This window comes from Miniopterus schreibersii, assembly GCF_964146895.1.
Source record: "Miniopterus schreibersii genome assembly, chromosome: 17".
Lineage (NCBI taxonomy): Eukaryota > Metazoa > Chordata > Mammalia > Chiroptera > Miniopteridae > Miniopterus > Miniopterus schreibersii.
Genome location: NC_138117.1, coordinates 29,318,091 through 29,462,269, shown reverse-complemented (window position 1 = coordinate 29,462,269; position 144,179 = coordinate 29,318,091). Strand labels below are relative to the sequence as shown.

At 38.6% G+C, this 144,179-nt stretch overlaps 1 protein-coding gene across 4 annotated transcripts; it reads right to left on the bottom strand.

Annotated features, from left to right (window-relative positions):
* Positions 1 to 47,178: 47,178 nt before the first annotated feature.
* HNF4G (hepatocyte nuclear factor 4 gamma) lies at positions 47,179 to 139,121 on the bottom strand. 4 transcript variants are annotated; one of them, XM_081116260.1, is made up of 12 exons: positions 138,871 to 138,890; positions 86,414 to 86,461; positions 70,860 to 71,044; positions 67,551 to 67,722; positions 64,093 to 64,187; positions 61,380 to 61,486; positions 59,654 to 59,809; positions 56,614 to 56,701; positions 54,756 to 54,908; positions 54,397 to 54,633; positions 53,335 to 53,457; positions 47,179 to 49,722 (listed from the first exon to the last, which is right to left on the bottom strand). In XM_081116260.1, exons 3-12 carry the CDS (start codon positions 70,993 to 70,995, stop codon positions 49,601 to 49,603), a joined length of 1,389 nt encoding a protein of 462 aa, XP_080972386.1. In that variant the 5' UTR covers positions 70,996 to 71,044; positions 86,414 to 86,461; positions 138,871 to 138,890; the 3' UTR covers positions 47,179 to 49,600. The 4 variants fall into 4 exon arrangements, with proteins under 4 accessions (XP_080972386.1, XP_080972388.1, XP_080972387.1 ...); XM_081116262.1 differs by lacking the exon at positions 70,860 to 71,044 and having other exon boundaries at positions 138,871 to 139,121; XM_081116261.1 differs by lacking the exons at positions 70,860 to 71,044; positions 86,414 to 86,461 and having other exon boundaries at positions 138,871 to 138,936.
* Between the last annotated feature and the right edge of the window lie 5,058 nt (positions 139,122 to 144,179).

Here is a 144,179-nt window from a genome sequence, read left to right as displayed (position 1 = left end):
CAGGTGCAAAGGATGTCTCAATAAATAATGATGTTCAGCTCTTGAAAAACCACTGATGAATTCCAGAATGCCAGCAAAAGGCCTTCTCTGTAGTACCATAACCACCATACCCAGACAATGTAGAGGAAGAGGTTACTATGCCTGCCTCACATTCTTAATTAGCAATCTCATAAAAGATCTTAAGAAGGAAATGTTTGGGGAGGAGAAAAAGTCCTCACTCCATCAGTTTTGGTAATTCCCTGTGTATAACTATTAAATCTCCCATAATGAGTGAAAGTAGACCAACAGAATGGGCATGGATTGGTTGCACTGTCATGAGCTATCTTAGGGCCACAGAGTATGTGTTGCTTACACTGGATTGCTGTGTAATATATAGTTGCTATGGTAAATTTGAGAAGGCATAAACTCAAAGAGAGAAAGAAGAAAATGAAAGACTATAAAGGGAGAAATGAATCTCCACCTTACATGAAGCCTTGGTTCCAGGGGTCCAGCACCCTCGGGTCCATTAACACAGGATTTTTCTACACACTGTCCCTTCTCCAAAGCTTCTCCCATCCCAACACATGCCCAGTTTACTTAATTATTAACTTTCAGGACATCTACCATGTTCCTTTTTCTTTTTCAGTTACATATCTATCCCCTGACAGTCTTCATTCCCCTCTGTTTTTCTGGCACGAATTAAACTGGTTAAGAATTGGGTGATTTCGAGTACATCAAAGCGTATGTTTGTTACCAGTGGAAATTTTGCCAAGCCAAGATCATACCTGGGTTTAGCCTGAGGAATATAGGTATATCCAGTCATCTTATCCTGCATTTAGATTTAGATTTTTGTTTACCTTTGCCTGAACTTTCATATATCAAGCACTTTCAGATAGTCATCCAGTTAATTTAATCATTTATTAAACATTTATTGAGCATTTATTCTATACCAGGGGTCCCCTTACGATATACTAGATATAAAGCAGTAGCAAGACAGACATGTTCTATGCCCTCAGACAACATGTGGTCTCTCATGAAAGCAGACATTACATTAAAAAATTACAATGAAATTTGATGATGGTTATGTACAGAATGATTCTGGAGCTCATTATAACTATCATCAGGAGTACCAAACAAATCATGTCCTGTTTTAATCTGTGGGAGACCTGTGAGAGAACTCTTCCCAGACCCTCTCCTGAATTCTGATTCACACTGGGCTATTTCCTGACTTTCAGACAAATTCGTATGATCAATCTTTGTCTTCAAGGCAATCCACTGAGGCATATTTTCCTGGCACACCTAACATGTTCATTCTTTGTTCCCTCTCCATGTAAATACTGAATACATAGCCTCAGACATGGTAGAAATATCACAAATGAGAATTGTCCACTTAATCAGAGACAGAAAAGTAGTTTCAACTTGAATGCTAATTTGCACTTCGTTGAGAAAGATTTTGGTCACATTTGAGATCAGCAAGAAGAAGGGCTGATGAAAATACTTGTGACATGAACATAAGGAGGAGGAATGACTCCCACCTACTTGCCATCCCTGTGCTAGGCTGAGCTCACCGTCTTTGACTAGATGGAGACAAGAGCTCCTTTCTAAGACTGAATTCCCCAAGGGCTAGACAGTGTCCTATTCATTCTGCACGTATTTAGGGCCTTAATCATTATAAATGAGAGAGCAATTTTATATAGCCTCCCTCCACTGAAAAAATTCTTTGTAATTTAAATCTAGCCTACATTATTGAGACAAATGGAAGAGAATTGGTTGGGAATTTTCTTGGAAAATAACCTATTACTTCACCCTTCATTACTACATGATCAAACTTTGCCTTACTAATAATTCATATGATGTTTTTCACATTCCTACGTTGATGCTATTATTTTCTAAATTCATGCCCCACCCAGAAAGTGCAGCTGCCAGATACAAGAGATTTAAATTATATCAAATTGGCAAAGTATGACACACATGCAATAAAAGGAGCATATTTCTTCCACTATTATCACTATATTTTTCAAAAATCGAAGTACATACAGGATAAAAATTCATGGAGTAGAGAGAAGAGAAAATATACACATTTTTACTCTAATAGACCATGTGTAACTCCTTATAACACCCCCCAAATCTGATAGTTTTCTCTTCAGTAAGAAATATTTTATTGGTATGAATGTATAATAATTGAATTTTTCATCTGAACAAAATGGCAAATTGTTGAGATGTTTGTTCCCATAAGATTTTTCTTTGTTTCTTAAAGGAAAGGTGTTTTTACAATTTTCTTTTTACCAGCACATTTCCTGGGTCTTTCTCCCCCAGCGCACTGTTTTGAGCAACTTGTCATTTCACATGCTTATTTGGCACTTCCCTAAGTGCTTATAAAAAGCCTTTCAAATAATCATTCAACCAGATTAAAATTTTAGAAGAGAATGCTATTGGTACTTTTGTCAGGCAATAGGGTGGGCAACATTCAAAGAAAATTGTTGATGTTGTCTATGCCACTTACATTGATTCATGGTGAAAATGTTTCTCCGTTTATTGCCACCATCTGAACAGCAAATCTATGTAGCAAATCTGATCAAAGCGCACTCTTTAATAATGCAGCATGCCTCCCTATTGACATTCTTAAGTTGTGTTGACTTTTACAACACTGGTGATGGTAGGAGAAGCCTAACATTAATAAGTCAACTGATATTTTAAAAATATATGCTCCATCTGAGTATTTGGAAAGTCACTGGAATGCTCTCTGAGGTCAAGTATACTGTAGAAAAAAAAAAAACCTCTCCCAACAGCTGATGGAATAAATACAGATAAAGGTAGACCAGTAGTAGCAACTCACTGCCAAGTATCAGGGCTGCACTTGAGCGATTGTGTACCCAGCGGATTGGTCATGAAGTGGCTGATTTGTGAGTGGCGAGTTTCCTGATTTCAACACCAGCAAAGGTGTTCCAAGAGTGTTGTCTCCTCTGTCGGTATTCTAATGGCCTTTCAGCACTGAATTGAGATAAAGCAATGGCCGTTGCTAATGGGATTTGCTGCAGGGAGGCCCCGTGGTGGATTGCTGACTTCACCATGAACACTGGTGTTTAGAACATGGAAATAACGTCATGGTGAAGGGAAGAAAAGAGAAGAGCACAAAAGAGGAGATACATTTTTAAAAAAATGAATCTGAACATTTAGAGACTGTATAAAACGTGATTTAACACGCAACAATTTTATTTGTTAAATCTGAACCCAGGCTGGTGTCTTCTGGGGTTGGATGAGCAGCACAGCGACGTGCATGTTCTTGGGCTGCTTTGCCATCCTGAGGATGGAATTATACATTATAATAAACAAAATGCAGGATGTCACAGTTGGCTAAATTCCTATCAATTATGAACTTAATTTTTACACACATTTAATACTTACCTCATTTCAGACTTTGCTATCCTGAGAAATTTTCTTTTAAAGAAAAATGGTTTGTACAGTTCACTTCCTGCTATAATCAAGGTCTTTCTAACCTGATATCTGAAGGTTATGCTTCAGTGAATAATTCAGTAGGTTAGTGAAACTCCGGCAGCAAAGAAAGTGCTAATCTTAGATAGAAGCTGTGAGGGATATTAAGAAACAATTGCAAAAAGTGACATATTTAATAGAGAAAGATTACGCTGTGCTACATCTATTTAATTTGAATTGAATAAATTTTGCCAGCATTTTATGAGATGCAGACTGGAAATTATGTGAAACTTCACAGTGTCACTTCAGTCTAGGGAAGAGAATAAAGTCCTTAAAAATACTTTACTGTGATTTTTGAAGATTTCTCTGTCACTGAATTTTGAAAAAACTTAAAAAGATTCACCACAGGGTTTTATTCATTTGAATTTAAAAAAATAATAAAGGAGAGCAGAAGGCAATTTATCAAAAGATAAATAAAGTGTGGAATTAAAAAGAAATTGTGTCATGTGAGTCCTTGAGATGGGGGAATTCCCTCTGGACTATGACTGACCGAGACTGTTCCTCCTCATTTTTCATGAGAAAGTTCATTGGTTTGGCTAAGGGAAGTCTGAGATGATGCGTAATTGACAGTGTGAAAGCAGTGGGGCCGTCGGTGGCCTTGATCACTGAATAGACCCTCCCACAAACCCACCTTTGACATAATAATCTTCTGCAATGTGCTCACCTGACATAAATTCTAAAAAGAAAACATAAATGCTTCTAATGATTAACCCAGCACTACTTAATGTAGGTACTCTAAAGTGGCAAATTTGTCAACAAATTAACTTGAGGGAGATTATCCAGCATGAAATAGCTCAGAATCCAGTCTTTCTCCTCAGAGTGTGTCCATCAGAAGGAAGAGTCCATATCAACTAATTCTGGGCAAAATAGATACTTGACCTTCTTGGCTATTCACAATATAGTTTAGCATATTTTAAAAATCTAAAATGTCCTGCAGAAAAACAAATTTAAAAATTTTAAATATGTATTAAACAAAATCACACTGCTTAACCTCACATTTGCCTAATTTATTTGACTTCCATTGTCTATCTTCTTCCATATGATACCTACGAACATTCTGCAAAATCTGTTTTGGGAAATTGTTCCTTCTAGTGCTGTGATGGACTGAAAGTGCGTGTCCTTCCACAATTTGTATGTCGAAGCCCTAACCCCCAAAGTTATAATATTTGGAAGTGACACCTTCGGGCGGTAATTAGATTTAAATGAAATCCAAAGAGTGGAGCCCCCATGATGTGATTGGTGACTTCGTAAGGAAAGAAAGAGATACTAGGGCTCCCTCTTGACAAGCAAATGCTCCCGGAAAAGGCCAGGCAAGGCCACCGTGAGAGAGTGGACATCCCAAAACCAAGAAGAATGACCTCACCAGAAACCAAACATGTTGGCCCCTTGATCTTGAACTTTCAGCCTCCAGACTGTGAGAAAATACATGTATCTTGTTTAAGCAACACAACCTATGTTCTATTATTATAGCAGTCCAAAACAGACTAAGACAATTGCTTTATCATTTCTCATTTTACATCCTATTTTATCCATATTGTATCCTTGGATTACCAAAGGTTTTTCTGTCCTTAACATGCATAGGGGCATACATCTCAATCTTTTAAAAGGTAATGAGTGGCCTTTGAAAAGTAAAAAAAAACAAAACCAATGGTCTCATCATCTGTCTTCACACCTAGATTTTGCTGCAATGCATCCTGGAGTAATTTCCCCCCTGAGCATTTTTCTTCACCTAACACTTTGAGTATAGTAATGGGACATTACTAAAGCGGTGTAAAGATTAAATTAGTCACCTTACGTAAAAATGTAGACCAGCTCCTGTACTTGGTAGACATTAGTGTATGCCAGGACATCATTGTGATCATTATGAAAGAAAGTCCAAAACCCAAACCAACTAACTAGGCTGGTACTAACTTGCACATATGTGCATGCTAATTATTACAATATAGTAACACAGTTTCCCAGCACTGTTAGAGTAGGGGCCTTAGGAAAAACGTCTGCTGATTTTCTTTCCCTTTTGTTCAAAGTGCTGTGGCAGAATGAGAGAGGAAGCCTTGCCTGTTCAGCTACTAGGACAGAAGCTGTAGGTTCATTTGCTCACATCCTGGGGAACTTGTTCATTCAGTGTACTTGCTGCCAACTTCCAGGTGCCAGCCTGCTGCCTGGGGGCTGAGTGTGTGCAAGAGAGCTCTTCATCTGGCCTCTGGCCACTTGGCCCACATGGCGCAGGCTGGATGTACTGGGGAAATAGATATCAAACCCCTACACCCTTTAAGAAATGACTCCTGAGAGTTAGGTATAAACTCAAACTCATTGAGTGGGATATTCTGAGAAGAGTGCATTTCTCAAAGTTTCCTTGAAGGATTAAACTCACTTCCTTACTTTCTTTTGGTGTTTCCTACACATTCCAAATAAATGATTTGCACATGAAGCTTTGTCTCAAAACCTGCTGTTAAGAGAACCCAACCAAAGATCGCTGTGACTCCCCTGTGACTCTTGGAGCAGGAGGGAGGAAGTGTGTGGAGGGTGGGATGAACCCATGCAGTTTCTTCGGGGAGCCAAGTTTTGATCAACCTACTCTGAGGCTAGGCTTCTGCCTGCAATTGTTATGACTCCCAGTTGACTCCACTGTTTTTTCCTAAAGATCTTAAAGACTAATTTTCTGGAAACAGTATAAAAACCAGCAACAAAACTGAACTTACTGAGAACCGAATCCACACTTTTGTACTGGAAGCACTATCTGTAATAAGATCGACCCTTGAGTCTGAAATGCTCCCATATCCTTCAATTCTGCACTGAGTCCAAAGTCCCTCTCAAATGTCCTGAAATTCCTGGGGGCGAATGTGAATGCTCACTATCACCTTGGCCTCTGGGACCATGCTCCTAGGCCAGCCTCTGAGAACACAAAATTCCACTCATACCAATGAGCAGCAACTGTGGCAACTTTACTGGAAACTAGAGTGAGTGCGAGGTGAGAATTAGTTTGTAATGATGAGGACAGCCCCTGTTATTTCAGAAAACATTCGGCAACCCATCGCCAAAATATTACCTGGCTACAATCTTCTCTGCACTGTTAAAATATTTTCTTTCCTATAACAGATTCCACCCTGGCAGGGACTGAAGCCTTCCCCCAAAGCACACTGTCTGTCAGTCATGCCTCAAGCCACCTCAAAGAACCAAATTACTTGTTGCCTAGACCCTCCCCAAAGTCACTGCAGGCATTTTCTTCTCTAAGAATAATTTTAGTGCTACTTCATTACACATATACTGTTTAATTTACATATATAATGTTTACTGTTTATCTAAATAGATTAGTCACAGCCAAAGTAATGGGTTTTTTTAATTGTCCCTTCTCACTATGCCAGAGTTAATAAATGTGGTCAAATTATAGTGTTTGATACAATTTTCGGAGCAAAACAGGTGAACACTGTTTACTAGTTATAAGTTTATTTTGTCTGTATTAGAAGCAATATAACTATAATATCAAACTCAACGTTTCACAGAAATAGTTGCGTAGGAAGAGACTACTTTCAAAAATTCTAATTCAAATTAAAGTTGATATAAACAAAAATATTATAAAGCAGTCAGTAATACTTCTGACATGGCCAACCAATATGACAAGAATTGTGAAGGTGGTGTTTGACTGACTGCATAAAATTTCTGAAATATTTCCCTAGGGTAATGGTGAAGTATTTAATAAAAAATGGCTGGAAGAAGGCTTGTCACGATTCAGGTCCTGTTTTATTTATCTCAATTTTTATTTATTTCCTGAAAAGATATCCTACTCCCAACTGGACTGTAAAATTTCTTTTGTCAGAGCTGAGATACTAATTTCAATTAGTAGTGACTCTCCACTTCATCAATTGTTCAAGGTTTAATACTAGCCCTGTTAAGGAAAGTTATATTGCTCTAGTTGTCTTTCTTATTTACTAACTCATACACATATGCACCTGCATGCATAGATAGACAGACAGACAGACAGATGGATGGATAAATAGATGAGATAGAGGTTGAGACAGTGATATCTTCACCTGTGGTTCGCTTTTTTTTTTCCTTCAATATTCTCACTTTTAAAATCTCGTCTTCTATGCTCTTTAATCCAAGATTCCTATCCCCTACCCCTTAAATTTCAAAAACCATGACTAAAAGTGCCCTTCATGCCACTGTACTGGGATTTCATTATTTTAACAGCTTTTGTATTCCTTTCAGTTACATTTAGGTCAGTCCCTAAAATCTGAAACAAGACAGGGTGAAGGTCACAGCAACCCTCCGGAATGCGTCTGATCATCAGCGTCCATTCATTCACCAAATATGTATCAAATATTATGCTAAAATTAACATAAATTTAAACAGAACAAATGCCGATGTACCACAAAGTTAAATTTTATATTTTACTTGCCCCTCGTCAGAGTAAATGCAGTGGGGTGTCCACATCTACCCTAAATGTTAAACTCTTACACGGACTGAATAAACCTCAGCCTAATTCCAAATGTTGCCATCAGTGCAACTGACTCCAAAGAAAAGACTGAAATATTAACCAAAACATGCCTCATCTGTATTTCTTTTTTACGTTTTCTTTGAATAATATTTTACACCTTTTTTCCAAGATGTCGTCTATATACTACCTGATTTATCCTCACGACAAACAAATCAGCTGGTAGGTTATGTCACTGCACCAATTCATTAGTGAGGTAAGAGATGAGAAAGGCGCGAGGCCTTAAGAATGGCAGACACGCTTGTTTCTAAGTCTCCACGCCACGGCCTCCCACTTTGATTGTATCCCCCTGCTTGGCCATGGACAGGGTTCTATTAAAAAGTAGTATCTACAACCAGCCACCCATTCCTTAAGGCAGCTATGCCTTCCCCTCTGTGTCTGGCGAAGCACCCGCCCACACGTCTTCCCAGTCCCCGCTACTGGTACAAAAACAAACAAAAGAATCACCCCTCAGCTTTCGTCCGAACTTGTGATTCAGTGGTCTGTTTAGACACCTCGTAGAAAGGACATTTGTCTTCTCCGCTACGAGCTTTCTGCTTTTGCCCTAAATCCTATAATTTTCACTTACCTTCTATTTCATTTCCTCTCCATCCATCCATCTCCTCACTTCTGCCTTTGAGCACACCCGGGACACTTACTATTAAAAGGAAAAAAAAAAAAAAAATTCAACACTGTAGCTTCCAACTAGCTTGGATTTTATTTTTTCCTGCCGCTGTATTTTCAAAAACTCAACTTTCCACAGTTTGTGTCTAGATAAACTTTCAGCAATATATATTATAACTTCTGGAGTATCTATAACCATTGAAAGGTACTCGGTGAAAACTGCCCCTTCCTCCCAGCTGGCAGCGTGGCCCAGCTGCCCTTCCCGGGGCACCTCTCGCCTCGCTGGGTGTTCTCCCGGGGGCAGCGGTCACATCTTCAACCAGACATGTTGATATCCTGCTTGGTGTTTTTCACAGCTGGTTGATAGGATGCACGTGGCTCCACGTGCTGGCGTTTTTCACCTGATGGCAACGCAGCCTGGGGGCATCAGGGCACAGGCCGAGGCCCAGGCTCCCTTCTGCTGGCCCGTCTGTTCTAACCGCTGCCCACAGCCACCGCCCGGGGGACAGAATGGGCCACCTGCCCGTGAGCACTCAGGTGTCTCCCACGTTTGCTGCTTTAATAATCCCACACGGATGTGCTCACACACGTCACGGTCCAGGGCAAGTGTATCCACCTAAGGTAGATTTCTACACAGAACTGGCTCCTTTAAAAACAGAATCAAACAAAATAGAAACAGACTCAGAGGTACATCTGTCAGAGAGGAGGGGGCTGGGGGAGCAGTTAAGCAAACGAACAAACAAACAAACAAACAAAAACTCATGGGCACAGACCGCAGCAAGGAGACCCGGGGGCAGGGGTGGGGCAGGTGGAAGACGGTCAGCAGGGGTCAGCGGGGTCAGGGGGGGTCAGGGGGGTCAGCAGGGGTCAGCGGGGGTCAGGGGGGACAGCGGGGGCCAGGGGGGTCAGCGGGGGTAAGGGGGGACAGCGGGGGTCAGCGGGGTCAGCGGGGATCAGGGGGGTCAGCAGGGGTCAGCGGGGTCAGCAGGGGTCAGCGGGGGTAAGGGGGGACAGCGGGGGTCAGCGGGGTCAGCGGGGATCAGGGGGGTCAGCGGGGGTCAGTGGGGACAGCGGGGGTCAGGGGGGTCAGCGGGGGTCAGGGGGGACAGCGGGGGTCAGGGGGGTCAAGGGGGTCAGCGGGGGTCAGGGGGGTCAAGGGGGTCAGGGGGGACAGCAGGGGTCAGGGGGGTCAAGGGGGTCAGGGGGGTCAGCGGGGGTCAGGGGGGTCAGCGGGGGTCGGGGGGGTCAAGGGGGTCAAGGGGGTCAGGGGGGACAGCGGGGGTCAGGGGGTTCAGCGGGGGTCGGGGGTTCAGCGGGGGTCAGGGGGGTCAAGGGGGTCAAGGGGGTCAGGGGGGACAGCGGGGGTCAGGGGGGTCAGTGGGGGTCAGGGGGGTCAGCGGGGGTCGGGGGTTCAGCGGGGGTCGGGGGGTCAGCGGGGGTCAGCAGGGGTCAGCGGGGACGCAGGAGACTTGCCTGCGTGGGGAACGCAGAACAGTATAAATGACGCACTGTAGAACGGGACACCCGTGCCACCTCAATAAAGTCCATCAGAAACTTTTCATCGGCATGTTTGAAGCGGTAGGGCCCTGCCCCCCCCGCGCCCCCCGCGCCCCCCGCGCCCCCCGGCGGCACCCGCCCCCTTGGCAGCGGCAGCGCCCACGCGCCCCGCGCCCCCCGCGCCCCCCGCGCCCCCGGCGCGCTCGCAGCCCCGCGGCACCGGCCCCCTGGGCAGCGGCAGCGCCCACGCGCCCCCGGCCTCCGCGCGGGGCAGCCCCGTCCCGCGCCACAGCCGACGCCACCCTCCGCGGCGGGAGTCGGGCCTGTCGCCGTGGCAGGTTCCCGGCGCCTCCAACACGCCGCGGGGACCCGCGGTGGGAGGGACCCGTGGGTCCCAGGCGCGCAGTAGGGAAGTTTCGGGGAGTCGCCGCGTCCGGGGGTGTCAGCCGTGGGGGTCCGCGCCCGCCCCGCCGTGGCTCCCGGCTCGGACGCGTGTCTGCTCCGCCCTGAGTGGAGTACTTGCGTTCTCGCGTCGTTTCTCGGAGGGAAGCGGCGCCCTCCTGGCCACCTCGGGGCACAGACCCGGTCGCCGGCTCGGTGGGTGCCTGCCGCGTGGGCACCTTGTCAAACGAGCGGGCGAGCGAGGGAGTCCCGAGGGGAGTCTGACCCGCGGGGAATCGCGCCCCCTCGGCCCCGAGGGCCACGCGCGTCCCTCTGGGCCTCGCTCGTGTCTACTGGGTCGCTTTCACCTCCAAGGCCTTGTTGCATGAGTCAGGTCTCAGGGGCTTCAGTGTCCGACAGACAGAAGCTGCGGCCCCTGCAAGCGCAGCGTCCTCCGCGTCCACCTGGCCTTCGGAGGGTGTTGGAAAGGTCATGGTGGGACGCGAAGCCCTGTGGAGAGCAGCGCCGGGAGATGCGCGGGGGAGGGTCCCTGCTTGAGCGACTTTGGCTCCTTTGCGTCTCCTCCATAGTTTTCTTTTAGATTCTCTGGGGTTTGGAGAAAACCTGGCTTCATGTAAAGCAAGCTAGAGTTTCGTGGGAGACACAATTGAGAGAGCTGCTGCCATAAGGCGCTGCTAATCACCACCGCCGCTCACTAACTGCACAGAGAACATTTAGGATCCTAGGTAATGACGCTCTGACCTTATGAGGGCGAAACGTGGAAACCTTTGGCTTGTCTCTGAATTAGAGAATTGGGTCAATTGTGTAATTTATCAGAAGTATTGAAAGGTGGTTGTTATTTTAATTTTAGATATTCTCAAATTTGGTAGTTAAAAAAAACACACACAAAAAAATGCTGTTTATAAGATATCGTGGTATAGAAAGAAAAAAAAAAAGACCAATAAATCAAAAGTTACCATGAAGGGATCTCGTCCCAGCTCTCCCTCTCTGTCACATGGCCCAGGTCCTTTTTCTGTCTGTCCTCCATCTTCTCATTGAATAAATAATGATTTAGACTAGAAAAGTTGAAGGTCCATTTAAGTCCTAATGATCTATTTAGGAGTGGGAGCTCTGGAGATAGAAAACCTGCCTCCCAGATACAGTTCCACGATTTCGTGCTAAGTGAGTCTCGGCAAGTTATTTAAGTCTCTGAACCTGCAATGTCTTATTTTTTTTTTATTTGGAACTAATGACGCCTACTTTACATGGTTATTGTGGGGGTCCAATAAAACAAAGTAAGGAGAGATCATTTTCAGTTCAATGTCACTCCATACAAATAATCGTCACAAGAGTATTCTTATTTCTTTCTTGATTATGGACAGAAACAATCTCCCTTCTTCTTGCGGTGGCAAATAAGCATGGTGTGGCACACACTGGCCTCCATCACCTAACCTCTATTTTTGGTATAAGGTTCAAAACGTTGGGAAGCTCACATTGAAAGCCGTAAGCTTTCAATACCCCTAAGAAACCAAAAAATAAAATCTTTAGTTTTTAGAGGAAGGAAATGCCACTATTAAAAAAAGAGTGCCAAATACCACACAGGGCTATTAGGAAAGAAGCCAATACCAAAAAATGTTTAAACGTATCTAGACTCAAGATATTCATCATCATCATCTAGGTAACATTTTACATTTGAGTCCCAGACACTTTTCTAAGGACTTTGCCTACAGGAACTCAATATTAAAATCAGGTACATATCATTTTAATTTTACAGGTAAGATTAATTGAGAAATAGTTTAAATAATTTGACCATAGTCAGATTACTAAGTAATGAAGTCATTACTTCAGATCACACAGTCCCGTTCATAATCAGAGATTATGAATGTAAACCACCTGCTCATAAAAGGTGTCTAATAACAGAAAATGTAATTTAATAGCAAGAATTACTCCTGGCTCAGGTATCCTAAAGAGTCACAGAAATAAAACTTAGTATTGAAATGTTTTCATTACTCCTGTGTTTTTAAGTATAATATGAAAAGAATGGAGAGAGAAAGAGCCTGTGTGAGATGGTTGGTCAGCATGTAGCAGAAGGAAGAATTGGGGGGAAACTACTTGAAATTCATGTGATGTTTTATAAGTGGGGAGCCAGAATCATTAACAGTAGTGGTAGCATCTGGGTCAAAGCAGTAGTTAGCATTAATACATTAAAAGTGTCCCTGAATATCAAAAGTATAAACAAAAATGTACTATCCAGTTAGTTTCTTTGTCTTTTTTTTCTTTGATTACTTGCATGTCTTAAAAATGCTGCCCCCCAAATAGAGGGGGGGAATGGTAAAGAAATGCTTATTATTAAGCCCATGTGCCTGCCCTTTAAAACAGGAAAAAATATGTTGTTACTGTTTTTTGCTAGTTTTTTTATATATAAGTGTGAAGATTGACTCTCTTTGTCTTTTTGATGATTTATGTTGCTTGGTTATAGAATGCAACATTTTCATAATCAGTAACATTTGTCTCTATTCCAATTAGGGACTAAATGAAAAGTCTAAACCCATCAAACATTATCATTGCAATAATGCTACCAACTGGAAGCAATTGGAGATTTTGAGAAACAAACTTGACTTAAATGCTTCAGGCTTAAAAAGCTTTTAGAATCTAAGGGCAATTATATCACTGATTTTAACATCGTGGATTGGTCAAAGACTCAAATTGGAAAAGGTTGCATTTCACTGAGTGTGATTTATTTACTTTCCATATACAAAATGTTATTTTATTTTTTAAATAACAGGCTTCTTAAAAAATGGCTGGCTTAAATTACTGTGAGCATGGCAATACAGAATCAAAGAGCTGTAGGCACTGAGGACCACAGGCATGAGAGGACACTAATGTTTCTTCAAACCTTAAAGACATCGGTGAATTTACTTATGATCAAATGTAGTTAAAGAGCTTAAACAATTTACCAAAGCAGAGCAATCCAGAGCTTGCTTTACTCGTGTGTGGGTGTGTGTGTGTGTTTAAACACATCTTTGGCTTAGGAGCTCCCACTTACAAACGCAGCTCTGCATGGTTATGTCAATAAGTGGGACGTGGCCTACTCAGAAAGATCCTTGACTATTAGGATTGTATTTCCTGGGAAAAGAGCAAGATGCGCTGTCCTCCAAGCTTTAGTCAGTGTGCTTGGTAACTCAGGACGTCACCTTACACTAGCCCTTGGAATTTTGTCACGCCTAGATTTAAGCCGGTCATACAACCCTAGATTTAAGCCGGTCATACAGGTCCTTTGTTTTAAATCTAGTGTGTTCTTAGGTAGGGAAGAGCAACCCGCTGCCTGGAGGGTTTAAAGTCCCTGATTTCCAGGAAGGCACGGGAACAAGGAAACATTTTGACTTCTTGCAAAGAAAAAAAGAGAAGGAAATATAAGGCTTAAATTTCTGATAATATGTAATTAACAAGTAGTCTTCCTTAAAATGAGCACCCCCGTGAAAGACAAACACAAAAGGGGTCCTCTTAGAAGTGGGTGATGCTTCTTTTATTTGTTGCTTTTTAAAATAAAGTCCTTAACTGTGTATGTTATAGGATATGTATAGGCAATACAAACTGCATTATATAAAAATATATCTATTTGTCTAGATAAAGGAAGAGAGCAAGAGATAAAAGGGAAAGAGAGAGGAAGAGAGGAGGCACAAGGAGAGAGAAGAGAGATTTTTACAGAGAGAGGATCTGGAGGGTCTGGGAAACACTTCATTTGCTTTGATACCCGCGGTTTCCTGGCAGCAGAGAGCTGAGTGGAGCCTCCTTACCTGGCTCAGAGAGAAGGGAAAATCTCTTTACCTCTTCTTCCCTAACCCCTTCAATTATATCCCTGCCCACAGCCCAGACTTAGTCTCAGAGCATCTCTACATAATGCTGGGGATTACATTTAACTGTAATGGAACGGATTCAATCAATAGTTTATATTTTAGAATCTAAAACACTGAAGAAAAAAAGAAATGTACACTGATAAAAAAAGAATATTCAGCAAAGTAGAGATTGAAATCAGAGTATTTCTAAAACACCAATTAAAAGGAGCGTGTTCAGATTGTGAAGATGAATATTCCTTTCATAGAGCGTCACCTTGAGAAAAATATAATTATATCTCCACCTAGTGGGCACTCATGGCAAAGCAGGTGTGAGAGGTGAAATCTCAGAAATTCCCGCCGTCTAGTAAAAAGCAGCAAAGCAGGCTTGCCATAAAAAACTTGGAAGTGAACCCCAAATTGGTTAATGACACCTTGAGGGAGTCTAAGTAATTCTAGGGTACTCTTGTTTTCTTTTCTTTTTAATCTCGGACCAGATTATTCTCATTCTAGGTGTTAGAAAATGGTCCCTGCTCCTTGGTGGGCAGGGTGCCTTCCCTGAGCAATATCAAGACGACTTTATATTTATACACTGACTGCATTACTGAGGGTCTTAGATAGAAACACATGAATTTCAAATGGAATTGGGGGTTGATTTATTTGACTTGATGGATTATTTGGGTGCATATTTACTCGTAAATTTTTGTTTAAAGAAAATAGCAAGCTTGATGATTATCATAGAAGGCCAAAGAGAATTCCAGATAAAACAAAAATAAAAGATATAAAGAGATCCTTGGGTTGTATTAAGTACCTGCCTATTAGCAATTATTTTGATGCTAATAAAGAAAAGCTGGACACTCTGGTAATTTAATTTATTAAAGAGAGCTGTAGTACTTTTTTAATCAGCACAAGCCTTTTTACTCCAAGAGCAAATGAAAAATTTTATTTTGGCTTTCTCCCTTAAGTGTTCAAGGGAATGTTATAAATATTTAAAAGCTGTGATTTACGGCTATAAGACCTAGAAGCAGTGGACTGAGGTAATTGGCACCATGTAATATATTTAGCACAATAATGTTCATCTCAAAGACAGAGATCTGGGGAGTGGGGTATGGGGGGAAATGCATTTTCTGAAAGCCAAAGAATATATGGCATTAAAATACCATGATTTCTCAACAAAAATTACATTAAAATAAGTCCTTTGATAGAAATCCAAAATCACTGATAGTTTTTAAATTGTTAGACCCAAACTAAGGGTGACTAAAAATTTTTAATTTTTTTTTTTAAAAAGAATGTAGAAAAAAGAAATTGTTAAAATTAAACAATAAGAAGAAATAGAACCTATAGCATCTCTATGGTAGACAGGGATGAAAACTTTTAATTTATGGACTAAACATCGACATATCTAGAAAGGTATATTAATACTAGCAAAAACACACTTGATAATAAGAAAATTATACCACTAATAATTCTGTTTGCAAGTAAAAAGTAAAACAAAAGAACAACAGAAATATAAAATAAAATTCTAAAAGAGTCCATCAATTTTGCTGAGATTTATTTTGCTTGTGCTTTTATTGTGTTGTTGTTTTTTATATTTCTCTTTTGTTTATATTTTTAACTCCTCAGACTTCTGAAATAAAACATTATTCCAATCTTTCCATTCATAAATTTTGTAATATATTAGCTGTTGTTTTACAGATCAGGTTTTTCAAACTACAATTTAAACTGATAGTTTCAAATACAATTTAAATAAAATTTCCTATCCAATTTTGTTTTCTCTTAGAAGATTAAAAGTCAGTTTATAGCTCTACTATTCACACCCTGTTTATTTTTTATTATTTCTCACAATCTTTTACTGGCCTTATATTTGGAAAAGGTTTTGAATGACATTTTCATAATGTTAGCACATTTAATTTCCTGCTACCTAATTCTACCATTTTCAAAATTGGCATTAAAAGCAATTTATGATTTAGTAACAATCTTTTAAAAATAACAAAAACTTGTAAAAATATTCATAAAGATTCCTCTTCTAAAACATTGTGCTTGGCAAATTATCCAAAAGTCAGACAATTGAATTAGGCATATTATTAGTATAATATTTAGTATAATTTTTCAGGCCTGTGTCACCATAACTGAGAAAGTGAATTTAGTCATATATATATATACATTTGTGTCCAATATTTAATAACAGTAATAAAACTATTTTCTATATATCTTTAGAAATGTTTTTAAAGTTTTTTTCCTAGGTCCTCTCATTTATGAAACTAAACATAGATACTGTGCCTGCTGTTGTCCTCCTGCTAAAGATTTAAATTTGAGAAATAATAGCTGCCTGTCTAGACAACCCTAAAATTGTTTTAGTTACTGATGTATGGATGACTGATAAATGTCATCTCTTCTGCCTGCAGTGCATTTGAATCTAGTCGACTGACATTTCTCTATAGCTGGCCTATGTCTGCATTTGAGATTTACATGAAACATTTAAGTTTTACAACTAGAAACCTTTCGATTTCATTGTTCTTACTCTATATCCAATACAATAAAACAATTAGATCCTCTCCCGTGTTCCTTCCTCCTCACATAGATGTTTTTAATTAAACCAGCAGGGAAGATTGTAATCAAACGAAAGGCAATGGAATTTACTTCATCCCTCACCTAGTGAAACAATTATTAAATTCCCTAGCTTCATATTTCTCATACCGATAAAATTAAATCTGCAGCTCGGCTAGGAAGGGTGGAAAAAAGCAGTCCCAAGGAATCAAAACCTATAGGTCTTCAGAACAAGAATGCAAAATATATAACTCTGTTGTCCGGGAAATTGTGAGCTTCTCCCATAGATATCATATCAGTGTTCCCCACTTTCATTTTACAGGGCAGTGTTCCTATACTTTACACATAATAACAGAACAGTAGCCCTTAGAAATGTGGTTGCTTATAAGACTTAATTAGGTTATTTCTGAACTATGTTTTTATAGAATCCTGGCTTACCTTGAGTTGACCCACGATTCTACTGAAAGACTTTTCTTTGCTTATGTTACGTTATAAACATGAAATTCTCAAGCACGGGAATACGAAGAAGTGTTTTTCAGACTGTGTGTCTGTGGGTCTTTGTTAGACATCTCATTACCCTGATACGCTGTGACATGTGACATTTCCACTTTCCACCTTTTACACCCGTTACAATGCTTGGACAAGTTTAAAAATTTATATAAAAAACAATCACCCTCCATTTTAAACATATGTGGAAAACAATTTACATAATTCCCAGCCAGTAAAGAAACAAAGAATTCGAGCAGCTAAAGCAGCAGTAACTTGAGTAAAATGAACGATGATCCCTGACAGCCCCCCATCTGATTTAGGTTTGCGCTCGACGTTGAACAGGCAATGCCCAGGGAAGATGTCCTTCCTGTGCACACACTTCGTCTGCAGCACTTACATCAAATACATCAGCGTTTGTCACCATCACTTGACTGTGAGATTAAGAGCGGAAAACATAGCATTTGTCACTATCAACTCCTTGACTCATTAGGCGCTCAATGAATGTGTAATGAATTAATTAATATTATAAGTATGAATAAATATGGTCCTGGTTAAAAGGTTCATATCTGGTTACCGACTCCAGTCTCCACCCTCTTTAACATCGAAATATCAAAAACACTTGTGAACCTTCTGCGGGACCCTATAAAGAAACCCGAAAGTCATGAGTGAAGTTGAGTCGCAGGTAAAAGCACAAAGGCTGAAAAAAAATAGGAGAAAAGTCTCAGCAAATAGTATGTTTGGATGAACTGGCAGGAAGGAAAAAAAGCAAAGCCACTGAGATCTACATAATTTTACAATATTTCAGTGATGAATTAGAAGCTTTAAACTACATTAATTGAAGGAACTTTGTGGGAATTAGGCTGCAATCCTAACTTCAGGACTCTCCATGATTTATTTTGTCTGGATTCAAAAATAAATCCATGTTCTGTGAGGAATGCAGACTCTAATTTCTGAAGTGATTTATACTGGCAGATGTAGACGACTTTGCTGAAACTGGTGTTTGGTCAGGGATCCAGGAAATGGAGAGATATCCATGGTAAATGTGACCGTAGTCAATGCAAATTCTGCAGACAATATAATTAGTAAATGATAATGATTTTTGAAAGCAATTTACAAAGATAAATTATGCTATCGTGCGCTGTTTTGGACATGGATATGGATATAGGAAATTAAGAATAGAGTACAGGAAAAGTAAAAGGAAATTCTCTCAGAAGAAAAATAAAGATTATTCCCCAAAGGGGATGTAATGAAATAAAACAAAATGTAGGTGAATCTAGTATTACTCTCCTTAAAAGGATTATTACCTTCATTAATGTCCTTAGTTATTGTTTTTCATCCATTTCTTACTTATTCTTAACTAGTTAACATAAATGGAAAGTAAAAAAAAAGAATTCTTTAACTTACAACCAGAATAGACAATTTGTAAATTAGAAGACAGATTTAATAAATGTACCCAGAATGCACTAAAGGGAGATAAAACCAAGAAGTATGAACAAGACTTTGAGGTCAAGGTTATGATGCAAAGATACTAGGTATATCTTAAAAATGTTATAAATTTTACTTTTGATATGGTGGACTTTTGATTCAGTGGACTCACCATCCCACAGATATTTATTGTTATAAACTCTGGGCAAAATACCATGGGCTTGAAGGGTGAACAAAAGTAGCCTATTTGGATGAGACCAGAAGATGGTGAAATATAAACTCTCAGAGGGTGGTTGCTGTGTCTTTGTGGCTTTGGCCCAAAGGCAGTCTGAGTGTGCAGCCTGGCACACATTTACTCAAGGTCCTATAGAGAACCTATTATCTGTCTGGCCTAAGAAAATGGAAGCCAGGACAACCAGAGAAGCCAGAAACTGAGGGAAAATTTTGTACAAAAGAGATGCAGAAAAGGAGAGGCCAGGTCTATATATAACATCTGTCTACATCCTAGACACCAAGCAGTCTGTGAACAGCCCAGATAATAAAACCCTCCAACTGATCTGCCCACAGCAGGTGGAACAGAGTTTGGTTTGGGTCTAACCACATTAATTCTGTATTTGATCAAAAGCATCACATTGTTTGGAGGAAGCTAACTGAATCCAGAGACTCCATAACCTCAATATTCAAAGTGCAAAGAATACAATCCAAAATTACTCAGTAGACAAAGAACTCAGAAACTGTGATTCATTCCCAAAGGGAAAAGATACAGACGTTGGCATGAGACAAGGATTTATAAGCAGCTATTATAACCATGCTTAATGGAGTAAAGAAAAATACTTATGTAATCAAAGAAAAGATAGTAAACTTTCAGCTCAAAATAGGAAATATAAAAAAGTTTGGCCCAACTGGTGTGGCTCAGTGGTTGAGTTTCGACCCATGAACCAAGAGATCACGAGATCGATTCCTGGTCAGGGCACATGCCCGGGCTTCGGGCTCGATCTCCAGCAGGGGGCCTGCAGGAGGCAGCCAATTGATGTTGCCCTCTCATTGATGTTTCTATCTCTGTACCCTTCTTTAAAAATCAATATAGAGAGAAACAAGCTGGTGGAGTAGGTAACAGCTGCCCCCGCCGCCTCCCGCAACCATGTCAAAATTACAACTAAAATCCAGAACCACCAGCACTCAGAGCCTCCTGAGATCCAGCTGAACAGAAGCCCCACAACCAGGGACCTGGAGAAGCACCAAGAAGGGTAGGAGGGGCAGGCGAATCAGGGCTGAATCGCAGAGACAGGCCGCGGGCCCACAGCCGGTGCCACGAGGTAAACCCGGCAGGGAATCTCGGCGGTGGGGGTTTCCCGGAGGAGGGAGGGGTCCCAGCCCCACAGCAGCCCCCAGCCCAGGGCTCCAGGGCCAGGAAGAGACGTCCCCACACCTTCGGGCTGTGAAACCAGCGGGGACTGTCCCTGAGGGTGGCGGAGGCCGCGGGAGCCCCAGCAGCTCCTCTAAAGGGCCCGGCACGGACTCACTCGGACGCTCCCTCTGAGCCCAGCGCCGGGCAGCAGCCGGAAAGGACCCGGGACACTCGGGGGGGAACTAACCTGCCTGAGATCCGGGCGAGAGCTGGAGGGCGGCTTCCTCCTGGGCAGAGGGGCTGGCGGAGGCCATGGCTCCTGTGGCGAGTCCTCTGTGCACACAGCCGGCAGGCAGGCGCCATATTTGAGTCGCCAGCACCTGACTGACGCCTTTGGCCCCGCCCCGTGATTCCCGGAGGCCCCGCCTCTCCCCGCCTGCAGCTCATCCAGGCCATTTCCAGGGGCTTTTCTGTGCAAGTGGCCTCTCGAGCCTCAGGCTTAGGACTTTCCTAAAATCTCTCAAACAAGCAGCAGCGGGCCCCATACCGCTTGATAAGCGGCCCCAGGCCTGGCACCAGCGGCAGCTGCGTTGGCTCATAGCTTGGCCTCCCCTGGGCACCTCCAAGCCCAGCACAAGTAGCAGCCAACTACGGTTTGCTGTGTAGCTCACGTTGGGTGGCCCTGGGCAAGGCACTGGCACAGGCTGACTTTGCACCTCCCGGGAGGCCCCAGAGACAGTGCACCTGGTGGTCAGACTCGACCACGCTGGGTTACAACCCTACCACAGCCACGAGTGACACTCAAGGGGTGCACTTGGTGAACACCAAAGCCCCACTGAAGTAAATCCTGCTCCATAGGGGTGTCTCCAGCACAGCAGCTCTCTGGCTGTAGTTGCAGCTGGTCCTCACAGCTGATTGGCCTAGGGGTCAATTCCTCCCAGTGACACCAACAGCAACCAAGGCTCAGCTACAACAGGACAGTGCACAGAGCCCACACAGGGGAGCACCTAGAAGGCCCAGCTCAGGTGACTGGGGAGGCTGAGCCACTGGGCCCTACGGGACACCTACTACACAAAGCCACTCTACAAATTCCAGGAGACATAGCAGCTCTACCTACTACATAGAAACAAACACCTGGAAGCAGCCAAAATGTGGAGGCAAAGAAACATGTCACAAAGGAAAGAAGAAATCTCTAGAAGAGGAACTAAATGAAATAGATCCAAGCAAGCTAACAGATACAGAGTTCAGAATTTTGTTTATAAGGATGTTTCAGCAGACTATTAGGGAAATAACTGAGAAAATAGATAACATAATAAAGGACCAATTTGAAATGAAGGCTACAGGAACTGAAATGAAGAATAATTTACATGGAATCAACAGTAGTGTAGAGGACGCAGAGAATCAAATCAGCAATTTGGAACATGAGGAAACAAAAAACACCCAGAAGAGCAAAAAGAAAAAAGAATCCAGAAATATGAAGATAGTATAAGGAGCCTCTGGGACAACTTCAAGAGGCCCAACATTTGTATTATTGGGGTGCCAGAGGAGAAGAAAGAGATCAAGAAATTGAAAACCTGTTTGAAAAAATAGTGACAGAAAACTTCCCCTACCTGGGGAAAGAAACAGACTTACAAGCCCAGGAAGCACAGAGGGTCCCAAACAAGAGGAACCCAAAGAGGCCCGCAGCAAGACATCATAATTAAAATGCCAAAGGTTAAAGACAAAGAGAGAATCTTAAAAGCAGCAAGAGAAAAGCAATTAGTTACCTACAAGGGAGCACCCATATGACTGTCAGCTGATTTCTCAACAGAAACCTTGCAGGCCAGAAGGGAGTGGCAAAAAATACTCAAAGTGATGAAAAACATGGAACTACAACCAAGATTGCTCTACCCAGCAAAGCTATCATTTAGAATTGAAGGTCAAATAAAGAGCTTCATAAATAAAAAGCTAAAGGAGTTCATCACCACCAGACCAGCACTACAGGAAATGTTGAAGAGTCTTCTTTAAGGAGAAGCTAATGAACAAAAGAATCTGACGAACTAAATAGATCCAGAGACATTGATGCATGCACCAGACGATCATATTTCAGAGGGAAGAGGGAAGGGGGGTGGAGGGTGGGAAGAAATTAACCAAAGAAGTTATATGCATATATGCGTAACCCATGGACACAGTTAATAACAGGGTGAAGGCCTGGGGAGGGGGTGGAGCGAAGTGGAGGGGGTCAATTGAGGGGGAAAAATGGGACACCTGTAATACTCTCAACAATAAAGATATATTTTTAAAAAATCAATAGAAACATATTTTTTTTAAAGTTTGAATTGTGTCCCCACAAAAATATATTGAAGTCCTAACCTCCAGTACTTGTGAACATGATCTCATTTGGAAATAGGACTTTCACAGATGTAATTAGTCAAGATGAGGCCATACTGGATTAGGGTGGGCACTGATCCAGTAATTAGTGTCTTTATCAGAAAAAAAAGACTCAGACATAAAAGAGACAGAGGGAAGAACTCCATGGAGGCAGAGTAAAGGAATGCTCAGGATTGCCAGCAGTCCTAGGAGGGGTAAGGAAGGAGTCTTCCCTAGAGCCTTCGAAAGGAGCATGGCCCTGCTGACACCTTGATTTCAGAGTTCTAGTCTCTAGAACTGGGAGAGAATGTGTTTCTGTTAAGTCATCCAGTTTGCGGTACTTAGTTACAGCAGCCCCAGGAAACTACTACAACAATCAAATGGAAATTTCAAAACAGCAAAATGCAACGTAGAAAGTTCAAAATTCACTGTATGAGTCTGATAGAAGAACACAGATGACAGAGCAAAAAGTCATTAAATTCAATTTTAAGAAGTTTTTATTTTCAGCAATCAACCAATTTATCATCTAGTCATTTAGAGTCAGTGCTTTTTATTTGTGGCAGTACCCCTTGAATCAACATAACACCGCCTTGTTTTTTATAAACACGGTATCTCTCTTAAATAAATTATCATCTCAGTCTTTGGCAGGTGCAAATTCCCATGCCCTTGAGAAGTGAAAGCGGGAAGCGGTAGGTAAAGAAAGATTAAAAGAATTTTATACTTTAGTGATCACAGTCAGCATCAAACTTTTGTAACAATAAATAAAAAATACATTATACTTAACTACAGCGAAACTGGTTGTTCTTGTTGTTGCAGTTTTTAAATCACGGACTAAGTACACCCAAAACGAAATAGATCTCATTTTGTCACCATTTCGCAAATGGTGCTGGCCACCTGGCTTCCCACCCATCCCTGGGCTGGGGACAGTTGATCAAACCCCTCACTCTTAATAACACAGTATCTAAGCTGGTTCCTCAAGGAAATGGAATCTTTAAAAAAGTTTCCAATAGTGCATATTCATCTAAAACCTGAAAATATGACGAAAGAAATGCAGTCATGACATCGTTCCAAAATGAGCAGCGCTCCATGCCGTCTCATGCTGTAGACAGTTTCCCCCTTACCATGCATATTAATTGCAACTCAATTCTTTTTCTCTTAATATTATATTGAAAAGCAATTTCTATGTTTCCAAAATTATTGAAGAGAAGTGCTTTAAATACTGGAATTCTTTGTAATGGCTTTTGTTTTTAATTCAGGTCCTTAATGAAAGAGTTATTGCAACACGCACCGTTCTCAACATATGTCGACTTGAACATAAGTAGAGAAAACAGTTGGTATGCACACAACACATACAGGCGCGTGTGAGCCGGGGGATGGACCTGGGGCTCTGTGTTAACGGCTCAAGCTTTCTGGTGAAATTGAGGAAAACTGTCAGCTGGCCGTGGCTCTGGAGAATGTCTCTGTCCTGATTCAGGCCCAGGTCCTCAAAAGCTGTCATAGTGGCTTCATGTCACCTGCTAAGTGGTCCTGTCCTTCTCACCTGTAACAATGACAGTAAATTATATTTTCAGAGGATTATTTTCTAAGTTTACAAATGTTTAAGGGTGATTTCTTTAAAGAAAAACATTTATTATAAGCAAATAATATTCAAAGCTTTAGCTATTTCTGCTTCCACTCCTTTCTGCACACCTCTGAGAGGGGCGACGTTCCGGTGTGACCAGTGCAGGTGACTGGGACTCTGGGGAAAGCCCTCCAGTAGGTGCTGCTCCTGTGACAGGTTTCACTGTCCTCATGCCACGTGGCAAGTTGTAAACAACTTCTACTACTGGTGTCAGGTGGAAAAACCTGTTTTCAGATCTTGGAAACTTCATAGTTACAGTCTGTGTTGCATCAGCTACATTCCTCCCAGTGGCTGTAATGACTCTTAAAAATAAACCAAAGATTTAGAGGGGGGGTTCTATTGAACATTATGAATATATAAATTAAACTAATGTTCGTGAGGGTGTATAGCGCAAATGTAAGTATAATTTCCCCCAGAACACACAAGTATCCCCCACCATTATACAGAAAGAATTAGAAGTAGTCACGTATGAACTGAACAGCACTCTTTCAGACTAGAATTTCCTGAGAAAAGAGCTTAGCATGGCCACTGGGATTGGGGAGCCAAGGCTCCATCTTCCATTATTTACAGAACTTTCCATGAGGGAGTTCCAGGAACTACAGAGTTCTTCACCCCCTTGTGTTTCTGTCTAGGTGGTATTTGTCTACGGAACATTGAGAAATTTCCATACTGGTCTACCCCTTAAACCAGTTCTGATAGTTTCAGCATTAATGCTAGTTATCTGAAGTCTGAGACAATTATTACTTCTGTATCTTACAATCATTATAGATATGACACCTTTTCTTTACTCAATATACAAGTGGGCATTAAAAGTGCTAGAGGCTGAGGAGAGTTACAAGTGGTGCCAATCCTTAAAAAAAGAAAGTTAGTTAAGCTTATTATACAGGGTGGGGCAAAAGTAGGTTTACACTTGTGAGTATGAGAAACACAGAATTAACTCTTGTATTATTTATTAATTATTGTATTATTTTCCATATGAATAACTGCAAACCTACTTTTGCCCCACCTTGTATTCATTAGATTATCAGAGGTCCCTCTCCCTCTCTCTCTCTCATTTCTCTTTCAGCAATTCTCCTCTCTTTTTCTTACATAAAGTCCCATACCAGAACTTTCTTTCCTAGTCTGAGATCTACGTGTTAATGCGTTCAGCTAAGATTTCTTACAGCCTTACCCACCCCCTGGAAAGTTACTTTTTGGTACCATGTGCCTTCAGAGTAATAACCATGGATCTGATAAATAGTGACACAGTGGAATTCAGGTATGTTCCTTGGTAATTTGTGTATATTATTAAATTAATTGAAAGAAATTTTAGATGATGCCAGCAGTGAGTTTTCTAATGGATAGGCCATTTTAAATGCCTCAAGTAACATCAGGGAGGGAACTTAAAAATTATTTAGGTAATGAAATTAAGTGTGTTGGCTTACCTGCCAACACGCCTCTATGTAAATCCAGGTAGGCCAGGATTCCAAATCACCTCGATCTCCACACTAGAAAATGGAGATACTAACAGTTCCAAATTCCAACAAGGGTTTGAGAGTCCGATGAAAAAAAAATGCACATAAAGTACTTTGTACAGTATGCAGGAAGCAGAAGGCATGTAATAAATATTAACTGCTATTTGTTGGTGTTATTTATCCCAAGCGATCATTAAAACAATTCATATCCTGTTGGCTTGATGGCCTAATTTAACATATTCCATATTCAAGTATTAGGGAATGCAAAAATAACAGAATTTAAAAAGACACAATCTTTAAAGTATCTTCCAGCTTTGGAGTGTAATGGCTCTGTGATTTATACAACTATGAATTATACTTTTGAATGTATCCAGTCAAATACAATCCTAAATACAGTTTTCTTATTGTATTGTATCCATGTTTTATTTTTCTTTGTAGATCTTTAATAGCAAACTGGTGGGCCTCAAAAGCAGTGAGAGTTCAGTGTCAATTTCCTTATTTTGACTTGATTATCCAACAGAGTAAACGTGGGGGTGACTATTTCCTTGGTGCTAAGAAAGGGAAAGTAAAATCACCCTTGAAACAAGTGGAGGTTGATGATTTCTCCCTCCCTGCAGGTGTAATTGTTAAAGATCATTTCTTTCTTTGCTGTCGTCCTGTTGACATCAGTGAAGACGCCTTCATTATCGGGTGGCCTTGACTGCATGCCGCCGCTACACAACAACAATTGGATGATTTTAATGTTTTTGCTCTATCAAAACTCAGATTTTTTTTTCCTAAATGGCCAAAGGCAGTAATACCAGACAGGCTGTCTGATTATTTGGTTTAAAAATCAAACTAAACTCCTAAGTCCTGTTATCATCTTTCTGACAGATTTTGAAACAGACCACCAGAGCTATACTACAAACTGTCAAAGAAAAAAGTTGTGTTTCAATTCCATAGCTTCCCCAAGGCCTGGTTACCACTTGGTGTTCTTAACTTACTTATTGAATTTTCACTCAAGAAGTCTGCTTTCTGAGATTGTCAAGCTCTCCTGTTAGAAGGAAAAGCTCGTTTACAGAATAGCAGTGCAAACCTGGCTCAGCCGGAATTATGTCAATTCACTAATTTCTGCCCCTCATATGAACAGATGTCACATATGAACGTGACTGTCCCTCGACTCAGAGTGATGAGTTTCTGGAGGGTTCTTGGTGCAATGAGAGCAGATTAAAGAGGGCTGGGGTTGAATTTTATGTCAAATTGAAATAGTTTGTTTCAAATCAACATGTATATTGCAAAATGTTTTTACAGATTATATTAATAAGATGTAGTAATTTTCTAAACAGAGGAACTTTTTGGAATACTTTTTTTTTTCTTTAAAAAAATGAATGACAGTAGTAATTTTGTTTTACACATTCTTGACATATTTCATTTTTAGGGCATTATTTGTAGTTTCTTATATTCCTTTCAAAATGAAAACTTTGTGGGACTACCAATTATTAATGGCCCTAGAAATCTGAGAAATCTATATAGTAAAAATAATCTAGATATATATAAATGAAAGAAAGCAAGACAAGCTTCCATGTATGTGGCTAAAAGTTTGCTTAAATATGAGTAACGTTTAAAAAAAACAAACCTGCAAATCAAATAGATTTTTAGAAGGGCATTTTAGAGAATATATAGAATAATCTACCCATTTTATAGATATGACTGCACCAAAGAAGGTAATTCACTCTCTCACAGTCATATCTCTAGCATCAAAGCCATAAAAAGTGAAGAGATTAAGAAGTACAGATTGGTAGTTACAGAATAGTCACAGAGATGTAGTTCAGAGCATAGGAAATATAGCATTAATATCATGGTAACTATGTATGGGGCCAGTTGGGTACTTGAAAGCAGCGGGAGGGGGGGCACTCTGTCAAGTACATGATTTTCTAACCACTGTGCCATACATCTGAAACTAATACAGGGTAACACTGAATGTAAACTGTAATTAAAAAAAAAAAAAAAAAAAAAGCCATGGCTATATTGATCCCCAGTTCTGTATGGTTTGCCATGAGCTCATGCTTCCAGCTTTAATGCCAATTCACCATTTGTTAATTCCAACTTTGTTCACCCACCCTGATGTCTGTAACAATTAGGACGCTACTCACCAATCACAACTTTTCCAAGACTCTCACTATATTTTGAAATTTCTTGCAAAAAATAGAAAGGCAATGGGAAAGAGACCTGTAATCTGAAACCTTGCCTTCTCTGAGATGGAAAGATTACTGTAGAAACAAATTAATGTTCAAGTATGTTTTTCTTTTGTTAATATTTTGTACTTTCAGAATGGGAAGTTGGATTTTGGCAGGCATAACTTTCTCTTCACCTTTATCTCAAATGCACGTCGAGCTGGCAGCAGCTTCATAACAATTTTAATATATTTGCATATGTGGATGTCCACATAGAGGCACACCTACAAATACATGCAAAAAAGAGAGAGGAGAAAAAATACTGATCATAGGGAGTTTCATCTTTGTTCTGTATGTAATTCATTTCCTGGCAGCCTTTCTTTACTAATTCCTGACTCCAAAGTTGTTTTTTAAAGATCATGAGCTCGATATCTTTATTGCTCTCCCCCCTTCCTTGAGTATTTAGCCATGGCCCCTGGCAATAAATGCAGTAATAGAAAAAACAAATTATCTGGGTGCTGTGTGGTTACCATGTTAATATTCCTTGTCATTTTTATTCAAGTGCATGGATGATGTACTGTGTAGAGTGTTTGATATTCAATGATAATCTGACTAGTTTAATTAAAATGAATTAGTCCAAATAAACATTATGGACTACAGAGTAATTTTAAATGCAAATTGAATAAGAAGATTGCTTTTTATTCCATTTGCTAAAGTGTATATTATTATTTTGATTTTTTAAAAAGCTTTTGCTATGTTGTGATGGTTTGTCATGAATTAGTTACAGTCATAGCCCTTTTATGAAATTCTCTAGAACCTCTTTGCCTTGTTTTGACCATTCTGTCAGGAAATAAACAGAAAAGACAGAGCAGAAGAAGACTATTTTCTTGATATTTTATTCCATGCCCCATAGGCTAATTGGAAATTTTCAAAGTCTATAGCCCAGGATTTACTGTCTGCCACGTGCTCATAGAAATATGGCATATAATGCATATATCCTAATTCCAGAAATTTGGGAGTAAAATTAATTTTCTCTAATTGGTCTTTCATAAAGACAGCAATAAAACACAGCAATACCATAATGTCATGCATTTTTTTTTAAACTTATACCAAAATTCAGTTTTTATCAGCATCCCCTCATTTGTCATGACCTTACCAGTCAGGTTATTGAAGGATGTCATGACACTATTAAGTCATGTCATTGTGTTTGCCACATAAAGCAAATACCCAGAATACCCAGCGACTCGAGCTCAGATGATGTCGTGGGTTTCAATGAGCTTTACTATGTGAAATGGGCTTTCTCTTCTATAGCTGCTCTCAGCCTGGTTTTCTCTCACTTCCTCTCTCTTTAGATCAGCAACAGGGGTGCTGTTTGAAGAAGTGATCTATTTTTCATCACAGCTTGGCAGTGTCCATAACTCCTGATTATTTAAACCCCTAACCTTCTGAGGCAAACTTCACTTTTGCTAATGACCACGTGGAAGGAGAGATAATTCCTCCCACTCTCCTTTCATTATTGATTCCAACAGGGCAGCAGAGCACGTGCACGGGAAGCTCTGCTCCCTGAACAGGCCACGGCAGAGACTGAACGCAGCTCGGTCGCGTGAGTTCCCTGCAGCAGTTCTCATTTATTTCACTTGAAAAGGCAAAACGCATTCTTGGAGCTGTGCAAAATATTCAGCCAAAAACAAGCAGAGGCTGACCTGGGTTGAAAAATGCAAAGCAAATGCAAAAATGTGGAAATTCTCGGCAGAGGCACGTGCTGGTGTGTGTAGCTCCCGGTCCGGGAGAGGAATGACTACGTGGTGCAGGGCAGCTTTCTGTCTTCCAGAGGAGAAGAGCTGGGATGAGGCTGGGCTGTTTGGCACGGAGGGTGCGCTGTGTTTGGGCAGCAGCCAGGGTGGCAAGACAGTAAACAGCGAACTCCTACCACGTGGGAACTGTGCTTGAGGGGATGACTGACAGCCAAGGCGGGCACATGGCACCAGAGGGAGCAACAGGATGGCTACCAGGCAGCCTTTTTGAATATGTGCAGCAAAAAGCTGTAAGGCCCAATGAAAGAACTTGTACGAATCTGTATTTGTCAAGAGTTTGTGAAATTATTAGCAGAGTTTCTTCTGCACAGATTGGATAAGGGTAGCTGGGGGTGTAACAGCTGGCTGAGATGGTGGGTCATATATGCAGTGGGAACAAAAACTTTTCACTTGTTAGATACCAAAATAACTGTCTTGGTTCCTTACAGAGCCTCTATTTCACTCACAGGAGGCTGCAAAGATAATGGTTGACTGACTCCTTCCACCTCCACACTGAGCTCTTTTGTCCTTGCCAGGCTCTGTCCAGAAACATGAATTGCATTTATTTCACTTCACTCTTAATTTCTTTCATTAGCTGGTGAGCTTGAGATGATGGTCCAGTTCTTCCAGGGTTAACTTTTTCTAGATTAGCCAAAAGGTTTATATATAGCCACCTATAACTTTAGGACCAATAAAACATTTGCAATAGAAAATGGAACAGGAATTCTCTACCATTTTCCCCACACCCCTGCAAAAAAACCAAAAACATCAATTTTTACAATTACCCATGGACGAGAGTGCCTTTGTGGAGGTCCAGGAGTCAAGTGGAGAAGCTCCAAGAGAACCACTGGAGCAAAAAAATCTGAGATTGGACTAATTGACAAGATTAAAATGAACAGTTTCATTTCACTTTACCTATGCCACTCCTCCCCTAAGGCAGCAGAGCCTAGTACCGAGAGAGATCTCCCAACGAAGAAAAGCCCAGGATCTGATTGTTCTGCTGGTGAATTCTGCCAAACATTTAAAGAAGAATTGATGCCAATCATTCCAAAAGACTTCTAAAAAGTTGAATAGGTGGGAACAATAGTAAACTCATTGTATTCTTTATATCAAAGCCAGACAAAGATACTACAAGAAAAGAAAATTACAAGCCAATACTCATGATGAACATAAATGCAAAAATCCTCAACAAAATACTAGCAAAGAGAATTCAACAGCACATTAAAATGATCATATGCAATGATAAAGTGGGATTTATCAAATAGGGTTTATCCTTGGGATGCAAGGACTGTTCAACATACACAAATTAACAAATGTGAGACAAAGTATTAATAAGATGAAGGATAAATCATATGGTTATCTCAATAGGTGCAGAAAATGCATTTGACAAAATTCAACATCCTTTCATATTAAAAAAAAATTCTCAACAAATTAGATATAGGAGGAATATATTCTCAATATTATAAAGACCATATTTAACAAGCCCATAGCTAATGTCATACTAAGATCAGAAAAAAGACAAGGATGACTACTCTTGCCACTGCTATTCAACATTGTACTAGAAGTCCTAGTCCAACCAATTAGGCAAGAAAAAGAAATAAAAGGTATCCAAATTGTAAAGAAAGAAGTAAAGTTGTGTCTGTTTGCATATGACATGAATTTCTACATTGAAAACCCAAAAGATTCCACCAGAAAAACTGTTGGAACTAATAAATAAATTCAGGAAAGTTGCAGGATACAAACTATATTACCGAGCTCTAGTAATCAAAACAGTGTGGTCCTAGCATAACAACAAACACACAGACTAACAGAACAGAGTCCAGATATAAAACCATCCGTATACAGTCAGCTAAGTTTTGACAAGGGCACTAAGAACACAAAAGGAAAGGACAGTCTCTTCAATAAATCGTGTTGGAAAAACAGGATAGCCACATGCAAAAGAATAAGACCAGACCCTTATCTGATTTACTCACAAAAATTAACTTGAAATGGATTAAAATTTGAATGTAAGACCTGAACCATAAAAGTCCTAGAAGAAAACAGGGAGGAAGCTCCTCAACATTGGTCTTGGTAATGGATTTTTGGACATGACACCGAAAGCCAGGCAACAAAATAAAAAATGAACAAGTGGACCTGCATCAAACCAAAAATCTTCTGCACAGCGAAGGAAATAATCAACGAAATGAAAAGGCAGTCTATGGAACAGAAGAAAAATATTTGCAAATCACACATCTGATAAGGGGTTAGTATTCAAAATATATTAGGAACTTAAACAATTCAACAGCAAAACAAAACAAAACAGCAAAACACAAATTCTATTTAAAAATGGCCAAAGAACCTGAATAGACATTTTTTTGATAAAAGTTATACAAACGATCAGCAGGTACATAAAAACATTCTCAACATCACTAATTATCAAGGAAATTCAAAATAAAACTACAATGAGATCTCACTCCACGGCAAATAACAAGTGCTGGCAAGAATACAGAGAAAAGGGAACCTTTGTGTACTCTTGGTGGAACTGTAGACTTATGCAGCCACTACAGAAAACAGTATGGAGCTTTCTCAAAAATTTAAAATTCAACTACCATATGATCAGCAATCTCAAAATTGGTACACTGAAGAGATATCTGCACCCCACGTTCAGTGTAGCATTATCACAATCACCAAGATATGGAAACAACCTATGTTCCCATTAAAATATAAGTGGAGAAAGAAGGAAATCCTGCCATTTGCAACAACATGGATGAATCTAGAGGATATCGTGCTACATGAAATTAGCCAGACAGAGAAAGACAAAAACTGTATGATCTCACTTACATGTGGAACCTAAAAAAATAAAAGTAGAACTCATAGAAATAGAGAGTACAGTGGTGGATACCAGGAGCTGGGGGTTGGGTGGGGAGGTGTGGGAGGTGGCAGATGCTGGCCAAAGGGCTCAGGCCTTCAGTTATGAAATGAATAACTCTCAGGATAGAGGTCCAGCACAGTGACTATAGTTAATAATAGTGTGTTGTACATATGCTTGAAATTTGCTGAGAGCAGGCTGTAAGCCACACACACAAAAAAGGTAAGTATGTGAAGTGATGGATGTGCTAATTAACCTGATTGTGGTAATCATTTCACAAAGTATATATTTGTCAAATCATCACATTATGTACTTTAAATATATACAATTCTGTCCATTATAACTCAATAAAGTTTAAAAATATGAAAACTATAACATTCCCTCCTAAAGCAATGGGGGAACACAGACTAGCAATTACTGGGGACAGTGCTTCAGAGTCAAGGAAAAATGATCTTTATAGATAATTTTCAAAAGCAAAGACTGGGACAAGTTTAGTCACAAATAAAAGCCTTTTAGCTAGTTGATATCTTGTGACTATCTTATATAACAGGCAGAGACAATTAAAAATACTATGTACTGGGATATCCCCTAGTTAGCCAACCACACGCTGAATGAAAATTTTTTCATCATATATACCCTGCCAACAGAAGAACACAAAAAGTTGTTCTAACATCCACATTAGCTTCTCATTTCTTCTTATAGATTTTGTTTCCATCCACAAGTTTTAGTTAGGCTCTGAGTACATTTGCTCCTCTATAGAAATGCAGCTGCTAAAAGGAAACTTTTTGTTGGCTTTGATTTTGTTTTTGTTTTTAGTTTGTTTTCAGCGAAGTTTGGGAACATCTGTGAATTATATTTAGGGGGGCGGGCACCTCTTTTGCAAGCTAATATGAAAAACAACTTTCACATCTTCAAGGATCCATGAAGAGCATACTAACTGAAATACATGGTAAGTTAGAGCATAAGAGCTTAAATGACTAATTTAAAATGCCCTTTATTTGCTTCTCAAAGAGTATTCTAACAATAAAGTTCTAAATATGTATTACATTTCTTTGGTTAGTGCTTAGCATCATGTTCTTCAGGGGATGCTTAATGAGATCTAATGTTTGTGGATGGACACAAATCCTTACAACGGAAAATTAGAATCAGACACAGTGACGCTCCCCCATTAAGATTTGAGAATGAGTTAACACCCGAGATGCTCTTTCTCTCCTATGTCTCTTGTTTGAATTGTCTCCATACTTAATTGTTTTCATCGATGTGCTCATTAATTTACCTAAGAGCTTCTGAAGACACAGTACACTGCGAGGAAGTCATTGGCACCAGCACAGAGACCATTCTAAAGAGTTGATACATATCTCAAGTCCCCAAATAAATATTTTATGAGCAGGACTGTACATAATTTTCTAATTTGTAATTTTCCGTTGCCTGTCTTTTCTTATTAGGCATTTTAATTTTAGTATTACTCATTTTCTTTCCGTCTCTTTGCTAAAGTCTATTCCCTCTCCCTCCTCCGGCCTCCCTCATGAATAATCACAATTACCATTTATAAACTGACAAAACTGAATTCATTTCCCAAGATCGACCTGTTATTATATCCTGTTCCTTTGTGTCCTTTTTCTGTGCCAGATCAACTGGCATACTTAAGGTATTTTCTTTTTGTATTTCAATGGAAATAAAATTTTAACTCTAACTTTCATCCTATTGTTTCATCCTATCATTCCCTCTAGTTACTTAATTACTACTCTATAGTTTAAATTAAAGGCTTTAAATTTATTTTCAAAAATGTTATCCCCTAAATTATGTACAAAATTGGGGTGTATGTTCATATAGACATTATTATGAGTCCATCGATTTCATGGGGGTTTCAGAGCTTTTAGTTGGTTGGTCTTTTATGAATATCTTGAATAACAGGCCAGGATGACAAACAAAATTATGAACTGAAATGTCCCTTTACTAGCCTTCTGATCACATACTGAATCTAACAATTTTATCGTATACCCTTTCCCCTGCAAATGATTATCCTAACATGCAAATTAGCTTCATGATTCTTCTTATTGATACTTTTTGTTTTAAAAAGTTGAAAACCACAGGTTAATACTCAGTGCAACAAACATTACTAAGAATGATATTGAGCACATAAGAAGTAATCGAGAATATGAATAATGAAGAGGGCAATAAACCAAAGGAAACAGAAATACTTCTCTACTTGATTTTACTGAAAACTTTTTAATGATTTATAAACCACCATATAAGCTTTTTTTGGTCCACATGTGAACTATTAATGGTCGCCACATTTTTAAAAAATACGACAATCTCATGGAGAATGTTATTTTTTCCATTAGAACTCAGGCCATTAAATCCATTATCCGTTTTTGTTTCCTTGTCAACGCAATCTGTCTCTTTGCTTTGCCCCTATTAACGCCATATTGAAAAATTGAATCTATTCTTTAAGTTAGTCTCTAATCTCTTTTATTATTTGAAAGAGAGTTCAGTGCTTGGCAACTTGCTCAGGAAAATAGAAATCCCTTCCTAAAATTTTCTTCAGCACAAGCATCAGTATTGCAAGGGGGTTCACCAGTGAGCCCCTGGCGTGCTTTTGAAGAATTGCTGAACAGAATGACTGAGGTCAGTACAAGGCCTCTTGGGGCTCAGCTAATTCATGTGTCACAGGTGATGCTGGCGCCCTGGTCCGAAAGAAAAAGGCGCTGCTCTCTAAGGCCACACGTGTAGGGGTGCGGGAGCTGGGGAGGTCGTTTGGCTGCTCTATCCGCTTTCTGGACCTAAAGAGAAAAACCTTAATAAACTCTATGCCATTTTCGGATACCTCAGAACACATTTCTTTTTTAGTCCAAGGTACATTCTGTGTTCCCATATTGAATTATTTTATTGATTGCTTGACAAAATTACTGATCATTGTTATATGTAATTTTTTATATACTGGATAAACTAGAATAATTTGAGTACTGAATATTGAAAGTGTGTTGTGGATGAGATAAGCTAAGTAACAAATCAAATTTTCCCCCCGGCTGTATGGAAGGGCTGATTAGCAAGCTTCAACCACCTTGGCCGCCCTGAATTCTGTTCTGTCTCCCGAATACCTCAGCTCGGTGAGAGCTCTTGTGTCTGCTTTGAAGTCCTGACCTGCAAAGTTAGGCTGTTCTCCAAGCAAGGGGCCCAGGAGGTTATAGGACTCACACCATTTTCCCCGCTAAGGAATCACAATCCTGCACTTTCTGCTCTAAAACCAGCAGCTTCATTCATTTTATCCAGTGTCCTTTTTCACGGGGGGAGAGTAAGTCCATTCTCACGGACTCCCTCAAGACAAGACAGCCACCCCTTCATTCACTCAAGAATTACAGCAGGTCCTCGAATAATGTTGTTTCATTTAAATGTTGATGAGTTGCCTAGGGACTTAAATCTTATTTATATCAATTAGCCTGTTGGTGAAATTGGTTTTATTGTATACCATTTTGCTTAAATTTGCATAATCTATCACCAACTTTAAGTGAGAACTTTCTGTACAAACTTTTTAATTACGTATAGCCCACGTACAGAGAGGTGCACAAATCATAAACACGAAGACTAATTTTCATGAAAGAAATATCATATATAGCATCCAGATAGAAGGCAACATTAGCCCAAAGCCCCTGCCTGCACCTGTCCAACAACCAGAACCACTATTTGTCTTTGAACACCACCGATGGCCTTTGCTTGTTTTTAAACTTATGTGCAGTACATGCTGCTTTATGCCTGAGTTCTTTCGCTCAGCATTATCTTTTTGTGGTTAATTGTGGTGCTGCCTGTGGCTCCTTCACCCTATTGTTGTAGAATATTCTAGTCTGTTCTATTGTGTGCATACATCACATTTGGGCAGTCTCTGCTTTGGAGCTATGATAATGGTCCCGATGCTGCTATCACCAGTCCTCGAGAGCTAGTTTCAACAAGACATGTTCATATTCTGTTAGGTATCGACCTAGAAATTAAATTGTTGGGTCATAAGGTACATGTGTATTTAACACAACTATATACTGAGAAATAACTTCACAAAGTAAATTGTTTACAAGTTCATTAACAGTGTATACTATTTCCTCAAAAACATCCTCAAAATTTGATCCACAGCCTTAAACACACCAGGCATTTTCAGTCTATTTTTTTTAGCTACTTGGGTCAACACGCACTGGTGTTATACGGTGGTTTTAAATTCCGTTTTCCTGACTGTTCAAGTTGAGCACCTTTTCCCATGTTTCCTGGCCATGTGGATATCCCCTTCTGTGAGTACTTGCATAAGTCTTCTGCACGTTTCATACTGGCTTGCTTTCTGTATTTAAAAACGGTTTGTTGGAATTCTGTATATATTCTGCTTTGAATCATTTGTCAGGTATATGAATGGCAGATATTCTATTCTATAGCTCATTTTTTTCACTATTTTAATGTTCTTTCGATGAAAATAATTTTTTTATTTTAATTCAGCGTACGTTACTATTTTTTCCCTACTGGTTGGATTTTGTATATATTTTTTAAAGCTTTGCTTAAATCAAGTCATTATTGGCACTCTTTTTTTTTTCCTCTAAAAAAGTTTTGTTGCTTTACCTAGAACATTCTGAGTTTGATTTTTCCTGTGGGTGAAGCACGGCCCTTGACTAATTTTGTTTACTTGATTATCCAATCACACAACACAATTTATCGAAGACATCATCTTTTCCCCACCATCCTGAAGTGTTACCTTGTGATAATATATATGTATTAGTCTATTTCTGGACTCCATTCTGTTCCATTGTTTTATTTTCTACATTGTTGGCCATTTCTGCATTCTTAATTTTTTGACCTTTAAAATCTTGATGGTAAAATCCTCAAAGTTAGAAGCGTAGCTTACCAAATTCAAACAAATTAGACTTCAGGGCAACCAGCGCTGATCAAGGTGAATGAGATCTCTTCTAAAGACGAAGGTTAGCAGCAGAGACAGGCATTCAGCAGAGAAAGTTCTCTCGTCTTGTACTTTGTTTGTCTGGCGTGTTCTTGATTGCTTGCATTTTTGTATAAATTTTAGATTCATCTTATTCAGTGCCACAAAAACATTGTGCAGGGATTTTGATTAGAACTAAACTGGGTCTAAAAAATATTTGACTGATTTCAATTATTTATAATGTGGAATCTTCTGGTCAGTGAACTCAGCATATATTAGGTCTTTCATTTCTATCAACGTTTTATAGTTTTCTACATGTGAGTACAAATTAATCCCAGCGTGGGAGAGCACTTTGAAATCTTGAGTAATACTATAACATGAGTGATATTATTTTTACAATCACTTACTTCAGCAAATAAATTGATAACGCGAAATAGATTGCATATGGTAACTTTCACCTTCCATGAACTTTGAGACAGTTTTAAGTTTTTAAAATGATATTACAATATGAAACTCCACTTACTCATTTGTGTGGTTTCAATCTGACAGGCTTAACTTCTCTCAACCCTTCCTTGAAGGATGGATGTAAAATTATAAGCTTGTTGAAGTCATTGTTTGGAGGCCAAAAATACGGCCAGTGGCTGACCACAGGAATGAGGAATCTCACAGAGTTGTAACAGTGGATTTTGATGTGTAGAATTAAAAAAGGTTTTGTCGCACAGTGATGTGAAAAGTGTGATGAATACCTGGCTGTTTTTGCACGATCTGTTCTGTCACCTTCCCCACACATGACTCACGGGAACAGACTTAGCCGAGCACTGGTACAAAGCTTAACGATTAACTACCCAGCAGGACTGCTTCAGGGGATCTAAATGGCCAGCAGGGGTCACGGAAGACAACGTCCAGAAAGTTGAATGTGATCGATCCAGGTCTCTTTGGAGATCATTTCCATTCCTTAAACTCTATCCAGGACCTGGCTTCAGTTCTCTCTTCACTTTGCCTCATAACACCAACTATGCAGTTATTAGGTAATATGATAATATGTGGTTATATAGTTATATTTATAAAATTATATAAATAAAATAATATAAATATATAGCTATGTATGTAATCATCTATGACTTAAAGATAGCTCGGATATTCTGTGTCATAAATAAAACCTTAATTGAACACTATGACCCACAGGTTTCTGATTGCACGTTCCCAAGCCCAAAGTCCAATCCACCAAGCGAGTTACGACTGACTACCAAGAAAGAGTGTTGGAAGTTTCTACATAAACCAATTAGTGCTCCTATTTTTATTCTAAAATAGCCCATGCACCCTAAAGATGATTATGTTTATACGTTAAATAAACTAAGGAAAATATCTGATAGATAAAGGAAAAATGCTTTTCATTTATTTGTGTAGATATTTTCAATAAACTCAATTACACGGTTGAGTTGCCATGGTGATTATCTAGGCTTTCTAATTGGCTTGGGTAATTAGACATTCAGTTCCTACTCTGGGCTCCTCTCATCCATCTCAGACCATTTCCCTTCCTGTTCTTGGTTCTTACTATACTTCCATTTTCGGCCTCCTGCCCCCCCATCCTCCCTCCCCCCTCCCCCTCCCCCTCTCCCTCCCCTCCCTCTTCCTTCTTCTGTGTTATCAGTACTGCATTAAATCTATACAGCAGTACAGGGAGAATTAAAATTCTAACACTATTGGGCCTTCCCGTTTTCCACTCTACTTTTTCTCAGAAAACAGTTTGCAGCACTCATTATAGAGGTCTTGCATGACTTTTTTTTTAAATATATTTTTATTGATTTCAGAGAGAGGGAGAGGGAGAGAGAGAGAAACATCAATGATGAGTCATTGATCGGCTGCCTCCTGCCAGCCCCCAACTGGGGATCGAGCCCGAAACCTGGGCACGTGCCCTGACCGGGAATCAAACCGCAATCTCCTGGATCCTAGGTCGATGCTCATGCCCAGCTGGGCTTGCATGACTTTTGTTTAATTTATGCTTAATTAAGTATTGATGCTGTTGTAAATCATATTTTTATTTCATTTTCCAACTGTTACTTGATATACTATAGAAGTAATTTTTGTTTATATTTATTGTTTACTGGTATTTTGTTAAATTCACTTAATTCTAGTAGTTTTAGTGTTTCCTATATATATAATCTAGACACCCATAAATAATGACAGTTTTCTTTCTTTACAATCTTTATGTCGTTTATTTCTTTATCTTACTTTAATGGATTTAACTTCCAATGCAAATCTGAATGGAAGTGGTGAGTGCGTATTTTGGACTAGCCCCTTATTCTAAGAAGACAATGGCTGATATTTCATTACACTTTTTCAGATTGAACTAGTTCCACTCTAGTTTTCATTTTCTGAGAGTTTTAATAATAAATTGTATTAGTTTTTCTCTGCATTGCTGAGATTATCAGGGAAATTTCTCCTTTATTCAGTTAATGTGCTTAATTACATTTAATGAATGTTGAAACAACCTTACATTCCTGGGATAAATTGCTCTTCATCATATTATCTCATATATATATATATATTGGATTTTATTTGACAATTTTTTTTTAAGGATTTTTGTGTCTGTGTTCAGAAACACTATGCACCTGTTACCTTTTTTATTTTAATTGTCTTTGCAAGATTGGGTCTCAGGGTTATTCTGGCCTCATAAGGAAGCTCAGAAGTATTTCCTTCTTAGCTAGTTTTTAAGGCTTTGTATATAAAATCAGGCATATTTCTACTATAAATGTTTAATTGATTTGCCACTAAAGCATTTTAGCTGGGAGAAAGATTTATATTAAAAATTCAGCTGATATGATAAATATATAAATACTTAAATTTTATAGTTCTTATGGCAATTACAGAAATTTATTTTTTATCCATTTCATGTATTTAGTCCCTTATATAGTCCCTTAAAATTGTTAAAAATTTTTTGTTATATTTTGGTGTATAAAGAGTCAACATAGAGGTCTCCCCTTTCTTCCTTTACATTGGTAATTTGGGTTTCTTTTCTTTTTCTCTTGATAGGTTTTTGAGGGTGATCAATTTTATAAAATTTTCTAAGACCAGTTTTTATATATGTTCATTTTCTTTGCTTGTCCCATCTTATTTTATTGATTTTTCTCTTTCAGTGTGTATATATATATATATATATATATATATATATATATATATATATATGTATATATATATATATATATATTAATTTTGGTTTCAATTTATCTTATTATTCTAGCTTCTTAAGGAACAAGTGTACATCCTTGATTTCTCCAACATTTGTTTAATAAAACAAATATTTAAAGCTATATGTTTTCCTCTAAGCTTTGCTTTAGCTGAATTCTGCAAGATTTACATTGTTATGCTTTCATTAAATTTCAGTTCAAATGTTTTCTAATTTTCCTCATGACTTCTTCCTTAACCCAAGTGTTATTGAATGTGCTGCTTACCTTCAAACGTTTGCAATTTCTTAGACATATTAATTGTATTGATTTCTAATTTAATTCTGTTGTATTCAGAAATCATATCCTATGTGAGTTCATAAATTTGAAAATTACCAAGACATGTTTATGGTGCCACACATGGCTTAACTTTGTGACTGGTCCACCTGCTTTTGAAAAGAGTGCCTATTCCACAGTTATCAGGTAGAATATGTCTTAATTAGATAAAATTAGATGATGATTTTGTTTAAATCTTCTATATGCCTATTGATTTTTGCTGAAATCTTAATAGATTTTTTATTTCCACCAACTACTAGGAGATGAGTGTAAAACTGCTCTAGCTCTAAATGTGAATTTTCTATTTTCCCCTTTAGTTATTAATTTTTTCATATACCTTTTTAGCTCTGATGATAACACACACACTTATTATCATTGTGTGTTCTTGATTGTCTCTAATTATGGAATGTCTCATATTAATATAGTCACTGATGTTTTGTTATCAGATGTCTTCTACTCTTTATTTTTAGTATATTTGTGGTTTTATATTTAGAATATAAACAATATACAGTTGGATCTTTCTATCCAGTCTGAGTATCTCTAACTTTAAATGTTTAATTTATATCAATACTATTAGCAATAGCCTTGTGTTTAGATTTACTGTCTTGCACTTGTTTTGTATTTATCCCATGTGTTCTTCCTTCCTGTTTTCCTCATTTCTGCTTTCTCATCGGTTAGGACAGTATTTGTAAGTATTGCTTTTATCCTTATTATCATTGTGTCTATAGATCTTTGCGATGATTTTTTTTGTAATTGCTGAGTGATAAGCAAGGACTGGCTTTGTATGATACCCCTGCTGAATGTCTGCCTGTTCATTAGTTAATTCAACAAATATGTGTTTATGTAAGCTGCCTTCTATGTAACTGTGCTAGGAATACGAAAATGAACAAATTGGACATGATTCCTTGCCCCGATAGCTTAAATTCTAAACAGAGGGGATCAGGGGGAAAGAGAGAAGGGAGGCAAATGAATAAATAAAATAATAAAACAATTGTTAGTTGAGATACATTTTTGAAGAAGCTTATTATAGTGATGAGAGAAAAGATAGCTCAAGGAAATTCTTTCTGAAAAGGTGGCATAGAGCTGAGTGTAAACTGTTAAAATGTTAACATGAGACAAGTATTCTGAATAGAGAAAACGGCATGGTCCAAAGGCCTAATCCCACTAACCAAAGCAAAGAGGAGATGATGATGATGATGGTGATGACAGTGATGTTGATGACAATGATGGTGCCACTCCAGCATAGTGGGTCAAAGGAGTCTAACGGTAAGTGATTAGGTTGGGAAGACAGAATGTATATATTATATAGAGACTTGGGCATGGCATGAAACTCAAATTTTACTCAAAGAGTAATGGGAAGCCATTAAAGAGCTTTAAAAGGGGGTGGAGCATGATGATTTTTGTTTAATTATGACACTCAAATCCAAATTTCTTTTCTCATCAACCTTAACATCTTGGTCCAGTGTTACAGTTTACCAAGGCATCTTTCTGAGCCAAATAATTTTAAAAATGACTACCTCTTTCAAAAGATATTTTAAACAAACTAAAATATTTTCACTTGCATGAATTGCAATTTCATTTATTAAAATGTAAACTTAAATAAATATCTTCCTTTTTATACTTACTGCTAGTAAAACAGTAAAATTTCATGTTTTTTTAGCTAATGCAGAAGTTGATGAATCGTTTTGCAGTTTTTCCAGTGGTTTCCTGGGAAAGGCTGTGCTGTGGGTCTGATTTTATCTGAATCCTCCTGGAGTCAGGAGACAGTCATGGCCCCAGAGTGAATTGCTGCAAATACTTGGCCAGGTCTCAAAAGCCATGGTGACTAGCACTTTGAGCTTGCTGTAATTACAGTAAATTCTCCACCTTTAGGAATGAACTTGGAGTGATTCTCATTTATAGCACCCTTGCCATTCCACCTGTGTAATTATTTACAGGACTTAGAGCAGCAAGAGCACAGACTGTCACTCAGACTGTCTGGATCTTAAGTATTGCCACAAAAACCTGAACCCCTGAGCTCTGTCCTCAGGGTCATTCCAACTACTTGTTTCAGGTGCATCATCAATTCTGGGATGAGAGTTAACCATTTCTTTGCATATCTACCATTCCCTTTTTAACCAGGTATTTCTCAAATAGTAATAAAAATGTGGATTAAGGTATGTATTACATATCTCTTTAAAACTATTATTTATAAGTTCAAAAAGCTTTTTGGTATATAATATACAGATACCTATTTGTCATTTTAGAGTTCAATGATTATAATGTTTCTGGTCATATTTATAATATGTTGGTCAGTAGGTCCTTGGGTACTATATGTAGCTCTCTAATTGCAATGTTTCACCAGAATATAAAATTGGTATTGTTATTTTAGAGTACCATATAAAGAAGTAATAAGCAGTATGTTTTAAAAATTCCTGTATATATTCAAGATACGGTCAATACCAGATTATGTGGATTACTTTTTAAAGGAGGAATATAATCTGATCATTTATTTAACTGGTTGAAAATATAGATTTATTCATCTAAGCTCTTAAAATTCACCTGACAGCATTAAGACGATTGATTATAAATAGCTTGAAAAAGAATCTCATTATTTTTCGCAATGATATTTTAAAGAGAAATTTCTCCAAATTATGTTCTAAGAAATGAAGGAAAGGGATACATTTGTTAAAATATAGGGTGTCCCAAAAAATGTATACACACTTTGAATGCTTATCAAGTCAATATTTATTAACATAGAGTTCATTTTCAAAATTTAAAAGAATCTACAGAAATGACTAATTTTTTTTGTCAACACCTGTTTTCAAACTGATGACCACTCAGGACCAGACACTGCTGATAATGAGAAGCAATGGAATCGCAAACACCAAGAATCATTTCATTCGGTACCTGTGTGCCCTCAATTCGTCAACTGTCGCCGGTTTTGTACCATAAACTTTATATTTTATGTATCCCCATCAAAAAGTCTAATGGATAAATTTTCTTTGTGCAAAGCTTAGTCTGGCTTCACCAATTATTTCAAACCAGTTAAACCTGAAAAGGAGTAAAAATTAAGTGAGTTATCTGCTATTAAAATGTGTATACGATTTGGGGGTGACACAGGGTATACACACTCTGAATAATTATAAAGCAGTGTTTGTACTTCAACTGTGTTTTCAAACTTCCAGTAGAATTTTAGGATGAATTCCTTTGTTCAAAACTTTGTCTGAAAAGAAAGAAACATCACTTGAAATATCAGCTGATAAAGTGTGTATACATGGTTTTGGTACAGCCTGTATACTTAAGACAACTACCTAATATCTGCGTTAGATCATGACTTTGAATTAAACATCACAATAATCATGATCAGAAATCACTGATTTTTTTAAGTTTATTGATTAGAGTGAGAAGAAGAGAGCGAGAAGCATGGGTTTGTTGATCCACTCACTTCTGCATTCATGGTTGACTCCTGCTTGTGCCCTGACCAGAGATCAAACCCACAACCATGGCGTATCGGGCTGATGCTCTAACCAGCTGAGCTACCAGCCAGGGCAGAAATCATTGAGTTTTAAATCTGCGCTCTCAGTCCTCACGGTCTGTACCTTCAATAATAGTTGCTCAATTTTATAGTGTTTACTAATCCCCAGATTCCATTATAAGCACGTTTTATAAACCTTCTCAATTCACTCTTATAGTAGCCTCCTGATTTTTAGCACTATAATTATTCTTTTGTTTGCTTGTTTTGTTTGTTTGTTTAAAGAGAGAGAAATCGATACTCAGGAAGAACCTGCAAATAATTGTACAGCTATTATAAATATGCTAGTATTGAAATTTCCCTTAATTTTTATTCTGGAATTACCAAGATGTTTTTATTGTAAAAATATTTTCTGTATGTTTGTAAAAAGATGAGGCGGTTCTATAGCGTAATAGTTTAATTATGCTGCTAGCATCCTGTCCACTTACGTGTCTTGTGATGCCGTTAGATTTCAGCTTTTTCTTTGGATAGACCTGTCCAACTCCAGGCTGAGATCACTGTAGTTCTAAACACCATTACAGGTTTTAATCTGTGTTTCTGATCTTATTTATCTACCAGATAACTGCACATTAGATCTTTGCAATTATCTTCAAATGGAATTGTTATACAGTGCAAAGGCACCAATGACATGAATAATCAATAATATAACAATTTTATTTTCTGTCTTTGACTGTCATTATCTTAACGTGAATGGGCTTTACTATTCTTTCTAAGTTATCAGTGTATTAAATCCATGCTATTCCATAGCATAAAAAAATAATAAGCAGGTAATATTGTAATTGTATCTACTAACCTGATTCTGACCCTGATGTCAAATATGAGAATGACTTGCGAGAATCACATTCGGATTAAACAAACACAAAGGCCTAACATGAGAAAAATCCCTTTAAGTTTTGATGCTGCTTTTTGCCATAAAAATATAAAACATTTTGTGCTGCAAAAGATCTTTTTAACAAAGTTTATACTTTAAACTATGAAAAAGAAGTTGATAAAATCTGTCTTAAAAACATCTATGAGAAAAAAGTTAATAATACAGATAGGGATTAATAATAATGTTTTCCTTACTAAAAACTGTCTCTAACTATTTTCATTTTTAAAAATATGATAAACTGATTGTCTTGATAAAATAGTTACCATAATCTAAAAACAATCAATTGAATAAGTAAATATATTATTTTAATCTTTTTCCTTCCTGAGCTTTACTAACAAAAAAGCAATTCATGGTAGTGATTAATCTGTCTAATTGAGAAATCGCTATTGATCACCTATTAATTGTTAGAAATTCTGTTGAATCTTGGGAATTCAAAAATGTACCCAACGTGGTACCTGCTCTCCTGGGGTTCACTCTAATTGGCACTAAGTGATAATGAAAATATAGAAATAAATTCTGTAAATAGAAGTGCATATAACCAACAGGGGGACACATGAGGAAGTCCTTAATTTTACCTGAGAAGGTTGTAAAAGTGTCCACAGAAGGGTGAAGGTGATATGGTAACTCAAGAAGGGGGACACTAGGAGATGGAAGAAAAGGCCCACCAGAAGAAATAGCCTGTGGAAAAGGGGAAGCTCGAAATTTGTCAGCTGGTCTCTTACATCACAAAATCCTTTACTACAATGACACTTTCTAACTGCAAATCCTATCTGGCCAGCTTTTTTATTTATGTCTGAAAGGGGGATGGCCCTTCAGAGCAGCCCTGAGTTGGGGGGAGGTGGCCAAGGCCAAGCCTCTGTGTTCCCGCACGGCCCAGTCCTGGGATGCAGGCGACATCCAGAAAGGGGCGCGGGGACGGGCGGGTGGCTTTCAAGGGAAGGCAGCTCCCCGAGGTGCCCGCCCGCCGAGGGTTCAGTAGATCCGGGGGTGCAGCAGATCCTTCCATCCAGGGCGCTGCCTGCGACAGGGGCCTGCGCCTCGCACTCGGAGGCGTGTCATCCCAGTGACCTGGGCGGCAGCTCCCCCGTGACTCCCGCGAGCTGCTTCTCTGGGAGACAATGAGGAGGGTGAGTGGCACAGACTGGACGGCCCAACAGTGAAGCTGGACTCGAGGCCGTAAGCAGTGATTCCCTCATTCTTCTAGAATCTAACCTAGAGTCTCCTCGCCTTCGGCCGAACCTCTGCCCTCTCAGAGGCTTGCCTGATGGAATGACCTAGACCTTCCTTCCTGGGCTCTGAGCCTCCCATCACCAAGCCCTTGGCAGTTATTTAAACAGCAACTACTAAGTAAGTAAAGGTATTGATGTATTAAGAAATTGGGAGATTGTGGTGGAGGTTGAGTGTCTGTATACAGATAAGGTCTAAAACTAAAAAAAAAAAAAATTTTAATGTGATATAAACATATACTTTCAAACTATGGACAGAAACACCATGTAAAGCGGATGCAATATTTGAGTGTTGTTACTGAAGGGCAGGATGTGCGAGGAAGGGAATGGTTGAGGTGAAGAACTGAAACTTTGCCCTTTAGACTTTAAGCATAATTATGTTTTTAAACGATGTACATACATTACCCTCATAAAAGTAGAAATAAAATAAAAATTAGAATTTTATAAAAAATGACTGGTCCTCAAATTTTAAGAAGTTTTACAAAGAACCTTTAAATATGAACAGAAAATAACAGAAGGGAAACACTGAGATTACAAATGTCTGTGCCAAGAATACCTATACAATGCTGAAGCCAGCTGGGGCCACATGTTTTCATTACTGTGACAAAACTATAAAGCAAGCAAAAGTATGTAATTAACACACAAATGTGAGGATTGTCCCTTCAATCAGTATCTAATTCTATGACTATTTGGAAATGCGCTACTTAATTTTGCTCTGGCCTCTAAACACCAGTATTATTGAACTCTGTGTAAATTTAACTGAATGACCATACAAAAGATAATTAGCATTATCTCTACAATTATAAAATCATTTTTGAACAATAATGAAGCACTCCCATTTCAGTTTTTTTCTCAATTTTTATTTAGAAAGTTCAGTGAAACATCATGGTATCACAGTTTAGAAATATTTTAATCTCACTATAATTTAACATTTTTAAAAATCTAGTAATTTTTGATTTCAACAATAAAATTTATAAAAATAATTTTATACTTATAAAATGAATCATTATTTCACAATAAATTATTCCATTTTATTACATGAAAAAGTTTTGTGCCATATAAAAGCAATAGCTTTATCAATATTTTGAAAACATCAGTTCCTCTCATCCAGCATTGTTGGCAGTTAGGTATACAAAAATATATTACAAATTCCCTGACTACGGTTACTAAAACAAAATTGTTGGTAATAATTTGTAAGACATAACTGCTTAGTAAATATATGCAGATAAGTTAAAGGGTTTCCTAATATGAATTTGTTTTATGTTTTAAAGTTTTTTAATACCTTCTAAGAGAACAACACAAAAAGTAAGCAGAAATCTACCAACAATATTTGTATTTATAAAAATCGAAAACATTCTTACTCATGACATAGAGACACCAAAGTAAATTTTCAAAAAATGTAAGTTAAAAACTTTCCTCTTTTCTTACTCTCTCTCCCAAAGATTTCACAGTTACACAAAGATACCAGCTTTTGAAAGAACTGATTGATTCTATTTAATCAATGATGGCTTCTAAGTAATCATTTTCTGCTTTAAGAGGTCAATTTCACTTTAAGAGCCAATAAGTTAGTTAACGTTTACTGAACCTTTTTATTTGTAGGGTAAGTGGGGGTTCTAAGATCATAATCTTAGAAATTTTGAAAGGTCCTGAAAATATCGTGTAAATCAGTCTCTTACAGCTTGGAATACTTCTTTATATCATTGGTAATTATTCAAATAGTTGTTATCAGCATGAAAGGGGGGGGACAGATAGAGGGAGAGAGGAAGGGATGGAGAGAGAGAGAGAGGTCACTGTTTCACAAGACAACCCTTCATTAATTGTTTTTAAATAAGCTCTTGGTTTAGATATCAAATAGTTTAGGGCTCCAATGAACTGTACTCAGTCCAGAATTAGGCATTCAGTGTATCCCAGGGTTGCTGGATTTTTGAAAACCTGATAAATTAGGGAATTTTTGTTTTCATGCTAACCCATCTGGTGTATCTTTTATTTTCTTTGTTTAAAAGATTATTTTAGGGGTAAGACTTTAATTCTAAGTACAATAGTGGTTTCTTATGATGCTGCAACAATTTGAGACTCACTACCTACATGTAAATATGTGTAATAGGTAACATGACCGAGAGTATTCCATCAACAATCAACTGCATATATTTTAAAACCACAGCAAAAAGCTCACATCTTTCAACCCACACCAAAGATATATTTATTCTCATGAAAGTCAACCAGACCTGGGCTTAAATGTGGCTCTCCTACAACTCTTTGGGTTTGTGAACTCTGGTTACATTACTTATACCCCCTAAGCTAAAGGTTTCTTTAGTTATAACAGAAAAATAATAGCACCTCTCTTACAGGGTGTTGTCAGGACTGCATGAGGCAGCAGGGTGTGATGGATGGGTGGCTAATTTGTCTCCCAGTGTTCGTCTCCCAGAGCTGTAGCTTTGGTTGGCACATGGCTTCCTCCCTGCTCCCCCGGCATCCCTGGGCATTAGAGGTGGGCATGCGCCAAGTCCTGGTCAACTGATGATGATTTCCAGGTTTTTTCAGGATAGAGAAATAAACATCTCTCTTGGTTGAGCCACTGTCAGGGATTTCTTTTTTACACTTTTGCCTGTAACCTATCTGCTAAAACTAAAACCTTTTATCTTACCATACCTCTTCACATACAGTCAGATTTGAAAAGATATGCAGTTATCCTTGGAATGGCTGTTTGTATTTTTCTAAACTTAAAATAGGCACTTTTAAATGTGGGTCAAAAAGACGCTTCTTAGCCACAGGGTATCCATAAGGGATTGTTGTTCAAAGATCTATGCCTTATTCTACAGCAACTGCTTTATTTTTTCTAATTTGCAAGTTTAAAATTTATTACAGACGTGGTTCATTGTATATTAATCTGGGATTTCTGATCTAATATTCTCAGTCAAAAGACAACACTGAGTTCTGCATAACATCACCCTGAAGCAATTATTTACAGATTTAAATTAATATTAAGGCAACAAATGGAAGTATACATAAGATTCAACTGCTTAAGGCGCGGCGCTAAGGAAGCTGGAAAAATCATATGGTATAAACGTATCAAAACGCAGATATACAGTGGTTGTGGCTGAAGGTTTCAGACAATAGCAACAACAAACAAAAAGAGCATAAAAACAAGAAAACAGGTCACCATCTTACAACAGCACCATGAAGGGGCCTTGGCTAAGAGTTTGCCAAAAGCACTATCCTGAGATATTTCAAGACCAGTAATTTTTCACATTGTGCAGTGCTGCTCAGAAGTAAACGTCCTCACAACTGCTTTTGTTTGGAGAGAGGCTGGTGTGAAATGACGGAAGCTTGGTTTGCAGCTATTTTGTATTGTTCTTGTCCAGAGCCTTGTGGTGGGGAAGGGAGCGGGGTTTCAGGCGTTGCTAGAAAAGAATCAGAGAATTGTACGTGATGGCGACAGTCACCCTGACCCATCATCCCATTAAGTCCTGCACGACACCAATACGCAGTATTTTACTTTGGGTGTGTTTTTAAAGATCATATATAAAGTAATGGTTTATATAAGACATTGTCATCTCACTGATGTACCACCGGAGATGCACCCTTACCCTACCTCGCCAAATAGATTTATATTGGACCAGATCATTCTTGAAAACCTTAAGAGTCCTTTTAAGGTGTTGTCTGCCTTTCTTCACAGCATTTGTGAGCATTTGAGTCTCTCACTCACCCAGCAGAAAAAAAAAATCAATGAAAAGAATGAACAGAATGCTAGCGTTTTTTTCAAATCTTAGATCAAAAGTGTTACAAATTTTGTAATAAAAAATGCACATAAAATAAAATATATTTGGCTTGGCTTCCACTAACTCAAACATATTAGATGACATTTAAAATAATGAAGGTAGGATACTTTTCAAGTGTTTTGAAATCTATGTTGTACTTAAAGGCATCTGAAAAATACTGACTTTGTCATGTCAAAATTATTTTGTTATGAATGAGCTTGTCTGTTACTTCCCCGTCAATGCAAAGAGCAAATCTATTAATTGGAAAAAAGTTAGTTTGAATATTTCACTATCTAGAATAGTGTTTCCTCCCATTACAAACTTTGTATCATATTACAAAATAATCTAGGAACTATTCTATAATTTTTAAAAACTTAAAGTACTTTAGTACTCACATTTATTATTATTCCATGTATTTAACAGAGTAGAAAACATTTGATGATGAGACTAAAGCTTTGCAAACTTTATACATTTTTTTTCTCCAAAACATTTTAAAATTCTAAAAAAAAAAAAGTCTGTAGAAAAATGAGAATAGTCCCTTTTTGCTTGGTTTTTCCCTCTATAATAACTTTGGCGTTGTTAAGTATGGATTAGCAATTACTTAGGAACAAGAGCTTGAGATCATTTAATTGACAAAGGAATGAACAAATTGCTTTAAAAATTATTTTGGGATATTTAGGATGGATCTGAAACTGGAGAGGCTTGCTCTAAAAGACCAAGAAAATATGCACAAAAAAGTTTTTGTTTGTATGTGTTTGTTTTGTTTTGGATAAAAAATAAACTATTCTAAATGAGAACAAACAAAGCAGAGTTTTCTTTTACAAATGATTGTTATAAATACTGTGTTGAAAGAGGGGAAAAAATGAGAAAGTGTGATGATGAGATTCTAAAAAGATCAGGGTCAACAAGCATGCTTTTAAAGTACTAGAAACTGGCATTTAAAAAGTAAAGGATTCAACCGCCAGCAGAATTGTTCAACCTTCTTGCCAGCTGATGCCTATAATGCTTAATGTGTTGTTAATGTGTTTTATTTTCTGGGTTTATGAATAACTGAGCTTTAAGAGACACAGCTCCACGGCATTTTGGTGTGATACTAGGATTGCCTCTCTCTGCTCTGGACAACCTATTACATGAAAATAGTAACATCTGCTTTGCAAGGATGGTCCCAAAAGAATGTTTTTCCAGTACACCGGGACCCACAGGTTAAATGTGCCACAGTATCTCCAAAATATGCAATTTTTTCTAACAATTAAATTTCCACCTCTGTCATATACTCAAATAAGTTTGTGTTTCAGACACAACTGACACATAGGTCTACCGACACTTGTACTGCTTGTACTAATGGGGAGACCTGAGAGCACGCATTTTTATGGCCTCTACTTTCCCGGCCACTAGGTAGCAGTCAGGTGGTACTCACTAAGTTGTTACAGTACATTGGTCGTTTAGGTAAAACACTGTAATTAGCTATTAATGGCTATTGTCAATTCAGCAGGTGATACAGGTATGCATGATAATTACATCCCAGTAACTCCAGTGAAGGAGCTGGCTTAGTGCTCAGAGGCGACAGATCAAAGGTAAACCTGGGATTAATTTGTATCAATTCAGAGGCAATTAATTCTTCATATTTGGTCAAATAGAGATTATCTCCAGGATAGCTTATAGAAATAGAATTTGTGTTAAATCTACAATCATATCAGATTAACTTAGCCACCCACAACCCCTCGTATTTATATAACCATTTTAGTTTCAAAGGCTTTTCCCCAGCTGCCCTCACTGTGCACAGTTCTAATGTGCACGAATCTGAATCTCAGTCATCACAGTTAATGGCACCAGTCCTGCAAAAGCATGGTGAAGTTTCGGTTAGCATGGTAACTCGCAGTCAACTGTGAGTACCTCGTAACATGAACTTCACTGCTAGCGCTTCAGTCTCCGACAAGTACCGAAGTAACAGATGTCCCACTGCATCACATCTTTCATTCTGCCCATATTTTATTGACATTGGAACATATTTTGTTCAATTCACACACTGACAACAAAGTGTGTACTTGAGTTGCCTCTTGTCTCCCAGTGATAAATCCACGTGACATTTTACAAAATTAGATAATTGAAAGAGAATTGGCTAAAAGCGATTAAAGTGCAGCAAAGAAACAAAAAGTGATAATCCTGGGATCAAAATTCAAATCGCACATAAATGGAGTTACAGAAGATAGCTGATCATGGGAATGTGGACATGACTGCTGTTTGAGCCCCTAAATATGCAGCCAGGAACTGAGTGAAGGACACTGTCAGCGTTCAGCGTAAGTGAGGTGTCTGGCTGTGTTGTGAAGGACAATGATGCCCCAGAAGAAGACATGGGCAAAAATTTCACATTAAATGGATTCAGAGATGCTTCAGCACACTGAAAATGCAAAGGATACAGGATGGGAGATATGGTCAATAATACTGTGATAACTATGGATGGTGCTGGGCGAGTACTGGAAATATCAGGGGAAGCACTTTGTAAAGTATATGATTGTCTAACCACTATGTTGTACACATGAAACTAAGACAAGAGTGACATTCATCAAGGCACAGAAGAGATCCTCCTTCCTTTCAACAGTTACAGGGGAGGAAGCGAAAACCCTGTTCTAAGTGTGCTTCTTAAATACTTTTACAAAGAAATAAAACACTTTACTTCTCACTGTTTCTGATGTTTTAAATGATGGTGCACAAAATAAATATTAGAATTACTATACTTTTCAACTTCCCTATATATTTTTAATTTATTTTATTTTTCAAACTTCCCTATATTTCTATAATGTATAGTTAAGAGGGTTCTTAATGTTTTGACAAGTATTTTTGTTTGATTTTACTGGGGTATAATTGCCATATAACACGATAGGACAAAAATTTTTACAGGTCACAAGAAACCATAATTTTCCATTGATTACCCGGGTTTCTTTGCTTGGCTCCAGTCTGAATAGTCATTTCTGTGACTAGCAAGGTGAGGGCGGCCTGAACATACTTTTCTGCTCCCCACCCTAGGAAGTAGGAAGATTGAGGTTCTCTTATCTCCATTTCAGGGAGCAAGCTCCTGCCTACGGAGAGTAAGTGACCGTTGAATGTCACAGTCTCCCACAGCCGAGCCCTGGGGAGAACAATGCACCCAAATCTTGCAGTTTCCAGGTACGAATAGATGCTTTCCCCAAATTCTCTTTTTCCTTAGGTAATTAAGTTTAAGACATATCAGGCTTGAAAAGTAGCCGAGATACTTACAGATCTGGTCCGTGTGAACCAGTGTTGACATGGGGCCTAAAAGTACGGTTTGTCCAGTTAATGGGTCCTGAGACAAATGTGGATGCATCGGGTGATGGAGATGGCTGACATCATTGGAAGCACCTACAGAAGATAAAAAAACGGCTGCATCAGTGATATTTAATCAGAAATGGCGAGTTTACCTGGGAACAAATGTTTTGACTGACAGCTTGAATATTGCTATTTTTGCAAAGTGCCTTTGGGGAGTTCAAAAATAAATTAATAGAACCACTGCCATATTAAGGACAATGTCAGCTTTCGCTGTACACTCCTAGATGAATGTTGTATCATATTATGCTGTATATTAATAATGGACCTTGTGTGCTGTTTCCTGGAATCATTAGGGTGGCTGCCTGTTGTTAAGGCAATTCCAAGAATCACTTACCTCAAGTTTATAGTATTCGGGGTCACGCTAATAGCATAAACAACTTTTATTTCAGGAAGATATCATTAGGAACACATTAAGTACCAGAAAACTAAAAATAAAATAAAGTGATTTTATCAGGAAATTTAATCTAGATCAGAACACAGAATAAATGCTTTCCCAACTTATTCCTGACATTTACTGCAGTAATGACATCTCATTTTTCCTTCTCATTGTGTTGTGTCAATTAATTATTTCAGGAGCAAAGTGTCCATTTTCATGATATTTACTACACACACACACACACACATATATATATTTAGATTAGTGTGCAATTCCGATATCCTTGAGCCTTACAAGGAGTAAAGGCATAGAAAAATATAATTATACTTCAAGGAGTATTAAAAATAGGAAATATATTTCTAGCTGCCACATTTGAAGGACCTGAAAATTAAGGTTAGAGGGACCATGTGGAGTTAGATGGTGGAGACTGGTAAGAATGGGATTTGAATACGTTCAAGGATTTTGTGCCCATCCAACGGGTCCTGAGAATTTTCCAGTGTAAGAAAATTGAGTTCATTGTGTCACGGACAGAAAACAGAAGGGTCACGCTTGCGCTGAAGCGCACAGAGGGGCGCCCACCGGCGCGGCAGACTCACCACCCAGCAGCATCTCCTGCAGCAGGTTGTCGATTTTGACCACCCCGAAGAGCTTGACGAACTGGATCTGCTCGATCATCTGCCAGGTGATGCTCTGCAGCGTGGGCAGCAGCAGCAGCAGCTCGCCGAAGCGGCCGCGCGAGTCGTACTGCCGGTCGTTGATGTAGTCCTCCAGGCTCAGCTGCACCTGGAACCGCATGTTCTTGATCTTCATGGGGTCGCTCAGCCCTTTCGCATCTGCCGGGGGAACAGGGGCAGCCCACAGGGGCGGTCTGAACAGCGTGTGACGGCAATTTTTCCAATATTAAACAGTAGCTTTATTTTCACTGTGACTTTGTCACGGGTCTTTGGGAACAAACCTGGATCAAAAAATACAATGGCCTTCAAACAAGCGTATTCGTTGTCGTCAATCTGAATTTCCTGAAACGGCCGGACCAGCTCGTCCAGAACCCGGTTGGCCACGCGGCTGATCTCCACCTCACAGCTGTTGCGCTGGATAATGTAGTTGTTTCCTAGGGGGGAAAATAATAAACAGTCATCCTCTCCCCCGAGTGTATCAGATACTGCTTAAATTTTTCCAAACCAATGTTTAATTGGCCTTCCCTTGCAGAAATGGTAATAGTACTTCTGCTCTCGGTAGTGTCAGGTTAGAAAAACTTGAGAACACTTAAAGGATCAATAACATTGATAATGTGATCACATGCATTTTAACAGCCTCGGTCACTGGTGATAACACTAAAGTACAGGCTAATAAACAAGCTAATAATTGACAAGGGAGAAGCAAAGTATAATGATTAGCTTTCTGCTGTCAGTTTTCTACTAGTGTCTTACTCATTAATGAGCTTAATTCAAAACCTAAAGAATCTTTGTGGCTTACAGTGGATTAAAAACACCATTCTTGAGCGGTGTGGGTATATGTGGGTGTAACTACAATGGAGACATCTTTCAACAAGCCTAATGAGAATGGTACTGTAGCGTCCTCTAAATGCAACAGTGTTTAATAGAATTTGAGAGCATCGTCCCTGCAGTCACATTATGTGGTTTAGAATCCTGGCTCTGCCCCTTGCTAATCTTGTGACCTCTGCTAAACTTTCTCAGCCTCCATTTCTCAACCTGAAAAATGGGCTGAAAATAACAGCACCTATCCCTTAGGGTTATCGCGAGGATTAAATGAGATAGTGTTGATATACATATAAAAAAGTACTGCCCGGCCGGGCGTGGTGGCTCAGCGGTTGAGCATCGACCTAGGATCCAGGAGATCACGGTTCAATACCGGGTCAGGGCACATGTCCAGGTAGCGGGCTCGATTCCCCAGTCAGAGACATGCAGGAGGCAGCCGATCAATGACTCTCTCTTCCTTGACGCTTCAACTCTCTCTCTCCCTCTCCCTTCCTCTCTCTGAAATCAATATATATATATATTTTTAAAAAGGTACTTAGAACAATGCATGTTACATAGTAAGCGCTGATAAATATTAGATATTATTATATTATGTTTAGTCATGTTTTTTAGATAAAATATCACATAAGTAGAATAAATAATTTAGTTATTTCATACATGCCAGGGAGAGGTAGAGCTAATAAGTATTAGAGGGATCTTAACTGTTTCAATAGGAAACCTAATTTTATAAGTTAAATTGAGTGGGGGGATTGCAGACTTAATGAGAACAAAAGTTTTTCTTTGTGTCTTCTCTTCCCCACCCACCTTTCCTTCTACCCGCCACTTCTTCTGCCTCTTTTGGCACTGTTACTGAGTTATCAGAATTTTTCAGACACTGTCACCAAATTTCTTTTAACTTGGGATTTTGTAGCATATCATGGGCAATGACATCACAGGAGATACACGGGCTCATTAAAAATGTATCCAATAGCATATATTACAATTATTAAGTAGACACAGAGGAGTGCAAGACAACACTGAGATTCCATAAGATGGTCACACAAATCACTAGTTCTTTGTCCTGACAGTTTAAATAGACCTCGAGATTCTGTTCACTGAGCAACATTTCCTTTTCCTTTTAAATCTCAATGCACTCTGAACTTCCTGCAATCAAAGCAAGGAAAAACAGGACCTGAGTGAGGATATGATCAATTAAATCCAATCTGTGAAGTGAGAGCACCATTTTTCAGTGTCTAGGAATGCTTGGTACATACAGAATAGACCCTGTATAAGAACAAAGCATGCATAATTTCTTAATTTAAAAAAAAAAAAACTCACCCAAAAGCAAAATATCTTTATACACCATGGATCTCTTTGTAGCTCCAAGCAGTAAATGTTCCCCTGCATGAGCTCTCAGCAGAGCCACCTTAATGAAAAATTCCAAGTTGAACAATTAATTATAAAATATGATGATTAAATGGTGATATTATATAAGTCTGACTAACTTCGTGTTCTTTAAGCCTGGGACATGTTTTTTTTGTTTTAAGAAATTATAATATTCATAGACAGTTGCCATCATCAAGCCTTCTATTTTTCTATTTTAAAATGTCATAGAGTTTTACTTTTCAAAATTTCTAAAACTAATGAGTCAATACACTGTCAGCAAATACACAACAAACAAAAAGACCAACAGAACAATTAAATGTTCTGGGATGAAATGAAACCAAACAAAGCAGGGTTCAAATTCTGGCGCGGCCTCTTACTACCTATTTCACCTTGGGCACACCAACCAATTGTGTCTGGGCCTCATTCGTTTTCATCTACCAAGTGGAGACCATGATTAAAATTTCAAACTGTCAATGTGAGGACTACATGAGAAAATATGTGTAAAACACTATCTCTTTACATTATAAACTGAATAAAGGAGAGCAAAGGGAGGACCTGTGACATGGTGGAGTGAGAATGGGGAATCTGGGCTCTAACTCACTCAAGGCTGAACCCGTAACTCCTTGCACTAAGCTCTCGACTGAGCTTCATGCACATGCTCCATTGCTTGCTGAGAATCACTGGAGATAACAGGAAGCATTTCAAAATGCAACACTTCTCCAACATCTTCATCATCATCCAACATGCTTGTTCACAACAAAAACAGGATTCCACGATGATTCTCCTCTAAAGACCCAGCAAATCCTGCAGCACCCCGGCCCAAGCCTTTGCCTTTCTCTGCTGGTCTCCACAATATACTGCAAGGACCTAACAGGTATTCCTGCTTCCCTCCTGGTTCCCCCATGCTAAGTGCTTCTTGACAGAGCTTCCAAGATGATATTTGTAAAACAGTAATCACTTCATATCACTCCTCTGCTGAAAACTCTTCACTGGTTTCTTATTGTCCCTAGAATAACATCCAAGCTGCTTCACCAAGGCCTCACAGGTCATAGCTCAATGCTTCGTCCCCCACGCACGTGTCTGGTTCCACCTTGCAACACGCCTGGCTGACCTTTCTCCAGGCCCATTCTCCCTGCGGCCTCCAGGTCTTTGAACGTGCAGTTCCTGGACCCAGAATGCTTTCTTCCTCCTCAACCTTGGTGTGATTAGCCTCTTGTCATTCAGGTCTCGAAGAAACCTTCTCTGATCCCCAATTTAAAGCATCTGTTACCACTTCACCCCTAGTCATTGTCCAACAATGCATCCCATTTCATTTTACAGAACTACCCCCACCTAGAATCAACTTATCCTGTGTATCTTTTATTGTCTGTCTCTCCCAAATAGTAGGTAAACTTTATGAGAAAAGTGACTCCATCTGAACTTTTACTGCCCAATGCTCACAGTTCCTAAAACCGAACAGTAGTCCTAATAAATATTTTCGGGTGAATTTACTGAGTGAATTTGACTGATTTAGAGTTCAGTTTTAAAAACTGTTAAGCGGGGATTATAAAACTTATGACCCAAAGCTCCTGAGAGCATTAAGTAAAATAACCTAATGTATAATGCAACTGAAAGGTAGCTCCCCAGTGCCTTACCCATAACAGACATTCAGTAAGCCATGGCTATTAATGTGATATTGTTAATATTAAAGTCAGAACTAGTAAATAAAAATGTTTTTGACAGGTTATGGGAATTCAATTTCCCAATTTTTAAATCACTATCTTCATATTTAAGTCAGCAACTTTTAAAGAGGAGCGATAGTAAAAATATAAAACTGATAAATAACATAACCCTACTTATATGGCTTGGGGTGAGACAAGTAGTTTTAGCAATTTAGCATTTTTCACTCTGAAATAACCTTCTGAGCCAAGCTATCTTTATGACATGTCAATAACCGTGACTCATAACAGGAAGGCAGTTACAGAACATTTTGAGAATGATTTCAGATTTCACAAGATTTTCTTTGTCACCCAGTGAATTGCTCTCCTAGAAATGTAGCTAAACTTCCTACAATCACTTTTTTTTCCTGAGTGTACAAATATTTTGTTTTTCTTTGAATTTTAAATAGTTGAACCTATCCCTTTTATTGTTTCTTTGTCCTCGTGTGTCCATGATAAAGAACACTGGTCCGAGAATGTAAGACACATACTGGGTATGATACATGTCATGTGCAGGAATTGGAAATTTTCAAATTATTTACATCTACAAGATATTATACACCACTTGGAAGAGTTAAAAACAAATCTGAAACTAATAATCTAATCTTCATAGACCAGTTAAGAAGTTAAAGTTCTTAAATATTAATTAAAATGTCTTCATGTATGTATGACAAAGTCTGACAATATATGTATTAGGACAAGATCATTTTACTGAATTTTCTCGATTTCTCTGAAGTTTTCAGTGCACGATTCTACAGACTTTTTATTGCCAGACATATAATTAGTATACAGTAATGCTAGACTAAAATTGTCAACATGCAAGGCAAAATTTTATGCTAATTGCACAAATTGCCCACAAATACACATGGTTTTCTCTAGGAGTGGTCTGGCATTTTTGAGAAATTTCACAGGCACCTTCAGTAAACACCCAGACACAATGGTGCACCATTTGCCTCCCAGACGTTTGCTCTGCCAGGCCTTTGTCTCACAATGGCAGTTACTGGCTATCTGTCTTTCTCCATCACTTAAGCTTTTTACACTCCAAGAAGGAAGAACAGTTTTTGCTCAACTTCATCCAATCAATAAATACGCAATACTTAGAGAAGTTAAACAGCTGTGCCTCTGGATAGAACAAGGAGGTGAATGGACAAGAAAACCAATCTTTTTCTCATGAGATCATTTCACCTTTGTCAAATATGGTAAACCTATTATAAATATAATTAAAAGAACACAAAAACTGGGCAAAGTTCAAAAAACATTTTTTTTAAAGCATTCAGAATTTTTTTAACTTGTACCTGATCATCCAGGGGCAACTCGCAGAACGCAGGAATATATTTCGCCCATTCCACCAAGACCAAGAGCTGCTGTTTCATGGATTCACAGACATCACCAATGTTGGCAATTTTCTTAACATTTATGTCCGTGCTTGCACCAGGGCTTGAAGCTGAAATCTAGCATGAATGTGAACATTATATTAATCTCTCATTTAAAATAATACATAACCAAATCTCCTCTTTTCTTGATGAATGCAACAATAAACACCACTGAAGCAGCAGTATCATTGTCACAGTATCTTGAAATATACCAAATATTTTTAAATTGAGATATGAAATACCTGTCAGTACAAGTTCAACTGAAACCATTCCCTGCATAGCACTTGCTGTGGGAGCACTATCTTGTTTTACTGGCCACATCTGTAGAGTAAGTTACCCAACTTTAGGGGAGTTTCATAATCCAAAATGACTTTATAAAGGAATAACAGAGTATCTAATGAAATATGCTCTGTGATTTTCTTTTCCATTAAAAAAGCGATATTTTTATTAAGAAAGCCCATCCTTAATTTGTTGAAAGTGTTTTCAGTGGATAAAGTTTACCAAACTGGGGAGAGAAAAGATTTAGATGAGAAGCCGAAAGGATTTATGTTCTGTGGTGAATGGAAACCCATTGAAATAAAATCAAGAAGCCAACCTTTGGCTCAGCAACATTGCAAAGCTTAACCTATAATAATTTTTGAAACTATATATAACTTTGAACTGTATACAAATACAAGTGGTGTTAAAATGCCCTTCTGCTGAAGAAATCACTTTCTGAAAGTTCTTACAAACTTTCTTGAAATTTTTGAACATGTGTGTGTACGTGTCTTTCTGTAGTGCATGTGTCCTTCCTCACATCTCCCCTTGAAACCATTCTCTAAACACTTTATAGGACCATCAAGTAATCTGCAAGTAATGCTGATGATAACGGTGAGGTTAACCTCACCATATTACCCTGTGTTATCAAAAACGAAAGTAGTTGTCCTGACTCATTATGGCACTGGATTAATAGTTAGCTATTTCATAATTTGCGTGATAATAGAAAAATATTACTAACATTTCTAATAGGAGCAATGCTACAATAAACTTTCTTCACAGGGTCTCTTTGATTCTTCAGTGATTTCTATTTACGTAGGTAACTAATGACCTACATTTTTAAATTTTAGAACTGATATTCTCACTCTAGAAACTTAAACTTTCCCCTGTTTTTTTTTTCTTCTGGCTCTTCCCTTAAATACCTGTTTCCAAAGCAGGTGCAGAGGGGACTTCTTGAGTGCAGAAGTCATTTGGGAGGAAGAAAGAGCTCTGGCGATGGGTCTCAACCCACCTCCCCCAAAGCTGTGATAACTGACTTTACACATTCAACCAATAAGAGCTGCTGCCCCCAGAGCACTGTGCTAAGTACGCATTCAGTGTTTCGAATGAACCCTGTAAACAAATTAAACACATGTGGTCTTTGTCGTTGTTGTTTGTTACACTCTCCCACTGAAACACATTTCATCGACCCATTTCAGAAACAGGAACTTGTCCAGGAAAAGTCAAAGCGAAGTCAACAGGCCGACTACTATTTTCAAAGTAAAGCTCTCGCATGTGCAAAAGTGAGGCTTCTTTCGGTAATGAGCTTGTCTGAGAGAGCTAGATTATTTTAGCGTGAGGCCCAGGCAGCCACTGGACCCTCCTGCGCAGGCCGGGTGCCCGGGCAGAGTACCTGGCGAGACCGGAGCTCTGCCTGCGCCAGCGTGTTGATGGAGGGGATGTTGCTGCCGTCGAAAGTGCTCCTTCTAGTGCTGATCCGGTCGCGTTCGTTTTGCACAGCTGGGTGAGAAAAACCACAGGTTTACTGGCCGGTTCCCTTCACCACGTGTCACAAGATAAAGTACGGAAAGTGAGAAGGGGTATTTCTAAAAGGGCTGGGGAGGGACAGAAGTGTGACCAAGATACTTTTCATTGTGTGTCACTTTTAAAAGGTCAAAGGGCCAGGCTTGTCACTCATGCTCAAAAAATACTGCCTTTTGGGACTTGGCGATGGCACGCACGTTAGAAAGTGTTGCGTCAGCCAGTTCAGCCACGCTGTGTGTCAACGCGATGGTTTTCCAGTCTCTCGAAGTTAATAAAACCGTGAGGTAACTGGAGGAAGAGCCTCGCCTGTGCGCTTGGCCAGGTCAAAGATAAGAGCGTATTCACTGCCAGAGATAGGAGGCCCAGTTCCCAACTTCCATTTTCTGATTCTCCTAAACCACGAGCAAAAATGGAAAGTCAACTTCTTTCAGGTATGCTGATTTTAAGATCGCAACCTCATGATCTCTTAGGAAACAACTTTCTTGGGAAAGTTTACAGACGTTAAGGCAAAGGTGCGGCAGGTAGGAGTCTCTCCTGAGAGGACTGAGGTTGGAAACTCAGCCTTTGGGAAAGGTGAAGAAATCCCCCCTATTATAGAAAAGGCCTCTGAGAGAGAGCTAGCTTGACTTTCTTCAGAAAGGGCAGAAAGCATAATGTGTTGCCCCGAATCCCTTATTGAAAACCAGGTTTTAAATATAAGGAAGAGTAAGAGGGGGGTTAAATTGTGTCTTTGGCACATAAAGAATAACATAGGTCAGATGTCAAAGCTGGATTTCAAAGCTTAGGAGGTAAAAGGATCTCTGTTCACCAACAAGAATGGAAACAAGTCCTGTAGCCCCTAACTTATTTAAGTTAATGCTCCACCCTGTTCTGCTAGAAAGATAAAACATTGAACTATCAGAATTTTTAATGCAGTTATGCTTTTATTTAAAAAATTCACTCATTTCTATTCCCAAATCTATTATCTACCCAAAACATACTATTAACTATCAACTCATTAATTTGAAAGAGAACATACTGAACTTTTTGAGTTTAAGGGTAAGTAGATTTTAAGTTAAAATAAATAATTTTTTTATTTTAAAATCATATTTACTGGTAGCTTACTTTACCCCTCCCTTTTTAAAATTTATTTTTTTTACAGAAACTGTCACTGACTTTCAGCCTAAACTAATGAAGTACATTTACAGAGATTAAAATTAAAATGTGAGCTATGCTTTTATGAATTGAACTTACATGATCAATCTTTAGGAAAATGCTAAAATATATTGTGAACATTTGTTACCTTCCTACTGCTATCGTTTTCAACATAAAACCATGTTTATATATGTTTCCACCATAAATTATCCTTGATATGATGATATTACTGTAAATAAGGGCAATACAACCACTCTAAAACCCAAAGTTACTTCCTAATCTATTTTGAAAAAACTGACGTATTATTCTATGAAGACTAGATGATATAACTTTATTATTTTTGAAAATAATTCATATATAACAAAGGATAAAATTCTTAAAGGAAATAGAGGGTGGTGATTTGTAAACAGAAATGGATGAAAATGATTGGCAAAGTATGTAATTAATCCCATACACTACCAAATATGCCATGAGACATAAGTCAATTTTAAATAGGAAAGTGCGCCTCCCATTTAATTTTGTGAACTTTCATTTATTTGACTTCTTTTTGAGACTGGCAACCTGAATGAAATTTATGGAACCTTTGTCTCTTTAAAATATTCACTGGCAAGGAAAAAAAATAGCTATGTTCAAGATGGGTTTAATACACCTTCCATCTCTAAAGAATAGTGATTTGATTCAATTAATTTCTTTATAGTTTGTGAAATAGTTCTGAAAAATATCTCTGCGTATATATGACAGGCACAAGAATGTGGAAAGAGTGATAAGCATAAAATCTTAGAGTGACTATTCCCTGCGAAACATTTAAATGTGTCCACCTGTCTAAATGAACCATATTTAGTGTGTAGGATAATATAACCAGATTATTTAATATGCTCAAAATGAAAATGTTCACATTAAAATAGAGTATCTAGTCTATGTCTCTGCCCCTCAATAGAATATAAGCTCCCAGAGGCGGAGGGATATTCTATTATGTTAACTACTAAAACCTCAGCACCCAGAACTGTGTTTGGAAAGTAGCAGTGCTCAATAAATATTTGTTAAATAAATAAATAAATGCATGCAAAGTCAATGTTCAGTTAATGTTTAAAAATTAAATAAAGGTATTCAATCTTATTGACAGTAAAATATGTTTAAAAATACATTTATAATTTCAACCTATTAATAGATTTTACCATCTATTTTTGAACAGAATATTGGACTGTTATTTAGACAACGATTTTGCTGCCAAATACAACACAGTCATAAAGAGAATAGCGTCTGGAATCGGGCAGCCATCCGATGAAGACTGGGTGTCAGTTTCCTTGGTCAAATTCTCAAGGAACCACAAACTCTTCACTGAGAAAAATCAGAACTCACGTGAAAGGTTGTTATGATTAAATGAGAACGCGTGTGTAACACTTTTTATCAAAAACGGTAAATATCATTAGTGCGTTACATATTATTACCTTCTTTTTTCATTCCTGCTCTAAAACACTTTCTTAATCGACAATATCTACATTGGTTCCTTTTGTCCTTGTCAACAACACACTGCCGACTGAACCTATAATATGAAAAGAAAAAAAGATGTATTAGTTTTACAGAAAAACCACGTAAGGAAAAAGCAAAAAAACAGACAAAAAGACTTTAAATAAATACAGCCAAATTTGGCCCAACAGGAAGCATGTATAAGAACAATTAACTGACTTTTACAGATATTATGAACATTTGTAACCTTTCTGGTGCTATCATTTTTGACATAAAACCACGATCAGCACATACAAGCCTCACCTCTCATGCCATCTTTATAACAAAATAAAACTGAAGGACATCTCACTTAAGGCCAGTGTGCATGGTCATTTCTATCATGAGTCATGCAAGCAAAACCTAGTTTAACAATCTTTGGCATATAAATTTCAGTTGCTTGTTGCTAAAGGATTTCTGTGCCATGGAGAGTATATCAGAACTTCATTCCTCTGCACTCGCATGCTTTTCTCATCATAAATATTCTTCGATTAATTTTAAATGTGCCTCGCATCCAATTAAAGTTCACTCTAAACAGATGCCAAATTACATGTCAAGAATAGCATTAAGTAGTCTCTGCACAATTAGGTATCATTTCACATCGACCAAAATGGCCCTAATCAGGAAAAGGAAAAAAACACGACAAAACAAGTGTTGAGGATGCAGAACACGCTGGAACTCTCACGCAGCGCTGGGGGTAAAATGCTGCAGCTGCTTAGGAAGGGAGTTTGGCAGTTTTTTAAACAGTTAAACACAGAGTTACCATATGATCCAATAAGTCCACTCCTAGGTATCTACCCAAAAGAAATGAAATCATATGTTCACAAAAACACTTGCACACAGGTATCCATAGCAGCTTTATTTATAAGAGCCCAAAGGTAGGGACAAGCCAAATGCCCGTCAGTTGATGGAAAGATACATAAAATGTGGTTCCCTAACACAATGGGCATTATAAACAGCGATTAACAGGAAAGGAGAACCGATACAGGTTACAACCTGGATGAACTTTGAAAACACTATTTTACGTGAAAGAAGTCAGACACAAAAGGCCACCTATTGTATAATTTCACTTATATCAAATGTCCAGAAGAGGCAAGAGAGAGTAGACTAGTGGTTTCCAACACTGGTGGGGAGGAAGAGGTGGGGAAGGGTAGCGACTGCTAAAGGGTACGAAGTGTCTTTATAGGGCGATGAATGTTCTAACTTGATGGTAGTGATGGCTGCAATTCTGTGGACATACTAAAAAAACTGAATTGTACACTTAAAAAAGAAAGCACCATCTCTGGACTTAGGCCTGGAGCTTGATTCCCAGGTCCACCATTCACTCTCCACAGGACTCAGCAATGTTATTGAACAACCCCCCCTCACTGCCCAAGTTAATTTACAATTGTAAGATAGGAGGGACTTGCTGTAAAAGATTGTTATGTGAATGTACTTTAAAGACTTTGGAGCAAATACTAAACATATAGTAAGCAATAACATTTCTTCAAAATTCTGGCTTAAAATTACCCATATAAACATCCCTGATTATTTGTGGTTATTACTGATAAGAATAAAATAATATATTTTGTAATCTATATAAAAAGATATTTCTTCTAAAAGATATGAATGGTCACTTAAAACTGAATGGGTATAAAGCCTAGTATAGATGAGCTAGAAGAGAGACATACTTTCTGGGTGAAGAAAAAAGCACTGGTCATTTAAGAATGCATGGCTGAGGAGACTCAGGAGAGAGGACCAGATTACCAATAGTCACAACGGGAGAACACATTTAATTAACATTAAATTAATGCAAAAATGAAATAAACATTTATTAAGCACCTACTGTGCATAAGATCCTGGTATAGGGGTTAAACAGAGGAATATTATCTCTCTCCTCCAGTCAAGGGCACTATAACCTAATAAGGTACACATACAAGTTTACAAATAACGATAATAAATAACATCATGAGAATTATTGAGTATTTAATTTAAAGTGCTTTGAAAGGGAAAGTCCAACTTTAGTGTGATGGAACAGTTAGAGTGGAAATTAGTAAATCTAAGATAAAGTCGATAAATTTGAGACCAACAAAATGTGAGTTTAAAAAAAAACCTTTATGATCCTAGACTTGCATCACTATAACTTGCATCCACGTGGAAAATTGTAGCATTTGCTGAAGAGCAAAATATGTAAAGAAGGCCAAGGTGGTAGCAGTGCTCATGATGGGAAGGGGTGAGTCAACTCTACATGTTGGTGAAATGTTTTTTAAATTTCCAAATGTTGCTATGGGAATACTCCTTCCCCACTTTTCCCAGACAGGAAGGGTGGGAATCTTGAAAGCTCTTCATGCTGATAGTCTCTAATTCTTAAAAGTTTCTGATGGATTTAGTTGTTTGGATTGCTATTCTTCATATCCATGTCTTTCACCTTCAACAGAACACATGACTCAAAAAAGTACTGTTGACTTGTTATTTTGTATTTATTTTTGTTGGTAATTTTGGAAATCTCCTTGGTCTACATTTTGTCTTTGGAGTTTTGATGTGTAAAAAGTAACACCCATCTAAATATTATTTTTTTGTTTACCAAAACGGTATAAGTGAACAGTTTACATTTTTTGACCTACTAAGCTCTCCTGGAAAAATTACTAGAGAATACTAGTTAGGTATTTGGAGGGTTATATATTAACTTTTCCACACCCCTAGAAATCAAGTGGCATCACACTGGGAAAGAATTAACTTCTTCCCAGATATAATCTGCACTCAAGAACTGTCACTCTGAACACTCATTGTGAACTATCTAACCCTCAATTGTGCTATGAGGTTGACTAGACACTAAAACAGAAAAGCCAGCCTACTAGAAATGTAGGACACACACAATAAAAGATAGTTAAATTTAATGGCAAAATTGTGGCACGAGAAATACATTTCAAATTTTAGGACTGAAAATTTAATTTCATCCATTCACTTCAAAAAGCTACCAAAGTCATATGTGCCTTTATAATTTTGTTCCAGATGTAATGATGCTGGGAAAAAAAAAATATTCCTAAAAGGACTGGGAAACCATTTCAATGCAAATCTAAATATGTCTATTGGTATATGAGCATGTGGTAAAACAATAAAGAAACGTCAGGGAGGGACAGCGTCACGGCTGGGGGAGGGGGGAAGGAGAAGCCAGCGCCCTGGGCTCCAACCGCACTGGTCTAAGCTGAATGATAAGAATGTGGATTTTTCATAGATGTTGCATGAAAGAACCACCTCTGTGGACGCATCCTGCGTCCACCCACCGTCCTCACTCTCAGCGGGGCGTGCAGTGTGCCCGCGGGGCTGCAGGCAGAGCACAGATCCGAGTTTCAGTCCCCAGCCCGGGCCACCTGGAACACCGCCCGCCCCGGGGAGTTTCCTAAAAGGAGTATATGCCGGGTACCTGCACGAGTACACGTGACTCTTGCGTATGCTGCGTCTGAAGAAGCCCTTGCACCCGTCACAGCTGGACGCCCCATAGTGCTTCCCCGTCGCTCTGTCCCCACATATGGCACACAGGCAGTTGACACCGTTGTCTGCGGTATTCATACTTGTCGTCTCTGGGGCAGAGCTATCTGTTCGAAATGGGGGGGGAGTAGAGTGTGAGTTAGTACTGAGTCTTCCCAGTTAAATACCCCCCTAGATACTCACAGGCTCGAAACATCCAGTCCTTGGCTCCTTGAGGGCCCCACAACATGCTTCCTTTTAACCACTGGCCACTCCTGCCAGTCTCCCTTCCACCCTCCCCTCTCATATTTCTGACAATGAAACTTTGCGACACTATAGGGCTCAGTCCCCCAACTACACACTCTCTCCAGGGAAGCTCATCCAGGCCTGTGACATTAAATATTATCTGTGTGATTAAATTCCCCCAGTTTTATCTCTAGCCCCGATGGCTCCCGTGGGCACCAATCTGACATGCCCAAATACCTATTTAACAACTTCACTTTGCAGCTCAAGAGGAATTTCAAATTAATGTATAAAAACAGAACTCTTTGATTTTTCTTCCAGAACATGTTTTCCTTGGTCTTCGGTGTCTGCCCATAGTACCATCCAGTATCCAGGGCCAATAACCTGCGAGTCTTCACTGGGTTCTCTCCTTCGTCGCTCACGCCCAATCCAATCGTAAAGTCCATTTAAAATACACAGTGAATCCATACCTCTTCTCCCTGTCCCCATGGCCACCCTATCCAACCGACCAGAATCTTTCCCCGGGATCACTGCAAGAGCCTCCTATCCAACTTCTCCTCTTTTACCCTTGCTGGCCTGCGCTTATTACTCCAAAGCCCCACAGTGCTCCTGATACAAGAAAGTCACACCTTATACCTTAGTCTGCATCCAACCCTTAGAAGCGGGTAATACCCTGGCCTGTGAAGCTCTGTGGATAGAGCCCCCCCCCCCCACCTCTCCCACCCCATTATCCAGTACTATCTACTTTTCATCCTGTTCACTGTCATCTAGTAATGTGGCCACTTTCCCCCCTGAAGTCCGTTTCCATCTCAGAGCCTTTACACTTGCTACTCCTTCTGTCTGGAAGCAAAGTTCTGCATCAAAACTTTCTTCCAGCTGGCTATCTGACTTCTGCTCCAGTCTCTCATTTTCTGTGAAATATTCTCTGAACACACATCCCAAATAGTGACTTCCTATCTTCCCTTCAAGTAGAATCTACAACTCTGCTTTAAAAAAAAAAAAAAATAACTGCTTCATTGCCTAAAATTATATTCTGCACTGGTCTGCCCATTTATTATCCATCTCTGTCTGTAGAATACAAACTTCCTGAAGTCAGAGAATTAATCTGTCTCATCCACCCCCTCTCTCCTCCAGCTCTTAGAGGGCATAAAGTGGGATCTGATACACAGTTTTGAAGAAAGGGGCTTTAGAAATCCACAGGTATTTTTACTTAAGCGAGTCAATGTTGTTCACTACATCTTTAAAAATATGTATGGGCTCACCCTGGCCGGGGTGGCTCAGTTTGTTGGGCGTTGTCCCCATGCGCCAAAAGGTTGCTGGTTCGATTACGGGTCAGGGCACACGCCCGGGCTGCAGGCTTAATCCCCAGTAGGGGGCGTGCGCAAGGCAGCTGATTGACGTTTCTCTCTCTCTCCCTCTCCCTTCCCCTCTCTCTAAAAATCAATTAAAAGGCCTTTAAAAAAAATGCATCACATAGAGTTTTAAAAAATCTATATGTACTTAAAAGATACTGAATATATAAGGTAATATCTTTAAAATTTAATTTATAAAATAGCATAACAAGCGTAATAACAACTCACTATTATATCTCCAATATAACAAAGGATTAAATGAATGGTTGTCATGTCCCAAGCATATTCTGTGACAACAAATATATTCTACTTACTAATACTTCTGAGTAGACAGATACTATCATGTATAATTTCATTAAGTTAAAAAAAAAAAAAAAGAATATGCTTAAGGTTAACCATTGGCATTATAGAACTTAAATGTGGGAATTTTTCTTTCAGTAGCATAAGCAAAATAGATACTAGAAATATGGCAGCTAGATGTATTTTAGAATTGATAGCTTCCTGGGAGATCATATGAAAATATGAAAAAATTCTACATTTGCTTCAAGTTTAATTTCATACTTATATATTATTAACAACATTATTAGAAGAAAACAAGTTAGACAACATTTTAGAACATCAGATGCTTTGGTAACTATTTGTGGTATGCTAGTCCCTACTATTTAGCAATCTATATAGTCTTTTAAAAAATCATGATTCTCCTGAGATAAATAATACTCTATTAATTATCTCCAATCAAATCTAAACATAAGGAACCAAAATAGGGACTTCCTAAGATTTGCACTATAGGTTCATTTGAACTCTCCTTGTGCTAAAATTTCAGAATTCATCTTGACAATTTTTAAAAATTATTTCACTAATAATACAACATAGAACATTAAGATATCTTGAGTATAAGTTACAGTCTCAATCCTGAACTAAACACACATATACACACTCTTTCCCAAACTATACATAATTAGTAGATTTTAGGAGTTCTATCAATTATAACCGATCTTGAACACTATTTTTACTTAAAAAATAAATTTAAAGTCAATAGTAAACTGTATTATAAAAAGACCTGAGCCCTAACCAACTCATGTCTTATTTAAAGTTAAAATATTACTTTAGATAAATACCAAGAACTTTTGAGGCTAAACATTAGCTTGTCAAGTGGGGTTATAATATAAACCTTTATTTCCTTTCATATTTATGTACAATGCAAAAACTGGATAGTCATTTTCAATGTAATTTCTCATTGGCAGCCATTGAGAACTGGAATAATGAAGTAGGGGGCAACCAGGACAACTCTCCAGTGTTCTAAGGAAGCTCTGTCCCATATGTCACTTCAAATATTGCCTAGAAAATACACTTACTGCCAATCTGCCAATGTTACTTACAACTGTAATTTACAGTAAACAAAATAACACTTTTACCTAACTGGCCCAGGACAGAATTCTGAGGTTACTTTATTACCCATAACTAGGCTTCTTCTAATCTCGAACACAAAATGGGCACAGAATTATTAATTTAAATTTTGTGATGAAGTGCAGAGCCCAGATTTGTGGTTTTAAAAAGCCAGCCCTGAATTCTCCAGCAATAAACCTGGAGCTACCACCTGGGAAGCTCGGCTTTACTTCTTCCACTACACTTACTCTATAAAAAATATCTACAAGCAGATGAGAACTCACCATTTGAATTATACAGAATCTGCATGGTTTCAAACTCCAAGGTTGTATACGTTGGGTCCAGAACTTCACTGTAATTTGCCATATCCATGTCCAGTATCGGTTCCGATACCCTCATCATTGACTTAGAGCCACACATCCAGTGCCACCACAAGCCCGGGGTGTGTGAGCGCTGCCAGGCTTTCAATCTGTGAGTGATAACCCCAAGTTAACAGTAACTGAGTGACTTATGCGCTGCAGTGGGTGGAGCTGTAAAACTGTAAACTCCTTCAGCAGCCTACGCTCTGCTTCTTTCTCCTGCTTTTATGGCATATGAGAGCAATTCCCTGTGATAATCTTGGAATGTTTCATGAAATCACCTTATCTGAAGTGCTTAGTGGACTAACATGATTTCCTACATTGATTTCCAGTAGACAATAAATGATGTCATTTAGAGGATTAAAAATAGAAAAGAATCTCTCAGGTTTTAAATTGTAATTGAACCAAGATTGATCCCATTTAAGGTGCTGAAATCACATACCACACGTTCTAAGAGATGGGGCTTTACTGTTATAAATTTGATAAGTCACGACTACAAGTTAACACTTAACACTTAACATAAGCTCTCAACAATTTCAAGTTTTCTTACCCATACAGTAAAGCCAATTTTGTTTATGTTGGAACAAAACAAGTTTGTAATTTGAAATGACAGGGATTTATGATACATTTCAGTTGCAGCCTGGGCATGACCCTAACAAGGACTTTAACATAGTTTCTTTAACTATCAACATATGAGTCTGTGTCCCTTGGATATCTGCAAACTCCCAATGGCAGAAGCAATGTAGTTGCCAGTATATTGTAAGCATTCAATAAATAATTATGACATAAATAAAGTTCCAATTCTTTTGACTTCTGATGCCTATTACATTCTAGGCATCAGCCTGAAGTAAAGCTCCCCCTAACAAGTGTGGATCTACACAATCCCATCACCACCCTCCAGTATCTAACTTCCGTACAGTACACAGTATCTTTTATGTGTACACGTGACAAGGAACATTTAGAAGATAGTAATCAATGATTATATTTTACTGAGAATACATTTATTGATTTTATCTTCTAAGAAAAAATTCCACCCACAGTTACACTATGCAGTCAGATTTCGTTTTCCACATTTGTTAAAGATTACTACAAAGTACTATTTTTTACTCAGTTACTTAAAACCATAAAACTTGTGACTAAAGTAGTAAAGAAATTATTGTATTTTTCACCTTGGAAGGCTAGGCTGCCCTCTTAAAATAAAACCACGTGAAGAACTGTGAAGACACAGCAGAGAGTCAGGTTTGCAGCCAGTCACCAAATCAAACGGAGATCACAGGACTAGCCAACCCTCTGACCTTCATATTCTGTAGACTCTTAATTGTGAGAACAGTGTTTGGGGGATACGTGTTAGGGCCTGGTTTTCTTTAGTGAAGGCTAACTGCAGTTACTCCGTTTTTGGAGAAGTGGGCCACAAACAATTCTTGGGGGTTTTCATTCGCGTGAAGCGGTTCTCATTTGTGGTGAACTTACAAATGTGTTGCCTGCGTGGACCAAAGGATTGAATTGTCCGCAGTCTTTCTCATCTACATAGTCACTGACTAGTGCTGAGGGATGTCACTGACGGGAGTGTTCCAACAGAAGGAAAAGAAGAGAAATATAAGGTAGGGAACAATTCATTCATTTCCTTTTATTCTTTCCTTTTTATTGAACTTATTGGGGTGACACTGGTACACAAAATTCTACAGGTTTCAGGTGCACAATTCCACAACACATCATCTGTACACTGTATTTCGTGTTTACCACCCCAAGTCAAGCCTCCTTCAAGAACCATTCATTTACAAGACTGCAAAACACTAAAAAAAATGTGGATACACTAGTCCCTCCTTATCTGTGGGTCATCTGTCCCAAGAACCCCAGTGGATGCTGAAACTGTGGATGGTGTGGAACCCGATATAATACTATGGTTTTTCCTATCCATACATACTGATGAACAAGTTTAATTTATAAATTGGGCCCAGTAAGAGATTAACAACAATAACTACTAATAAAATAGAACAATTATTACAATATACCGTAGTAAAGTTATGTGAATGGCATTGGGTCCATTATTAAGTAAAATAAAGGTTAAAGACAAACACTGTGAAACCATGACAGTCAATCTGATCACCAGGACAGTTCCTACGTGACTAATGAGATGCTGAGCAAAGGGACAGAGCAGGAAGGCAGGATCAAAATGAAACGATTTAAAAGATGAATTTTTTTACTTCTTGAATTTGCCTTTTAATATTTCAGGCTGTGAGTAACTGAAATGGTGGAAAGCAAAGTGGCGGATAAGTGAGCGAGGGGGCTAGTGGCCAGGTGAGGGAAACAATGCAGTCCCAGTGCTACTGTTCCACCCCACCCTGTGCCCACGGGCTGCATCTCTACGGGATTAGGGAATTCCACTCAAGGTTCACCTCAGCACAGGTCCAAATGTGGCCACTAGCAATTAAACAGAGCTGCCTTTCAAGACGAAACCTGTTTCCCATCCATGTTATAGTAATTCTTTTCTTCATTTTATAGAGTGAATCCTTGAAAATTTACAGGCAATACAGCAGATCCAAATAGCAGGCATATCTCTTCAAGTAGGTAGTTTGTTTTCTTCTTTTAAAATATGTTTTTATTGACTTTAGAGAGGAAGAGGGATGGATAAAAAGGTAGAAACATTGATGAGAAACATCAATGGGATGCCTCCTGCATGCCCCCTACTGGGGATCGAGCCCACAACCCGGGCATGTGTCCTGACCAGAAACTGATCCAGTGACCTCCTGGTTCATGGGTCGACACTCAACCACTAAGCCACACCAGTCGGGGAAGGCAGTTTGTTTCCTAATGATATCTGGATGTGGAAACATACGCAGAATCCAGCTGTCCTCAGTCTAGCAAAGGGAAGATCCTCTTTAGGTTGTTTTTACCTCTCACATAAATGACAAAGTACAGAAGTCCTCTTCTTAAACTCAAGGATCTGTAAATTTACTTAACTGGTTAAGCAAATAAAATAATTAAAATAGAGAATCACAAACATGGTATACTCATACTTAATAGTGTATTTGACTTAAGTACGTATAATTGCCACCTTTTGTTTGAGGAAGAATCCACTATTTGGGATTCTTTATTAATTTTTAAAAATAAATCCCATACACTATCTTTGATTTCTAGTCTGTTTTCTTTAGTGGAGGGACAAAGTCAAGGCTACCTGTAAAGCAACCTGAATACAGAAGCCTACGTTACGTTTTTTTCAAAATATTGTGTATGTTTTAATCAACTTGCTTTTATCCACTCCCAAAGCATTGCTCTTGGTTTTTACAGGGGGGGGGGGGGCTCTTTTCACACTCATTGGATTATGCAATAGTTAATTAAATTATGACACGAAATAACATGAACAAATGGCATTAACATGCTAGGTAACAAATACGAGTGACCCTTGATCACTATGTGAAGTTGCTGAGATGGTCAGGGGACATCGCAGCCCTACTCACAAGAGCCAAGAAGGAAACAGTAGAAACATCCGTCGGCGGATGAGTAGATTAGAAAATGGGCTTTACAGTGTAATACTGTTCAGTCTTAAAAAGGAGTGAAGAGCTGAAATATACCACAGCATGGATGCATCTTAAAAACGTAATGCTAAGTAAAATAAGCCAGTCACAGAAAGACCCAAACTGCATAAGTCTACTAATAAGAGAAATCTAAAGTGGTCAGACTCATAGATTCAGAAAGAACAGTGGCTGCCAGGAGCCAGGGGGAGGGAGGAGTGGGGAGCTGCCAGTCAAAGGCATAACATTGCGTTTGAGAAGCTGAATAAGCCAGGAGCTCTGCACAACACAGCAAGGCCCGAGATGCGTTGCACGATTAGAAATGCCTTAGAAGAGCAGATCTCATGTTAAATGCTCTTACCAAAAGAAAAGCAAATAAAAAGGTTTATGAAGAAATAAACTGCAACATGGGACAGTGTTCTACCTTTTCAGTAATCGGATAGATGCAAAATTAAACAATTAATGCTCTCAAGAAGAGAGAAGGTGCCTGCCACTTAAGGAAGTTAGTGTCCCGTGGAAACTACGAGGGTTTCCCACAGAGGGAGCTGAGGCCTGAATGAGCCTGGGGGGCTGGATATGTGGCGACTGTTAGCTTCTCTTGTATCGATTTCAACATGAGATAACTTGACTTTATACATTAATTTATATCGCTCCTTATGCCCAACCTCTCCTCTCTGCTTCTAAAATTAGGATAAATTCAGAATATTTTTATTTGCTTAAAGAAGAGTAGGGAAGGAAAATGAGGAGAATGAAAAAAAAAAGGGAAACAGAGGAAAATGTCACAGAGAAACAATTTTAGTCATGGCTACTTTTGAATTTTGAATTACGCAGCATAACCAAAGCAAGAAGCACACTCTTTGGTATTTGGGGTGTTTTCCATTCAATGGTGATTGCGCAATTTTCATAATTTAGTAACTTTGATTTTTGGAAGCACGCTTATGATGCAATCGAACAAAATAAAATTATACATTTTAATTGCATAAACCATAGATATATGAAAAAGTTAAGGCATGCATTTATATACTTTCACATAAAGTTCAATTATTCTCAGGAAAAGAACAGATTGATCCCACCCAGGGAGCTTTTCATTATTGCTTCATCAAGTACTATTTATAAGTAAATTCATTAAGACTACATTAGATTAAAAGTTTAACTAGTTATAAGAAAAACTATATTAACTTTATGCCTAGGTGATATAGAAGCAATTACCCTTAAATAAATGGGACCTATGTTACTAAACCTTACATTTAACATAAAGTTATGAGTACTTTTAAGTTAATTTCTAAAGGTTTAATTGGGAAAAACATCAAATATTCATGCTAATTATTTTATTATATGTTTTTATTGATTTTAGAGAAAGAGAAAGGAAGGGAGAAGGAGAGAGAGAAAAAAACAACTGATGAGAGAGACATAGATCAGCTGCCCCCTGCACACCCATTACTGGGGATCAAGCCCACAACCCAGGCACGTGCCCTGACCGGAATCGAGCCTGGGTGCATGGGGACAACGCCCAACCGACTGAGCCACACAGGCAGGGCTCATGCTAATTCTTAAGACAGGAATTAATAATAAGTAGCATATATATTCTAAAGTGAAATATATAAACTTAATCTGTGTACAAAAATATAAATATACATATATAATAAACTATAATCTACTGAAATTCTCTCTTAACAGAGGCCACTTAACAGAGGTCACTGTTCAGGAAGCTGAGCAAAATATTACTGTTCTTCGGGTGATCTCGTGGTTTGTGAGCTAAGGTGGACCTTCTTAGCCCTACTCGGGTCACATACCTCAGAAAGGAAGAAAATATTACTTGTAGATAAAAGGCTGATTTTAAAGAGCACAACTAATGTTCTTGAAAAACGTCTCTCTCAGAACAGTGGTTCTCTAAACTGGCATGTGCCATATGGTATTTAAATTTCTTTAGAGCAACATAACAGAAGTTGAAAACAACATAGTGTTTTAAAAAGCAACTCAATTCACTATTGACTTATGCAAGATAATAGCAGAAACAGGTCTATCTTATCTGCAAGACTATTAAGCCCGTTAAATTGTTCTATACTTTATATTTGATTTAATCATTCCTTCATAGCGTGATTTAAAATAGAAAACAGGCTAATAAAATTCAAGGTTATTTTCATAAAAGAATTTGCATGAAAATAATTTGAAATATTAATATCAATATTAATACATTCTACTTTTATCATTAATACATTCTATTTAATATCAATATTAAAACATTCTATTTTTAAGTTATAGTTAATAATTTTTTAATGTAAACATATTCCTTCGAGATCACTTTTCATTACTAAAAATAAATACTAATTCCAAAAGCACATTAGTAGTTTCTCCTGTTTCCATATTTCACTTTTTCATGTGTGAAGGCTACACAAATGTGATCACTAAAAGTCAGATGAAAAAGAATGACAATCCAGATCAACTCCGTGCATGTTTCGGTATTAGCAGAGAACCATTAAGTGGAGAACTCTACCCAATAAGATGGTTTATTAATTCAAAGCAAAGCGTCCTTTCATTTCTCAAAAAAAACCCACACACCTCAATTTTTAAAAAATCATTATTTTCCATATTGCCACTGTCTTAACCTAACTATTATTCCTCTTTTGAAATAGAAAACTTGTCTCCTCTCCATTCAACTTTTGATGAGGGAAAATAAGCATATTAAAAATTAAAACAAACAAAAATAGGCCTGTCAATCTTCAAAGCAATCTGCTATTACGGTCAGGGACAGAAAGATGTTTGAAATTAGCTGAATTCTGCTTTCAAAGAGCTTCACAGATCCTTTCTTAAAGCTCAGATTATATATCATTTTTAGATAAACAAAAACAATTTTTCCTTGTCTTTTTTTCCTTCTTCTAGCAGATGACTGTGCAGTGACCAGCAGAGCCCCATAACTCATCAGGTCATTTAAGTCAAAGTCATTCCCAACATTTAAAAAGTCTCTTATTATTTTTGAAACGTTCTTGTCTCCTAGAATTGCTGACCATTCTTAAACTAAACTGAACATCCACAGATCTGTTTGCATATGTTTATAATTCCTTTCAAATAATTATAGTTATTCCATAGTTTATCGCTCATGCATATTGTTTTTCAATTCATGATGATAGCCCAAGGAAACAATTTTAAATCCTTATTTTAGACCCGTCTTTAACTGATCAATGCAAACAATTCACATCACCACTAAAATATGCCATTTTGTCGTAAAATCTAAATAAATTGAACACAGATCTTGTCAAATAGTGGAATTTATTGAGATATATGTTGCTATTCTTTATAATATTTATGATTTGCCTCAACTTCAAATTTGTTTATTTGCTAATAAAACATCAGATTGCTATTAAAACTAGTTATACAAGTAAATGTACAAGGCAAAACTAAAGATTTGAAACTGTATTATAACTAAATCAACTGCTGTTCGGATAGATGAGACCTAAATGTAATCAAGAAAATACCCTGAATGAAGTTAAGAGATGATGTGAGAAATCTCCATATACTAAATTTTCCTTCAGGGTCAGTTTCCTTGTGATTCTAAACAGACTCTCCTTTTCAGAAGATAAGGAGCTGATTAGCATTAAATTATTAACGAATATAGATATCCTGGTAGGGAAAAAAAAAAGCCTGGATGTAAGGAACATGTTAGGATCTGACAGTCACTATTTCTGCATTTCCTTTTACAATGGGCATTATCTTTGTGGCCGCTGCAAGCTCAGCAGGAGTCATCGGGAATGGTGGAGATTGCGGTGGCATGTCGATACCAAAGTTGCTGCACTGCGCAAATTCAGGGAAGGAAGTTTTCCATTTGGGCCACTATGTATATCAAGTGTGTTCCGAAGAGGTACAATATTTAATAAAAAGCAGCAGTTTTACTTTGCTAAGTGCACACACTCGGTCATTGGAACAAAAGTATTCTGACTGTTAAACTTTAGTATGTGGGAGCCAATACACATATACATTCTACATGCACACCTACAGGCATGCACACATACATAAGAGTTACTATTTCTTCCTTTCAGAAATGTAGTAATAGGTTATGTAGAGAGTCATACACTCAAGAACTGCTCAACACCCTCCCTAAAGCTTCTGTGTATAACAGGGAGAACATCATATTAAAGTGATACTTGATTTAGCTACAACTAAACATTTGCACTCCATTTCATAAAGGTAGGTATCTGATGGCCTTAAATGAAGTGATAAACATGTCACCTCCTTTGAGATAAATTTCTTTTTTTAAAAGCATATGGATTCATTTTTCAAAAATGCCATAATAAAGTGTTACTATAATTTTCTATTCCCGAAGTTTGATTAATCCTTTCCCCCCTAGAATGCTTTTTTGTCACACACAGTAAAACTTTTCCACAATAATATAAGTGGGGAGCAAAAGATTCAACCTCGTTACTGTGAAGTTAGTAAAATGACCCAAGTGAGCTTACAGAACTAGTTGGCTTAGAGGTGAATGTCGGGGTCTTGACACATATTCCTAGGTTTTGTGGGTGTGGGTGTGGGTGTGGGTGTGTGGTTTTTTTAACCCTCACCGGAGGATATGTTTTTCATTGATTCTAGAGAGAGAGAAGGGAGAGGGAGAGAGAGGAAGAAACTTCAACGTGAGAGAGAAACATAGATGAGTTGTCTGCAACCTGGGTATGTGCCCTGACCAGGAATCAAACCCTCGACCCTTCGGGGCATGGGATGAAGCTCTAACCACCTGAACCACACCGGCCAAGGCCCCAGGTTTTATACATAAAGTGTAACTCATTTACCCCGAGCAAACCAGAAAACTTTCTTTTATGATTTTCCTAATTTTATCTTGATATAATTATTCTTTATATGTATATATATTAAAATCTTGACAATATAGCAAAGCCAGTCTACATGTATCTTATCATTTCTATAACCAGGTCATATTGATTCATCCTAAGTAACGCATTTCTTATTTATCCCTACCTGTTCATTCCCAGCTTTCCTAATTCAAGATAAAATCACTTCTTCCTGCGTGAGCTATTGCAACAGCCTCCCAGTCCTTTTACCTCCTGCTTCCTCTTGCCCATACCTCTCATCACGTGTATTCTGTATGCAGGCTACTGCTCCTAAAACACGTATTTTCTAATGCCCTCATTCTGATATAATGACTCTGACAACATAAAAAGCATATAGCATGTGGACATAAATATATAAGGAAGGTTTTCAAAGCTACTTTGATACAAAATGATCAGACTTTCTCATGATGACCATTTTAAACAGATAAGACTAAACTTGTAATTTCTTGAGTCCTTGCTGCCACTGAGGAAGAACAGGTTGGGCATGTAATTACAGAAGGTTTTAAATTGCTGACTTCAGTTTCCTTTTATTAGGTTTCCCAAATTCACAGCAATTCCTTCCAGAGTGATAATCTTACTTAGTTATTCATATTCCTTACTGTATCTAGTTTTTATCCTATATATGCTGTGCACATATGTACACCATAAATTTTTATTTAATAAATATATTAAAAGAAAGTCAACCCATGTGAAATGTGTGTCCACTACAGGTTTTTAAAAGATACTCAGATCTCTCTGTTCAAATTCTAATCTGTGGATACATGGGAGTGTATAGTTGTGAAACTTTATCAAGCTGTACACTTAAGATATGTGTACTTTTCTTTATCTATATTATACTTCAATAAAGAGTCTAAAAAATTAATCTTCTGTAAGATTATATCTTAAGGAAATACCACTATTTCTAAGAATTTGAGGTAGCCCATGTAAAGTGTCCTCCATTAAATGTTTCATTATTCAACACACATCAGTACACTAAGAATATTCTTAGAGAAGTAATAATTATTGATATTTCTTATTTATCCCTACCTGTTCATTCCCAGCTTTCCTAATTCAAGATAAAAGCACTTCTTCCTGCGTGAGCTATTGCAACAGCCTCCCAGTCCTTTCACCTCCTGCTTCCTCTTGCCCATACTTGTCATCACGTGTACTCTGTATGCAGGCTACTGCTCCTAAAACACGTATTTTCTAATGCCCTCATTCTGATATAATGACTCTGACAACATAAAAAGCATATAGCTTTTATGATTATAAGAATATAGAAAAGCAAATATACAGGATTATAAGAATATAGAAAAGCAAATATACAGGATTATTTTTTTCTGGTCAGTTATAATCAATGTAAGTGTTAATGAAATGTCTTGGTAACCTTTTTACCAAATGTAACGCTCGCTTCAGTATTATGGGCTTTGGGGAGGTTTTAAGAAATTCTTTGAAACTCTTTACCCTAAAAAATGTTCCAGGGCTCAGCAGTTCCATCTGCATGCTTATACAGCACTATTGAATATTGGAGCTCCCTCACACATTCAACACTCTCAGAGAAGTACAACAGATGCGTCCTCAGTCTTCACCTACTGCTCATCACTAGGGTTCAAAATATTGAAACAATTAGTTTATTATAGATCAAGCAGTAGGATCAATGTGTTTTGTTTGAGAACAAAAGAAAGTAAAATAAACGATTTAAATTTTTTCTACAAGAAGTAGCCATCTCAGCAAAGGGACTTAGAGGCTACTAAGAGAGCCTATCATATGATAGAAATATAATGTCCCAATTCCTTGATTCTAGAGGGAAGAATGAGCATCTGGGAAAAGCATGAGGGAGAAGATTGGTCATCCTGTGGATTCAAGGAAGTCGCTATTTCTTTGCATCATTTATAGAGCTGGGATTCAACACCGTTTTTTCTGGTTCCAAAAGCTTTGCTTTTTCTTTTATGCCATCTGTGGTTCACTTCAATTCACTCCGTCTAGCTATTTAGACAAGCAACCAGACTCCAGTGAAAGTTTTTCCATTCTATGGGCATGGCATCTTTCCTGCTTTATAGTAACTTATATGACATATCACTCTTGAACTATCACTTCACCAAAATTAGGTGGCATATTAGGAAAACCTTCTAACTATATCAGTGGTGTTCCATGAGGGGTGATTTCTTCCCCCAGGGGACATTTGAAAATATCTGGAGACATTTTTGGTTGTTGCAACTGAGAGAGAAGAGTGATATCGGTACAGGTCAGGGATGCTGCAAACACCTTAAAACGACAGAGCACCCACTAAGAGCAAGAATTATCTAGGTCAAATGTCAATAATGCTGAGGTGGGGAAACCTCTACCTACAGTATAGTAAACCTAGGCCATGTGTCCTCACTTAAAATTCAACATATTTTAAATGAGAATCAATAGTGGTTATGTACTTAAGTATTTTGAAAACTATAAGGATCTACTGTGATAATAGGCTTGATTGAGCCTTTTGGAAATTCTATGGAACTGTTTAATCATTAGGTGTTTATTTAATCACTTATTTAAAAGTTATCATTATAAAATAGATGTTTGTATAAAGATATTCTGGTATACTCTAAGCTATACAGACATAACCTCTTATACATCATATGAACCCACTATCCCTGAGGCAGTAATATGCACATAACAAATTTGTTTAATTGATAACTAATATAAAAGCATAATTATAATTCCTGGGCAGAACCTTTCACATAGAAGTCTAACAAATATAGCTTTTATAGCCTTCAAAGTTAATCAATCACTAAGCATTGGCAAGGGAGATAAACAACAGCATGAGATACGGAGTGAACTATAAAATAGATATGCAACAGACATTTTAAAAGATAATCTTCATCCAAAAGGTAATGACTGTATTTTTTAATGTCATTGAAAATATACTCACAATACAGTCTTTGGATTTTCTGTTTGTGTGTCTCCTCAACTGGACTTTCAACCCTATAGTCACTTCTACTCAGTTCTTTTTGTGAGATCTTTGCTGTTTTCGCTGTCAGTTCTTAAGCTCTTAAGTTTGGCAATCCCATCTTCTGTCATGGTTACGATTATGTACATAGGCATAAAATTCCTATATATACACACATATACAAACATACAGACATTTAAAGATATAGATAGAGAAAGGACTAGGGATAGGGAAAGAGAGACACAGAGACAAAGAGACAGAAGAGACCTGTATATTGAAAGCTATTAAGATGCTACGAAAGAAACTGAAGACACAAATAAATAAAAAGATATTCCATACTCGTGGATTGGAAGAATCAATAGGGTTAAAATATTCATATTATCCAAAGCAATATACAGATTCAATGCAATCACTATAACAATTCCAGTGGCATTTTTCACAGAAATAGAACAAATGATTCTAAAATTTCTCTGGAACCATGAAAGGCCTCAAATAGCCAAAGCAATCCTGAGAAAGAAGGGAAAAGCTAGAGACATCACACTCTCTGATTTCAAAGTATATTACAAAGTTACAGTAACCAAAACAGAGTATAATACTATTGGCATAAAAACAGACATACAGATCAATGGAATGAAACAGAGAGCCCAGAAATAAACACACACATAAATATATGGTGGGTTAATTTAGGACAAAGTGGCCAAGAGCGTACAATGGGGAAAGGACAGACTCTCAGGAAGCCAGTTCAATCGGGGAGTCTAAGCTCTGACTCAGAAAGAAGGTCAAAGGGAACGATAGTCTAGTAATCAGGACACACACTACCTTGCAAGAATGAAGGGATATGAAAATGAGGTGGCCTGTTAATTATTTTCTCTGATTAGGCTACCTATTTTTACCCATGTACATTTAAATATTAATCAGAGATCCACTACAGTACAGTATTATTCAAAAGCATAAAAGGAGAGTAGCTCAAGATAGACAGCCACTGAAAATGGAGAATAAGAGTGTCCTGCTTATTAAACTTAGTATTTAATAATTACTAAAGCTGCCTGTAAGTTTTATGATAGATTTTATTCTTGCTATCTTGTAAACCGAACTTTCATGTTTATGGTATTAGTTTAGTATTTGTTTGAACTTTCAAACTCAGATTCTTATAAAAATCTCTCAATCCTTTATTTTCACATCTATTATTATTTAACTTTTAGATGAGCTACACAGTGTCTAGTGGACCAGAAGAATGGTATGCGGTGGTAAGGGGAAAAAGGTACAATTGTCTATAACATATGCCTGATTAAATTATTTACATAATCACTTTTAGAAGCACACTCAGGTCTTTAAAATGCAAAAGGTTTAATTGTCACTAGGAGAGAAAATGTAGTAAAACTAACCAATTTTAAAAGTGCAATTTTACATCCAGTGATGTTAAACTCAGGGGATGTCTTTTCCTAATTAAAAAAATAAATTAAAATGTGCTGTGTTAGTTATTACAAACAGACTGTCAAGGGTCATTCCACTTAAATCACTGAGTAATAAGCAGAGTTAATTATTTAAAGTCTATGGATCTACCAAATATTTAAAATGTAACTGAGAGTTAAGTGGATTCATCACATTCTCCCTCAGACGATTTTAAACTACGTGAAAAAGTGGCACGAATCCTGAGATATGTGTATTTGCAAGGCTTGTTACATTACTTTTTGCAACTCATATTCTGGACCTTGCAACAGAACTCTCTCTAGCAGGGGATCTATTTGCATCTGCTTATGAGCCACAAGACAGTGAGGCCGACTCGAAAAGACCGCAAGGTAAAACAATGTTCTTGCATATTTTGCTTTAACTTTGTCTATATTTTGCTTGAGTGAATATAATTTCAATCCACCGTGGTTTGGGAGATTCCAAACTTTTGAAATCTTTGTGCTGTTTATCTTGTGCTGGGGAAAAAATTATAGAATGAGATGGAGAAGCCAACTCATGGTTGGCCATGGTCAATCTCCAATTCATTTGTAAATTTGTATATTTGGAAGCAAGAAATGCGGAGCAGGAATCAGAAAGGCGCAGCTGGCATGACGCTTGGAGACATCTCAGGCTGATGCCTTCGCTTGTGGTTGAGGAAACAAAGAGAGTAAAGTAACCTGCCAAAGGTTCACCGACAAGTTAGCCAAAGAATAAGGTTTAGAAATCAGTAACTACATCAAATGTAACAAGTAAAATCAGTGCCTGCCCTCCAAAGCTATCCGATTTTCAGAGAACGTCAGCACAGGAAAACTGAGAGACCTTCTCTGTACACCTTAATAAACTACTGATAAAATCCTCCGAAAGGAAAATGTCTCAGTGATCGTCATAGTAAGTGTTAAGAGATGAGTGTATCCCAGATTCTGGTAGAAATTTCTCAAATCGCCTACATTAGTGAGTGGAATTATGAAATATCTACCCTCCTTTCCACTCTCAAACCACCAAATATAACAGGTATAATTCAAAAGCCCGACATGAGAGAAGTCGACAGAGTCTCAAACTGGCTTCCACAGTTCATAATTCACTTTATTAGAGCCTAGAGTTACTTATATATAAGCAATAAGGCCATTTTAATTTGTAATAAAAACATCAAGAACCTAATAAACAAATTGTCATCAGTGAAATATAAATACACAATTTAGACAAAGGGAAATACAAATGGAAAACCAACATATAGGAAATGTCCAAACTTGGTAATAATCAAAGGACATTAATCTCAAAAATGTAACTTTATGCCTAGTAAATTAGCTTATTTTGTAAATAACGTTATTTGTTGCAGATAACCAATATCATTCATATAAAGTTAATAACAATGCAAAATGCCCTCCCCCCAAATGTCTGCACATATGTGTATGAATATGTATATATCAAGAGCTAGTAAAATGCTTATAGCTTTTGACCTACCAGTACCAGTTCTAAGAATATGTCTTTCTTGAGATTTAATAACCACAGCTACACCTGGTATTTTAAAAGCAGAAACACTGCTGTTTAATATAAAGAAAGGGTAAAGTTATATTTTCTGTTTTCTTTCCTGATCATCCCCGGGATTTTATTGGCTTTTAGGATTATGAAGGCAATTTAGACTTGTGTAGTCTGAAAATAGTTACAATGATTTTTGTGTTCTTAGATCATCTCCAACTTCAGTTTTACTGACTTTTAACTAGTTCCCGCCTCGAGCCCAGGTTATGGCTTGTGATGGCATGATTTTCCCATATGTGCCTCCCTCCCACTGGCACACCCAGGGCTGTGGGCAGTTCTCTGCACTGTGGCTGTAACTATGCCACTTTCTGTCTCATTCAAAAAATCATTTCTTAATTCAAGAGAGTGTAAGAATTTTTATAGGCACAGCACTGATTCAGTTCTAACATAAAACAAACAGTCCCCAGGCTTAGGTGGAGCATTATAAGAAACACATTAGTCACAATACACACAATGACTGTAACACATCAGCCTCTTATGGCACCATGAATAGGAAGCGCTGATCAAGATCAGCAGCCATTGCCCGGCCGGGCGTGGCTCAGTGGTTGAGGGCTGACCTAGAATCCAGAAGATCAGGGTTCGATTCCCAGTCAGGGCACATGCCCAGGTTGCGGGCTCCATCCCCAGTTGGGGGTGTGCAGGAGGCAGCTGATCAATGACTCTCGTCATTGATGTTTCTCTCTCTCTCTCCCTCTCCCTTCCTCTCTCTGAAATCAATAAAGATGTATTTAAAAAAAAAAAAAAAATCAGCAGCCATTGCCCTGGCTGGGTGGCTCAGTTGGTTGGAGCATCATTCAGTAGTCCAAAAGGTTACGGGTTCAATTCCCAGTCACACACCTAGGTTGTGGAACCAGTCCCTGGTCAGAGTGCACATGGGAGGCAACCAACTGATGTTTCTCTCTCACATTAACGTTTCTCTCTCTCCCTCTCTCTCCCTCTCTTTCTTTCTCTCTCTCTCTCTCTCTTCCTCTCTATAAAAATTAAGAAAAACATCCTAGGGTGAGAATTAAAAAAAAAAAAATTAGTAGCCACTGCTACATATGTAGGTACAATGAAATATTACTCAGCCATAAAAAAGAAAGAAATCTTACCATTTGTTACAGCCTGGATGAACCTAGAGGGTATCATGCTAAGTGATATAACACTGTCAGAGAAAGACAAATACCATATGATTTCACTTATATATGGAATCTAAAGAATAATATAAATGAACAAACAAAATTGAAACAGACTCACAGATGCGGAGAACAGACTGGTGGCTGCCAAAGGAGAGAGGGGTTGAATCTGGGTGAAAAAGGTGAAGAGATTGATAAGTACAAATTGATAGTTATAAAACAGTCATGCAGATGTAAAGTACAGCATAAGAAATAGAGTCCATAATATTGTAATAACTATGTATGATGCCAGGTGGCTACTGGAAATATCTGGGAAAACACTTTGTAAAGTGTACAATTATCTAACCACTATGCTGTATACCTGAAACTAATATAAAATAATATTGAATATAAACTGTAACTGAAAAATGTTTTTAAATAAAATTTTTTAAAAATCAGCAGGCACTGAAAGCATATCATGAAAACAGCTCTAACTGGAAGCCAAAAACTCTGTACATTACTATTACTATTACTAATAAAAATAATATATAACATTTAATAGATGATTACTCTTTGCCAGGCCCTGAGTTATTTTATGTTTCATCTTATTTAATACTTACAATAGCTATGTTGGTGACCACCATTTTCAAACTGAGGCTTAAAGAATTTAAATTCTAGACCAAACAAAACCAAACACAAACATAGGGCTACCCAATGTCAAACTCTGTACTCTTAACCAATGCTTTTGTTTACTGTAGAAAATTTCTTCAAGTATTTGAGAATTACTTTTTAAATGTTTTTATTAATTTTAGAGAGAGAAAAAGGGAGAGGGAGACATGGATAGAAACATCGATGAGAGAGAAATATCAACATGGATCGGCTGCCTCCTGCATGCCCCCCACTGGGGATTTGCATTGACGAGGAATTGAACCGGCGACCTCTTGGTGCATGGTTTGACACTCAACCACTAAGTCACACCAGCTGGGTGAGAATTATTTACCTATGAAGTCTTCTACATAGAAAGGGACCCCCTCTCCCTCCAGACTCTGAACTTCCCTTCCTGTTGGCACTGCCACTATTCTGGAGTTGCTGTGTATCTGTCCAGAGAAAATCTATATATGTCAAAACTGTATGTGTACCAGTGTTTGTGTAGTTTTAAAATACAACTAAATCATAATACACATTATGTCCCACAAATGTCTTTGTTTGACAGTATACCCAGAACATTTCCGTATCTTCATTCATCAGGTGACCACTCTCCCGATGGACAGCTAGGTTGTCTCCGGGTGTTGGCTATTATAGGTCATGTTACCATGAAGAGCCTCCAGATGTCTTTGCTAACAATGTGGGAGTCTTTTTAGAGACAGTATCCCTGAGTCAACAGGTATAGGCTATATTTTTTTTCCTTTTTGAGAGATAAGGTCAAATTACATCAGTGATTATAATAATTTGCACACACACCAATGCTATATGGTAACAGAAAACCTGTTTTCCCACAACCTCATCAATGCCAAATACTAAAATACTTTTATTTTTGTTAAACTGAGAAATAGCACATTGTTGTTTATACTTGCATTTTAAAAATTATTTTATAGACCAGGCATCTTATGCTTAAAAGTTTAGTTTTTTCTTTGAACTACATGCTCAAGTCCTTTTGTCCATAAAATTGGTTGCTATTTTTTTATTCAAAAAGCTCTTTATATATTAAAATTAATATTTTTCTACATTATAAATTACCACTTTTGTCATGAGATCTTTTTAAATTTCACATAGCCAAATTTCATTATTTGTTGTGTCCATATATTTTACTATGTTTATACAAGTATTCTCATTAGGTTTTGAGAAAAAATATTCTATTTGTCATTCTTTCTCACAACTTTTATAACTATTATTTTACATTTAAAACTTTATTTTATCTGGAATAATTTAGATAATATATGAAGGAATACAATTGTAATTTTTTGACTGAATACTGGTCCATTATCTTTTAGCAATCATTTCATATAGTCCCAGTGTGCAAAATAAGTGCGTGTTTGTGTGTGTGTGTTTGTGTGTATTTAGAAATACATTTGGACTGTTTCATCTTATTGATCTGCCATGTACCAAACTGTACTAAATGTTTTTAATTACTGTAGTTTTATAATATGTTTTAAAACCTGATAATATCTATTATTCTTCCCAGGGGGTGGATAAATTAAAATATATTATAAACATATATATGAGTATATACATAAATAGTAAATATATATTTATTTATAAGTCAGTGGTTTTACTAATATGCAAAAGATTGTGCAACCAGCATCACTATCTAATTCCAAAACATTTTCATCCCCCCCCCAAGAAGCCCATGCTCACTACCAGCCCCCAAACACAACCCCTCTCTGCTTCTCTGTTAGATTTCCCCATTCTGGACGTTTCATACAGATGGGATTGGGCAGTGTCTCTGTGTGTGTGTGTGTGTGTGTGTGTTGTCCCTTTCACTTAGCATAATGTTTACATGATTCATCCGTGTTGACATTCTTTTTTGTTGTTGAATAATACTCTTTTATGGGTATACCTCATTTTGTCTACCATTCATCAGTTGGTGGAAATTCGGATTGTTTCCACCTTTTGTCTATTATGAATAGTACTGCTATGAACATTGGTATAAAACTATTTCATATGAACATATATTTTAAATTTTCTTGGCACACACCCAGAGAGTAGAATTTTTGGGTCATATGGTAACTCTATGTTTAACTTTTTGAGAAATTGCCAAACTTTTCCCCAAAGCAGCTGCAACATTTTACATTCCATCCAGCAACGTGTATGAGATTTCAATTTTTCCACAGCCTTGTCAAAATTGTCACAGTTTGTGTGAAGTCTTATATCATTATTGTTTCAAATTGCATTTCCCATCCATGTGCTTTCTTTGCAGAAATACCTATTCAAATCCCTTGCTGCCCATTTGTAACTGGGTTATATATCATATTATTATCACAGTGTAAGTGTCTTTCTATATGCTGGATACTAGCCCCTTATCAGATATACAATTTGCAAATATTATCTCCCATTCTGTGGGTTGTTTTTTCACCTTCTTGATAGTGTCTGAAATACAATTATTTTATTTTATTTTTTTTGAGGAAGGTTAACTAGATGCAGGGGCACTTTTTTTTAATTTTTATTTTTTAAAGTTTCTTTATCTTTATTGTTGAAAATATTTCAGATGTCCCCTTTTTACCCCCATTGATCCCTCTACCCTGCATTCACCCCGCCCCCAGGCCTTCTCCAGACTAACATCTGTGTTTATGTGCTTATAAGCATTTAAGTTCTTTGATTAATCTCTCCCTGTCCACTCTCCCATCCCCTCATTTGTTCCATAGAAGCATGGAACAAATATTTTTAATTTGGTGAAGCCCCAAATTATTCTTTTGTTGATTGTGCTTTTAGTGTCATCTCTAAAATTCCATCGCTTAATTCAAGGTCATGAAGATGTGAAGCTATGTTTTTCTTCTAAGAATTTTATAGTTTTGGCTCTCATGTTTAGGTCATTGATCATTTTGGTTTTATTTTTGTATCTGGCATTAGGTTGGGGGTGGGGGGGTCCATGGAACAAGAATATATGTATCTGTTGCACTGAGCATGCCTTTCCTCTTTTTCTTTTGAGTTGGTATTAATACTCTGATATAAGGGATTATGTGGTAGAATTTAAGGATTATAACTGATTCCCAAATGTCTTCCCTGAGGTATAAAAACTTTAAATGTCTTTTTAATTTCCAGTGAGGTCTCTATTATATGTATAGTATATTAATTATATTATAGTACATTTCTTAAAGTATCTTTATATTTTTTGAAAATTTTGTAACTAAAAATAAAGACACTGGGATAATGGTAAATGCAATTTGAGTTTACTTTCTAAATTGATTTGGCATAGCATAGCATGAGAATCTTCTTTTAATAAAAAAATTCCATAGAATCCTGTGAATAAACTCTAACAAGAGGGACAAAAGCTAGGAACACAGTGAGATCCTTTCAGTACTGTAGATAAAATGAGGAAAGATTGAGGGGCAACCAGGAGGAAAAGAGACTTGATAATAGGAATTAAGATGAGATAAAGATTTTCTGCCCCGAATTTATAACGACGCGCTCCTCTTCAGTAGTTACAGGAAACAGTTATCTTTTCTACATTTAGTTATTAGACATATCACCTACTGAGTTTTACACCCCTTTAGTTTCTCTATTATGTCCAGCAGTTCAGACTTCCTTCTACAGATGTGATCTCTTCTGCCTAATGAAGTTGAATATGTTTTAACAACACACAAACACAAACACATTTCCTTCTGCCAATAGAGAGCTGACTTTGTGTTAAAACAGCTCTTCTACGTACCTAAGGACCATCGGATAGCTTAAGGATCGATTGAAATACAAACACACAACCCTTCTCACTCACAGCATTTATACACCCTGTCAAATCTGGTGGGAAGCAAGCAGAGCCTATGTGGACCCTACGCAATCAACTATTCCAAATCATAGGTCCTTGGAGCTGAGGGTGTGTACTTGCTACAACAACCAGTCACAAACAGCCAACTGGACTTTCAGCTCTAGCCAATCAAATGAATTTATTTTGCTCCTACACCTTCTGTATGTCTTTCCGCAGCTCTGGTGTGGTGGAGCACTCCCAAACCTTCTATTTAGGCACTTCCAATTGAAATTTATTTTTGCTCAAATAAGCTCTTACGATTTTTTAAAATATGTTTATTTATTTATTTATTTATTTGTTTTTATTGATTTTAGAGAAAGGGGATGGGAGAGGAAGAGACTGATGAGAGTGAAACATCCATTGGCTGCCTCCTACACACCTCCTACTGGGGACAGAGCCTGCAACCCGGGCATGTCGACAGGAATCCAACCAGCAACCTCTGGGTGCACGGGACAGTGCTCAACCAATTGAGCCACACCGGCCAGGGCAAACTTTCAAAATGTTTAATATGCATCAGTTTAACTTTTAACAATATAGGTATGAATAGATATATGGTTTCACACATATTTTAAATTTTTATAAAACTCATATATATGAAGATACGAGTGTGTGTGTACATACGTATATTTACATTATTCAATCACGTTCCAATCTGTAATCTGTCCTCTCATGCACCTCAGGCATACAGTAAGTCTGCAGACGGCCACCTGTTCTTTGTGTCAGGCCAATCCTGTTCAGAAAACGGTCCCCTCCCTGTCTCCAAAAGGGAACAGGCAGAGACCCCTTAGGATGGGTGACTCTTCTCTCAGTTTTTCTCAAGAAAGATCAGCCTCAGTGCTTAGAAACCCAAGCTGAAAATATCTTTCTCATGGGGCTCCTGCGAGGAGATGAGCTGCTGGGGCTGATAGAAAAGTAATGGACTTCAGGACACTTGAGGCCAATCACCTAATCTCTCCTGGGCTGTGGTTCTCTACAAAGTGAGGATAGTAAGACTCATCTCAGAAGACTGTTTGAAGGAATAACGAAATCATTTACATGAAAACTCTATGGAATCTAGGAAGAAATGTGGTAAAAGTTGGTTTTTACTCAGTGAGAGTGGGCCATACATGTAAAATGTTGCACAAACGTGGAGGGTTACGCTAAAGCTCCAGTTTCATGCTAGACTGTGCATTTTATAAGAAAATACTCTCTGTTTCAACCAGCTTTTTAGTTTTCCTTCTGACCTTTCATCATGGAGCTACTAAAGGGACAGTAGGAAAACCTTCCCTTCCTACATGTTTCTGGCTGGATAGGTTTTTACAGAAAACAATTATTTAACCAGATAGGATGGTGTCTATTCTCAGATGCTAGCGAGAGTGATACAGACAATCAATGCTGAAAGAATTTAGAAAGGAAGAAACAAGCAGGTGGGCACAACAGGGAGAGACTGCAGGGGGCGGGACAATTCAGCTAGGCCATGAAACGGATTGATGTTAAGAAACAAGCATCCCAAGCCAGAAGAAGAGCATGAAAAAAGGTATAAAAAACTCATTTTAAAGATAAATGCCTTAAAATTTTTTAATAAAAAAATTATATCTGATAAACTATTCAGTTTTAAAAATAAAATTTGGATAACTTTTTAAAAAAGATGAGTGCCTTCAGTAGGGAGGAAATAAGTGAAACGAGGTCATAACAATTTATGTTGGCACAAAGCCACAGACAGGAAAATCCACACTCCCCAGGAGCCAACCGTGCCTGGAGAGCACAGCACTGAAAAGGGCTGGAAGCTTAAGGCCGTAGCAGCCTCACTGTCCACAGCAGCTTATTGTGCCATCCCTTGGCACGGGCTTGGCACAGCACTCCGACTGGATATAACTGGCTTCTTCTGCTTATAAATCTTCATAATGGAGCTAAAGCTCTGTCTTCTGGTGGATTTGTGTTTCCCATTTCATTGAGAATTACAGTGATCTTAGAAATATGTTTTCATGCTCTTCAGAGTTGTTTCTATAATTAGAAACAACTGACCACATGATCCTATGGTTCTAATGCACGATTGTTGTCTATTTCCTTCATTCTCCACATGTATCAATTGGTATTATATAAAAATATAATCATAAAACTAAATCCTTTAGCAAAAATTATATATCAGTAATGTCATAACCATTGCAAATATCTAGTGTATGCATTTATTCTTCCCATAAACATTTGGGTAGATATTACTATTTTAATATATATTTTTTAGAGTAGAAAAAATACTTATTTATAAGGACCTCATTACTTTCCTCAAGTCAAAGAGCTCATAATGATAGAGATAGGATTGAAAAGTCTATGCTCTTCTAACACAATCAAATGAATGTTAAGGAATGGAGGAGATGACTAGCTTCCTGGATTTCCAAACTATAGGGGCACTAAAATAACTCCAGCTCTAATCCACCAAGTGTATACTGGTCCTGAGCCTAACGGTGTAGAAAGCCAGGGAAATGGGCAGGGGAAACGCCTGTTATTAAGCTCAGACCTCCTTCTGTGGGATATTTTTCTATGTGTGTGTAGTTTCAGTCAGCTAAAAGTAGGCCATCACAATTTCAAAGTACTCTGTTTACTGGACACAATGCGCATTTTTATTATCTAAATTATAACCATTAAAAAATCTTATGGTTCACAAAATAAAAGAAAATCTAAGAGGTGAGAATAATTCAGAAAAAAAAGCATTTGCAATTTTTTTTTCAGAACAATGACTCTACTACATTGGTACAACTGAGTTAAATACGTTCATCAGCTCTGACAAACAATATTTTAATAGAAACTGTTCCCTCCATCATTAAATACACATCCTTCAAATACTTTAAACTTTTTAGTTTGAGAATGTGCTAATTAACTGTGTGTAGTGCTCGGTCTGGAACATACACATATAAGATTTATCACATTTTGTATGAATATATCAGAAATGAGAATGACAGAAGGCATAATCATCATCATCAGGAGATCATATTTGCAAAATAAAACAGGAAGAAACGGAGTTCATACGAAGCCTGTGGTCAGTAAACACACAGACTTTTCAATATATATGAGACCTCAGAAATCACAAGCATGTCAGACAAGAAGAAAAGAGGTCTTTACAAGGTGTCCAAGCAATAAATAATTTACAAAGCAATTTAGAAACCTCAGCAGTCACCACTTACGAGGCTGTGGTGGGGAACGGAGTCTATATTTGTAAAGAAGAGAAGAATCGATACAAGGAGTAAGCTGTCAGTTTTTCCTATAGTGTCAATATCTCAGGCTGGCTGCTTCCACTGGTGCTTCTGTGGAAACAATTTCCAAAAGTAGGCTACTGAGTGACGTGCAGCATGGATTAGATGATTTACTTTAATCCCCTAACTGCATGTTGGAAGACCAATAGCCCAAAAGGAATACGGGAGAGCCTGAGGACAAAGCAACCTATAATAACAGTGTGATTTTGGAATGGTTTATACTCAAGAAAACCCCAGTGCCGCAGAAAGCTCCATCCAGAATAACAAGCCAAAATGAGAAGGGGCCAGGGCAGACTTATACTATCTGGCTACCAGGAGGATCATTCACAATATTAAGAGACCTGATTAAACAGATTTATTGGTGAACTTCCCGATTTTAAGTCATCAGATAAAATGGTGATTGGATCTCCAAACAGCAATGAGCAGTCTTAAGTCCCTTTTCGTTTGGAACTATGTGATAAAGATCTAGTAAAATTTTTTGAAAGTGTATCTTGTAAAACTCAAACATAGTTTTAGCACTGAATAACTAGGTGTAATGTATCTCATGAAACCCGAAGGTTATAAAATTAAGTTGGCTGTAAGCACAGAGCAGTGGGCAGGTTCAGAGACAAGGGTAGCAGAAAAATCAGTCCACCGCTAGCCACTGAGGAAGGTTTAACAAAGCTGGCTCCCCAACTCCACTGCGATGTGACTTCGATCATTTAAATAGGATGGGTTCAATTTAGCTCTACACCCTTCCAGCAATACCAATTCTGTCATTATTAAAAACATCAATCATTGTTCAGACCTTAGAGCAGATTATTTGTGAGATATTGAGGTGTGTGGGAACATCTGTCATTAAATTGGAAGGCACTGTACTGTTGGGACAAAGAACTAAGAGGTACATATAAGAATAGATTTATTTTTCCAGTTCAGATGACTTTGGACAATTTTCTCTCTCTAAGATGTAGTCTTTATCCATAAAATACAACAAAGACGGTCCTTACTCCGTAAGTTTTTGGTGGAGTCTCCATGAGATTACATGAAAGGTTCTCGGCACAGTGCCTTACAGCCGTTCATTCATTTCTTCAACAGATGTTTACTGAGTCCAAGCTCTGTCCCAGTCCCAGGCCAGGCACTGAGCAAACAAGGTTGACAGTTACTGCTCAATGAAGCTTCTAGTCTATTGAAGAAGACAGACATTCAAAAGATACCCTAAGTGATCAATTATAATCGTTACAAGTATTATATAGGAAAATTAAAGTGTTAGGAGAACATATAACTGGGGGACATACCTGGTCTGAAGTGACCCTGAGGATCAGCAAATGCTTTCTTAAGAAAGTAACATTTAGTCTGGAACCTAAAGGAGGAGTAGCCAGGCAAAGAGAATTCTAGAGAGGGCCCTGAGTTAAAGCTTTGTGCATTGTAGCATTCAGGCTCCGGACTCAGAGACAGTTTCCATAATTATGATCATATGCATTATGTATTTGTATAACCTGTTCTTTTCATTTACCATTAATCTGTGAGCATTTTTCCATAATATTAAAAGACATCAATTGTTATGGCTGCTCAATGCTCATAGTGAAGGTAAATAATAACTTACTTAACCATTCTCCTGTTTAATCATTTGATGTGTTTCTAATAATTTCTACCTTAAGAAATGCTGAGAGAAAAATTCTCAAGTACTTGAGACTACTTTCTCATAATGTTCTATTGAGTCAAAGAAAAAAAAATATTGTCAATTTTCCAAAATTTTATTTCATTAAAAGAGTAAAATTTACATTCTGAAAGGTGGCCATCCACTTGGCTTCATTAATTTGAATCTTTCTTAATTTTACTTGTAACTTTATTTTTGAATCTTTAATAATTCATATGAAAGTGTCATCTGTATAAAAAATTGTACTAAGAGGCTAGTTATTCATCAATGCTGATAATTATTATCGACCAAGTATATTAACACAGGGATCATGGTTCTAAGCCAGTATAACTAATACTACTTATTAAGATCTTATGATTAGCCTGTTTAATCCTGGAATGGGTATTATTAAAATTTTTAAGAAAAATATCTGGTACATACCTAGTTCTAAAAATATTATTTGATTAAAATGCTATGGTTTTCCCGAGTTTTAATGAGAATAGACCTATTATTAAATAAGAGCACTTTCAGATCAATGATATTGAACTTCAGTGAAGGGCGACACTGACTGTATACTTTTTAGAGAGAAAGTAAAATGAGTCAACTGAACAATTTAGACTGTGAGGCTACTGGGTGAGAAGCAGGGGGCAGTGTAACAAAGGCTGAGGCCCTGTGGGCAGGAGCCAGAAGCTTCTTCGCTGGGCACAGTAGGTGGCTGGTTCTTTTTTAAAGAGAGAACATCTCTGCTGACTTTGAATACAGGCCTGTTGAAAAGAAAAGGTGCTGTGCAGCAGGAAGAGCTCTGAGCCACCCAAGCCGCGTACGCAAGTCCCTCTGCGTGGGAAAGAGAAAGCGAATGTCTCTTGACTTCAGATAAAATTAGAGACATTTATTGGATCCATTTGAAATAAATAATTATTTTAAATCAACACTACTTTTAGAAACACAATCAACTTTCTTATTTATTTTAGTAAAATGTAACATGATAAACAACTGATTTCCTCATAAGTGAAAAGCTATCATTTTATCATAAACACATTTCAAACTTTATTTTCCGATGCCTTCGCATGTTCTCTCCACATGTCTTTGAGTTCAGAAGTGTTCAGCTGTCATCCTGAACTCCCAGGCACTACTGAATACACTGTTATTTAATCATAAGCAGAATAAGGGGTTAGATTAAAACTTTAACTAGATTATGAGAATTGGGAATAAAATGATGGTATAAATCTGTTGTAAACACTACCACTGTTACGTAAAGAATTAAAATACGAGTGTTTCAAATTGTGTGTGTATAATTTAAATTCAAACACATGTTTGAGATGGAAATAAGAATAGCGTGAGCACCAACAGAGCAATATTTAAAAGAATATAAATGTATCAGTATTCCAGCGTATTCTAGTGTACTGAGTGGGCACTCAAGATGCCCAGGCAGGAATAACAATTTAAAAAAACAAAGCACATCCTAATACAAATGATCTCTTTTAAGATTAGCACAGGAAGGGCACATTATAACCCTCCCAAACTTGCAGATGAGACTTCTGATTTTCTTCCAGGCAACTGGCTGACTGCCTGCCTCTTCCATAGCGACAGTAAGAACCATGAAATGTCCCTCAGCCTCCCACCTGTTTGGGGAGACGTTTATGTCACGCTGCAAAGCATCACGTGGGAGACACAGGCTGAGAACAAAAGATTCTACCTTTGAAGATGACCCACTTACAATGTGACCATCTTGAGGACATTGTCACATTGCTCTTGACAGTCAAGTTTGCATTAGTTTTATTAACACCATGATTTTTTTCAAGTTTATATAAAAAGGTTGTCCGAACACTTCCAGTAAGATTCACTACACTTTGGTGAACAAAGGTGCAAGTAAGTAGGCTGTGTTCATGTCTGGGGGTGAAGACGCACAGGCATGTGTGGTCCAGAGGTGACATTACACAACTTTATTGTTGTTCAGGCATTATTCATTTTTGTTTTTTGTTTTTAGTAATGCTTCCAAAAGCTAAAAATTTCACATACAAAAATTGAAAGTTACACTTTTTATTGAAATAGAAGTTGGTAATATTGGTTGTAAACTTTCCTGTGGGCAGTCCCCAGGAACCCCATGAAGGCTGTGTTCCTTGTCGATGAAACGTGCTCTCCAGGGAGTGCCCTGTGGTCCCACCATTCTCTTCTAATCACGCCCCAGCTCGCTAGGCCCTGTAGGAATTGGAGATGGCAACTCTCCGCATTCCCATCACCAAGACAGAATCCTACCACGAAGACAGAATCCTATCACCCAGACAATCCTATCACCCAGACAGAATCCTATCACCCAGACAATCCTATCACCCAGACAGAATCCTATCACTAAGACTGAATGAAGAACACCAAGTGCCCGTAAACGATACTAACACGCTCTTCCTGAAATTCCACGGAAGGAGCGTGTTTCCCTGGCTTAAGAAGTCTATTGTTGCCCGGCTGGTGTGGCTCAGCAGCTGAGCGTCGACCTAGGATCCAGGAGATCGCGGTTCGATTCCCGGTCAGGGCACATGCCGGGTTGCGGGCTCGATCCCCAGTCGGGGGCGTGCAGGAGGCAGCTGATCAGTGACTCTCTCATCATTGATGTTTCTGTCTTTCTCTCCCTCTCCCTTCCTCTCTCTGAAATCAATAAAGATATATTTTTAAAAAATAAATAAGTCTATTATTCATCACAGAGATGGCCACAGAATTGGACCTTGAAAAACAAGTAAAATTGGGATTGGTAAAAACGGGCAGATGAGTATGTCGTGAGACACGTGGAGCGTAAGGCAGCGGTGCCCTGGGCCTCTGACTCCCGCCGAGGAATCAGGAAAGAAGAAATGAAGATAAGATGCTAAGGGGGAAGGAGTTCCCGATGTAACCTAGTCACGATCAGTCTTCACCCTATGGAAGTATTTTCCAAATAAATTTCAAGCATTCTATCCACAGGCAAAATGCGAAGTCAGAGGGTGGGGAGGTTAAAGCCTCCCGATCTGTTCTGAAAAGCAGCAGCCTAATTCCACCCTCTGAGACTCAGCCTCAGAGATCAAGTTACTGACTCAAGGCCACTCTGCTCAGTGAGGTGACTGGCCTTTATAAATTACTCAATAAAGTGAGTTATCATTATCAGTCCGAAACGATAAACAAATGGAAGATTCACATGGTTTTTTCCAAAGGTAGAAGAAAATCCAGACCTTTTGTGTGAATTATAAACTAAACAGAAATGTAGGTTTTTTTTTGAACAATCTTAAAGAACTGCTTAAATCATAGTGTTCCCCCTGCCTTTGCTTTCTCAGAGGGGGACAAATTGCTGAATTTCTGACACCTCTTGAAAAACGATCTTCAGGTTATTGTACATCTCCAGAATAGGAGACTACACATATCAGAGGCTGCCGAACCGTCTCCGCGGAGGAGCCAACTAAACACAATCCTCTCCTAAGGACAGAGCGCTTCACTCCACACAAGCTGCATTTGAAAACCACATCAGCGAAAAATGCAAGAAGTAGGTTTGACTTGTGCCAAATACAGCCCATTTTTTAGGTGCATGGATCTGTTTACTATTCGAGGATAATAGTTTCTTTTTCTTTAGGTAAAGCAATCATTTGTCTCCATTTGTGAGTAAAACTAAGAGATAAAAAATCTAAGTGACAGATCTATGTTTTTAAATTAAATAATTTTTTATTAAAGTATAGTTGATACTTAATTATATCCGTTTCAGGTGTGCAACATGGTGATTCTAATCTAGGTGTGATCACCATGGTGAATCTAATTACCATCTCAGGGACGATTCAGAGAGTTATGCTTGAAAGAAGGAGAATACTGTGCCCAACTGATACTCAGGGCCAATTCTGTGCCAGGCATTCTGCAAGGCCCTTTTCTCCTTGAATCCTAACTGGACCTATATGGTGATGTGCTATTGTCCCCACTTTACAGATGACAAAACTGAGTCTCAAAAAGGTACAGTCACTTGAGCAAAAACACAAACTCCTGACAAGACCAAAATTCTAACCTGAATTTATTTGACACAAACACATTCTCAAGTCACCACATCACCTTTGGGGACTCCAGAGTCTAACAAGCCACTTAAAAAAATTTTTAGAGTGGACTTGTAGCTCCTGTGTTCTCAGACTCAACATATAGCTCTTAACATTGCTATAAACTTTATATCCTCACTGTGAGAAAAATATTTGTTAAAAAATTCCACCGTACAAGAACCTGGACTGTGGAATCCATAGAACGACAAGTTGAAGGACTTTAGAATACCTGTGAAAGTATCATTAGAGCTTTGAAAACCACAAGGTTCCTTAAAAGGTTTTCATCCTTCTGTCCCCAGAATCATTTAAATTTCAAAAATGTATATACGTAAGCTCATGAATCATGAGGACTTGTTTTAATAATTTTTATAACAGTGAAAATAGTAACACAAAGAAACACAAGATCTGGCAGAATAGCAAACCCTCGGTTGTGGTTTCATTCCACTTGGACACAGATTCCATTTAGAATATTTACACACTCAGAAAAAAGGTGTTTCTCTCCTGTTTGTCCACTGACTGCCTTTCTGCTGTACACACGTTTTCAAATTTGGTCTAGAAATTAACTGTCTATATAAAGACTTGGAGGATTTGATTCTAAATATACATGATCGAACAGACAATGGTATTTCTCCATAGTGTGATTTAATAAATATTTTAGCACTTAAAGTCCATGGTTAAAAAATTACCCTAAGAATCCTTTCAAAAGAAGTGGGGGCTGGGTGGAGGTGGGCAAAGGGTGGGATGGGGCCATCTGTAACAGTGCCAACAATAAAAAATAAAGTTAAAAAATTCCTCAGGGAATACATGCGTGCATCATGTCAAACGGTTTCATTTTCAATTTTAGGATAATCTCTAAAAAGAAAATATTTAAGATATGTGAAGCTACACTGGCAAATGTTTCTAATTGATTCTACAAACTCCAGTACAGGTGATATCAATAAAATTGACAAGGTGCTGATAAAACAAGTAGATTGACGGGATCTAATTAATTCTAAAGCTAAATACTGTCTTTCATTTTATTTTGAAATAAATAAGCCAAATTATCAACCACTTCATTAAATGAAACTTTTACACTAATATAAAATAATACTGAATGTAAACTATAACTGAAAAATAAAATTTAAAGAAATCTTTTATGCTTAATTTTCAAACTAAATTTACTCATGAATATTAGAAATAGTAATACTTTAGTGGGGGCACTTACTCCTCTCTCCTGATGGGTCTTTCTATGGAACAGGAGCTCTCCTGACCTCATGTCACCCAGTTCTCTACCCAGCCCCAGATGAGGGGAGACATGTCTCTGGTTGGCACATCTGGGAACACTGAACTGGACCACAGGGGCCCTCTTTCCCTGGGAAACAAGTTGCTAGAAAGTTCCCACAGAAGGTTACCCAAAGCAATTCCTACTTCCCAAATTCTCAATAAAATATGACAGGAATAAAATTACAATATATGTAAAAACACCTTTTGAAAATCATGCTTCATTACGTTATCTCCTCACAGATGCTAAACTGCATAGCATGTTAATTTTGACAATAAGTTCAGCCTGATAAGTATAAATAGTAACATAAGCCTGATATTGAAGTTGACAGTGAGACATACACTCAAACTCAGAAGTTTGCATGAGAAATTGAAAGTCAATTAGAAGGTCACATACAAATTGCCAATTGTATACACTTAACATATATATTTAGTTCCTTCTCTATAAGAAAAATTGTATTTCTATGGTTTATTGTAAAAGAAAACTAAGACTGGAAACTGGGCTTTTTCTTCTTGGCACTTGAACATAAAAACAATAAATGAATAAATTTAAAAGCCTCACTGAAGCTGTAGGTTTCCAGGGCTCATCAATATAACTGACCCATGAGCCATTAGTGGGCCATAAAGTAAGAAAGCTCAATAAAATAATCATAACCTCACATGTTTATTTAGTGCTGAGGCTTAAATGATAGACCTTTGTACTTGACCATGCCTAGAGATAGTATTATTACACTTACACACACACACACACAACACACTTAGCTCATGGTCTCTCAGTTATGTAAACTCATATACACATGTTCATGGGACACCTGCAATGCCATCATAGCTTTCCTTTAATAAACCACAAGGGGGCCTTATTTAGTTTCCTTTTCTAAATAAATAACTTAAAGCAATGCCTTTTTAATTTAAATTACAATTTATGTAATTCTTGACTTCTGAATCGCCTCTGAATGGCAGATACACCCAAATCAAAGAGAAAGGCTGAAATAATGTGAATATATTCCAACCCTTCCTAATTATATTTCTATCGAGCTTCTGCACTTCTTTCATTGTTATCAAATTCATTTTAACTTGTTTTAAAGACATTTGGATTTGGGACAAATCCAAAATTTTCATTTAATACTCACATTTATAACTTTCTAACTTACACAAAATATAGAAAATGCTCAAAGTTAAATAAGTTCTCAAGTGACATTATGTGGTAAACATATTTACCCTTCCAAGGTAATTTCTTTGAGTTTTGCTGTCTTCTTAGATTCATTTCTAGTCTGTATCCAGGGGTCCTTTCTTTTCAGTCTCCCTAACTCACCACAAAGATTCTCAACTATCAGCTCAAAACCCATCTCCCTACTTACTTTTTTACTTAATGTTTTTTCCCTCAGACAGCAGTTCTAAGAAAATGTTTACTATTTGGGCTCCATTTCATCACCCACTTACTTTTAACCTCACTCTGCCCCAGTCCTGCCAAGGATCTTTTTCTCTACCAGGTGCCACCAGCCAAGGCCAGGACTTCCTGACCCTGTGCAGCCTCTCTTGCATGGACCTCTTTCTGGATCCCTAGTTACAACTTAATTTATCCACTCCTGACCCATTAATCTTCCTAATCTTTCTGAAGTGTAGTTTGGTTCATCCCTTTCAGAGTAGTAGATGGGGACAGCAAAAGGTAAAGAGGCTTCCCAATGATTGTTCAATAGCTGAAGAACCCAATGAATCCCTGTCCCTCTGGATACACTTTATTGTGATTTCTGTATTCTTGTCACCTCTGATTTAGCAAAGTGAAAGTCACTATTCTTCCACAAAGCATTCACATGCCTGCCTCAAAGGTTAGTATTCCCTTGTCTAAAAACCATGACCTATGGTGAGACATACATTTTACATTGTGACCAAATACACACGTAAGTGTAATTATACATGTGTGTTTTTTGTTGATATCACCTGTAAACCTAAACAGTTTTCTTGATGTAATGATGCTGTAATATTTATTTGTAAATGATGATCCACTAAACTTAGTTCATCACCCAATAAGGATGAGCAATCCACAGTTCAATCACCCTGATCATCTAAATCCCTGACCTTCCTCTAAATGTAATTCATCATATACTTCATGAAGCCACTCGCTCACTCGCTCAAAGAAGCAAGTGATAATCCCCTGTGGGAAGTCATGCATTCCTGAATGTACTGGGGATAAAATGACAAGGACAAATAAGTAAGGCCCTGCCCTCACGGAGTCTGCAGTATCCATCCCCAAAAGCCAACGATCCGCCACGTTCCTCCCTTGCTGGAGTAGGTTCCTGCTCCAACCACTCCAGAGCTGTATTTCGCTACTCTCTGTCTCTCCACCTTTTACACCGGAATTCCATCTCCACGAACAGACTGCACGACCCCTCGAGAGAGCAATCTTCATTAAACATACCCGCACTCTGCACCTTCGCTTGGTAAGGGCAGCAAGGGGGTGAAGGCAAAAAACAACTGAGCTCCAGCCTTAGCTCACCACCTACCAGCTGCGCAAGTTTGGGCCAGTCACCCAACTTCTCTCAAATTCAGTTTCCTCATCTGTAAAATGTAAAACTGCTGTGTTTCAGGAGCTGTGTTAGGATAAGTAAATATGTTACCTTATTTTTCATATTCAACAGCCTCACAAGATATGAATTATTAGGCCATTTTACATGAGGCAATGAAGTTCAGAAAGGTTAGATAACTGAATCTAAGTGTGCGAGTAAGAAGCAGTGAGACCAAAACCCATTCTCTTTCCACTACCCACTTCCCGTAAAAGAAGCCAAGAAAGGCTACCATTTGGTTTGCCTTCCTCTCCCTCACATTTCACGTGACTTAATCCTAACAAGGCGGAGGAGTGTACGTCAGCATTATTCTTAGTTTGTCAATTAGGAAACCAAGGTTCAGAAAAATGAAAGTGACCTGCCCAACTTCAAAGCAACTCAATGGGGCAAAGATGGGATTAAATACCTCAGTTCACATTCTGTGCTCTTTCCGTGCGCCAGATTGCCTTCTTTAAAAGAGAGAAAGAGAAATCGGGGGGAAAAATAAGAGAGAAGGAGGCAGAAAGGGTGGGATGGGTGGAGAATTATAACAATTCCACTGCTTACTTAAGAAGGCTAGTGAGTCAAATGAGCTCATTGAATGGAAAGCACCTTGAAAAATCTGAAACACTGTCAATGTAAATCATGTTTATTAACTATTCAAACAGTGTATGCTGAGGGTGACATTTTATATTTTTGTAAAATTCCATGTGGGGACTGCAAACATAAAAGAGCTATACAATGAATTAATTGCTTAGAGGGACTACAGGAACTCATACAAAAGATGGACAGTCTGACACTCTTGAGATTATGATACAAGAGTTGGTTACATATGCCTGCTTTCCGTTCATGATATACAGGCCCTACTGGCAGTAGGATAATTCACATTTTCAATTTTTCTTGGATTTCATCACAAACTCAATCAAAAGCATGAAAGTCAGTATTTCAATACCCTTGCACCATGTGAAAATAATAGCATGCTCCACTACCTGAACTCTTAAAGCATTTTTTATTCTGATTGTCTTCCCATTATACTGAAGGACTGTCAGGACTTTATCAGGAAGAGCATCCAAACAAACTAGAACATTATAAAGGTTCCAGCAGTGCAGTAACTCACTGAATGTATGAGTGATTAAAAGCTGTACGGTTGTGACAAGGACCATAAGGAGATCAGACAAAGAAGTTACGTGTCTTTAAAAGAAGAAATTTTTTTTTAAAGAGTAAGAACTAGAATGATTTAACCCCTTGTATGTTTTACCAGTACTGAAGCTGTGGCATGATTTGATCAATATTTACAGCCTTATGTGGATTGATTCCTTATGGCAAATAACGTCCCAAGGTCAAAACAGTGGAAAATGGGATTAACACGGAATTACAGCATAACTGTTGCCTTGTCACAATGCCAGAATTCCAAAAAATGATACTTAACATAAAAAAGATGCCCTGACATTAGTAAAATACTACCACTTTTGGAATTTATCATTGCCTATAGTTACACTTTTTTAGTTCATTGAATTATTTGGACTTAGAAATATACTCCCATTTCATTTAACATTCACAAAACTATTAATTCCATGCTTCCTAATTGCCAGACATTGCACTGTTCACTGGAAACGGAACAGAGGCTCCAGAAGGAATGAACGATCTAGGGTGAGAGAGAAACAGCAAAATTCATTTTCATAAAAGAATGCAATTGAAAAAATGCCTATGCCATATTAAATGAAATAAATGATCATAAAACAAACAATACCGGAATATAACCACTCTCTTAAGCAAAGAAGAAACATGATTATATTCCAGACTTTCTTTTCTTTTTTACACCATATATGTCATTTGGTTTTTATAAGGATTTTAAAATATATTTTTATGATCAAAAGTCAAGGATCCAAAAAGGAAATTCTGTGATAGATATTTGGGTAGAACACTGGGAAGCCCAGAAGAAGACCCTGCGTGTAAGCCAGACCAAACTGAGAGCCCAGTGACAACTGAACTGGCTCTGGAGCATGAGTAGGGGGTTACTCAGTGGGGAAGACAGTGGATGGTAGTCCAAGTAATGAGAGAATCATCTAGAAGAGTAAAAGGTTTTGAAGTCAGCATTCCACTAGTCTGAGTGGTGGATGGGGGAGAGGAGACAGGAGCTAGATGTTCCCCGGGAGAGAAAACACGGAAACCAACCTGTAAAAGGCATTAGATTCCATGCTAAAGACATTTGTGTTTCATCCTGTAGTCAGTGGGGAGCCAGGGCGCTGGGACTCCCAGATTTCTCTTCTGTAGGATGCTACTAGCTCCAAGTGTCTGTGAAGTAAAACTCTTGGTTAAAAACAAGAGCTCCTAATGGAATAAAAATTGAGAGAGGGATTTGAAAGGTATGTTGAGTTGGAACTAATGGGATCTGTTCACCTATTGGATATAGGGAGGAGAAAGAACAACTTGAGGATAACTCGGAGAGATCTGATGATGGGAAATTAGGGGGCAAAGGATTAGGGTAAATCAAGAATTAATGACATCACTGGTGCACAGTGAGAATTAGGTGCCTGGGGAATGTTCATTGAACATTTTGAAATATATGCCCTATATTCATGAGGGAGACTGAGGTCCTTTCACCTCTAATTTTCACCACTATGACACTAGCTATATGACACTAATGAGTAAATGAGTAACCTTTATAATCTTATATGTGAAACTCTTAAAAAATAAAAATAAAAATTTGAAGTTTCTGATAATGGCAATACAAACAAACAAAAGTTCGTGTACATCAAGACTACTCATATTTATGTACTTTCCTTTGGACATAAATTAGATTACTATCTCAATTATTCAGTATCTTGATCTAGGATTATACATCCACACCCCATGCCATGTAATTCTACGGTTCCTCCCATTGTGGGTGAAATATACTTCCCTATCCCACTCGGGTTTGGCCATAAAATTGCTTTAGTCAATAGAATGTCAGAGGACAAGATGTAACAGAAACTTTTTTTGCATAGCTTAGTTTGTTCTCTTGTGCACCTGTGATCTGCCACAAATTATATATATATATACACACACACACACACACACATATACACACATACACACACACACACATATATACACACACACACACACACATATACACACACACACACACATACATACATACATACATACATACATACATACATACCACTCTGTCTACTGCTCCTTCAATCTGGACCTCAGAGCTGAAGCCCAATCAGAAGCCTGTAGTATAGCACTAGTCCTGCAGAACCTGGCCTAGATCAGTCACATTACATCCCTGGGAGTGTAAAAATAAATCCAACACCAGTAAGCCACTGAGAATTTTATGTTTTTTGTATTTTTGTTATGCAACATTTTTGTAGCAATAGCCGACAAACACAGCTTCTGCTTTACCTGGGAGTAAAGAAAACAAAGGTGTTTGTTTTTCCTTAAAACTGTGTTCTTCTATAAAATTATTATCTATTTGTTAAACTACATATATATAATGCTGTCATGCAGAATGTCCCCATTTGAAGCTATCAATAAACAGAAGGATATATCATTTTCATTAATTACATGATTCCATAAATCAAGGTTATCGACTCTTTGCAAATTAATCAATAAAGTTACAGTATTTCCAATGAAAATCCAAGCATGACTTTTAGCAAATATGAATAAGCTCATTCTAAACATTTATACAGTATTCAAAGGAATAAGAAAGGCCAAGACAATCTTGAAGACAATATTTTATTTGCTTTTATGTATGTACGGTCTTTTTTATACTTTTAAAAAATTAAAAGAAATAAAAATAGAAATAATTATAGAACTAGAAAGAGGTTAAATATATAATAACCAAAACATAAAATGCACCAGAAACCTAAAAAGTAAGTAATGACAATATTTCTTATCTAAAGAGCAAAAGTAGAAAGAGAATAAAAATATGAAATAGAAGACAAAACACAAATAAAACTAATGTAGGTGATCCAACTAATAGAAAGCGAGGAGAAAATGAAAACAAAAAAAATGGGAAAGAAGAAATCATCAAAGGAAAAAACTAGAACATATCCCCAAACTAGAACAGGATATAAGTTTCAAAATGGAACAGGCCCATGGGGAATCCAAGACAATGAGAGAAAAAGGCCCACACTCATATCCTTTTGACATTTTGGGACACTGTGAATTGTGAGATTTTCAGAAAATACGTGGAGCTCCACAAGGGATGTTTCCAGGAGAGAAAAAAAAATCTGTGACAACATAAAGCTCGGGGGTGGAGGGTGGCGAGGGTAGGGTAAAAAACGAATTTAGAGCAGGAAACAAAAAGAAACACAATTTCAGATCAAGATAAAAACAAACCTGTATGGAAGAGTCAAGGCCCAAATACAAAGCAAATGCAAACTGAAACAGATTTCAAGCAACCGAGTTTAAAAAACAGAGAGAGAGAGAATTCATTTGAACACGGTAAACTTTTTTCCCAAATGTGTCTGAGGTTACACACCTCAGGTGGACCTATGTCCAAGAACACACAGCACACGTGACCCTCCATGGGACAATATTTGCTAAGTGTTAACATGGTTTACACGTTTCCAACTTTTATAGTCAACATATTTAAAAAAGGAAGACTTGGTGGTGGTTATAGAAAGAATGTAAATATAAACAAGCTTGACAGCACAGAGTGAAAGTTTAGCTTACAAAGTAAGCCACAGGAGGAAGGAAACATGGAGGAAATGAGTAGGAAAATTAATAGCTTGTCTTAGAAAGTGAAGAGTATAGACTTGTTGAAAGAGAGAAATGAACTTTTAACTACATTATTTTGAATTATAAAAGTAATCAATGGAAGAATAAAACTAAAAAATCTCAACAGCAAATACTGAACAGAGGGGCAGGAGAAGATGGGGTAAGTTAAGTAGAGTAGATTTTCAGCTTTCCATGTAGGGGTCAACAATATTGTTTTAAAGTTGAGAAGCATAGGATAAAGAATTATAGAGGAGCATTTCCCAAGAAAAAGAATTAAAAACCACCTGCTTAGGAGCTGCCCCCAAGAATGTGATGCGAGTGAGAAAATGTTAAGGCAGAGATGCTGTTTTTTATTATAATTCTCCTACAAGATTGTGAATTATTTGAAAAAATAATTTTTAAAAGACTAACCCAGGACCCATTTCCCATAAAACTACTAATTGTACACTTATTAGAGAAATAAACAATAAAGAAAACTGCATCTTAAAAAAACTAGGTTCTGGAAATGGAAGGAGAAAAAGCCATCATTAGGCTAATAATTAATTCAAATGCTCAAATTTAACACTTCAGAAAAAAAAAACAATAAAGCAGGCATTGAATACCAGAGGGAAAAAAGGTAGAGAATATTGAAGAGGAGAATATCATTTGTTAAATTTTTAAAAAGCCTATGGAATGTTTAACATATTCAGAAAATATCAGTTTTGCAAGTTTATTATCAGTGTTTGTGACACTTGAGTAGAACATATACTATTTTACCTGCCTTCTCTGTTTTCTAAAAGTGAGAGAGAAAAAGCATTCATTGAATAGGTACCAGATGTGTGGAAATACGTTTTCATTTGTTCTGAGAAGTAAAATGTGGTATAATTTCCCACCATATCAACTCTAAAGAAACAGCACTAAGAGATTTATCTGACACTAGTAAATGATGGAGCAAGAATTTTTTTGGATTCAAAGCCACTTCTATTATATTAAACTACTATAATTATTTTAGTGATCACTAATCTCACTGATTATGTTAATACACTATAATATCAAAATATTAATTTACAAATACACAACTGCACTATGCTTACCTATATCTTCTTCAGCTTCTGTGGTAGGAGAAATAATGGCCTTCCAAAGATGCGTAACCCTTGGGAGCTGTGAATATGCTACCTTTAATGGCAAAGGTGACCTTGCAGATATGATGAAGTTAAGGGTCTTAAAATAAAGAGATTATCCTGGATAATCTTGGTGGGCCAAATCAAAAGGATCTTAAGAAATGGACCAGGGAATCAGAAGAGTCAGAAAAGGAGATGTGAAGGCAGAAAGAGAGGTCAGAGTGATGGGATAGTTGGCTTAGAAGATGGAAGATGGAAGGATGTGCCATGAACCAAGAAACAGGGGAAGACATCAGAAGCTGGAAAAGGCCAGGGAACAAATTCTCTCCCAAGTTTCCAGAGGAATGCAGTTCTGCTGACACCTTGAATTTAGCCCACTGAGACCCCTTTGGAACTTCTGACCCCCAGATCTTTAAGATAACGAGTCTGTGTTATTTCAAGCCAGACAGTTTGTGGATGGTTACAGCAGAAACAGGAATCTAATGCAGAATCCGCGAAGAGAATCAGGAAGATCTGGGCTTCAGTCTTGTCTCAACTATGTGATTTTGGGCAGGATTCCTAACCTCTATGAACCACTGGTTTCTCTTTATCTGCAAATTTGAAATGATAAAAACATCTATTCAAGAAAGTGTGATGATTGTTAGTCTACAGTTAGAGTTCTTGAAAGGGTAGATATTACTACTAATTGTAGAAGAAAAATAAAATAAAACTTATAAAAAAGTATGATTAAGATTGTTTTTTGCTTCTAAACTCCCAAAGTTCACCAGCTTGGGATCCTTCATAACATACTGGCTACAAGTTGAAATACAAAGAAGGAAAACTGCTCCAATATTGAAACCACTTCATGATTTGAGCTCATTCACTCCACTCCTTTAATATCTAGCCTCTTTGGGGAAGAGGCAATATCCTTGACTGGCTATAAATTTATGAGTGTAGTTGCTTTTATGGCTCTGAATGTAATAGAACCTAAGTAAATACTGATAAGTTCTCTATTCTTCTGAGATGTTTCCACCCACATAATATTGTCCCATCATTGGAAATCCCCACAGTTTTGATAAGAATGAAGGCAAGAACTCTTTTATATATAACACTTGTCAATTAGAATCAGAACAGCATTCATCATTTTTGTTGGAAAGCCTGTGAGTTTTTTTAAAAACCCACTTGAAGTCTGTATAATGAAATTTTACTCTTATTGTCTTTTGAGCACCTTCAGCTGGTTTGGGCTTTCAAGTTTATTTTTTTCAAACATCCTTTAACATGGTTTGCATTTATAGATTAAGTGGTAAACTCAATTAAAGGAAATAAGTATTTTCTGTCACCATGTCTCCCCACATAAATAGATTATATTTGAAAATCATGTCCATCCGTTCAGGCACTATCTTTTTCTTTTTCCCCACTTTTTTTTTTTAAGTTTCTTTATCTTTATTTTTGAAAATATTACAGATGTCCCCTTCTTACCCCCATTGATCCCCTCCACCCCTCATCCACCCCACCCCCAGGCACTACCTTCATTAACTAAGCCTGTAGGGAATGAGATTAACTCTTTTAAACCACTTAATTACGATCATTTTCAGGAATTCTTTATGTTGATAGTGTATATGAAGATATTTTTTCCCTCGGATGCAATATATTGATTTAAGCTTTCTGTGTATAGGATCATAACATAACAGGAGTTAATTAGTACTCAGGAGGCCTCACAACTAGGTGAATTCTCACTGAAAACTGTGATCATTCCACAGAGTATAAGCTATGACTAAGAAAATATGCTTTACTATCTAATTCTCCCTATTCCGTGGTATATGGTTTTTCATTGATAATGTGCATCCCTTGAAGACATGACCTGTGTTATTTGAAGATGACTCGTTAGGGAACCATCATTGATATCGACCAAAGAAGAACTCAGAGCTCTTACAGTTATTTTGCTTTTGTCTAAGGAAAATTTGCTTTGGGTGTTTCTCATCCAGCATCTGAGGATAAATTTCAGACATCATCAAACAGAAAAGTCATTATATGCACACAGATCGAAATGAGTTCACAGTCCAGAAATGGGGAGCCGTTCTAGACTGCGAGCACTGTGAAGACAGTGCCTTCTGTACTGACAAAGCACCAGTGTCTGGGTCACTCCAATGGACAGGAAGTGTTATGGACAGAAGGTTTGTTTCCCCCCGAATTCGTATGTTGAAACCTTAATCCCAACGTGATGGTATTTGGAGGTAAGGCCCATGGGAGGTAATTAAGCCATTACGGTGGAGCCCTCATGAATGGGATCAGCGCCCTTAGAAGGAGAGGCCAGAGGATACATGAGAGGTCAGCTGTCTACAACCCAGGAGAGGGCTCTCACCAGAACCCCTCCACACTGGCGCCGTGATTTTGGACTTCCAGCTTCCAGAACTGTGAGAAATAAATTGTTTAAGCCACCCAGTCTAAGGTAATTTGTTAGAGCAACCTGAACTAAGATATGTGTATATGATTAAATGCATAAATGAACAAACATTTCCTGAATGAAATGTGAATTAGTTACTAATTCACATATATGAATTAGTTACTTGATTTTACACAAGGACATAGATGAGTTTATTTCTCTTTGCTAATATGAAGCCAAAGTACACAGTTCATTTATAGACACCACTACACAAGTAACATGATGGAGTCAAGGCTAGAATATTTTATTATCCAGAATCTCATCACCCAACAAATCAACTATCTTCTTTGCGCTTCTATTGATTTCCTGATCATATTTTATACAGTTTAAGGGTTTAGTATAGATAAATCAGAATATTTTTTCTACATAATGAGAAAAATTCAGGCACAAGTTTAAAATTCTGCCCATAAATTAGGCTTCATATTCCTGACAGACCACAGTGATCTCTCCTTCCTAAGAACTCTTAGGAATATCGCACTGACAGGGGATACAGCCATATCTGCTACAAGACGTGCTTAGTATTATTGTTAGCCTACATTCTATTAAATTTTGCAGGTATTATTCACCTAGCTACTGTGGAACTCCTTCCTATTAGGAAATATAAATTAAGTCCCTTTATATGTTCCCACCCTGCCTAGAAGGGTGTGAAAGATAGATAGATAAATGGATGGCTAGATAGATAGAGATAGGTGATAGGCAGATAGGCATTGTTGACTGAATGTAAATGAATGTAGTCATTATAAGGGAATAAAAAATAAATGGGAAAAATGTGTAATATTTTATATTGTTGTATTTTGAATATAATTACAATAGCTTGTTCCTAACCTTTACCACCTAAAATAAAAAATCCCTACTTTCCTTTAAAAACATATATTTTAAGGTAATCAACATTTTTTGTTAATATACCCATTAAACAGACAGCAGCTAAAAGTATCAGAAAGTCATTAGAAAAATAAAAAAGAGCAAGAAGGATTATCATTAATCTCTTTAGCTTTTACTTTTGATTTAAAAAAGCATACGTGAGATGCAAACTGTGTTCGTAACTCTGACCCAGTTATGATGTTGAAGTTCCCTGAACTCTGCCCTGAGTGCCAACCTGGAAGAGGTTACTGCTTCTTCCCACGAGGGTGGAAATCCAATTAAATGAATGCACCGCATGCACCAGAGATTTAGGAAACGAGGAAATGACACAATCCTGGCCTTCAAGGAACTCACAGGATAGTAGGGGTGCGTGTGTGTGTGTGTGTGTGTGTGTGTGTCTGTGTGTCTATGTGTATTATATTTTTTGAATTGTCAAAGTCAGAACAGGTGTTTTTTGTGACAGTAGAAATCATGACTATTCGATCCCTGCCTCCTTTGGGAAAAGGAAGCCTTTGGAAAACAGTGTGCGTGTCTTTGTTCTCAGGGTTTCACTCATTTTGGCAACTATTTCTCCATAAGCAGATAACGGTTAGTGGATCAGAGATAAACCAACAGTGGTCCTCTTTCTCTTGGCTACTGCCTTCCTTCCTCATCTCCTCCCTTGGGCTTTACATTTCCCTCCCCTCCTTAATCCAAGACTTGGTCTCTAACGCTATCTTACTTATCTGTATGTACTTGCATTCAAGGATCTAGCATACATTGGAGCTGCTGCTGTTATATTTTGAATCCTAACCACCTCCCAGTGTGTAGGCGAGTCTTAAAGCATAACAGCCCCTTATGTTTTCCTGAAAGTTAACAACATTCTCTAATTTTTCCTCTATTGCAAATGGCCATCATTTCACTCCTAGCAATATATACATATATATGTATGTACACACACATTTGTATGTGTATATGTATTTGTATGTATGCATGTGTGCATATATTTTTTAAAGTATAACTGGCCTTTCACTTTATATGTTGCATTTATCATGAACCCATTTTGAAAATTCCTAAGGAAGGAGAATCTAATTTCTGCAGCAGTAACAGCAATTTTTTTTGTTTTCATAAACATTTCAACTACCTAATGAGTAAATCTCCCTTACCATGGTCAATCCTCTATCACTTAAGTAGTCATCCCATCTTGAGGCTCTTGAATCCAGCCTAGTGGTGATGCCGGACTCCCCATGAAGCTGCTTAGGCCCACCACCTCTGGCTTAACACTTTAACTCACACCTCACCTCAACCACCAACTGAATTTCAACTACAGCTGTTCTTTCCAACAACTTCTTCCAGTGAATCAGGCCCAGGCCCATGAGATCTTAGATTCTGCCCCCTCGCCTCCAGAAAGGGCTCTATCCTACCCTATGGCAATGTTCCTATGAGGAAATATCCCTTTGCTGAGCAAGACCTGAGCAGCCATCAGCCCCACCACCACCACCCTCTCAACCCAGATTTTCCATAGGCTTTTCAAGGTGTTCTCTACAGCACGAAGCAGGAGATCCACCTACTAGATTCAGTGCAACATGTCAGGCTCCTGAAAGGTTCAATCTCTCTAAGATATGACCTCTCTCCTGCAATTATTCAAATAATGGCTTTAGAGTCACAAAGACCCAGGTTTTAATTCTGGCTGTGCTACTTGTCTCATTCTGAACATCAGTTTCTTCATTTAAGTAGTGGTCCTAGAAAGATTTGCCTTAAGGGTACAGAGAGGACTAGGCTTAAAGTATATACTTTAGTGTGGGCACCAACCTCCTTTCTAGCTTAAGGGCAAGATAGTTTTTTGAAAAAGGTGACATGAAATCAGTCTTCATACAGGAAATATGCAAACATTGCAACTGGTAATATTTTAAAAGCAGCAAAAGTAACTTCTAGAAGAAACTGTGCTAACAGTGCATTATGGTTGTTTTTTAAAATCTTTTTAACATCCTATCGGAAAATATAGAGGAATTATCACTTCTATGAGATTTCATAATTATTTCACTGATTCAATGGCATTGTGGATGTGTCTGCAAAAGCAAACATAGAGGTGAAATAATTTATCAAGATAGATGTTAGGAGAACATTTTCTTTAATTACTTGCACATTTCATTTTGCTATACTTTAAGTTGAATTATCCAGAAAATTATAGTTCTCCATGTTCATGCATAACAGGAAATACCAGGTTGTAGCAATTGATTTAATTGTTCTCTGGAGCATAAATTACCTGAACATTACTCACCACATTGATTGTCATTGTTGAAAATGTGTGTAACTAAAGATACCAACATTTTATGAAACATTCTAAAATTATTATTCACTTCCTATCCATTTATAAGCAATGTGATTACCTAAAAATAAGTAGATAAAATATCTCTAAATAGAGACAGATGGAAGAGCTTTATGAAATATAACACTTAGGTTTAAAAAGTTCATAAATTTTATCTTCTCAAAAAGAGCATGGTAATGTGGTACTCATTTCTTAGGAAGTCAATCTTCCAAAAACTTACAGCTAGGGTTTTTAATGCTTTGAGGGTTGATCTACCTAATTTGGAAGACAAGTTGTTTGTTTGGTTCATAATAGAGTAGAAAAATGCATTTAAGGAACGTATGATTTGTACAAAAGCAATGGGTGTGGGAGCAAGGCGGAGAGAGGGACTCAAGACTTACATTTCATATATGATTGAGACTGTTATGCCATTCCCTCCTAAATGCTAACATTTATAGTATTACACATACATTAGGAATTTTCTAAATAATTTGATTCTTAATAGCAGCATTTTCTTAAATGATTCCTTTCATGCAGTCAAAAAGAACAGGTGTTTAATGATGCCATAGACCAGGTACTCTTCTAAGGACTGGGGATGAAGCAATTAATAAACAGGACAAAGTCTCTGCCTTTATGGGCCTCATTCTTGTGAGCAAGAGGGACACTGTAAAAATATATATTGAAATGTCAGCAACTACTAAGTACAAGGACAGAAATGAAAGAAGATGAGATGACAGCATGGTTAGGGCTACTTTTGATAAGTTGATTAGAGAATACCTCTCTAAGAATTTGCCATTTAGGAAGAGAGTTAAGCAAATAACTAGGGAAAAATGGGCTTCTGTGGAGAGCACAAGACAGAAGCAGCAACGATCTGTGTATATTCTGGAATCTTCAGGTAGGCCAATGTGATTGGATAACAAGAAGGTATGCAATCGGAGTTCTTAGGCTGTATACAAAATCTACTAAACATTTTACACTTACCTAATCCTCACTGCCATCCTCTGTGATATACATTATTTCCCTCATTTTGCAAAATGAAACATGAAACACTGAGATCAGAAATATGAAACAATTTGCCCATGATTGAGGCAGATCAGAGATCTAGTTCCATGAAGCCCAAATCAATGTGATTAGCTCCTATGATGTTCTGCTTCCAGCAAGAAATACAGCCACAACTTACTGTCCTGGAAAAGGTGTCTGGTTGCAGGTATTAGGACAGCCTGGTCAAGGGAACACAGAGCTCAAGTTGAAGTGGTGTGGCATTATTGCTACCCACCTGGCTGATGGTGAGCAATCATTTAATCCCTTAAAATTTAACTTATATAATCATCATTTGCTCATTAATTCATTCTAAACATATCCATTGAAGCAGGCCTAATATAGACTAGGCAATGTGTTCAAGAATTACAATGAATGATTATCGAATGTGCCTTCAAGAATTCCTCGATCAAGTCGAAAGCAAACCTATGGGCATATCCTTCAAGATAATATAAGTACAATAAGTAGGTAGAAAAAGTGTTATGGAAGCATAGAGCCAGGAACAATGCTGCCCGACCATCAGTTTTCTATAAAATTAAGGAATGAAGCTGCATGATTACACTGGGCCTTTCCCACCTCTAATGTTATTTTATTCCAACTGTCAATCACTGAGTAACATTCTATGCAGCCCGTGAAAAAGGAATATTAATATTTTTTGGCAGACATAAGCTATACTGGTTCTTCTTTTTCTCCTTCCTGTAACAATCCCTGCAATTCTAAATTATTTTTCTAATAATAAGTCATATGCTCAGAAATCTTCACAGGTCATGAATTTCTTCATTAAGAACAACAATAATGGATGGAAACAATTTAGCCTAAGTATATAAGCACTGGCTATTATTCAAAAATGAAATGTGTGCCTAAGGAAAGTAAGTGTAAGCATATTCCACTCTCCTTTAACATTTTCGAAATAAACGCAGGAAGAGCTTGAACTCATATCACTGAAGACATGCACCTTCAGCAACAACTACTGCAGACACTTTGCATCCACATAATTAACTTCTGAGGTTTGCATTAGCCCAGGAGTAAGAAAGGAGCTTGACTTCTGATAAGTTATGTGCTGAGGCTCACGTAATAAAACTACAGATAAGAGACGAAGCTGTAGGAGCAAGTCACTGAACTAAGGGTGAACTAAGCTGAACCCAGAAACTCCATCTTGAAGAAGCTTTGTCTTTCTTTCTAAAGTATGACATCCCTCTAAAGGGACTAAAATCTTATTTCTCTACTATAGTGCTGGTAAAACAAAAAGAACATGCAGAATTCTAAGAAATGGATAAGCAAAATAGAGACAGACTTGTAGACAGAGAGCAGACAGACAGCTCTGGTTGGGGAGGGAGGAGGGATTGAGTGAAAAAAGAAAGAGAGAAAGAACTCATGGACGCAGTTAACAGTGACTTAATTGCAGGGGGAGGGGGTGGGTGGAGGTAGAAGAGGGTGTGGGGGGATAAATGGTAAAGAAAAATAAAGGAAAAAAAGAAAATTGCAAAGAAAAAAAAGAAAATAAAAATTTTAGATAAATTAGTTGGTAAAATGTTGAATTTCAGGTTGACTCTTTGGCATAAAGGAGTACATCAATGTTCCAAATGGAAACAAGAAAAGTCAGTTCCTACCATCTCCACCCTCTTCAAAATGGGATAAAATATCATAAAGATGAAACTTAATGTTGTTACCATTCTAACAGAGGAATTACTACAAATACTGTTATAACATCAATGCTATGTTGAATGGGATTTGTGATTACTTCCTAATTACTGAATAACAAGTCTTTCATTTGAACATTAAAAGGAAATCTGAGTGGTTATAATTAACTCTTGTTCTGGTGACCAGGAGCTCAAGTTTGCACAAGAGAGTGACAGTTTTTGACTGTTGTCCAAGCATAATTAACGCTAGCTTCCATTTAGGTCTCCAAAGTTTCCTGGTTCAGGCATTAAACTGCTTGCGATACAACCACCTTTGTCAAAGCTTAAAATAGCGTGATGAAGAATAAAACTAAATTCATTAATGGAGAGAAAAAAATTAGAATTGATGTCTTTTGAAATAATACTCGGTGAGCCACTGTGAATGCTTTTGGTGCCACTGATCGACTCTCTCTTCAACTGAAACTGGAAGGTCAATTAAATAATGTGGACTCTTACTGGTGCGGAGCTAGAAACTGAAACAAATTGGGCTGCAGAGATAAGCCCCTTCCCGGTAGTAATTAAAAGTAAAATGAAAATAAGGGGCCTACTAATAGGCACATAGGACCAAAGGCCAGCAAAATAGAAATACAAAAGCAGCCATGTGAAAGACGCATATATGCTAGGAAAACACCAGAGTTAAGTGCAGAACACGCCTAAATATAGAATAGGGTGCATTTCATTGAAATTTAATCAACTTCATCCAATTAGATTTTCTAAAAATGTTCGTTCATTGTTTGAGGAACAATATTAAGCATTATTAGTAGTACTAAAAAACTATGGTTGATAGCTAGGAAGTTATTTTTAATTAGTAATTTGATATTTCAATGTAAATGAAATATGTCTATTATTTAAAAATTGTAAAATATAAAAAGGTAAAAAGAGAAAAATAACCTGTAATTTTATCATCTAAATTACCCCTTTTAGCCTGAACGGGCGTGGCTCAGCGGTTGAGCATTGGCCTAGGATCCAGGAGATTGGGGTTCGATTCCCGGTCAGGGCACATGCCCGGGTTGCGGGCTCCATCCCCCGTCGGGGGCGTGCAGGAGGCAGCCGATCAATGACTCTCTCATCATTGACGTTTCTTTCTCTCTCCCCCTCTCCCTTCCTCTCTCTGGATCAATAAAGATATATTTAATAAATAAATAAATAAATAACCCCTTTTAATATTTTCTCACATTAAAATACTATCTACACATATATACAGTGTGTCCCCAAAAAATGTATACATACTTTGAATAATTACAAAGGCAGTGTTTATTAAAGTACATTTCATTTTCAAAATGTAATAGAATCTACTTAAAGCATGCATGCATTTTTGTGTATAATATATATGTGTTTACATATACATTACATACAAATGCAAACATGCACATATTATACATTCATGTATATAAATATTTGCTATATAGAGATTATTTTATATTTGGAGTTTTTTTCAAATTTTTTCTTTTATTTTGACACTATAATATGCTCTGTACATTGTCCTATATCATTTTTTGAAAACATTCTTTTCATGGCTCAATGACAAACTGTACTGATTGACTACATCATTAATTATGTTAAAAGAGCAAAAAACCCAAGAAGTGGAATCATTAAGTCAAATGGTAAGAATTTCTTTACAGATGTTGACCCACAATGTCAACGTCCTCTCCACAAAAGTGATTATTTTCCTTACCCACCAGTATAGGAGTGTATGAGGTGGTCACAGCTCAAACACCCACTAACTTCAGACGTTAGTCTTTAAATGTTGCAAAACTCAGATACTCATTTGGAAAGTAGTGACAATAAATGTACTCATCTTCTGAGTACATTTTAGGGTTTCAATGATTATTACTGTAAATATTACAGCTATAACAAGTAATGGTATAATGCCAACATGGTATTATTTTTGTTCTTTGATGTTATTTCTATAATTTATTGGAAAATTATAAAGTAATGCCGAATTTATCTGATTACCAGTTTGGCAGAGATAACAAGTCATTCCACAAAAAGATTTGTAATTGGGCACGCTATTTGGAATTAGAGACCACATTTCCCAGCCTCTCTGAAGCTGGGCATATAGCCACCTGGCTAAGTTTTCACCAATGGGATGTAATCAAAAGTGATGCTAGCTACTTATGTGTCCAGGCCTTCAGATATAGTTCATGAAGTCCTCTACTCTCCCCTTGGCCTTCCTGCAATCTGGAATGCAAAAGTGCCTGTGATTGAGCTGCAAGGATGCAAGGCAAGATAATGCCCTAGGGCAAAGGGCCATAAAACTAGGGAACTGCCTGCTTTTGTAAATAAAGTTTTATTGGCATGGTCGTACCCATTTGTTCATGTGTTGTCTATGGCCACTTTTACCCTACAACTGCAGAGCTGAGTTATTACAACAGACACCATGTGGCCCCCAAAACCTACAATATTTGCTATCTAGCCCTTTTCCAAAAAAAGTGCCCAATATTGCCCTAAAAGATGGCAAAGAAACAAGATATAAATAAGCTGAGTCCCCAAATGACCATGTGAAACACAAATATCATTCAACCTACACCAGAGATTTTGGGATTATGTGGGAAAGAAATTAACTTCTATCTTATCTAAGCTATTCTTTAGGGTCACTTAGTTCTAGCAGCACACTTCTCATCTTAACTAATGTACCAGGAAAGCTGAGTGTTTATAAAATTATGCTATTTAAGTTAGCCATTTTTATTGAAGTTTGAGAATTTTTTTTAATTTATGGAGTTATTTGTACATTAGGAATTTAAACCTAAGTCTGTAGTATTTATAGAAAATAATGTCTGTAGGTGTTGCTTGATTTTTATGTTTCTATATAGTTTTTATAATATTTATCTTCTATCAAATCTATCATTACTTCCCCTTACAATTTCTTACAGTGTTTTATATTTATGAAGTTTTTCTTATCGTAAGATCAGATAGATATTTGTCCTTTTTTGTGTTTTTATTATATTTATACTTCACTCATTTTTTTATTTCCAATGGCATCCTGCCAGCAGTACTTTTTGAATAGTTTCTCTACAGATGTATTATAACTTACATATTATAACCACATATTCAATTTATATCGTATAGTCATGTGTTATAGATTTATAAGCAATCAGATCTGTTTCTGAGCTTTTATATTGTTCCATTGCTGTATTCTTCTTTTCCTATATCAGTATCGTAGCATTTTAACTATAGTTGTAGGAATTCAATTATATTCAGTATGGAAAGTCACCCTTTTTTATTTATACTTTCAGTTTCTAACACTGGGGGGGGGATGTTTTTTAAAAAATTTTTTTGTCAAGTGATAAATATAAAATAAATTATAATTTGTTTAACACAACTACAGAGAAAGATTAACAAATGTTCACAACAGAGGTTTTAAAAAATCACATTACATTACTTATACCATATGCTCTCATTCTGAAAAGAGAACTTGCAAAACATCTAAATTCTTCATTAAAGTGAGGCTAAGACAATTTTTGCCTACTAATATATAACATTAGACTTTTAATATGTTTTCTCATATAGTTTCTGCAATAATTCTGAGCAGTTTTTACTCCATTTTCATTTTAGTTACTAGAAAACTGGATAAAGCAATTAAATGCTCTCATTAAAACTGTGAGGTCACTAAAGAGCAGAGCCTGAGATTGGCCACCCTGCTCTCTGTCATGATTTTCTGTCACAGTGATCTGAGCATTTGTTCTATAAGGGGTCTGGCCAACTCAATGAATGTGGGCACTTTATTACATTTTTTATCCCAAAACACTTTAAGGGCTAGGCTTTTATTTATTTATTTTATTATTGTTATTATCATTATTATTATTATTTTGTTAACCCTCATCTGAGGATATTTTTTTCCATCAATTTTTAAAGAGAGAGGAAGGGAGAAAGGGAGAGAGAGGGGGAGGTAAGGAGGAAGGGAGGGAGACAGAGAGAGAGGGAAATATCAATGTGAAAGAGACACATCGATTGGTTGCCTCTTGCAGGCAGCCCAACTGGGGTGGGGATGGAACCTACAACCCAGGTACATGCCCTTGACCGGGAACTGAACTCATGACCCTTTGGTATGCAGGTTGACCCTCTAACCAATGAGCGACACTGGCCAGGGCAAGAACAAGGTTTTCAGGCTTTTATGATTAAATCCCTACACTAAAACTCAGTATAAAATAATGACCTCCTGTCCATCATAGGCCTTAGAATATTTAAGGGCATTAATTTTTGAATTAATTTTATCATTTTTCTGGTTGGAATGAATCAAATATATATATATTCACGTGGACTCAAAGCTTTATAATTCTGAGTTTTCCCATTCAGGAATGTCTTCCTATTCACATCTTTTTATAGGTCTTTCAGAAAAGTCCTATTTTTTCAAGTCATGCATATTTATAATTTTATTATAAAACCTATGATTGATTTATATGTAAATATATTTATATATACCTGTACATGTAATAAAATAAAATATCTGTTCAGTTTAATAATAATAATAAAATAAAGGGCCTTAGTACCTTTCACTGACTGAACCCCCACTCTGGGAAGTAAATTACTACCCTGCGCTAATAATTTCTTACATTTCTTTTGAGTTTTACCACATGTCTATGAATTCATAACATGGAAGTACCATTTAGTTGTTTGTTTGGGTCTTTTTATATATGGTCTTTATATTACCATAATGTATTCTTCTTTGGCTTGATTTTTTTTTTTACTGAACATTGTGTTTATGAGATCTACCTGCTGATGGATAGTGGAGTGATTTATTTACTTTCTCTGCTTTATAGTAAATCATGAAGACACCACAACACATTTATCCATTCCACTATTGATAGACATTTTGGGGTGTTTCCAATTTTTGCTCTTACAAACAGTGCTGCTATAAATATTTTGGTATATGTTTCCAGGTGTACATATCAACACGTGGTTTGTAGGCCCAAGCCAGTTCATAAATTGTGTGTTACAAGTCCATGACAGGATTAAGTACAGATATGGAAGGAAACCATTTAAAACCTTTTATAGTAACTGGACTTTGCTGCACTATCCAAGCTCACCATCAGTGAGCTCATCTCATTTAACAGGGTTTCACCAGTTTGACAGTGTTAAACTCAGGTGGTGAGTCACCACATAACAAAAACCACAAAGGAGTCATGAGTGCTAGGACCACATGATGGTTTTAAGATTAGATTGGTAACTATAACCCAAAAGTGAATGAATATTGGAGAAAACGTGACTACATACATATTGTATAAATATCTGTACATTATGATCATTGATACATCATGTCACCTCCTATTGCAATCATGTGGTATCACATGCTTCTCATTCAATGAGCCTCGAGTAATTGTAATTACTGAATTAATTAATGTCTATCTTTAGCAGAAAGTTCTATGAATACAAGAATGTTAGTTAACATACTACAATCTCTAAGGAATATTTTATTTTTAATTGTGAAATAAGTCAGAAAATAAATTAGGTAAAGATTAAATATTAATAATAAGTGAAGCACTGAGTAAGATTACCCAAGTGAAGAACGAACACTGACAGTGAGAGCCCCATTTGTGCCTCTCTCTAATCGCATACCCACCTGCCAGGTATATACCAAAATAATTAAGCATTAACATGAGATTTTGACCATTATTTCCACTCTTCCTTTTACAGAACATAATTAATAAAAATGTTTATTTTCACTTTGTAAAGTATATGACTGTCTAACCACTATGCTGTTCACCTGAAACTAATGTAGAATAATATTAAATGTAAATTGTAATTGAAAAAAAAACAGTTGCTAATACACAGTTCTCGCCACACTGTGACAGATTTAAAATAAGTGACTATTTTAGTTCTAATGCAAAAAAATTAACATTCATGAACTATATAAAAAGGTGCTTACATTTTCTCATTTTTGAAATTATGTAAAAGGAATCATATTCAACATATCCTTCTCTGATCTGCTTCTTTCAACACAATTTTATGTTTCTAAGATTCAACCATGTTGAGGGTATACCTCGAGTTCATTCATTCCTGCTCAATACGGTATTCCATTGTATGAATGGAAAGGAATTTTTTTTGTCATACCATTAGTGGCATTGGGATTGACTGTTGATATCTGCTATCATATTTCTGTATATGATTCATACATGTCCAAGAGCTCGTCTAGAGCACATAGAAGAAAAGAACTGCTGGCCTGAAGTGCTTCAAAAGCCTTCAGAGTTCATTAAAATCAGTTGTGTGTATAGGAGTATTATATAATTTTGTTTTCTGCATTTTTCTCAAAATAACCCTGCAATTATCGAAATCAAACATTTAAATTTTTTTATCTATTTCATTAATATATTCATTCAACAAATATTTATTGAGGCACCCACTCTGTGTCAGGTACTATACTAGAGGCTAAACTATTCTTAATTTTTTATATCCTGCTTCTTAGATGCTCAACAACAAGGCCCACTCACGGGTCTTCAGAAGGGAAAGTTCATTCTGATACTAAGAATCTATAAACAGCCAGTACAAGGTATGTTGTAAATTGTTGATGAAAGTGTCCTAAAATAATCACACTATTACTGTCTCACTTCTCATATAATAGCAAATACCTTTAAATATTAACTCTAAATTTTTTTTTTTTTTCAAAAGCAAAATCACTTAAATAACAACATGGAAAAGAACACATGGACCTAAAGTGTTTAAATCTGATTTTTGTCTTGCTTTAAAAATAAATCATTGCATTTCTCTCCCACCCTACCATGACCCAAGGCCTAGAAAGGCCTTTACATGGCTGAGTTTTAACAAGTGACTCTAATACTCCCGAACATTTAAATAAACATCCATGTGGTTTGATCGGCACCAGAAAGGTCCACAGACTCGGCCAATCATTACCACTTCCCATCTACTCTTTTCACTTGACACCCTTTTATCTTCCAATAAATAAGAATTACAACCACAGAAACATTGTCTGGTCTGCACGTCGGCGATATTATTAAGCCTCAAACCGTGGCTCCAATTTTGGTGTCCCAGAGAGGAAATATTTATTGCTGACACACCCTAACAAATAAAAGCTGCCTAATGACTATGCATGCACGCCTGCGTGGAAGGAATTTTTCGTGCTCACTTCCTGGTTCAGAGGAATAGGAAAGGATACAAAAGAATCACCTGAATCATTTAGAGAACGTCTGGCCATAGGATGAGCAGAAGACAGAATGCACAAGAACAGATTAAGTTCTTTAAAACGTACTGTTATCATAACCTTGCTTAAATAAAAAGTGTATTTTCAAAATCATGCTCACTGATATGTGTGTGTGTGTGTGTGTGTTTGGGGGAGTGTCGTGTGCTGTGCTTACCTGAACAATGTGCACGAACGATACATTAAACACAGTGTCAGGGTACAGTTTCACTGAGTTGGTCAACATAAGCAAGTGCCTACCTGTCTGTGGATAGTGTGTATTCAGTATTAGGGGGCACGAAGGGATCACACAGGGCAATGGGGAATACAAAGGGGCCAGTGAAGATGTGATTCTGGGCAGACACAATGGCATGAGCAAAACCCTTGAAGGATAGAAGCGAAGGTGTTTATGGCCAAAATAGTAATAATAATTGAATGTCATCTGTATCTCAATAAAATATTTATTTATTACTACTAATAGAAGTCTAAGCATTTAGGAACATATTTAAGTGAACTAATAGTTACACAGTTTCATTTAGAATAAATTCCCACAGAAAGAAAGGGAATTGTCAAAGGCAGGAGGGACTTCCTAAGTTTTGTCATAAATGAAAGAGTTTGTAGATTCAACTAGGTTGCCACTTTCCTTATTATTCATTCTCTCCCCTTTTTGTATGATGAGTGTAATATTTTTACCAATTTATGATATAAAACTATTTCTACTAGTATTTTAAGTGGACTTTAAACCTTAAAAAAGAAAATACTCGCCAACCATATGTATCTTCTGTGACCCAGTCATTCCACTCTTGGGAATATGCCCATCACAAATGAGGGCTCAGATGCAACACAAGACTAGAGTATGTTCAAGGCAACTTTATTTGCAATAGCCTCAAACCGGAAGCAACTCAAACGTCCATCACCAGCAGACTGGGTAAATTAATCGTTATATATTCACCCAACGTCACACTATAGACCAAGGAAGAAGAACAAGCTACTAATAGACACAGCAACACAGTAAAATAAGTAAATTTAATCTGTGTCTGAGCAGGAGCCCAGTGGAAATTTTTAGGGAGCTGGAAATACTCTGTTTTAGGTGGCAATGGTTATATTTTGCACGTGTAGAAATTTGAGTGTGTGGTTAATATTAGCTACAACTCAATAACAAGAAAAAGGGGTTATTTCAATAATCAATGAAAAAAATCCAAGTACAAATTACTCATGATAAATAAATACAACAAAGGCATGCCCGCAAACACACATAGACATGAGACTGGGCAAAGACGTGCCACAGAGGAAATGGGTATGTGCTGAATTGAGGGGTAACTTAATTTTTATTCAAAAAATTCCTCGAATGTTGTTATAATTCTGCTCTGATAATTAAGAACAGGTCTAAGCACACTGAGAGTTTCAAGGACTAATTAATGTAAACTATTACTAGAGGACAGATCAAGAGAAGGAACTATATTTCAGATGAAGTGAGTAGCTGAGGAGAGATGGGGGGAAGCAAGCCTTCTGAATTATGGCCAATGGCCAAGCTCTAGGCAAAAGCTCAAGGGGGTGTGCAGTGGGGTCTAAGTGTGTAGAAAAGCAGGATACCAAGGAAGAGTGGCTCCTGCCTTAGAAGAACAAATTAATCTCAGAGATGAATGTGGGCGCTCAGGGCCCCAGAACAGCATCGCTGCCCCTGGGGGCTGGGGAGGGCGCGGGCCTGGGCGCCTGATGGGCTCAGGCAGGAAGCACTCAGAGCCAGGCCCGCTGCTAAGGGGCGCTGGGCGAATATCAGGTAATAACGCAAGAGGAAAACGACAGTCTGCGGAGAAAGTGAAGAGGAACGGTCCACCTCCCTGCATTTTTTTTTTTCTTTCTGAATTTAGCCTTTTTAAACAATCAAACTCATTGCTTTATGAAAGTTATACTTAGCTCAGTCATGATTTTTGCGTCACTCAGAAATGCAGCGTTAATTTTACCGGTGTTCACGGAAGCCCGATTTACACCCGCGCAGCTCGGTAGAAACTGGGCACGAGGCAGTGGCGGCGGGAGCAGCTGCTCGCATCTACCCCGCGCACTGACCTCCACGTGCGGCTCAAAGCTAACGTGAGATCCGGAGCCCAGTCGCCATCGTCATCTACAAAATCAGATGCATTACGGCGGGGAAATGCTAGACTTTGGGGTGAGCATGCAGCAGAGCCACGACTGCTCCCGTTAAAGCCCGTCATCTGGACCTGTTCCCTCCCCACCACAGCAAATGAAGTACAATATAAGTGACTGTATTCGCATCCCCCCTGATCTCGGTGGCATTTCGTTAACAATTTCCTGTCTTGAAATGCGTTGTTTGGTTCTCCATTTCCTCCCCTCCAACACTCTTGTGCTCCTTTCTCCAAGTGGAACATGATGTGGTGATGAATGGACAGGGAACCTCCCCCATCCATCCACCTCCCAGCTCCTGGCAGAAACAAATAAGCAGAAACAGCACAAACCTGAAAGACTTGCTTAAAAATTGCTTCTCCAAAATGCAAGCACAGTATCTGCTTACATTAGACCTCGGCGCAACTTAGCGTTGCTCTTTAACTTCCGATGGTCTCAATGACACAAATATGCAGACCTGCAGGGCCTCCCTCGACTGCTGCTTCATCAAACACTGACCATTTACTCAGAGGCCAACCTGGGGGAATAGCAGTGTGTACATACGGCGCAGACAGTAGAAATAATTTCTTTTTAAATAACAGACTTATCTCCAGATTATTCATGAGAGGTTCTTCTATGTATTATTCAGTGGCACCAGATGGCATCCTCAAGCCACATCAGGTTTGGCCGTTTGGCCTAGCTAAAGAGACTGGTCAAAAGGGAAGATGCATTATGCCAACCGTGATGAGGGTGAGTGTTAAGAGAGGGGGAGGCTTTCTAGAGGTCAGCATAAATGGTTTGGGTTTGGGGTTTATAGTCTAAAACGAATATAAGCGTGAACTGTAAGGAAGGTCTGAACACAGAGGCTTGCAGTAAGACTAAATCACTTAGGGTTACCCTGCTGTTGGAGCTGACTTGTGCCCTCCCCTGGCCCCTGCTTCCAAACTTCCTATGTTGAAGTCCTAACCTCCGCTACCTCAGAATATGACTGTAGCTGGAGATAGGGCCCTTAAAGAGTAATTAAGATAAAATGAGGGCAGAGGACTGGGCCCTAACCTAATACGACTGTCCTTAAACGAAGAGAGTAGGATACTGACACAAGGGAGGGCCACGTGAAGACACCAGAAGACAGCATTTACAAGCCAAGGGGAGAGGCCTCAGAAGAAACCAACTTTGTGGACACCTTGACTTTGGACTTCTAGCCTCCAGAACTATGAGAAGATACGTTTCTGCTGTTTAATGTACCCAATCTATTGTATTTTGTTATGGGAGCCCCAGCAAACTAAAATACCTACCTACAAAAATATTTTATTCATTCTTTTTCTTCAAGTAGAAAACAAAGTATTTTTGAGATAAGTTCTGCGCACTTTCCCAATATCTGGTATATGCTACACCAAAAACAGAAACTATGGAAGCTGTTTGGTGTATACATTTTTATACAAGTAGATTTATATAATTTTAGATTGAATTAATATCCCTCAATTTGCTACCATTTTCTTGTTTTCAAAATTAGCTTCACTAATTTTGATAGTTACCCCCCTTTGCTTTTTCTTTACTTTGTTTCAAATTGACAAATTATTTGAGGAATAGTACTTAACTATAAGAAAGACACTTACAATCAATAATGGAAAATATAGCAAATGATTAAGAATGCTTAGGCTCTTATTTAGTTTAAACATGGAATGAGCATGTCTTACTTAGAATCTAAACACAAATGTGTATTATGAGCATATATACTAGCATTTATTATTCATGTATGTTATTTGTGTATAAAATAGACACATACATATGTGAATATATATATGTATATTTACATATATCAGTATCCTGGACTAAGTGATTTGTATATTACACCAGAATAAACCAATTAGAATGAGAATTATTTTTGTATTTATTTCTCCATCTAGTTTGTTAGTTCCTAAACTCCAGGGATTCTGTTTATTTTTTACATCCCTTAAGCCACTACATGTATTATAACAAATACTCAAAAACTCTTGCCTAATTAAATTATAATCCTTTTTACAGAGGATACATTATTATCACAGCTACTTCTTTCAAATATACAAGTTAGTTCAGTTTCACAAAATAAAATTCAGAAATACGCAGAAAGCCACAAAGTCATGCAAAATTGTTTCAGGCTTAACTAAGAGGGCTACACGGTCTGCCTGCATACTGTTTGTTCTCCATTTCAGCAAGTGTTTAAGGCACTGAGAGGGTGTGTATCAAAAATACTCTCCACTTAGATAACAATTACGTTGCAAGTTATGTAAGTATTCACTTTCTGAGAATACGTGAATAGAAGAAATATACGATCATTAAAATTCCTAAGCCATGTGGTAACGGGAAGGGCTTCAATATATGCTCTGTTTGCCAGGTATAAATACACTTACACTTCCTGTTCCGTGTGTCCCTAGTGAGGATCACTTCAGGGAGCAGGATTCTTTGTCCAGAAAGAAGCTGATCAACTAAACTAAAAAAGGAACATCATCTTTTTCCCCCAGGCCTTTTAAATTGTAAGCCTTGCTTCCCAAAAAGTTTCATTAAATAATCACTAATTAAGAAAGTTTTCCAACTAATATTTATCCATGACTCCTGAAGAGAAGATAGCAATGTATGCATATTTATAATTAACTAAATATTCAAAATGTTTCAATTCATCGTGCAAAACTAGGTAAAAGTTATTAAAATTGATGCCGTATGCAGCTGGTTTTACTTCATCAAACACGTGACTATTTAGATTTTTATTCCTGATTTAATAAATTAGTCTCAATTAAAAGCTCCAGTTCAGTGTTTTACAGTCTATTCTAACCTGTCTCAGAAGTCAATCAACTGTATTGTTTGTTTCTACATAAATTATCACATAAGTTCTTTTATCTCAATAGATGCTCAAATGAGTCCACTAAAATTTCATATGCTTCATATAAATAATTCATGGCACACACAAAACCAATTAGAAAAATTAAATTACCTTATTTCATTTTTAGCTTTAAAAGATACTGTGAGAACTGAGATGAGCTTAACTGCATAACAGCTTAGGTATTAGAGTTATTAGGAGAGGAAACGGTGTGAGCTCTGAAGCTGAAAGGCCTTGGTCCATACCTAACGCTCACATTTACTAGCTGTGCAGTCTCAACTGGGTATCTAACCTCTCTGCCTTAGTTTCCTTGGCTGCACTGAAGAAATAATAATACTTTAATAACTTTTTATACCTTAAAACGTGTCAGAATGAAACGATTTATGTGAAGTGCTCAGCGCTTAGTACACAGAAAGTGTTCAATAAATGTTAACCAGTCACAGCAGTCAATGATTAGTTATAGAATTAGTGTGTATCTATGTTTATAGTATGTGTGTATCTATATATATGTGTGTGTATATAAGTATTATTAACTTAATAAGAGGACTCAAGAGGGCAAGCAATCTCAGTATTTATTAAGTGCATTTGCCTTGTGCCCGACTCTGTGCTGAACTCTGTAAATGCCATCTTACTGAAGGTTCACAGCACACTGTGCCCGGGAGCTAGAGGGGCCCAGGCCAGCTGGCTAACATGCCCAAAGCCCTACATACAGTTCGAATCAAGTCTGTTTGACCCGAAAGCCTGCATGTTCTTTCTGTTGCCTGAAACTATTTAAGAATACAAACTTGATGAGAACGATTTTGCAAATATGTCTTAAAAGACATTCTGGTAGCCTAGCTGGTGTGGCTCAGTTGGTTGAGCAACATCCCATGCAGCAAGGGGTCGCAGGTTCGATTCCCAGTCAGGGCCCATTTGATCCTCACACATTAAACTCACACATGCACACACACACGCATGCACACACTAGCTAAAAGATATTGGCTCAGAATTAAAAACCTGTATTTCATATTGACTACACACACTTCCTAGTCTCAATGTCTGCCCACGGTTATTGCAGGACTTAAATAAAATAATGTAGGGGGTAAACATTATAAACTGTGCATATGAAAGAATTCTATAAGTTGTAAAGCTCAATTATTAGCATCAATGTTGTTATTGTATTGATATTTATTAATGCTAGTGCTCACCAAAAAGTTTAAACTCCACAGCATGACCAAAAAAAAGTTTCTATTTTCAGGCTCTTTTCTATCTTGTAAACTCACTGTCTACCACCTTTTCTTATTTTACCACACACTGGGTGCTCATAAGACCATAAAACCAACCTAATTATTTTCATTTGCATATACTATTCCTATTTATGACTGGTACTTCCTTTACTCTCTTTTTCTCTTGGTCAAATCCTACCCCTTGAACAATTCATATTAGGAGAGAATATTTTTAAACCTGTATCTGATAACAAACTTGTACCTAGAATATATACAGAAGTTTTACAACTCAATAATAAGATGAACAACTAAATTTTTAAAAGATGAGGGGAGATGCATAGGTTTTGAACTAAACTTCGAACCAAAGTATTGAACAAAACTTCAAACTAAAGAAAATACATGCATAGTACACAGATCACAAAAAGGTGCTCAGACTCATTAGCCGTCACAAAAATGCAAATTTAAACCACAATGACAGCTCACCACATACCTTTTAGAATGTCTAAAATTAAAAGACTGGCCATTCCAAGTGTTGGGAAGGGTGAGAATTAAAACTCTCAAACACTACTGGTGGGAACACAAAATAGTACAATTACTCTGGGACTCAGTTTAACAGTTTCTTCCATGTGATCCAGCCATTATACTCCCAGATAATTATATAAAGCAAATGAAAGCATGTGTCCACACAAAGACTTTGTAAAAGAATGTTCGCAGCAGCATTTTTTATAAAAGCCAAACACTGCAAACAATCCAAATGTTCAACAGATCAATGAATTAACAAATTGTGGCACATTCCTACAACGTCATGGTATTCAGGGGGAAAAAGGAATTGATTTATTCAACAGATTGAATGAATCTCAAAATAACTCACAACAGAATACTGTACGGTCCCATGGATATAAAATTGTAGAAAATACAAACCAATTTGCAGGGGCAGAAAGGAGATGAGTGGGTATCTCAGGAGCCAGGAGAGGATGGGTTTACAAAGGAGCGTGAAGACGCCTATAGCACTGACTATATCACTATCTTTACTGTGGCAACTGTTTCATGAGTACCTACATATGTCAAAACTTTTTAAATTGATCACTTTAAATATGCGCAGTTTATTATATGTCAATCGTACCTCCTAGATCTGTTCCGTTAAAAAGGAATATAGACTACTAATACATAAAACAAGATAGCTAAATTTCAAAATTATTATAATAAATTTTAAAAGCAAGATACAAAAGGCTACACACATGATTCTATTTATATACTGTTCCAGACAGAAACCACATCAGTGGTTGCCTGGGGAGAGGAGGAAGGGGCTGACTGCTAAAGGGCATAAAGGAATTTGAGGGTAGGGGGTGCAAAAAATGTTCTGTATCTTCATTGTGGCCGTGGTTACCTGAAGGCACACATTTGTCAAACTCACTGAAGTGTAAGCTTAAAAATAATGGATTTTAATCAATGTAAATTATATAATTATAATCTCAATATAATTATCTCAGTATCAATAAATTACATCCCTCTTAAATTAAAAATAAAGAATTCTTATGTCATCTCTTGTGCAACCAACTCCGGGAAAAGTTAGTGGGACTTCTGCTAGGTTTCTATAATCTTTCTTCAGTAGTCAACATTTGCACTTACCACAGTGAGCAGCAATATTTTCTTTCATATCCCCAACCAGACATGAAAACCTTAGGCGAGAACTGTTTCTAGTCATTGTTCCATCCCAATACAGAATGTGGTGCTTGGAAATGAGGTTCTCAATGCGTTTTTATTCTACTTTACAATTATTCATTCCTTCTCCATTACAATTATTCATTCAATGACTGCATCCTCATTAAGCCTGAACTGAAGGCCCAATTTAAAAAGCGGGCCAGAACAACAGAGTTCCTACCCTCAGAGGTCTCAGAGTCAAGCCTGGAAGAATGATTATCACATCACAACCACAGTGAAGTTGGTAATAATGGCAGGGAAAGAACAAGATACATTCGATGGCTCTATTGGGTCAGTACACTAGAAAAGATTTTCAAGGTAGCATCTGAGCAGACCTGCAAGGTAAGTGGAAGGCGGCGAGAATGACGGGGGAAAATTATGGGGATGGTGGCTGACTTTCAAACAATAGAAATAGCACTTCGGAAGGCACAGGGCACAGCGCATTTGTGGAACTCAAAGGTTATTTCAGCTGAAGATTTAAGTGAGGGACCTCAGGGAGAGAGAGACGAGGCTTGGAGTGGAAGTCCCATGGGGTCTAGCAATGTGAGGACCTTGGACTTCAGGCAAAGGGTGTTCCGAAGTGAACAAACAGTTGTAAATGGAGGAAAAAAGAAAATGATCAAATTGTCTTTCTCTATGTGACTCTAACTGCTGTCTGAGAAACTGACTGGATGCCAGGAAGACAAGGAAGGGGGGGAGCAGTTGGTTGTTGCAAAAATTTAGGTTAGGTATAATAATTACTTTGCTGAAAATCAGCCTAAATTAGGAAAACAATAGTCTACCTATGTACCTAAGAACTCACTTAAAGGACCAAATAAAGTTTAATTTTGCCATACAGACTAAGTTTTAAAACATGAACAACTTGCAGGAATATAATAGCTAAAAAACTATAAATTCCAAACGACCACGATCAAATCAAAGCATCCTGTACAACCCTAAAAAGCATGGATTTAAGGTCAGCTTCAACCCTTCACTTTCTCTTCAGTTCTTAAATTCACTGTAACGACCTTTGAAGCATCTCTAGATTCTCTTATCCTCATTGTCACCGGGGCACTGTTGTGAAAGCTTCCTACTGTTTCCCTGCCTCTTGTCTCTCCCTCTTTAATCTGTCCTCCAAAATGCCGCCAATTAATCTGAAGAAAAAAAAGGAGAGAGCTTTCTTTACACAATCTACTTACAGACTTTTGATGGCTCCCCACTGCCTAGACGGCATGGCCCAATCTTTGTCACCCACATTCAAGATCGTCAGAATTCGGCCCAGTGTTCCTTCCCCACATCATCTCTTGCTATTCCACCCATTCCACATGTAATATCCTCTGCCCCAAAGATCTTTCTGATTCCTCTCTACTCAGAAAGTTCTAATCAGGAAGTCATTAACTCCTCCATGAAATCTCTCCAGGATATTCAAACTATCCTTTGTGCTTCCGTTTCTCATGGTATTTCTATCTATGGTACTAATGCAATAGTTATCACCACATGGTATAGAAGGTGATATGTGTTTTTCTTCCAAGTAAATTATTTGTGTTTGAGGGTGGGGACACTGCTTATTTATATTTGTATTCCAGGCACCTAGCACAGTGCACATAAGTAAATTCCTGCTAAACTAATATGCATCAACTATTTGCAACCTATAGCTATGACACAAGGAGGTCAAGAGCACAAGCAAAGCACGCCCGATATGCAAGCATAAAAGAACAACACTCAAAAGTTCAAGACATTAAAAAAACTAAATTACCAGGTCCAGGTGATGTTATCAGCCAACACTTCTAAGTGATGGGGACACAATGCCTAGATGTCCATGTCAACGCTTTGCTATCATAGATAAATGTGATTCTTTTATATTGAAATAGAATGTAGAGAAAGTGTCAAACACTCAACAAATAGCATGCTCAGTTTAAATAATGCAGGAATTAATTAACCCAAATATACTTTGAGAGTCAGGACTATTATTCTCATTTTACAACTTTTTTAACTGAGGCACAGGTACTAAGTAACTTACTTAGAACACAGCCGGCAGGAGGCAGAGCTGAGATTCGCACAGAGGTGCGGATGTTCTAACCGCTGGACTATATGCAGGATGATCCTTGTCTACACTGCCTAGCTAAAGGCTCCATCTCCATGAAGTCAGGGACCACGTCTACTCTACTCATCACTGTATCTCCAAGGCCTATTAGAGGGCCTGGGCAGGTTTCTAGGGATCCATAAACTCCTGAAGTCATACACGATTTGTTTGCATATGTAAATATAATCTCTAGTCTAGGGAGAGTGTCAACAAAAACAAGGTGACACATTAAGAACTTACTATAAATCAAGCAGTGTTGAGATGTTTTATCTCATTCTATCACAACTACGGCAGGAGCACAGAATACATACTGGGTACTCAATAAATGCCAGGCACTGTTCTAAAAATCTTCATGTTTTAACATACTTACTTATCATACCAAGCCTCTGAGATAGGTATTATAATGACTTACACTTCAAAAATGAGAAAATAGAGGTTCAAAATGGTTAACTTGCCCAAGTCCCCTGTCCTCTACCCCCATCTTAGCAAACAGCTTGGCAAGAACATAAACCTCCCTATGTGACAACAAAGCCTTCTCTCTTGGCTTACATGCCATGAGTTGGTCATCCTCAAAGGCCTTCATGTCCCCCCAAATGTTAAGAGACACACAGAAATGAACTCCTTATGCATTTTCTAGAAAAACATCTTAATAACCAAAGGTTTTCAAGCAACACAACGCCAGAGGCTCTGAGCTAAGTCTCCCATGTGCAGAGCATACTGGATCCTCCTGTACTAAATACAAGGTAGGAAGGACAAGCAGAAAGTAAGGCAGGTCTGTTCTTTAAGGTGTAGCCATAACGAATGGGCAAGACAGTGTTGAGTTTCCAAAGTACTTACATAAGCATCTGAATGTGTACACCTGTAGCTCCTGATCCATCAGGAGCCAGGTGCTGCTGGCCCTTACAGACATGTTGTGACCTAGAAAACTGCCCTTCCCCGGGAATACCCGGCCAAGAGAAAGGGGACAGGCCTTGGCCTATGGGTCCTGTTAAGGTTCAGGTCTTTCCTTCCCCCTCTGTTGGGCACCCCTGTGCAGTAAGCAACATATGACCATATGGAGCAGCCTGGTTACTCTCATGGCCTAGAGCCACAGTGCCTGGATTTGAATCCCCAATTTTATCCCTTGTAGATGTGTGACCTTACTCAAATTTTTACATTTCTGCTTCTGAAAAGGGGGAGAATATTAGTATGAACTGCACAGGGTTGTTTAAAGAATCTGAAAGAAGAAAATAGTTATAAGTAACTTAGAACACTATGTAGCACATATTAAGGATTCAATGACTGTTAGCTAAAAACATATATTATGAATATTCCTACATAGTTTGTTCGGCTGAAAGAGTAAACCATATTTGAAACTTCCTGTGTCTATGCATGAGCTAACTGATACCAATAGGTGAGCGTTTCCATGAGAAGGGTGGAGAGAAGGGATTCTACAAGAATGCATCATTGTACACTCAGCTGTTTTGTTTGCACCTACAGCTTCTGAAGGATCCAAAGCTATGATATCTTATTTAAAATCATGCTTTCATTCCCAGGGAACTGAATCCTTTTTTTATGAAGGGGCAAACATGTTAAGTCAAGAGCCACAAAATCACACCACCAACTAGTAGACACACCATAGCCACATGTTTGCAACACAGACATTCTCACTTACCATGTACCAGCATCTCTAGCCATTCAGTGAATGAATAGGTTATGACTAATGCAGGGACATCTTTTAGAAGTTCAAAATAAGATGGTATTTTGAAATGCAGTTAATTCCCTTTCTACTTTATTATATTTTTAAAGCAAAATTCTCAAACTCTCCAAATCAGATGTTCCACGTCTGGTTCATATAATTTCTAAATATTAAACTATAACAATGAGAAATCAAATTTTCAACAATCAGATGGGCAATATCTTACATCATTATTATCCAGTGTTGGCAAGAGCATGGTCAATATACTGAGGGTACTGAGGAAGGCTCTTTGCAATATTTATCAAATTTAAAGTAAACATCCCCTAGAGCCAGCAATCCTCTCAGAATAAATATTCTGCAGTACCTGTGCAAAGATAATATTCACAGCATCACTGTTTGTAATAGTAAGAATTTGGAAAATCCAAGAGAACATTCTGAGGATATTGGCTGGCTACAGTGAGTACATACACTAGGAAAAAAGAAAAGATTCTTCATATATTGACAGACAAATATTTGAAAACTATTAAAGAAAAATAAATTTCAGAATGCTGGTCTGATATGAACCATTACCCAATTTTTTTAAATAATGAAGGAAAAATTCCTGTGGTTATACAAATGGAGGGACATAAACCCAGCCAGGAATGGTGGTTACACATATAGAGTAAAACAAGTAAGGGGTTCATTTTATATTTTACAGTAATTTTCATGTTGCTTTATAAGCAAGTAGTACTTTCAGAATTCATAGAAATAGTAAAAATTTTCAAAAGAAACAGGGAACTCAAAAATAAAGTTATTATTTAAACACAGCCATTAAGAAAAATCTTTGCAATCCCCAAAGTTAATTTGCGCTGTCTTATATTCTTATAATCACAATTGTAGAAAAAATTGCTTATGAGATGGTAATAGACACACTTTAGTAAAAGGGTTGCACTACCTTCATAAAGCACGTTGAGAAAAATTCCACAATTGTAGGCCTAAAAATGGAGCTTAGGAGGGATGGAAGAAGAGAACCAAAGGCTCTCAATTTCCACTGCACTTTAAAAAGTGAAAAATGTGTAGTTACAACCATTGGCCACCTCCCCCCCCCCCCCAAAGGGTACCAGAGAGGAGCCCAACCCCACGCTTGGCCTCTGACTTCAAAGGCACAATAAAAAGACTGATAGCTGGTGCACAAAAGAGGAAAACAGAAGAGGTGCGGCAAGAGGGTGGGGACAACGGGATTATTATGGAAAAATGGTGATAGCTGGAGAGGAACAGTATTTCAATGATGAATAAGTGCTTGTGCAGAGAGAGGAGAAACATCGTGTAAAATGAATGGAAAATGGGGAAGAAGTAGCAAAACCCAAACAGCCTGTGTGGCTCAGTTGGCTGAGCATAGTCCCATGCACCAGGAGGTCATCTGTTCGATTCCCGGTCAGGGCACACGGCCCTTTCTTGCTCAACGGTGCAGGAGGCAGCCAATTGATGTTCCCTTCTCTCTCTCTCTCTCTCTCCCCTCCTCTCTCTGAAATAAATAAAAACCTATTAAAAAACACACACAAAATCCAGAAATGTTCCTATCAGTGAGGTGTTTTGTTTTCAGGGCCTCCCATGAGTTAAGAGCTTCTGCCCTATGTGCCCTCTAGCTCTCACCCTCTTCCGAAAGCTGAATGGAGACTGTCTGTCTGCATGTTGGAGGGGGGCCTTGGGTGGTCTTGAGCAAGCCCTAGGAGCACAGGCATCAGGTATGAAGCACCTATTACATTCAAAGCCAAGGCCTTATCAGTGCTGGCTTATCCCGTTAGACATGGAGTGACGATCGCTTAGCTAGCACAATGTTTAAACAAGCTTGCAAAGAACATTTCTTCCCAAAGGAGGCTAAATGGTTTAAGTAGTTAAACATATATACACACACACACATGCATATAGGTAAATCTATGTATTTATATACATGTAGGTAAATGTATATATTTATGTACATGGAGGTAAATATACATTTATAGGTACATGTTGATTATATATAAATGTACATGTAGGTAAATATATTTATGTACATATAGGTAAATGTATATAGATACATATAATATATATAGTTTTTCCTACAATCTCCCAGCGGCGTCACCGGAAGACGCCCACTTCCAAAATGTCTCTAAGAGGACCCACGGGAGCTGAGACTGGAGCCAAGGCCGTGGGGTGATGCTCCAGGACCAAGCCCCTCCCCACAAACCTGCACCGTCCACAGGCATCCAGACGCCCTAGCCTCGCCCCAGGCCACCAAACTCCACCAAAGCCCCCAGGGACCTGGCAGCCACGTGACACCAAAGCTTTCCCTCCCAAACAAACCCCACTTTCCTTTTACTCCCCCCTCCCCGCTGCCTCGCCGCGCGTGCCCCTGGCTGCGTCGCTCCAGCCCTTTCCTCTGCCCGCCCCCCAAGCTGCCGGAGGCCTCGGGGTATCTGCTCCCAACCCGCCCGGCCTAGGGGGGCCTCCGGCTGGCCCCTCCCTGGCGGCGCCCCTCCTCCTGCCGCGCGAGGGGCTCCGGACTCGCCCGGGGCGGGGGACGCGGGCTCGGGCGCGGGGCGCGGGGCTCGGGGCGCGGGGCTCGGGGCGCGGGGCGCGGGGCGCAACTTACCTGCGCGGAGCGGCCCCGGGAGCTCCAGCGTCGCCGTCAGCTGCGCGGCGGCCGCCACATCTCCCGGCCGCCGGTCCCCCACCCACCCCCGCAGCCGCGTCCCGGCCGCACTTTTCCGAGCCTGGGAAGCCGGCCCCAGGCGCCGCGGAGGGGGTGGGGGTGGGGCTGCGCGACTGGGGCGCGGAGGCGCTGGGACGTGGTGGTTGTTTGTTTGTTTGTTGCTCCGGCGTCTAGCAGAGACTTTAGACCATATGCTGGGAGGATATTAGCTTTGCTCGATGGCGACAAGACAGCGGCCTGACTCTCGCCGTGCGATCGATTTACTGAACAAACTGAAACGTGGGTGGGGATGTTAAACAGTAACCAGCGGCCTCGGCGAGAACTGAAAGCGCTGAGGCCGCGCTCGTTTCCCTGTTCCCAGGGCCCGGCGGCCCGCGGCAGGGCCGGCGAGTCCCGACCAGGGCCTCGGCTGACCGCGGGCGCTCGGGCCGCCCGGAGGCCGCGGGAACCCGCGCGCACCCGCCACATGCCCGGTGTCCGCCTCCCGCGCCGGGCGCGCCGCGGCTCGGCCGTTCCTGCGGAGTCACCGCTCCCCGCCTTCCGCACCTGGGGGCGGGGGGGCAGGTGCCGCCGGCCGCCCGGGGCCCAGCGCGGTCGCGGAGACCTGGCGCTGTCCCCTCCCTCGCGGGGTCGCGCCCGGGCTCAGCGGTGCCAACCCCGGGGCAGTGCGCGGGGGCTGGGGAAGCCTGCGGACCCCGGAACGCACACGGAGTTCCGAGCCAATGAGGGCGGGAAAGGGCCGGAAGCGCTATTAAAGGGAATTTAACAGGATCCGAGGGACTGCCGTGCGGCCACGCCGCTAGGGGAGGCCACAGCCGTTCCGTTAAACTGCGCGCGAGCCGCGGGGTTCCCCTCTGCGCCGACGCTGGGGGCCACCTTGCTCGGCGCGACGGCCGGGGCCGCGTCTAGGGGGCTTCGGCGGTGAGCGCCGCTCCGCCCGCGCACCGAGGGGACCCCCCCGTCGGCACCTCCCCGGGCTTCACGCTTGGAGGGCGGATGCGCGGCCCGGGAGGCGCCGGCCGCCTGGGCCCGGCTCCTGCAACCGCACACGGCGGCCGGAGCGGGGAGCGGCGGCGCTTAAAAACATCCCAACAATTTAACTTCGTGGTTTCAGGAATGAATGACTGCGGGTCAAACAAGTAATTATCCTCATGAGATAAATAGTTACTTAATCCTTAAGGTTTTTCTTTTCCGACCAGGGTGCTGGCGGTTATTTTAAGACTGTAATAACAATGCCAGGGACATCAAAGGGCGAGGTGGGGCTTTTTTTTTTTTTTTTTTTTTGGTTTTTTTTTTTTTGTGTGTGTTTTCTTTTCCTCTTAGATCGAGTTTACTAAACTTCGTTTCCTCATTCTGAATCTCTTGCTGAAAGGCTCTTTTAAAAACAAGAAGTGGGCTGTTTTAGAAATCAGAACAAAGGAGAGAGAGCGTAAACTATTTTTCTTTAAGTCGACCTTCTGGAGCAAAACACATTCTTTGGGTCCCACGTGCTCTGCAAACTGCGCGAGGAAATCGGCCTCTGCCGCCGTCCCAACCGTCCCAGGGAGGTTGAGGCAGAAAAGTGACAATTAACGAGCCGTGTTTAGTATGCAAACCTTTCACGGGCGTGTCGTTTATACATCACAGGTGCACAGTCTCTTTAAAAATATTCCCAGAGACTTGGGTGGTGAAGGCTGGCTTGTTATATGCCAAAACACGTAAGTATTTAGTTCCCATAAAATGTGGTAAGTTCTGAAGACAAACTCTCCACCCGTCCCTCGCGGGAGCTGCAAGGCCGCCGCCGTTTGCTGCTTGCACCCGGGAAGCACGTTGTGGCTCAGGAGGTTGGGCCACTGCGCGCTGGAGATGTCGGTGGGTTTGGTTAATCAACGCAGCAGCCACGTGCGGCTGGGTTCCCCGGCGCACGGAAACGGTCGTCGCGTGTCCTGCGTTCAAAATTATTTTGCCAGAGAATTTCATCACCACAAGGATTTTGGCCGATGGCAGCAGAGCCTCAAGCCCGCCTGCGAAGGCTGGGCGACCCCCTGAAGGGGGCACTGAATCGGTCCCGTTTAGAAAACTCTCCAGGAGTCGAGGGCGCAGCGCCAGGCCTCCGGGGCCCGCAGCACCAGCGCCGAGGGAGTGGTTTCGGAGGCCGGAATAAATACACAAATAAGGGGCACGGCGAGGAAATGGCCGGGCTCCGGCTGGGCAGTTTTTACTAGATAAACCAACGCCAGTTGACCAAGCTTTAGAGCGTCGCCTGTATTCTTCCTGAAACCAATTTGTTAGGATTCTTCACGGCACAGGTTTACGACGCTGGAAATGGAAAGAGCTGTCCCCGAGGCGCGACCGGGGGCGCTGGGGGAAGGGACAGAGGTCAGGGTAACTTTTTATGGAAAGGTTCTCGGGCGCAAAGTTCTGTTTCAATACTTAGTGCTGGGGGAGGGAGGGATTATACGCACATGTATTTAGGTCACATCTGATCTTTTAACCTAAACAATATTCGGCTTCAAAAAAAAAAAAACCACCTTGACCCCACTTTCCTGTTAAATGCCTCACTTGGCCTGCGTCTTTCCTTTCCGCTTTGACCATCTTTTCGACATCATTTTTTTTTCTCTCTGTCTCCCTCTTAGTGCCACCGGGTCGTCTCGATGAGAACCCTGGGTCCTCGCGCTCCTGGTTCCGGTTCTGTTCCTGAGAAGCAGGGCCCCGGGCAGAGCGCTCGGGGGGCGGGCGGGGCGGGCGCGGGACTCCCGGGAGAAGGCCTCCTGGGTGGACGCAGCCGGGGACCCTCCTCCCGAGGCCGCCCCAGGCGCAGCGGGCAGTGCCCCTCCTGCCGCGCCCCTCCGCCGACCCGGCCGAGCCCGGGATCCCTGGCGTCACGGTCGCACCCACAGTGCCTCCGGCTGCCGCTGGGCGCGGGCGCAACCCGTGCGGACTCCCACCCGCGCTTGTGCGCCTTTACGCGCAGGAGCAAGAGAGAAAAAACTCCGAGTTCTCCACCTGCCGGTCCTCCCTGCACCCGGGTAGAGCCCAGTGACCCCTCCCGAGCCGCTCCTTCCTAAAGGACCCCGAGCGGGAGCGGCCGCCGGGGCGCAGGTGGAACTAAAAGTCTGGAGCCGCGCTGAGCGCGCTCTCCAACCACCACCGCGGGGCCTGCGTTGGACGCTGGGGGCGAAACCACGGGGAAAGCAGCCTCCGACAGAATTTCAGAAACTCCCCGGAGGCCGCGGAATGTTTCCCGCAGCAGAAGGGAAGGCAGAGGAGTCGGGCCCCTGGACTGGGAGGGGGAAGGGCTCAGCCAGGAGGCGGGCGCGGTGAGGGCGAGCGCCGCCCGCAGCCGTCCAGGCCGGGTGCAGGTGCCTTTCCCCCGCCGCCGCCTTCGCCCCCTCGCGCCCCCTCTCAGGCATCGCACAGTCCTCTCGGTCCCCAGCGCAGCCCTAAACGGGACACAGGGGATCCGGCCGTTAGGGAGCCGCAGGCGTCGGCGCCTGGGAAGGGGGGCACCCGGCCAGCGCATCGCCTCTGACCCCGCGCAGGGCCTCCTCTGTCCCTCGCCCCAGATCTTTGATACCCCGTCTGCTACTTGATTCGTCGGGCCTTTAACGCACTGAATTTCCCGTGGACGGACAAATCAGAACGGGGAGAGCGAACACGCAGGAGGGCTGGGCTGGTGTCCGTCCAGCACCAACACCCAGCAGATCCCAAAGCAACCTGCAGGCCCTTCTGGAGAGTCGGGAGCTTACAAACACTGGTGAAAAGCCTCGGGCGAGGCCTCCGGGACTAGGCACCCAGCTTGGCCACGCACCGACACAGATAAAAATTAGCCTTTATTTCATTCTCAAGTCCCAGGTCAGGAGCGCCCAGAGGGAATGGGCGTCAGGAGCAAGGCCCCGGGATTGTCGCGAGACTACGTGAGCTGGTCACGCACCTGGAAAGCCAAGATTTCAGATTGGGCATCTAAATTGAAACTGCTTTGCACAGGTTATGCATCTGGCTGAGTCTGTGAAAATCGTACATTCAGTAATTCTCAATGTCAACGTCAGGTTCCTGTGCCAAAAAAGCAAACGGCTAGGCTGGACCTCTTTTCCCCACCCCCTCCCTTTGTATTTTTCCTGCTGGAGTATTGACTGCCAAGGTCTCTGCAAGATTTGCAAACTTTTACAGTCATTTATGGTGCATGCAATAAAAAAGAGGCGATAGGAGCATGCTCGTTCAAGGTGTAATGCAAAGATGTATTCCGTGCCCTTGGCAACTATCAGTGGGACCTGTTTGTTTTTGCAGAATACGCCCTTCTCTGCAATGAACCCCTCTGTAACCAAGATTGACCCTTTACATTTCCAGGGCTTTGGCCCCTCAATGGAAAGTCACACGTGTTCAAACCAGCAAATTTGGTTATTTCAACCTTATTTCAAACCAGGAGGGAAAAAAAATTCTAATCAAAACTGTGGAGCAAAACAAGAAAAAGAATCTTTTTAAAGTTTCCTACTTCCCTACTATCTCCTATCATAAAGGAAAAAAGAAAAAAAAAAAGGAAATTGATTTCCAAGTTATAGTGTAATCTCTAACTACCCCTTACGTAACAGGGACCCACAGGACCTCCCCACTGTGAGAAAATCATAGGACTGAGTCTACCCAGAGACAGCGCACCATTTTAGGGTGCATGGGCCCAAAGCGGAGAGAAAAAAAATCTTCAATGTTTTAAGTGAAAATACTTCGCTAGTTAAGTACAGATTTGTTGCTGGATTTTAGTTTTACAATTTTTCAATAAAGAAAATAAATACTCAAGAGGGTGGTTGTTTTACTCTGTAACTGTAGACAGAACCTAAAAGCCTTGTTAGAAACCCTATACTCCTTTACCAGTTTTACCAGTTCCTTTTTTTTAAGGCTATGTGTAGGAGATTGGGGGTGGGAGGGAGAAAGAGACTTATTTCTAAATTTCCTACTTTGAACCAAATCGGTTTTCTCATCTAGTGTTGCAAATAAGAACAGCTGACACCTCGTTTCTGAAAGGTATTTAGAATCCTACACCTGCCATCTAGTGGGCATAAGAGGAAATGCTCATTCCAGACATCCTGGACTCCGTCTCTACCTGTTTTCATATTTATAAGCCAGGACAAGTCTAAGAGATAAAAAAGAAAATGTAACTTTAAAGCAAAAGGAAAGCAAACGAACAGTTGTGTCAGGGACTTTATAACATAATTATTCAATGGCACCCCATTTCCTTTTGCTTTTAGTAATCATTAAGGTTATTGATCTTTGCTGAG

Excerpts from the sequence above, each read along its gene's own strand:
- HNF4G (XM_081116260.1), bottom strand. The coding sequence starts at position 70,995 with ATGTGTGGCTCTAAGTCAATGATGAGGGTATCGGAACCGATACTGGAC. Across the intron at positions 54,634-54,755 it reads CATTGTATTTTTTGATCCAG|ATGCGAAAGGGCTGAGCGAC; the intron begins GTTTGTTCCCAA and ends TTCCCCCGGCAG. Across the intron at positions 53,458-54,396 it reads GCAGGAGATGCTGCTGGGTG|GTGCTTCCAATGATGTCAGC; the intron begins GTGAGTCTGCCG and ends TATCTTCTGTAG.